Source organism: Leuciscus leuciscus (genome assembly GCF_965113295.1).
Source record: "Leuciscus leuciscus genome assembly, chromosome: 10".
NCBI lineage: Eukaryota > Metazoa > Chordata > Actinopteri > Cypriniformes > Leuciscidae > Leuciscus > Leuciscus leuciscus.
The window spans coordinates 10,212,199-10,325,449 of NC_138734.1; the positions used below are offsets into that span (position 1 = coordinate 10,212,199).

General features: G+C 38.8%; 7 protein-coding genes across 10 annotated transcripts; all 7 read right to left on the reverse strand.

The window, feature by feature from the left end:
* Window positions 1-7,078: 7,078 nt before the first annotated feature.
* On the reverse strand, window positions 7,079-9,816 carry LOC309507591 (uncharacterized protein). The gene is made up of 2 exons (XM_082181880.1): window positions 7,615-9,816; window positions 7,079-7,300 (listed from the first exon to the last, which is right to left on the reverse strand). Exon 1 carries the CDS (start codon window positions 9,433-9,435, stop codon window positions 8,191-8,193), a length of 1,245 nt encoding a protein of 414 aa, XP_082038006.1. The 5' UTR covers window positions 9,436-9,816; the 3' UTR covers window positions 7,079-7,300; window positions 7,615-8,190.
* Window positions 9,817-32,669: 22,853 nt separating this feature from the next.
* baz1b (bromodomain adjacent to zinc finger domain, 1B) lies at window positions 32,670-54,385 on the reverse strand. Its single transcript, XM_082182849.1, has 18 exons — window positions 53,645-54,385; window positions 51,582-51,698; window positions 50,043-50,187; window positions 48,331-48,523; window positions 47,815-48,134; window positions 47,548-47,736; window positions 43,567-45,055; window positions 41,234-41,542; window positions 40,775-40,895; window positions 40,451-40,549; window positions 40,152-40,329; window positions 39,816-40,001; window positions 38,561-38,708; window positions 36,548-36,695; window positions 36,323-36,429; window positions 35,755-36,110; window positions 35,241-35,347; window positions 32,670-35,112 (listed from the first exon to the last, which is right to left on the reverse strand). Exons 1-18 carry the CDS (start codon window positions 53,761-53,763, stop codon window positions 34,440-34,442), a joined length of 5,004 nt encoding a protein of 1,667 aa, XP_082038975.1. The 5' UTR covers window positions 53,764-54,385; the 3' UTR covers window positions 32,670-34,439.
* A 561-nt stretch (window positions 54,386-54,946) lies between these two features.
* Window positions 54,947-57,831, reverse strand: bcl7bb (BAF chromatin remodeling complex subunit BCL7B b). Its single transcript, XM_082183120.1, has 6 exons — window positions 57,700-57,831; window positions 56,983-57,058; window positions 56,794-56,896; window positions 56,353-56,535; window positions 55,878-55,957; window positions 54,947-55,775 (listed from the first exon to the last, which is right to left on the reverse strand). The coding sequence occupies exons 1-6, from the start codon at window positions 57,789-57,791 to the stop codon at window positions 55,704-55,706; spliced, it is 606 nt and encodes a 201-aa protein (XP_082039246.1). The 5' UTR covers window positions 57,792-57,831; the 3' UTR covers window positions 54,947-55,703.
* On the reverse strand, window positions 57,696-67,231 carry tsen34 (TSEN34 tRNA splicing endonuclease subunit). Its single transcript, XM_082183086.1, has 4 exons — window positions 66,369-67,231; window positions 63,323-63,464; window positions 59,830-60,102; window positions 57,696-59,088 (listed from the first exon to the last, which is right to left on the reverse strand). The coding sequence occupies exons 1-4, from the start codon at window positions 66,690-66,692 to the stop codon at window positions 58,871-58,873; spliced, it is 957 nt and encodes a 318-aa protein (XP_082039212.1). The 5' UTR covers window positions 66,693-67,231; the 3' UTR covers window positions 57,696-58,870.
* Window positions 67,232-67,619: 388 nt separating this feature from the next.
* Window positions 67,620-72,544, reverse strand: selenot1b (selenoprotein T, 1b). Its single transcript, XM_082183114.1, has 6 exons — window positions 72,348-72,544; window positions 71,347-71,457; window positions 71,118-71,244; window positions 70,456-70,543; window positions 70,195-70,352; window positions 67,620-68,204 (listed from the first exon to the last, which is right to left on the reverse strand). Exons 1-5 carry the CDS (start codon window positions 72,476-72,478, stop codon window positions 70,228-70,230), a joined length of 582 nt encoding a protein of 193 aa, XP_082039240.1. The 5' UTR covers window positions 72,479-72,544; the 3' UTR covers window positions 67,620-68,204; window positions 70,195-70,227.
* A 1,554-nt stretch (window positions 72,545-74,098) lies between these two features.
* ccnl1a (cyclin L1a) lies at window positions 74,099-86,274 on the reverse strand. Its single transcript, XM_082183007.1, has 11 exons — window positions 85,717-86,274; window positions 85,290-85,364; window positions 83,774-83,883; window positions 81,657-81,777; window positions 81,507-81,571; window positions 77,686-77,785; window positions 77,497-77,601; window positions 77,271-77,412; window positions 75,273-75,384; window positions 75,081-75,179; window positions 74,099-75,004 (listed from the first exon to the last, which is right to left on the reverse strand). The coding sequence occupies exons 1-11, from the start codon at window positions 85,957-85,959 to the stop codon at window positions 74,584-74,586; spliced, it is 1,593 nt and encodes a 530-aa protein (XP_082039133.1). The 5' UTR covers window positions 85,960-86,274; the 3' UTR covers window positions 74,099-74,583.
* Window positions 86,275-87,815: 1,541 nt separating this feature from the next.
* ankrd67 (ankyrin repeat domain 67) lies at window positions 87,816-100,137 on the reverse strand. Of its 4 annotated transcripts, none has more exons than XM_082183045.1 (6): window positions 99,932-100,135; window positions 99,476-99,619; window positions 96,414-96,666; window positions 94,187-94,739; window positions 91,810-92,106; window positions 87,816-89,413 (listed from the first exon to the last, which is right to left on the reverse strand). In XM_082183045.1, exons 3-6 carry the CDS (start codon window positions 96,650-96,652, stop codon window positions 89,243-89,245), a joined length of 1,260 nt encoding a protein of 419 aa, XP_082039171.1. In that variant the 5' UTR covers window positions 96,653-96,666; window positions 99,476-99,619; window positions 99,932-100,135; the 3' UTR covers window positions 87,816-89,242. The 4 variants fall into 4 exon arrangements, with proteins under 4 accessions (XP_082039171.1, XP_082039172.1, XP_082039173.1 ...); XM_082183048.1 differs by lacking the exon at window positions 87,816-89,413 and adding an exon at window positions 91,291-91,488 and having other exon boundaries at window positions 99,932-100,137; XM_082183046.1 differs by lacking the exon at window positions 99,476-99,619.
* Between the last annotated feature and the right edge of the window lie 13,114 nt (window positions 100,138-113,251).

Here is a 113,251-nt window from a genome sequence, read left to right on the forward strand (position 1 = left end):
TGGCAATGTGAGCTTGTGACTGCATCATGATGGTTTGATGCTCAACCTTCAGGGGCTCATTCTGAGAGAAAACCAGCCAGATCCTCACTCCTCTTTCTTTACCTCTCTCTCTCTCTCTCTCTCTCTCTCTCTCTCTCTCTCTCTTCCACTGTCTCTAGAGATAGCAAAAAAATAGTCTGTATATGTAGGCCTATGTGTGAGGAAAGCAAGGCAAAAAGCCATGGAGTGCAATGTGCTTGATGATGATACTTTAATCTTTTTTTCTCTTTCATGAAAATGTAGTTCAAAGCAGACTATTTTAAAACCATGAAGAGGAGATCAACAAAAAACTGTATTCAGAAGATGGAAAAACTGAATTCACTTCAAACAAAAACAATTGCACCCTTGTGCCTACTTATTATACTGATACAAGAATCTCAGTAATTTGGTCTTTCAATTTGATCATAAATATTTGTTCACACTGAGAATCGATCTCTGACTTTTGATTGCAGACTTTGGTATCTTGGCAAATCAGTTTGAGACATTATTGAGATCTCTTCAAAAACTCCAGTGTGGAGACCTATACTGTAAAAAAAATTATATATATATATATATTGCTGGTTTAACTTAAAGTAAGTAACCTGGTTGCCTTAACATTTTTAGTTTATTGAAACTAAAAATTTGAATTAATACAAAGAAGAAGATTGCTTTAATCAATAGAAACTCAAAACATTATGTTATCTGAACCACATTAATGATCTAAGTTGATTTGACAAAATAAAAAAGTAAAAAATAAATTTAAAAAAGTACAGTGCAGGAGAAACATCTGAGAACAAGAAGACTTTTCCATTTGCATCTCATGGTTGTCTCATACAATCACTAATTTACATACTATCACCATGATTTTCTCACGATTTTGTAACTTCGCTATAGTGGTGAGTTATCTGCATCAGGCAGAGCTTGACTCAAGAAGAGGCGACCTTTAGCCAAGACATCTCATCCTCATCATCAGAGAGAGCCGTGCTGATTGAACTCCAGTCCTCCTCGCATTTGATCTACACTTCTTCTCCCCTTCAAAGCATGCACTCTTTTAATCCACTTACTTTTATTTTCTAGAGTTACCTTCCTCTTCAAGGTCAGGCTTATCCATGTCTGAAGCGCTTATGAGCACAAAGCTTCAAAATATTTTAAAGAAATTTTGGTCATAGAATAATCTAAAAGATATTGTGCATGTTTTTGATTTTTATATTTCAATGAGATAAGAATTTCCATGAATAAGGTACAGATTAGGGCCTATAAGTGTCAGGACAGTGTGGCTTTCCAACACACATAATGCAGGAGATACAAGGATTGAAGTATTAAATACACACATGGATAATCAACGGAACCAGAGACAGGTGTGTAACTCAATCAGAAACTAGTCACAAAAACTCAGGAACATAACCCTGACAAGAAGATGCTACAAAATCATTTTTATTCTTTTCTTAGCAAACTAGGGTAATTGGAAAAACGTACCTGTACCAAAATTATATTCCGTTGCTTCCTGCAAGTTTGTGACACTTTCAGAGCAGGTCTAAAAGCGTGTTCAGTTTTATCCGAAACAGTTGAGTGTGAATCTGGCAACGTTTATTATATTGGCAGTTCGGAAATGAAATGTCAAAAGGGGTGTGAAGCTGAAGTTTAAAGTCGCAATGAAATGAAAATTCATTCAATCTATTTTCACGTTGCATGTTATAAATATTATTGTGCATAATTCATCTGTGCATATGTTTCATTTAAAAAATTTTTTGACCTCATAATTGTCACATGCTGACTTGACTTGGTAATCCAGATGTAAGAGACTTGACACAGATGGACGAGACACATGGAACACCAGCACAAAACTTTAACAGAAGAGAAAGAACAGATGAAGACTGAGGGTTTAAATACACAAGATGAAGAGTATCAGGTGAGACCCTAATCAATGAATAACTATGTCAACTAAAGAAACAGGAACCAAACACACAGGAACTCAACACAGGTAAAACAAGACAAAAGAATATAAGAGTCATTGAAATCGTGAAAGTAATATTTAATAAAAATGTCATAACTGGCTCTTCTGGTGAAAAGGACTTCTCTCTGGTGACGTATGCAGGACTTCACCAATCATTTAGTCCACTTAAACTCTGCCCATGTAAGCTTGCGTTCATCTGCCTCCGATTTTGAATGCCAAGCCCACATCTCAACATACAATCAATAATCAATGTATAGAACCAAACTCTACTTTTTTTAGATGAACCATTACACTCGGATGTACAACACAACAAGTGGTTTTTACAAATATTGAACCAATAAAAAGTATTTAAAAGAGGTTGTGACTAAACCATTGGCTTCTCAAACTGTCCGTCAAACCTCATAACTCCACCCCGCCTCCTTTTAGAATGTACCGCACCGTTTGGAGAGATCTCTGCTTGTTTGCAATGCAATGCAAAATAAAGAACTGATGTTTGCGTAAGTACAGCATATTATTTACTCAAGAAACACTGTCCATAAACACTGTCATCACCTGTACGTTGATGAAAACGTAATGCGATGCACATACTGATGCGGCTGTTGCAGTGACAGAGAGACTGTATCTGTCATTCGCTGGTCAAAAAACTCAATTTGAGCTTGATTTTCATAAAATTGTATTTTATAATGACACGTGCAAGTGTCTGACCATAGCTATATAAAGCCACAATACCAACTTCGACGACATTGTTTAATTAAATACGAGGTTTCCGCCGACACCGATATGTAAATTTGTTGTTTTATCATCACCAAAGCATCATACTTATTGTGTTCATACTTAAGCTTTCACATTAAATGTGGGTACTACTTTTAATATTGCCTAATATCTAGATTTATATGCCATTTGAAGCAATGCATGTTTGTGCAATTTTGTCATATTTTTATATAGGTGATGTGCCGTGGGATTTTTTACTTATCCAAATTGTGCCGTGGCAAAAAAAAAAAAAAAAAGGTTGGGAAACACTAGCAACCATGCCATTTTAGCTTGCTTCTACAAGTCTGATCTTTTTTATTATGACGTTTTACAGGACTCCTATCTGAGTGCTCTGAATAGCAAGTGCCAGATGAGCTAGTTTACTAATAAAAAAAATTAAAAAAAATTCACAAAATGCAGTCATTTATTTTATATGAGATTTAAAACTGTTTGCAACTGTTTGCCTTCTAAAATTTGTGACATGTTTCAGAGTAAAGCCTGATTTATGTTCATTTCTAGCAAGACAAGAAATCAAAATAACATTTGTAATTTTTATATAAATGCTAGGTTGGTTTAATGTGAGTTTTTTAGTTTGTAGCCACTGATTATTTTTCCACTTAATTAAAGAAAATATACATTTTTCTTAGAATTTCTTTGTGAACAGGGCTGAATACTTTGTGCCTCTACTTCTTTAAGAAAAGTAATTGGACACCAGAGTTTACCCCATTCGTGAAAAGTGCCATAAGTATCACTAAAGAATATCTTAAACGCCGCTCAAATCCACATATTGCTTGCTATGCCACAGCATGCCTTTGTGTTAACAGCACTGTGAGTTAGACTTTCATGTCCCTTACTCCCATTCATTCTCTCACCCCTTTCTTTCTATCTCTTGTTGTGGGGAGCCGTGTAGGGGTGTAGATAATGCTTTTAGAGAACTTTATAATGAAGTTAACCCTCTCTTTTCCTTATTCTAACCATCACCCTTTATTCCACCAAAGCCCCTGAAGAGAAGAGTAGGAGGTCAGAGGTCAGTATGCGTCTGTATGGTGAGAAAGGGTGTGAATGGAGCTGTGCAATTAAGCGAAGCCTCGACAGGAACATTGAAGCTAATATTCAGACTTCAGACCTTATATTTTGGTCTTTCATCAACAATTTAAAGAAAAAATATATGGAGGCAATGTTGGTTGATTGTTATTATGAATAATCAGGTTTCTTAAAATGTTATTAATGTTATTATAAGTGTCCTAATTTATCATTTTAATTAGCAAATATGTTTTTGATGTTGGACCAGTTGCATAAACAAAGCCATTATGTTCTCTTAAGAACTAGTAAAACCAACTAGCATTTAGCCAAGGGGCTATCAGTCTTACAGACCAATGTATATTTTTATGTAACACTCATCAGAAGTATAAAAAAAACTTGCCGACTGGCAGTTCATACAACTGGCCCGTTATGTGGCTGCAACCTAGTAGTATTGCTGCTATAGCCTCCATAGGCAGTTTGTTGTTAGTATAATTGCCAGGCCAAAAATATGTTGTTATAAGCAAAGAAAAAATGCATAACACACACAAGTATTGGGTAATAGTAAAAACAGTCAATTTTTAATTATATCAAACCATTTTTCTTGATACGTCTCAGACAACAACATGGTGTCGCCTCAGATCCGGGCCACATCTGGTACACGTGGATTCAACACGTACCATATGTGGGCCGGATCTGGGCCGACATGTTGCCGACACTATCATGTCTGGGGTTGGACTCTTGATCATAACATTGCTCTTGCTTTGTCCACCATCTTGGATTATTATTTTCAATGAGCTTTTGCAATGCATGCCTATGAACAGAATTGCAAATGGATGATTTAGTATTTTTGTAATTAGTTTTTATGAGGTTATAGGTTATATAAAGTAGCCTATATATTTGATGCTACCTATTTATGCTTAGAATTTGTCAAAATTAAGGTATTGGCTGCATAATTCTGCTGAACAGGACCTTATTTCATGTATAATTATGCTGGCCATCTCGTAGAACAGATTCACGATGGGAGCACATCTATTTTATTTTAAAATGCTCTGTAGAATTTGGAACAAAGTGCATATGTTACTCACTACCCAGCAATATGAGGCATGTATTCTTTGTTTAGCACCCCTGCTGAAGATTCTTTGCCGAATGGTGCTTCCCTGCAGTGCAATTCGGGATGCAAATAGGGTAGAGAAGGAGGTTCTCATTTGAAGCACAGTCCATACGGAGCTCTGTGCACAGTGACCCGTAAAACATGCTGTGTGCTCTTGAATATGGTTAGGATGCTGATGTCTTCACGCCCCTTGTTTTGAGAGAAAAGTCCTTTCTGAATGGTGATATATTGAAATATGGTCCTATTCATCTGGAATGTTCGAATTTTGTCCTTGCTTCTTTGTTTGCCTCATCATCATCCCTTTCTGTGAATTCCTTTGCATGGAGTCACTAACAAACGTTTGAGTAGAGTATGTTCATATAATCCCACCAATCAGAACAATAGATGGCTATAAACAGATGTTTATTTCAGTTCATCCCACCATTCCTTTTTTGACCAAACTCCATATTTTCTTCGCCATATGTCCAAGATGTCCAATTGTGTTGAGGTGTTTACCATTTTATATATATATATATACTGTATATATATATATATATATATATATATACATATATATATGTATGGAAAGATAGACAACATACAGAAAACAGGCTAAACAGATATTGGTGACAAAATCAATACTTCAAATAGTTGGATAGTTGGTCTTTTCAGTTAAAAATGTATTTGGTCAACCAAAAGAGTCTTATTCTTTGTTTCCCTGGAACTGTGGCTATTAATTACGCCTTAGTTTGGCCAGCATGGCTAAACTTTTTTTACATTTATTTATGAAAATATGAAAATATTTTAAGTAGTGGCCAAAAGTGATGTTTTATTGACCCTACAAGTTTGATTAAACCATCAAAATATGGGTTACATTTATTTTTCTCACAAAATAATTAATCAAAAAAAGGCAAACTACAGCTACAGGTTTTATTTTACTATGAAAAAATGCATAGAAAAACAAAAAGCTCACAGGAAACATACAGTACTTGACTACAACACACAGTAATTGGTTCTTTCTTGTTATTTGCATGTGCTCATAATTTATTTGTATGACAGCCTGGCCAAAAATTAAGTCTGCTTAATTTGCCGTGTTTCATTGCATTATCACAAACGAAACAATTGATTCCAAGCACAACAACGTAAAATGCTTACAAAATCTTTGGTTAAACTTTATAATAACTGCATGCAATGAATCATTAGTTAAGCATTAGTAAATAGCTAATTCATCATTTATAAAGCATTAATATATATTAATAAGCAGTTTATAAATACAGCTATATATGCTTTATTCTTATGTGTTTAATAGTTGTATTTTCATACTTTATTAATGATCAATTTATCATTTCTCAATTATGTATTACATTATTTTCAAACCAGTGGTTCATAAGATAATTTAGAAAGTGTAAGCAAATGATTAATAAACTATTTAAATGTACATTTATACATCTTATTATTTACACATATAGTAATAGTTACTTAATGTGTTAATAAATGCTTTATTAACATGTATTCCTAATGTAATTCATGATTAAGTTATAAAACATTTAGTAGTTGTCAGTTAACTATTTTTTTGAGCTCATCTTTATAAAATTAGGACTATATGTAACACTTCTGTAACAGTTACAGTATACTAGGCTCAGTGCTAGGTTCCACTACAGGAGCAGTGATTGATGTAAGATGCATTAATAACCACAGACCACAGAATCAGTTTAAATTGCCGGCTTAATACGTTTAGTTGACATCATAAAATGGACAGTTGACATACAGTTAACATTAATTTCAAAATCACTTCAAGGAAAAAAAATATATTTCCCCCTCTTTTTGTGTTCACGTGAGTTAGTTTATGAATCCTTTTTCTTTTATTTAAACCTACTATTTGGCTTAAAAGGATACTATTTTCAACCTAGGTTATTATTAGTCTCCAGTTGTATCACTAATTTATGTGAGTTAACTCAGCTTTATTCTGAATAAAGTTTAGTTCTTAAGTTTCAAGAGTTAGTTCAAGTTTGGTTAAATTCCCTGTTAGTTTCAACCGTTTTCTATTTTGTTGTTCGTACCCCAGAAAAAATATTACATGTCAGAAAACACCATTACAGCATTAACATGAAAGGTTAACAAATAAAACAATAGCAAAAAAAATTAAACAAAACAACTCAAATTGTATTCAGCAAAAGACTGAATAAACTTGTATTTCACAAGTAATTGTCTTTGTTCTCTTAAGTGTCAGTCCTTTAGTCCTAAACGGTTAATCCAGTGTCTCTGTGAATCCACAGCAGCTCTGCAGTGAAATATGGATCAATCCTACCAGTTTCTGATGAAACCCATGCAACATCCGGCAGAGGCGCTTTGATCCTGTGTGATGCACAGTTCATGGGGTCACTGGGTGGCTCGCCATCTTACATCTCGCACGTGGAATCCAACTCCGATATTCGCTCAGAATTTCCGGTCCAAACCTTAATGGCCTAGCATAATAATAAAATAATATGCACAAAAAAATCAAATACTACATCTGGTAGCTTCACATATTGATAAAAGCTTGTTTTTTAGCTTAATTTGCACTTCATGAAATGGCGCATTCGCCATCATGGCGTCAGAAAAAAACGTAACATCACAGGACATTGAACTACAGGCCTGTGCTTCAATCCACCATGTACATCCACCATTCCAACACAAAACATCATAAATTAACTACCTTAGCTTTCCATCTTCATGAAAGTACCGATACATCACAACAAAATGTTCCACACATAAAATAAAATACATTCTTTTAACTCACCAAGTCCCGTTCGGCAATGAACACAAGTATGAAATATCGCCAGGTCACGGCAGGTTGGAACACACAACAAAACAAACAAAAAAAACTCCTTCAAGGCACAAAATTAACTTTAAATGGACTCTTTACTTATTCTTCTTGTTTTCCTCTGTTTTCAGCAGCAGCTCTACAACGACTGTCTGCGTTTCTCCCTCGTTAACAAGCAGGAAAAAACAAAACAACCTGATTGGCTGTGGCTAGTCTCAGGAGTCACGCTGCAACGTGACTCTTCAAAATAAGAGTCTGAACACATTTTAAACCATGTTAAATGAAGAAAATAAATAAATAAATCAAATGAATTCACATATTTTTAACCCTTTTTCTATGTTCTTAAACCTAAATGAAACGTATGAAATAAAGCATTTGACTATTTTAATGCATTTTAAATTTCTTTTAACCTATTTGTTGCCTATCCATTGCTTGCAATGCATTTCTTTATGACTGTTTTTATTAACAACTTTAGTTTGAAATGGTGCTTTGTAACCAGGGTTACACCCTCCCTGCTTAAATATATGCAAGTCCCTTTGCACAAGGCATAGTTTAGACTACTTTGATCTCGTGGGCTTCAATAGTGTTTGTTACAGCGTCACTTAAGCTTTGGAACAGAGATTGAACTATGCTGACAAGAGGATTCCCCAATTCAGGGTAGGTTAAGAATTTGGGTTTTAGTCTTTCTCGAGAAGATCGCCTGAGAGCCTGTTCTGCCTCTGGGTCATGTTCTTTGTTGTCATTGTTCACAGATGGGTCCTCATTCATTTCAATATGAGTTTTACTTGTTTCCTCATTTGAATCTGGTGCACTGTCCATTTCACCTAGTTGTGTTTTTGGTTCTTCTTCCCTTGCAGGTTCAGGTACATTCTCTGTCTCAAGTGACTTTGCCATTTCCATCATGTTCATGCCCTCTGGGGCATTATCAGGCAATGTAGCGTTACCAGGCTCATCATGGCTGGCCGATACCTCACCACCAGCCTCTCTAGGAGCATCAACCAGTTCAGGGGGTCTGGCAGGTTCTGAGACTTGAGCATTGTCTGATTTTGGTCGCTCAACAGCAGGGTTTGAATGAGTGTTGAGGGGAAAAACTACTTTGTATTCCTCAAAGGACCTGGAGAGCTCTCTGAAAGGACTTGGAGGGTAATACAGAGGGTAGTTGTCCCCTTCCTCAGAATCATAGTCCTGTTCCGGTTCATCAGGATCAGTTATAGGGTGTTGACGCGTGCTTGCTCGGCGTGGTTTTTCTTGGACTGCAGGAGGATGTTCAGGGACAGTTGGCAAGAACCCGCACGGTAATAAAAGGTCTCTGTGAAGAGTTCTAGTGGGACCATTGTGGTGCTCTGGTTTGACCGTATATACCGGTAGGTTGTCTTTTTGACTCACAACCACATGGACAACGGACTCCCACCTATCGGCCAACTTGTGTTTACCCCTAATCCTAACATTCCTCACAAGCACACGATCGCCAACATCCAGGACAGATTCAGTTACATGCTTGTCATATCTGGTTTTATTCCGTTCCGCAGCTTTAGCAGCATTTTTGGTAGCCAGTTGGTAACTCTCTTGGAGGTGAGATTTGAGGGCATTAACGTACTGTGAGTGAGATTGTTGCTGACGATGGTTCAAATGGGTATTAAAAGCCAGGTCTATTGGTAATCTAGGCTGCCTACCAAACATTAACTCATAAGGCGTAAACCCAGTACTTTCATGTTTGGTGCAGTTATAGGCGTGTACGAGTGGCTTAACAAAGTCACGCCAATGTATCTTGTGTTCGTCGTTGAGTGTACCTAGCATGTTTAGTAGGGTCCTATTAAACCTTTCTACAGGGTTTCCCCTGGGGTGATAAGGTGAAGTTCTGACTTTTTGTATTCCAGCTAGGTCACACAGCTCTTTGATGGTTTTCGATTCAAAGTCTGCTCCTTGGTCACTGTGCAACTTCTCCGGAAAACCATAGTGGATGATGAAATTTTCCCACAGAGCTTTGGCTACGGTTCGAGCCTTTTGGTTTGGGGTAGGAGTTGCTACAGCGTACTTCGTGAAGAAGTCTGTAATGACAAGGACATCCTTTGTATTACTGCGGTCTGGTTCGATAGTTAAAAAGTCGATACATACTAACTCGAGAGGTCTGGTGACTTGTATGTTTACTAGGGGCGCTGCCTTCTCTGGCAGAGTTTTTCTGCAAACACACCTGCTACAACTTTTGACCTTTTGCTCAATGTCTGAAGCCATTTTTGGCCAGAAAAATCTGGTTCTAGTTAGGTCAAGAGTCCGGTCAAAGCCGAGGTGACCCATGTCATCGTGAAGGCTTTTTAACACCATAGATCTCAGGTTTTCAGGGAGAACGAGTTGATATTGGATTCCTTCACCTACTTGCCTCTTTCTGTACAAAATTCCATTCTGAAACTCTAGTTTGTTTAGTTCGCGCAGAAAGATGGAAAGTAATGGAATCTCTTGCCGTACAGTAGAGGAAGATGTTTCACCCGTTTCGAGCTGATGTATGATTTCGCCAATAGCAGGATCGTTTCTTTGACTTTGTCTCAACTCTTCTTCGGACATACTTAGAATGACAGGAGAAACGTTGCACTGCTCGAAACTCTCGGGAAGAGCATTGGTGGTCATGGACAGAGAGGTTACAAGTGGGGATGCAAAAGCATTTTGGTCTTTATCAAGAGACTGGAAGACTAGGTGTTTGTCACAGATTGCACTGACAGCGTGAGGAGGAATGTGAGTGAAAGGATCTGTGCCAGGTAAGTGGTGTTGTAAAAACTGGCGAATCCGCTCTTGTTCCTTCAGAGAGACCAAGTCATTTACTGGCTCGGGGTGTGGACGGCGGGATAAGCCATCTGCGTCAATGTTTTGTTTGCCTGCTCTGTACCGGAGTTGGAACTCAAAAGAGGACAGGGCGGACAACCAGCGGTAACTTGTCGCATCTAACTTAGCGGTGGTTAGAATGTACGTTAAGGGGTTACTATCAGTTATCACTGTGAAAGGACGGCCATACAAGTAATCACAAAACTTTTCCGTTACAGCCCACTTGAGGGCAAGAAACTCGAGCTTGTGGGCGGGGTAGCGACTTTCACTTTTTGATAGTCCCCTACTCGCGTATGCGATTACGCGCATCTCCCCCTCCTGTTCTTGATAAAGAGCTGCCCCTAACCCAGTTGTACTAGCATCGGTATGTAGTACGTACGGCAACTCGTGATTGGCAAAGCCTAACACGGGGGCAGTAGTCAGTTTTTCTATTATCGTTTCAAATGCTCGTTGGCAACTCTCTGTCCACCTCTCCCCGAAAGGAGATTTTGGCTGAAAGTACTGGACACCGTTTGGCTTAGGGCTATTATTCTTTCTCAGTGGGGGGTATCCGGCAGTCAGATTGCTAAGGGGTTTGACGATCTTAGAGAAGTCCTTGATAAACCTCCTATAATACCCCGCGAACCCTAAGAAGGAACGGAGCTCTTTCAGGTTTTTGGGACTTGGCCATGTTTTTAAGGCTGCGACTTTTTCAGGGTCCGTTTCAACCCCATGCTGAGAAACGACGTGCCCTAAGTACCTCACGGATGTCTGGAAGAACTTGCATTTTTCAATCGATAGCTTCAAACCGTATGCTTTTAGACGACTAAGCACATGAAGAAGGCGGGTTTCATGTTGTTCAAGGGTGTCGGAGAAAACTATAAGGTCGTCCAGGAAGACCAGGACTTCCTTAAGGTTGATGTCACACATACATTTCTCCATCAACCTTTGAAATGTGCTGGGAGCGTTTGTTATGCCCTGGGGCATCCTGTTAAACTCGAAGAACCCCATCGGACATACAAAGGCTGTCTTGTGCTTGTCAGTCTCATCGACCTCAATCTGATAGTACCCGCTTTTGAGGTCAAGGACAGAAAACCATTTCGACCCAGTGAGGGCTGAAAACGCCTCTTCCACATTAGGAAGCGCATAGGCATCTTTGATTGTATTCAGATTCAACTTTCGGTAATCAACGCAGAGTCTTATGTCTCCGTTCTTCTTCTTCACCACCACTATCGGTGAGGAAAATGGCGATTCAGACTCACGGATTACTCCTGCCTTGCTCAGTTCCTGCAAATGCTTCCGCACAGCATCCAGATCTTGGGGTCGAATAGGACGGGGTCTGTGCTTAAAGGGGGTTTGATCACTCAGTTTGATTTGGTGTTTTACTTGGTCGGTGCAACCGAAATCTGTATCATGTAGTGCAAACACTTCTGGCATAGCATTCAGCTTTTGTATGATTCGCTCTTTCCATTCAGCAGGGACTGGAGAATCGGCAAAGTTGAGGTCGAGCTTAACGGCGTTTGAGCTGGAAGTATGCTCGGACTGCTGTGGAATCTGACTGTTTGGCAATACCTCCAGCATGGCATGCATTTCAGCGATGACACTCTTTGCAGGGATAACTATGTCATGTTTACTTTCATTTCGCAGGACCACTGGAAGCTTTTGTGAGAGTTTCTCAGGGAGGGTAAGTAAACACTGGGTGACTAGAATACCACCTGGCAAGGAGGATAAGGAGGGAGACTCAACTACTACCCACTTGTCAGAGATTTCGGTGTTTACATTAATTGACCCCTCAAGGACTCGACTTTGGCCCGCAGGAATGATTTCAGACTCTTTCCCTGACAGTCTGACAAGACCAAAGCCGCCACTCTCTTTTTGCTTGTTTCTCTGTCGTAATACATTCAGCACCACTCTGTAACCGTATGGCAGGGCACTGAGATTCGTATCGTTTAGGGAGAGACTGTCAAAGAGAAAATCAAGAGTGTTGGTACCGATTAAGAGAGATGACTGAACATTAGATCGAGTGTCTGGAACCACTAACGCAAGAGAGGACACAGTAAGTTCAGTTCCGAAACAGTTTTTAGGAAAGGTAATGTCGACACCAATAAAGCCTGAATATGGGACATTTTGACCATTTGCCGCCTCGACTTCCAGCAGATCTTGTATTGGATAAATTTCCAGATGTGAGAGATTGCTTTCATAGAAAGACTGGGACACTGTGGTTACTTGTGACCCGGTATCGAGAAGGCAATTGCAAGCCTGTCCATTAATCTGTACTTGAGCAGTGTACTTAGCTCCGACTAAGCCTTTAGGTATTTTCACAGTGGCTGATTTGTTAGATAGGAATCGTTTATTGGATTTATGTGAATATTCAGTGGGACTGGCTTCATCAGTAGCACCCATTTGTCCCGCAATGAGGGCTTGCTTTAGTTTAAAGACTGTGTTTGATTGTTTTGCTTATCCCAAAGTAACTGTTTCTCTCTCAACTGTTTCCTTTTATCAGCAACCAAGGATGGATTTGGGTCATTGGAGCATGCAGAGACGATATGGCCGTCCTCGCCGCATTGGAAACAGTACCAGGGCTTCGGCCTACTCTTTGCAGCTTGGTTTGTCAAGGGAATTTGCTCAGGTCCTCTTGGTTTAGTATTAGCATTAGCTTTTGGTGGCTTTGGATTTTTCTTAGGGTTTGGTGGCTTTAGTCTAGCGAGATGGCTCTGGAGCTCAGTGATCTGTGCTTTTAATTCTGTGACCAGATCACTTGGAGAAACTACAGGTGGGTCTACCTTTTGGGGTTTCAGTCTCGTCAGCTGACCTTGCAGCTCAGTTATCTGTTTTCGCATCTGAGTGAGATCGTCTTGCATTATGGGTTCGGGAATGCCAGTGTTTGCAGCTATAGCGTGTGAGGCTACTTTTGGTCTGGTGGCAGCAAAGTGTTTTTTCATTCGACTTTCTTTTGCAGTGTGTTTGTCCTCTTCCACTCTCAACTGTAGCAGTAGCTCACTGAATGAAGGTGGGTCGTCTTTTTTTCTTTCGAGCTGGAGACCAGCTAAAAGGGCATTGTCCCAACACCCCCGACAGAACTGACGCAATAGGTGTCGGTCTGCTTCACCAGCTACAACACCGCCTCTTTTCAAAGCTTTGGAGAGAGCTGTCTGCAAGCGATGGAGATAATGTGAGGGCTTCTCACCTGCATCTTGGAGTGTGTTAAGGAATTTAGCGAAAAGCTCATCGCCATCCTCCACTGTGCCAAAAGCTGAATTAAGCAATTCAAGGTAAGCAGATGGCAAGGCTTTGGGGCCTAAAGGTTTCACCACGGTTGCAGCAGGTGGCAAAAGGCTGTCCAAGATCTTTCGTGAGCGTTGCAAGTCAGACAGATCGGGGTCTTGAAGTACGAGCTCAACACTGTGGCGCCAGGAATCAAAATCAACCTCATGACTAGGACAAGGTAGTTTTCCTGAGAACTGTCTTAGACGGAAAGAGGCACTGACTTGTGAGGTAGGAGCTTCACTTCGGATTATATGCTCTACAACAACTTTTTGCACCTCAGGATGAGATATAAAGCTTGTTGGTATGTTAGATGGTAGATCAGGTTGTGGTTGGTTGACTGATTCAGAAGCACTGGTGCTTACATTAGTTGCAGTCGATTCTACAGTTTCACTCTGGAAAAGTTGTCGATTTCCCTGTGTTGGTCTAGCAACTGGAGTTGTGGGTTCACTCTGTGTCTTTTGGGTAGAAACCACAATTTCAGGTGGTTCTGCGCTGCTTGTGACTGATTGAGCACACTCGGAAAGGTGCTCATGCAGAACAGCTTCAAAAGATTTGCCACTTAAATTGGCGATTTTCCGCAGTTCACTGAACAAACTGTGGGTGGCGCTGTTTGTAACAGCTGATACGTACTCAGTTGACAGGGCTCGGATTACATAAGTGACTTGCTTTTGGCTCTCAAGTGTGTAGGGCAATAAGGGTTCAAGTGCTGCCAAGGCAGCTCCACTCTCATACTCCACAATGGCATTTTTGTGGTAGAAAGACTGGGGATCATCTATTTTAAAGGTTCTTGCAGTTCGCCCATACTTGTTCAGGAAGTCAATTAAATCTTCCTCAACAGCTGTGTCAGTAATTCCACTAATGATAACTGAGTTTGGAACTTTAACATTTTCTCTGTCAACTATGTCCATTTTGCCGGCTTGGCCTGTTTGTCAGGTCTGGGTTAAAATTAAAGACTGGAAGGTTTAATTACTGCTTCTCCTGGCTGGCTGGCTCGCCACTTCTGTAACACTTCTGTAACAGTTACAGTATACTAGGCTCAGTGCTAGGTTCCACTACAGGAGCAGTGATTGATGTAAGATGCATTAATAACCACAGACCACAGAATCAGTTTAAATTGCCGGCTTAATACGTTTAGTTGACATCATAAAATGGACAGTTGACATACAGTTAACATTAATTTCAAAATCACTTCAAGGAAAAAAAATATATTTCCCCCTCTTTTTGTGTTCACGTGAGTTAGTTTATGAATCCTTTTTCTTTTATTTAAACCTACTATTTGGCTTAAAAGGATACTATTTTCAACCTAGGTTATTATTAGTCTCCAGTTGTATCACTAATTTATGTGAGTTAACTCAGCTTTATTCTGAATAAAGTTTAGTTCTTAAGTTTCAAGAGTTAGTTCAAGTTTGGTTAAATTCCCTGTTAGTTTCAACCGTTTTCTATTTTGTTGTTCGTACCCCAGAAAAAATATTACATGTCAGAAAACACCATTACAGCATTAACATGAAAGGTTAACAAATAAAACAATAGCAAAAAAAATTAAACAAAACAACTCAAATTGTATTCAGCAAAAGACTGAATAAACTTGTATTTCACAAGTAATTGTCTTTGTTCTCTTAAGTGTCAGTCCTTTAGTCCTAAACGGTTAATCCAGTGTCTCTGTGAATCCACAGCAGCTCTGCAGTGAAATATGGATCAATCCTACCAGTTTCTGATGAAACCCATGCAACATCCGGCAGAGGCGCTTTGATCCTGTGTGATGCACAGTTCATGGGGTCACTGGGTGGCTCGCCATCTTACATCTCGCACGTGGAATCCAACTCCGATATTCGCTCAGAATTTCCGGTCCAAACCTTAATGGCCTAGCATAATAATAAAATAATATGCACAAAAAAATCAAATACTACATCTGGTAGCTTCACATATTGATAAAAGCTTGTTTTTTAGCTTAATTTGCACTTCATGAAATGGCGCATTCGCCATCATGGCGTCAGAAAAAAACGTAACATCACAGGACATTGAACTACAGGCCTGTGCTTCAATCCACCATGTACATCCACCATTCCAACACAAAACATCATAAATTAACTACCTTAGCTTTCCATCTTCATGAAAGTACCGATACATCACAACAAAATGTTCCACACATAAAATAAAATACATTCTTTTAACTCACCAAGTCCCGTTCGGCAATGAACACAAGTATGAAATATCGCCAGGTCACGGCAGGTTGGAACACACAACAAAACAAACAAAAAAAACTCCTTCAAGGCACAAAATTAACTTTAAATGGACTCTTTACTTATTCTTCTTGTTTTCCTCTGTTTTCAGCAGCAGCTCTACAACGACTGTCTGCGTTTCTCCCTCGTTAACAAGCAGGAAAAAACAAAACAACCTGATTGGCTGTGGCTAGTCTCAGGAGTCACGCTGCAACGTGACTCTTCAAAATAAGAGTCTGAACACATTTTAAACCATGTTAAATGAAGAAAATAAATAAATAAATCAAATGAATTCACATATTTTTAACCCTTTTTCTATGTTCTTAAACCTAAATGAAACGTATGAAATAAAGCATTTGACTATTTTAATGCATTTTAAATTTCTTTTAACCTATTTGTTGCCTATCCATTGCTTGCAATGCATTTCTTTATGACTGTTTTTATTAACAACTTTAGTTTGAAATGGTGCTTTGTAACCAGGGTTACATATATGCCACGTAAAGCTTTTACAAAGGAGATTTAAAGGCTCCTTTGATGAAGATGAAGCTCGCGATTATGGTAAGGGTCGTTACATTTCCAACACACACTTGAGGTGTTTGGCCAATCACAATGCACTGGGTCAGCTCACCAATCTCTGGGCTTTTCTGAAAGAGGGGCTGTGTAGAAATCGGAACTCAATCAGAGTGTTTCAGACAGACTGGGAATATAGGTGCTGCAATAATGTACTGTATGTGGAAAATAATGTGTTTTATGAACATTAAAGTTACCTTAAACAAACTAAGTTTAGTACTAAATTACTAAATGTCGCTCTAAATTCAGTTTAAAAAGAACAAAGTAGCTTCACACAAATATATCTTGATAATATACCTCTACGTGCACATACCTACTAATACATAGGATCCTGTTTACAGTGCCACAGAGTACAGGCCTGTCAAAACTACTGCCCTGGCTCAAGCGTTTGTTTGTTTGTTTTTTACCACCAGATATTTTTGGCAGCGTTTACAAATCCTTCAAAGGCACACTGTTGAGAAGTGCATAAGCTGAATCATAAATGCCCAACAGTTTGTTATTAAAGTACAAACATCTGGAACTGCTGTTCCTGTACTTCTAGTGCATGCTGTACAACACAACATGCTATGCAAATAACAAAGAAGCTGTTTAGAAAGCCAGCGATAATTCTGTTTTGTCCTGGGATTTTATTAGGAGCCAAACGATGATGACCTTTGATCTTTTTCTGCGAAATCCACGGTTCCCAGAGTGAGACTGCGTGAGAGCGGTGTTCTCTCCTGTCGCGTTTTACTCCGTGCTGCCGGACATGACTCGCCATTCTGTACTAATTACCCCTTTCCTGCACTTCTTTATGAGCCGTGTTTGCTTTGTGCGGCGCATCTGGCTCTGTTTAGCATGCAGCACAGTCGCTTGTAAAGTCCGCCTGCTCTATAGGGGGCCGTGTCAGCATTAGTGCCTATTAGCGATTCCCAGACCCCAGAGTCTGCACTAACCACAACACATGGGACTGGGGCATGAGATATGGCGCTTTTCCACTGCATGGTACGGTACGGCTCGGTTCGGTACGGCACGCTTTGGCGCTTTTCCACTGCATGGTACGGTACGGCTCGGTTCGGTACGGCTCACTTATGGCGCATTTCCACTGCATGGTATGGTACGGTACGGCTCGCTTCGGCTCGCTTTAAATGGTACCACCTCTGTTGAGGTTCCAAGCGTACCGTACCGATTCTAAAATGTGACGTGAAAACACTGCAGATCACTGATTGGTCAGACAGAATCATCACTACCAGCGTCATTGTATTTACAACACGAGACACTAAACCAGCTACATTTAAATAGCCAGTAGACAACAGCCAACGCTGTAGCACCTGTTTTAAAAGTATTTGCTTAAAAAAAAAAGAGTATAAACTTAAAAAAAGAAATGGCTGAATCATGGTCAGTGGACAAGGTGCAGACGTTCCTCTCGTTGGTTGCCGAGGAGCGGATGGGGAAACACGAAATGAAAAATTCGCATTTAATATGATGATGTCATGGCAGTAGAGACGGCAACTATAACGATCAGTCCCACCCACTTTGAAGCGGTACTAACTGCAGTGGAAAAGCAACCGAGCTAAAGTGAACCGAACCGTGCCGTACCGAGCCGAGTCGTACCACGCAGTGGAGAAGCGAAGCGAGTCGAACCGAGTCGAACCGTACCGAGCCAAACCGAGCCGTACCATGCAGTGGAAAAGCGCCAATAGAGAAGTCCTTCAGTCCATACTCAAAACATGGGATTTTCATTGATGATAGTTCTGTTCCAAAAATGAGTGAGCTCTCTTGCTGTGTATTGCTATCTACAGCATCCTAACAGAAATGGTAATTGATTAATTTGGAACATTTTACAACAAATTGGAGACTCAACACACAATTGATTCAAGTGAAGTTGTTGTTAAGCTCACAAGGTGATGTTTTAATAAGGAAAAAAGGAAACCGCACAAACAAGTGTTTGATAAGAGTCAATATGTTTATATTTTTAACTTTGAATATAACTGAATTGACATTTTCCATCTTGGAAGAATTTTACACTGAGCTCATTGCAGTGCATTTTGGGATTGCCTTGTCTGCGTAGGATATGTACAATGCTGCTTTACACTAAGTGTGAAACGTTTTGTTGGTTATTTGGTTTCTATTTCTGTGCGGTTGTGGGTAGCCACGCCCACAGTGAATCCTATTGGTTGAAAATTCTGCTTCACATAGCTGAATGGCATGCTGCATTCATGTTTTGTCTGAATTACCATAAAGATGACAACTGTATCGTGAGCTGTACACAGTCTCAGACTTTCTCAAAAATGTTTTGATTATATGGCAAAACTCTTAAAATCACCATGAAATCAAAATGGACAATTATTTATTATTTATAAAATGGAAGTTCCCTGTACACGCTGCGGAAGCCACATCCTGCCCACAGGGAGGTAACATGTGGAGAATACACATATGAACTGGGCGAATTGACAGGCAGTACAACATATGGAATGTCGCTGGGGAGACTCCAGCCTATAATAGGGGGGAGCTACAAACCAGACAGTGACGGCAGAAAGCTCTGCCAAGGGAAGACACAGGCTCGCCGAAGGGAGCCGTATCGTGGAATAATACACGGCAACCTCATTTTGAGGGTGGAGGACACAGCCCTCACTCCAACCCATCTTGCAGGAAAGAGAGCACTGAAATGACCGAACGCCTTCAGGATCTCCTCACGGAGAGAAGACTCACTCAACGAACAGGTTCCACTTCTATTTGGCATAAGCAAACTTCCTCTTAGAGGGTGCTCTCGCAGAAGTGATGGTGACTACCACATAATCCTGCGGTAGCTACCTGAACCTCCGCGTCCATTTTGGAACCCTGGAATCCCTCCAGGGGTCTGAACGCGGGTGCCATCATGCCCCATCCCTGAGAATGTATTCAGGGGAAAGTCAGGAAGGGCTGTTGAGGGGAGCAAGTTCAAGAGAACTAGGTCTGGTTAGGCCAATAAGGGGCAACAATCAAGACCTGCTCCACTCCTGACCTAGCACAGTACGTGCAAGCGACATGCGCGCACAAGACAGGAGCACTGCTCAACACTAGGTGTGAAGAAAATCACTGAGCTTCAGGAGCATATCTGCTCAACACCTGAGTGTGATGACTATCACTGAACTTGAGCGGGCGCTGAGCGATAATGAATCGCATAGCCAAGTCTGATGGTCACAGTCTGGTCCGGACCGGTTGGGAAGCTTTTTCTGCTTCTACGAACCAGGCCCAGACCCAGAAGACCACAGACATACCCGAGTGGGGGCAGCGAAGTGGAGGACAGGGATGTGAGTGTGCAGTGCAACACTTACCTGTCTCCGGACCCAGATGACTGGGTCCTCGAACTGCACAAAGTTGCCGGCTGGTGACCAAGAGGGGGCTGAGGGGTGCAAGGCTATGCAGGGTCACACACCGCCAGACTGGCCCTCTTTGGACCTAGGAATAGGGAAGTTTGCTCTTTTTCTGAGAATGTGTGTACCGCTTTTATGGGAGCCAGTGGCGGAACAAACACACACATAACCAAAAAAGCTCCAACCGGCCCTCCACCGGTTGGAGGGAGTTGATCGGTGGCCACTCCAAGAGAAATTTCCCCATCCCTGGGTGGCCCGTCCAGGTTCAACGTTTCCGCTGTCGCTTACCACCTGCCTTGGCAGCGCCTGGAATGGGCTGGGCGGCCCTTCTGCGGCTGGCTCCACGTCGAGACCTGGGTGGAGGCTGCCGCGATGGTCCGGCGGGAGCAGAGGCGGCTGCAGGCGGAGGGTCTGCCCCCGGCGGACGGGTGAAGGCAGCAGCGGGCCGCCAGGGCAGGATGTAAGGTGCTCCTCATGCACTTCAGGAAAGAAAGGCACCGGGGCGGCGGGCTGAGAACCAGCCCGGCCCGCCCCAAGAAACCAATCATCCAACCAAGACGGTTCGGGACACGGTGGAGGGTTCCACGCGAGCCCTACCACCTCGCCAGCCTTTTTCAGCATAGCTGTCATCTCTGGATCTGGCTCGGGCAACACTGGTCTCCCAGAGGGAGGCAGCGCAGCCGAGACGTCATCTCCAGAGCCCAGCTCCCCTTCCGATGCTGCGATGGACAACCTGTCCTCTGGAGGGGCCCCGAATGAAACAGCTGGTCGGTCCACTACAGAGGGACCAGCACGCTCATCGGGGAGCTCCACCGGTTGCGGTGTGAAAGAGGAGTGAGGGATCCACAGGGGCTTTGCCAGGTGGATTACCCCTTACTGTAATCCTCAGATCACCCAGCCCAGATGGCACCCCAGTCATCTTCTGGGAAGGTAGCCCAGAAGAAAGACAAGGGCGGGGCTTGGAGGTGGGGACTGCACTCTAGCTTTTGGCGAAGGCGAGTCTCGATCTCAACACAGAGATGCTTGTCTACTTCCGTGTTTATACCCGCGCTGCGGGCCGGAGCGTGTAATCACGCACGCCAGTGTTGAATTGGCTTGATTAAATAGTAGTACGAAGACGACAGGCTCCCTAAGCGTGATCCCCATTCAGTCGACGTCGACTACGTCTGACGTTCTCAACTGAAAGGGAACTGCTTTTACAAGTCGTAACTTTTAATTAAGGTAATCTAACTGCTGGGAATGCAGAATTAAATATTTTCACTTTCAATTTATACAGACAAATTATTTCACTGGAAACCTGTCACATTAAGTGTAGTTACGACATGGAAACGCAAAAAGCAGCATATTGATGACTGCTACAACATGGGGTTTAGGTAGGTAGGTGGGTTTTGGAACAGTGCCGTTGTGTGGTATTTTTGATGGTATGAGACATTGAACATAATTGAGGCATCAACATGGGCAGCACAATGCTTTCACACATTCAGTGCTGTTGAACCAGGTCTATGTTTGGCTTGGCTCCGTTAGAGGGTCATAGCAGTAATAGTCTCCCATCTTCTTTCAGCAACTCTATCATGCCCTCTGAATTACAGTTGATAGAGTAAGCATGTGTGAGAGATGGGCTGAAGGACAGTGTGTGTGTGTGTGTGTGTGTGTGTGTGTGTGTGTGTGTGTGTGTGTGTGTGTGTGTGTGTGTGTGTGTGTGTGTGTGTGTGTGTGTGTGTGTGTGTGTGTGTGTGTGTGTGTGTTTAACCAACATTAATGAATGAATGGCTGGTTTCTGTTCCATGCGGCTCCGGGGGGTTAATAAAGGCCTTCTGAAGCGAAGCGATGCCTTTGTGTAAGAAAAATATCCGTATTTAAAACATTATAAAGTAAAATAACTAGCTTCCGGCCAAACTTACATACGGATTCCACTTAAATCTAAAGCACACTTTATGCGAGTAATGTGACATACTGCTGATATTTACGCTATGCCATGATGCACTACACTACTTCCGACGTCACAAGTAAGTGTGCTCTAGGCGTAAGAAGAATTTTGATAGAATTTTACTTTTCAACATGTTAAATATTAATATTTTTCTTACACAAACGCATCGCTTCGCTTCAGAAGGCCTTTATTAACCCCGCTGAGCTGTGTGGAGCACTTTTATGATGGATAGATGCACTTTGATGGACTTAAAAATATACCAATTCACTCCCATTATAGAGCTTGGAAAAGCCAGGACATTTTTTAATATAACTCCGATTGTATTCGTCTGAAAGAAGAATGTCATATACACCTATAGGATGACTTGACGGTGAGTAAATCATGGGCTAATTTTCATTGTGAGCAATCCCTTTAATAAACATATTAAATGATGCTTATTGTAAAATGTAAAAATGCAGAAAGTTTTCTGTGATGGGTATAGGTTTAGGGGTAGGTTTAGTGTAGGGGTATAAAATATACAGTTTGAACAGTATAAAAATCGTTATGGAGAGTCCCCACGAAAATAGCAAAACCTAACGTGTGTGTGTGTGTGTGTGTGTGTGTGTGTGTGTGTGTGCACGCAACCATGTGTGATCCTGTAAAAGTGCATGTTTGGACACAAAGGGTAAAGAGGGGTGGTATGCTGAGAGAGCACTCGGACTAAGTCCACCGCAAAGCACGAGATGAATTCTGCTGGAGTCTCAAGTGTCATAAAGGCGGCGTTGGGCCAAGAGTGTGTGAGTGTGTGTGGGTGTACGATAGGGTCATGGGATTAACAGCTGGTATAAGAGTCTCAGTTCCGCTAGACACACACAAAACAAACGCAAACACTCTCCTGTAACACAATCAAAGCTGTGGCAAGAGATCTGCTACTAAAATAAATGCAGAGGGAGGGGAACAGTGAGACAGGGAAAGACAGAGTGTGTGTATTTATGTTTGTTGAGTAGAAAGTCAAACCGCTTGCACGCACAGAAAGAGAATAAAGAGACAGAAACAGGGAGTTCAAGCTACATTTCTACAATGTCCGAAGAAAATGTGAGTGGTGCTTGCCCGCCCACAATGTTGGAGTTTATTTTTCAGTGAATACTCATGTCTCTATGATATTCTGGTGCCTATATATGATGAGGGCCCCACACATTGGCTCTGTACACTGGCCCTAATCAAAGCCCCGCTCAATGCTTCACATCGGGTGGTTCTCTGCCTCCATGTCGTGCATTAAAATCATGTAATGCACACCTAGCTGCAGGGCCGTAGCTAGAGGATTCGGGGCCCCCTGAAAAATATTGATGTCGGCCCCCACCACCCTCCACCAATATCATATACTGTACAATAGATGAGCATGGAGGCCCACATATAACAGAAGATGGTGATGTTGTTGTAAAACCTTTATTTTAAAAGTTAAATGTTTATATAAAAATTACAGCTAACAAAAACTAACACAAAGCAAGAAATTGTTAAATAATAATAAAACCAATTTTTTAAAAGTAACAGCAAAATAATGTTTTTTTCCCATCAGTCTGTTATAATTCATAAATCAAAAAGTAAACACTAAGGAATTGACAAGAATGCAGTCCAAATTAAAAAATAAAATAATTGATTGTCTTATTTTTTTTTATAAAAATAATATGGAACTGGTAATATTATTTAAATAAAGCTAATATTCATCCAAGTGCAGTGTGTTGTATCCGTGTTTTCTTGATGTAATAAATACATCATCACCCGGCAGGTCAGGTGCATAATGCAATGCGTCGATACAATAGTGTAAAAAGACAGGAATTTTGACCACATAATCATTCGGTCGATTGTGGTGTGCATCGATTATGAAAAGTGACAGTACCCGGCAGGATGTAGACAGTCGTTTTCTTATTCTAACAGTAGGCCTACAACCTGTCTTTAAGAACGTCTTGATCGACTCGGATACAACAACTCTCCTGGCCTCCCTCTCCTTCTTTTCATGGCGTTTCTGGTACCCTGATGTATGTGATTTATGATTTATTTTACAGTCAGTTAGATCTCCTGCTCTTCCACCAACTTCATCGTTAACTTCAGGCACTGCCGCCTCAACTCTGATTGGTTCTGTTCACGAGTTGGGGTGGGACTTACAATTTTATTGGGTCCATCTGATGTTTGTCACTGACTGAATAATTAATAAATGCGTTACCATTCTAAACCATTTTTAGGGAGGTAAGAGAAGCAGATATTTGGGAAAAATATTTAACCAAATTGCATGTTTTTGTGGTTTTCATTTAAATCTCAGGCATACAACTAATATAAATATTAGAATTATTCATACAACAGGGGCCTATATATAGCCTACTGAACAAAATACTTCCCCCCAATCCCGAAACGTAACTCTATAGTAATGTATAGTTGATCAATATTACTTAGTACTTATTTAAAGAAGTTCAATGTAACTACATCAGCTTAAAATGAAGTGTAACCCAAATTTTAAATTATATAACTGTTATTCCAATTCGTTGAACAGTGGCCATAAAAACATGCTTTTATGACAGATTGATTTAAACATACATTAAATATAATGAACATGTAATAGTGCGTTAATGCAAAATGCTCCTCTCTAATGTTTTTTTTACTTTTTTTTCTTGTGCTTTGGACAAAAAAGCTGTTTTATTGACGTCTTTCTGTTGGAAGACTGATTGAGGGATTACATGAGACATAATACATTTTAGTAAGTTGTACTGTTTATTTCAACATACCCTCTGATGTCCATGTTTACTTCATGCTATAACTTGTAGAAAGCGGGAGACGTGATTGAAGGATTTTTTGTGTATTTTAACACTGTTAAGAGGTGTGTGTTTTCCATGTGGGAGTGGTGTGTGAGCAGGGGTTAAGGGGGCATGCCTCCAATTTATTTGGGGTGTTAGTTTTTAATTAAAAGTGTAAGTGATGCCCCTCGGCGAGGGCAGAGCCTGTCTGTGTTTATCTTCAGGATGGGTGTCAGATGAGACTTCACGAAGGGCATCTGTCCATGTGTGTGGAACAGAAACGGAGTTAAAGGCTTCACAAGGCCACACTGGAGCAGCTGAGGGTGCGAAATCACATCTCTCCTCCTCTTTTCTCCTTCTCGCTTCTGTTTGTTTTCTCTTCCCCAGCCGAGCGGAACACCTTCACGGTTTTGCACAGAAACTCTTTTGTCTCAACCCCTCCTCCCTTTTCTCCATGTCTGTCCACAAATAAATTAACAGAGAAATACAGTACCTGTAGGACTGACCGATGATGTGGTATGAATCATATTTTGCATTAACATTCTATAGTAATGCGTTTCATTACGCACACATCATTAATATTGCATAACTCTGCTTATATGAAATAGTAGATGAACCGCAGTGACCGTTTAAGGTTGCTGAAGCTGTGTAAATGTTACAGATCCAATTTGGAAGGCCATCCATCATCACCTCACTGGCTATTTAGTGCTCTTGGGGATGGACCGGAGTCTTTCCCATGCTGCCTCATGTGAGTGGGCTTCTGTATGACTAAGTGGTGGCTACCGCCGGTGTGGTTGGAATGGCAAAGGTTGGTGTGCGCGTACGGAATGGGTCTGCAGAGGTTTTCAACTGGCTCTTTCAGGCAAAGAAACACAGTCAGTGTGTGCCTAGATAAACTCAGAGTCTGTTTCGTACAGCCACGGATATTTGGAGCTCATTGGTGATTCATAATTGTTGACTGTGTCAGGGATACAGCAACTGTTTTCTTTAGTTGAGAACATCCTTAAAGGGGCCTGCACTTATAAAATGTTGCCACCATTGTATGTGGTACAATGATGTTATCATCAGATGTAATAATGTGGCACTTTGATGTATACCCTAACTAACGTTCAAAAGTATGGAGTCAATAAGATTGTTTTTGAATGAAAATAATACTCATTATTCATATTGCATGCATCAAATATGACAGTTTTGAGACTTTTTATAATGTTATAAAAGATTTATATTTCAATTAAATTGTTATTTTGAACTTTCTATTCATCAAAGGATCCTGAAAAAATTAAGCACGGTTTCAGGAAAAATAATAAGCAGCACAACTATTTTCAACATTTATAATAATATTTCGAAATGTTTCTTGAGCACCAAATCAGCATAGAATGATTTCTATATCTATATATCGATATCTATATATATATATATATATATACATATTTAACCCAAACTTTTAAATGGTACTGTATACCATAGTACCGAATAATTACCATATTCACATACAATAATATACTGTATGTTGTATTTTAAAGTATAATGAATACCATGGTATATGATAAAAAAGAAACATGGTACGACTTTATGAGATTTGCTCATTGTTAGCGACTTTGTATTGAAAATAACATTCTGTATGAACATTCCACTTGTTTTTCTGATTTTGATTATGATTTATTTGGAAATACAAACATTTCATGTGCATCTCCCAGTCACAGACCGCTGTATGTGATGTGGGTCTTTCTAAATATGGTAAAAAAAAATGCTATTTGCTTTAAGATATTACTCCATTCGCCCATATATTCATTTGAACTAGAAACTCTTTCAAACAAGAAATGTAACAGGATCAACATTTTTTATTTCCATCTCTGTAGGTTCCATTTTACAGTTTTTTTGTTAAATTGCTTACACACTAAAAGTGGTACTTGAGGCCCACCCAGACAACATAGTTTCGGCCCAGATCCGGGCCACATCTGGTATGGGGGTAATCCACATGTACCAGATGTGGCCCGGATCTGGGCCGATACAGTGCTGTGTCTGGGTACTCAGTAAAACCATTCACTTACCTAATCTTGAGACCAAGTCAGCAAAACTTCAAGCACATTATCTGCTTTAACACAGTTTGCAATTGTAAAAACAAACGTTTTGCAAAATGCTAAACACAGTTTAGACACATTACTGTAGACACATCATTCAAAACTAACAGATTAATTTGGGAAACACTGGCATTCAAATGGCACACTCATTTACCAATTACCTACCATCCCATGACCATGTGTGAAAACACATAATTCATTCGCTTAGAAATCAAAACTCATTGTTTTGAGAAAAAAAAAATGTGTTTACCCCCTTAAATTTATGTTCATAGTGTAAATATACTTAATTCGATCACTTAGAAATCAAAACATCTATGTTTTGAGAAACAAATTTTTCACCCTTGCATTTCTGTTTATTTTCTAAAATATATAATGAATGTGCATACAAGTCATCTCTAGTTCTATATAGCACTTTTTACAATACAGATTGTTTGAAAGCGGCTTCACAATAGTAACAAATTTAAAATCGCCTGAGAAGCAGCTCTAACAATCCAATAGTTTAATTATATTCAGCTCAAGTCAGTTCAGTGTCGATTCAGTTCAGTTCAATAAAAGGTAACCTATTGTGCAGACATACTATACATACATGTAGATGTGAGTGCTATGACAAACTCCTATGTGCTCCACTGCATACTGAACAAGCAAAAGACACAATAGAGAAGGTTTAAATCTGTGTATAGTTTGACGTGTATGTGGCTAATCATTTGATGTTTTTTGTGTAGAGTTACTATGCAAAAACACAATTTTTACAGGAGATAAAATAGTTTTTAATGAAGTATTTGCTTTTGCAAGAGATGTGTGATGTTTTGCATGTTGTGTGCATGTTTTGCGTGTAGAGTTTGGAGAAATTGAGCTTTAGGGGCTGTTTACATGACACCGTTTTCAACTAAGGGTACATTTACAGGACAACCATATGCTTAAAACTGAGAAGTTTTTCCTTTGAGTTTTCCGCGTACAGACGACACCACTATCAAAATGATCCCCATTCACACGGATCTGCGAAAACGACTAAAAACGCTGTATTCTGCTGCCAGGCCATTAGATGGCAATGAAACACAATAGATTGAACACGTAATAAGCAGGTGCATGACGTCATCGTCTTCAGAGATTCGCGTTTTTGTTGTTTACATGGAGACCATTTCCTAAAACTTGCACTTTGAAACCCGTTTTCAAAAGTTTGCGTTTTCAGGTGCCCAAAACACCGTTGTCATGTAAACGAACGGCTAAAACGCATAAAAAGTGTTACGTTTTTAGTTGAAAACGGTGTTGTGTATACATCCCCTAAAAACATACAACTTTTTATGTGTTTTGGCTGTTCATTTACACGTCAACGGTGTTTTGGGTGCCTGAAAACACAAACTTTTGAAAACGTGTCGGCGCCGATAGCCTCGTGGTTAGAGCCGACATATAATGCAACTGTGCCTCCGGCGACCCGAGTTCGATTCCCAGCTTGGGTTCCTTTGCCGATCCCATTCCCCTCGCTTTCCTATCAAATTATCTACAGTCCTATCCAATAATGGCAAAAAAAAAACATAACTTAAAAAAAAAAAACTTTTGAAAACGTGTTTCAAAGTGCAAGTTTTAGAAAACGGTCTCTGTGTAAACAATAAAAACGCGAATCTCTGAAACCGATGACATCATGCACATGCGTATTACACAGTCTATGGCATTCCATATTCAGTCTATAGTGTTTCATCGCCATCTAATGGCCTGGCAGCAGAATACAGCGTTTTTAGTATTTTTCGCAGATCCGTCTGAATGGAGATTGTTTTGACAATGGTGTCGTCTGTATGCGGAGAACTCAAAGGTAAAACTTCTCCGTTTTAAGCATATCGTTGTCGTGTAAACGCATCCTTAGTTCCAGGAATTGTGTGTAAGCAATTTTTTTTTTTTACTATAAAGTTGACCTTGCTGAGCTCCTGCATTCGCACCCACGCCGTCCTGTCGCCGTGCCCAGACCGGGTCTCCTGTCGTTGGGCTGTGGCAGCCACCAGACCTGTCTGGCTGTGATTACCTTCACATCTGTAATGAATTATAGCTCTCTCTGCCATTCAAAGACTCCTTTATAGGCCGGCTGGTCCCTTGCTGCTCCATATTAACACACACACACACACACTCACCTCTTCACACTCATGTGAATGCCAAAGTCTCAAACACACTATTCACCGAAAAAATTATCCTATGTAAACAAATACCTTTACAAGAACACAAAAATCACATATCTACACCCCCCCCCCACCCCCACCCCCACCCCACACCCCACACACACACACACCCCACACCCCCACACACACACCCACTCCTGAAATAAAAGGTCTCAGTTACAGTCTTACCATTCAAATGAAATATCCTCCTTTTTCCTGCAGCTCCTACTATACAGCTGCTTCTGCCCGTTTCTTTAATGCCTCGTTTGAGCTGCTTTGTGTTTGTGTGGGTAGAGATTCCTCTCTATTGTCACACACTTTGATGTCTTCATCTTTAATTCCCTCTTAACTGTGCCGCATACACACAATGCTCAATTCAATCTTTATTAAAACGGTGTAAGAACAGCATACTGCACTGCATCAGAAACAAACCCAATTCAAACATTTCCATGTAAGACAGGCTTCCTTTTGCTTATATAAACTACCATTATATAAACGATATATAGCTATATATGGCTGTCTAGAAGGGAATATTAGCCAACAATACTGTGTAGTTTACGGTCTGCTTTAAATAAAAAAAAAACTATGTGAATACATTAAACAGTACTGCGCTACATAGTTGTCAACAGGCTTCATTATGTTACATTGTGCATGTCAGCAATATGATGATTTAACATTGTAATCCACTTTTGTAATTTTTATTAAATAATGAGTCAAAAAGGAATGAATTATTTTATTTTAATAAGGTGGGAATAATAAAGGGATTACTCTTATTTTTTTATGTAATTTAATTACAGTTACTTCTGATGTAATTGCATGAAATACTGTATAGACTATAGAACAAATATATATATAACATCAACATCAAAATTGAATTTAACATCTAATGAATGCAAAAATGTGTATTTTTAATGTAACCTTCACCATTTAAATACTTTGGTCAGTTCAAGAATAATTTACGCAATTTTATATTGTTTATTTGAAAGAATTAAAATATAAGAGCAGTTTCATGTCTAACTGTTCAGCAGGTTGAGGTTGATATGGGATTTAGAAAGTAATTAGTAATTATATTTTTTTGGAGCTTTACTTTTTAATGCAATAGTCTTTGGAATAGGAATGGATGCAGGGCCGCAAAGGTCTTAAAACCAACCGTTTATGCACGAAATGGCAAAAAGCAGCGAGACGCAGTGCAGCGAATGTCTATTAAGTGCATGGAATGCAAAAAAGCTTGATGAACACAATGATCCCAATTCAGTATGCAAAAAAAGTCATTTTTTACAGTGAAAAATATTTTTTTACAGGCTAACGACAAACATGCTATCACAGTAAGTGAATAGTAGATTTTCAAAAGGGGAAAAAGAGAATTTCAAATACAGTGCTGCCTTGCTCGCATGCTTTCAAAGCTATATGTATTCATTTCACTAGATTAATGTGCTGTATTATGCATGTATATGATTCTCACCAGGGGTCTCGTGTATAAACCTTTGTAGAAGCAGTTTAAATATTCATAAAACCCTACATACATCAGATCTGTGCAAAGTTCATTTGATAAACCCCAGTGATAGTAATAAATGGTATATATGTGGGAAGTGCGGTACGTGCTTTTCAATGCCCGTTTTGTGTGTAAACATTTAGACATTAAGGGCTCTCAGACTACATTTTGCTCAAGCTTATTTCTTTCAGCTTTAAAGATGAGCACCACAAAGCGCTTGATCTTCAAAGGAGGATGACCAGAGCAGGAAAGACAAGAGAGTGATAATCTCTCAATTTCAAAGAAGATGTGACATTCTCCAGCGACCTTATGGAGCAAACAACACATGAAACAGTCTCCTGAAAAAAACAGGTCCACCATGGTCATTACTGGTGGCATTTTAGCCTTGATCTGCCCAACAGAATATTACAAAAGACACGCTGAGATGTTGAAGGAGAAAAATGACATGAAAGCTGTTTCTACAAGCTTCTCTGGGACCGACATCATCACAACACATGATTCAATAAGGAACTTAAGAGGATGCTTCGACTTTATGGCCTCACCTACAGCCGTCATTCACACATGCACTTCACTCAGTTAACAGGCCTGCATCTGTCTCCATTCTCTCTTCTCCTCCACTGTCCTTTTTCCAAGCGCTTCAAATATTCAGTTCAGGTTTTTGCCCAGTCTCTGTCCTCAGCGGAAAGTCTGGAGCCAGGCTGGCTGAGCGGCGATGTGAGGAAGGGCAATTACCTTCTGCCACCCGAGACTTCCAACAAAAACACCAGTGTGTGTAATTAAAGAGTGAATGGCGGACCTCTCTCTTTACTCTCTCACCCTTTCATGATCAGGGCCCCATTACGCGTGTACAGGAGGAGCACTGGGGGCCAGTGCAGGAGCCGCTGAGACAAACGTCTTTCATGGGATAAAAGACTAAATCTCTCCAGCTTATGACTGCTGCGCTTTCACCACGATCCGTAGAGTAAATCTACAGCTATAGCTGAACTGAAACACCGGATCACACTCCTAATTTCAATAGTCTAATGACACAAAATTCTTGAAGATAAAAAAAAAAAAAATTCCAATATTGCATTTTTTTTTTATCAATATCTTGAGTATTTAACATCAGCAAGAAATTTTAATTGATCCTATTTTGAATAGGGTTGAGGATTATATGCAAGTTTATTCATCCCGTCCTGTTATTTTGGTAACACTACTTAAAGCATAGGATAACGTACATTATGAATACAGTATTTATAACGCATCGCACGTTTTGCCATCTCTAAATTGCAACCAGTTGAAATGCATTAATATTTGCAGATTCCTTATATCTGAAATCCGTTGTTTGTCATGTTGTAATGCATTATACTTTCTAAAAGTGTAACGATGAATAGATAAGCAGCATGTACTATAACTGGTAAGGTTACAAGTATTCATGAGACCATATAATCTATTATAATGTGCATTACAAGGCATAATTAATGCATTACAAATACTTTTCTAATTATATAAAGGCTTTAAGTAAACTGTTACCATTATTTTTCTCGTTTAAAACTAAATTATGATTCAAAATATATCTCAAACACAATCTCTGGTGATGTATGCCAAACTTCTCCAATCATTTAGTCCACTTAAACTCTGCCCCTACAAACTCAAGTTCATCAGCCTCCATTTTTGAGGTCAACGGGCACATCTCAATCTCATCAACATCAAATAAACAGGGACGCGTTTAACTCCCCTTCTAGACACACTTGCACTTGCCATGAGCCTTTCCCTCGGGGGAATCCCCGCCACCTTTTTGTTCAACTTTGTCAAGTGGATGAGGGAAATTTATTGAGTATGTGACAAAAAAAACAGTATGTGACAAAAGTGTGAAATTCACAGTACTCATAAAAGAGTAGGCAAAAAACTTCCCAGATGACCTACTACCGGTACTTCTCCTTCTGGGCAGATTTTGAAGTGCGCATCGGGTGGACACTTTACTATCCCATGAGGCCACGGGAGAGGATTTGTGAATGGCAGTGAAGCGACGTAACTGACGCTGATAGGTCACATGATGATGACAACATGGGGAATGTAGTACATTCAGATAACATTCATACTATACAGATCATACTTTTTTAGAGCTTGCAATGTACTTACTCTCATGAGTAGGTACTGATTTTGAATATGCAATTTCAGACACAGCCTATATCTCAAATCCTAAATTTTAGATGAATTTCGTTGAGTCAACTGCAATGAATTCTGGGATTGGTTGTCACAGAATAAGCAGGAAGCTCATTTAAAACACAGCAAAAACTTTGGTATTTTAAAAAGCAGAATAACAGGAATAGCCTTCTTGGTGTAAAGCACCAAAACGCCTCATAACAGGTTTGAAAACAGCCTAACTATGAGGTTCTATCAGTATTTTTAGGTCTCAGGTGATAAAAACCAGAGGGTATTATTAGAAACCATGACAAATCTTGGACATTGTACAATGTTTTATTAAAAAGTAAAGAAATTACACAAAAAAAAAAAAAAAAAAAAAAATCCCCAAACTACCAGGCCCTCCCTCCCTGCCCCTCGCTTATGTATAACACAAGATTTTACAACTGGCAGTGATGCTGAAGGGGTCTTTAAAAAAGAAAATACTTTCAGAAAACTGAATGAAGTCTTAGGAAATATGTGGGTGCAAAAAGGGGGTAAGGACATCCTTAAAGTTTAGTTTCCCTACCAGGTCCTGGAGCTATAAATGCATATGAAAACTGCTTTGACCACCACTAGTACCTCCTGAAAGCCACCTAGTAACTGAAAGAAAGCATTTACACCAGTGAGACGACTCGCTTCCCAAGCCCGAGAATCTTAGGGATACATACCACCAGTTTCAGTTCATTTTTTACTCGTGGATCTGAAAAACAACAGCATATCCATCGAATGGCCTGTTAAGTTACCAAGTGATGTCAAACCAAAACAAGTAGGTTATGATAGTGACTTTACTTCCGAAGATTAAATTGAGCCCAATCCAATTGGGGTGGAGGGAAATTAAATCAGAAAAAATACATTAAAAAAAAACAACAATCCAGAATAGAGCCCTGAGCAGCACGTCTGCTGTGGACAAACATACCTATTTTAAACTTCCGTGGCTATGATCAAGAAACGAAATAGTCAAAGCTCATTATTTACATAGTAATATAAAAAGGAATTATGGTACTTCTGATGAATAGATTATACACTCATATGTGGACACTGAACTGATCTGTGCCCATCAGATACTAGAATCTCACTTGAGTGTCTCCAAAAACAAAATTCACATTTGATTTTATCATCATCTTGATTTCAGGTTCAGTTAATCAAAGATTGTTAGGGGGAATATAACATTCAAATGTCAGTTTAACACCAAGGGGAACTTTTCTTTCGAAGACCACTGTAGTAGAGTGCCACCTACTGGTTTCCAGGGAATAAGATGATGCCAGGAATCACTAGATCCCAATAGGCCAATAAACAGGATAGGGAATCTCTTGCTTTTAAAAAACAGAAGTTGTTTAACCAAACTTAAGGATGACAGTTTTTATTGTAAAACAGCCAAAAATAATAAATGACTAACGAAAAGTAACAATTGGTGGCACACTCAAAAAATAAAGACTTTTAGATCAACGTCATACCACCATGGGGGTTTAGTGCCAATTAAACAGCTCTCATGAGACAGAAAACACAAAAGGTCAGTTTCATTGAAAGAGCCTAGATCTGGACGGTCACCAGATGATTAATTTGAAAGTCTGCATGAAGGTCTACGCTAAAGGATCTACGAGTTTCACCACTTTATAGCGCTTTCAGATCAACTTCTGCAGAGGAACCTCCTAAGTCATCAAAACGAGACATGGCTTGGTGGCATTCGCGAGTACAATTTTTTTGGGGACATAGGGGGTTTCTTTTTTTAACTTTCTTTTTTTTTTTAGGTCAAATATCAAATGAAAAAAGTCTTAAGAGCTCAAAGAGATGACATCTCATTTTCAATGCAAATCCTCAGGTTGAAAAAAACAAGTGTCACCATTATCAATCAACTTACAAATATAAATCAGTTTTCTCCAATATTAACAAAAACTTCCAAAAAGTAAAATAAACAGAAACATCTACATCGGGGTGAAAAAGGGTTCTGTCCGATATGCAGCGGGTACGGGATGGCCTGTTTCGCCTTATGATTAATAAGGAGGGGGTACGAAAACGAATACAAAAAACACAAAGCACCCTGGTCTTCATGAGCGTTTGAGCCTCTTGGAATGTCGCTGGACGCCCGAGTCCTCGTCGCTGCTGGCCTCGTCCTTGTCTTCCGTCACACCTCGTGGTGTCCGTCTCGATCCAGTTCTCCTGCTGTCCCTCTCATTGTCGCTTTCCTGCTCGCGATAATCTTTCCGACTCGTCCGCTTGCTCTTCCTTCTCACAGTCACCTCCTCCTCATCATCATCTTCATCATCCTCGCTCTCGCTGTCAGCTTGGTTCCGTTGTCTGCCGCTCTGTCTGGCCTTCATTCGTCCCGAGACTTCCTCATCATCTTCCTTATGTCTGGATGTGGCTCTTTGCTTCCCATTCTGTATCTTCCTCCTTCCCTCCACCTCTTCTTCGTCATCCTCCTCTTCGGAGGGAGTGGCGGGGCGTTTGCGCGTTCGCCGGCGCAGATAGCCGACCCCAGGGAGGCTCTTCTGCAGGAGCTCGACGAACGCCTGCTCTGTGCGTGTCATGCAGGTCAGGACGTTGCTGTCGGGCTGGTTGTATTCCTCTGCGTTTGAGAAGATGAGCTTCACGTCCTCGAGGAAATCGCTGGTGCTGTGGTACTGAGAGGATTTGAACTTGTCCTGCATGGAGGTGAAGTCCATCGGGGTGCTGATGATGTCCTGATAATCCTCTGCCTCTTCAGCAGATACAGGTTCCCTGGATGAGGAGAAGAGAAATAGCAAATTTTTACCTTTTTAAGTCTATTAAAAAGTTATTACATTAATTGTGATTAAATCAATTTGTGGTCACAAAATCATATGCCTTTGTAATGTCTGAGGGTTTACCTGAAGGGCCAGCTGTATCTGTATTTCATGAGCTTCTGAAGGATCTCCTCACATTTCTCCAGCTCAACAGCTTTTTTCTTTAATAGAGGCTTAGAGCTCTGTCGGATCTGCACACAATCAAAAACACTTCAGAAACACTCACATATGGTGCTTTCATACTCCTAAACAGTCATATAGGTCTATAAGTACAGTGACTAATACATATAGGTCTATAAGTACAGTGACTAATACATAATGTGCCTACACTTGCACTGTTCATAAAAAAAAAAAAAGAAAAAGTTGCCTCAACACAAGCAAGTATTATGCTTGTTAAATGAACAAATTGTTCTTTCATCAGTACTTTTTAATGATTCAGCTGAACCCATTTGAAAAGATTTAGTGAATCAATTGTCTCAGTTGTGCAATTGTTTTAGAAGGCAATCAAAAATGAACCTAACATTTGTAAAGATCTATCCTGCAAACAGGGAACAGTACTGAACATAGACCTCACTTCCACATGTCTTGTTTTACTCACCAGCTCGTCGATGTCAGCGGGGTGGCTCGGTGCGGGCCGTGATTTAGGTGACTGTTTCGAAGCAGGTTTGGGAGAGGGTTTAGGATCTTGCTTGGGAGCAGCTTTGGGAGCAGCTTTGGGAGCAGGTTTAGGATCTTGTTTGGGAGGTTTAGGATCTTGTTTGGGAGAAGGTTTAGGATCTGGTTTGGAAACAGATCTGAGGGCAGGTTTGGGATCTGATTTAGAAGCAGATCTGAGAGCAGGTTTGGGATCTGGCTTGGAAGCGGGTCTGGAACTAGGAGGCGAATGCTTCTTCTGTGGTTGTTTACTCTGCACTTTAGGCTTCAATGATGTCTTCACCTTTTTCCTAGGTCTTACTGTGACAACCAAAACAGACAACTAGAGTTTGTGCCAATACTTAAAACAAAGTTTCAAGCACTTCAGTATGACATGATGCTATAGTACATTTGATAGGGGTTTTTTTTGTGCATTTTTGGTATGAAAACATTTATACAAATTGATGAAGTAAAAATTGCACCCTTAATGAAAACAAAGTGTATTGGTTCTCAAAGCTCTTAGTGACACTCACAGCTGTGGCCTGTGTCCCTGTATTCTTCTTCCGATTCTTCCTCATCAGACTCTTCTTCATCTTCCTCCTCTGAATCCTCCTCTTCCTCAGTGTCCTCATTATAATTTCTGCACATGCAAAGATTTGTAAATGAATTGAACTTTGAGCATAGAAAAAAAAAAAAAAAGAAAGCTACACTAGCCTCATTTATATTCATTTAACACTTTACAATGCGTGAGCACTAACCTGCCCCTGGAGCTGCGTCGGGCAGTGGTTGGCTGACAGGCTGGGCAGAGCCATTCACCCGCCGGTATACGGTACAGAGCCGGCCGCAGACAGAACAGGTGGAAGGCTTTATTACACTCATCACACAGAATCAACTTATCATCCTCTCCTGCAGAGAAAGACATTCAGAAACCAGATCAATTACACATTAAATCTTCCTGTTTCCATGCAGTACTTCCTCTTGTGTGCAGCTCACATTACAGCAACAGGTGCCGTTTAAATCTTAGACATTCTCTCTTTGATGGTCATTCTCTCCCTTGTGCATTTCATTTCATACTCTAAAGGTGTGAAGTCAACTACTCCCTGTGGCTGTGTGAGTCTGAAGGTCATTTGTTCACATACAGTACGCAGTTTTCCAAATTATTATGCAAGTGACATCAGTAGGATTTCAAAATTATTATTTCGTGTTTTTATCACATTAAAAGAGATATGCTATTACGAAACACAATTTTGGCTGTTTATAGCATTAAGGATCAGATATTTAAGCAAATCACAAGTTTAATTTTTCAAAATGTATCACTGTCCAAGTAGATAATGCCTACGAATAATACTTTTCATTATATTAATGTCCAAATATTGCTTCCCAGATAATGTGATATTCAGGCTGTAAAACTGAAGTAATTTTAAGGGCTGAAAATATGAAGATATGGGATTTGAACAGAAATATTTTACAGGCCTTGGTTTTGTGACACATTCTTGATATAGACAAGGTTTGAACAAAACCAGAAGACTCTGACAGTGCACAGGCACCTGCCTGATAAATAGCCTATATTAATAAAAAAAATTCTCATTGCCAAGACATATACATTTATCTACTGGAATAGAGCAGTGTAAATATTGCACAAGGCCATCCTCAACCTTACAGTAGGCTACTTGTATGACACTATTTCTGTTCAGCAATCAACGATTGTTGTTATGCACTGGGCTAACGTTTGCAGGTTTTAATTTGCGGGTAGTTAACGTTACAGTTACTGTGCTGTAACTTTGACTATGTTCACTGCATACTCCACAAATGAACGTGCCATAATGGACATGCAATACTAACATTACATTATCACACCAAGTACTCAGTTACTAATAGCCCTATCAGACAGAATGCGGAATGCGCTGCGCTATGAAACCCATTTATTTCAATGGCTTGCGCCGCGCGAAGACGTTTTGTTGCTGCGTCGACCAAAGCGCCGCAACATTGGCGAGCTCGTGCTCCACGCCGCGGTCAAAGTAAAAAAAAGTTAAACTTTTGCAGCTGCGCTCTGTGACGATTACCCGCGTGGCCAATAAAAACCGGGTATCCAAACAAGCGCAGAAATCAAAATGAAAACTCCGCCTACTTTTGCTCTGGCCAGCGTAGCGCAAATCGCTCTGTATCTGAAGGGCTACATTTTATTTCTCCATTTGATAAACAAACTATTCAGTCAGATAGGTATTTGTTGTGAAAGAAATACAGTTACAATTTTCAAGCATTCAATCCCAGATGTAAGCACTTTTCAAACCTTGAAAACACATCAAAATTCAAACATTTTCAAGGATTTCAAGCACCCGTACGAACCCTGTATGAATTACATTAATGCAAATATTGTTGATAATTTTGCTAATTTTTTTTTAAATCAATCAATTATTTTAATTTCAATCATGCCTTTATTTTGACACTATTTATGACGCCATCGTGTCATTCTGTGAATGAGAAAGCGAAACTGGTGCATGTTGCATTCCCAAATGCATGTTAAAACTCACAGCACATGCAGAGAATGAAGTAAACAGGTGTAAACAGGCCCTAAGAGTCTATCAATGCGTTTTTACTGATCGGAGAGCCATCCGATTTATCAAAACGATTCCATTTACATCTGGTCACTTAAATGTGTTGTCGCAAAACAGATATAAATCCGAACTTCAGTTCCCGCGCTATATGCAGATTTAATGGAGTGCACGTTACCGAAAGCAACAGAGATGAGCTGCATTTTATTGATGTCTCACCTTTCCTGCGGCACACTTTACAGCGAGCGTTCTCTGCAGACATGTCCCACTTGATGCAGGCGTCCAGCATGCCGAGCAGCGCATGCATGCGAGAAAAAGTCTGAGCTTCACGGACGGCAGTTTTCCACTTCTCCACCGCCGTGGCCACCTAGAAATTCAATATGCACAAGTTTAGTGTAGTTTGATCATTATATACACTCACACTACTTTTAAAGGGGTAGTTCACCCAGAAATTATAAAATTGTCATCAATTACTCACTCTCATGTCATTCCAAACCAGTAAGACTTTCGTTCACCTTCGAAACATGAGTACTTTAAATGAAATTTGAGAGATTTCTGTCCCTCCATTGAGTTCACGCAACCACTGCGATGCTTCAAAAAGTTCAAAAGGAGATCGTAAATTAATCCATATGAATCGAGTGGTTTAGTTAAAAATTCTGATTTAATTTAGGCTTTTATTCACACGTCAACATTGATCAGTGAACAAACAGAAGCTCAATCGAACATGCTTGAAGTGCGAGAACAAACCTCTTGTGGAAGCTCAAACGTGCTTCGTAACACGAGAACTGAACCTCATTTCTTCTCGCACGTCAAGCGAACATGCTTGAGCTTCCGTTTACCACAACTGATGTGTGAGTTGATGAATGTTTATATGTGAATAAAAGCCTAAAGTAAATCTGTTCATGATGTAAAGCGATCATGTTTCTTCAGAATATTGTAACTAAACCACTCTATTCATATGGATTAGTTTTACGATCGGTTTATGAACTTCTTGAAATGTCAGTTGCGTGGACAGTCAATGGAGGGACAGAAATATCTCAGATTTAATTTGTGTTCTAGAGATGAACGATAGTCTTACAGGTTTAGAGTGACATGAGGGTGAGTAAATGATAGAATTTCCATTTTTGGGGTATAAAGATTTGGGGTTAGTTTAAAAAATATATTTTATTCATCTTTGTCATTATGGAAATAGAATTACATGTAAAATATATTAAAACACTATCTTTGTTCTGTTTTTATTAGTTCTAATGCATTGAATTTGTTTGTTTTTCCTTAATTTCTGTTTGCTTCAATCAATGCCTGCGATGTTAACTTGACTGAGAAGTACATATCATTGTTTTAATTTCTTCATATTTATATTCAACTTTTTAAACACATTTGTTTTGTATATTTTTTGGCTATGGTATTGAGAATAATGAAATCAATTACTGAAATGTTAGTGTCATGAAGCCCTATTGAGCACAAATGCACTCACCCTGGCCTCTTCAGCCAGTCTCTTCTGATCATCCACCTCTTCTGCAGTCGTACTCTCCTCTCCCCCAGTCTTCTTTTTCTTCTTCTGTTTGGGCGCCATGAAGCCCTGCAGAAACTTCTTGATCACGCTCTCTTGCAGGGTGATCACACACTCGCCAAAATCCTGCAGTTTCTCCAAGTTCTGCACCTGAAAACACAAGTGAGAGGTCAGGTAGGTTCAAAGTGGTGGAGAGATCCATGAAGCAGGGCTGGGCAGTATTATTGACCAAACTCTTATTTCACAGGATGGTAATGGTATAAGCGCCCACCCTCACCACAAGATCTTAATGTTTCTCACCCTCTCCTCAAACTCAGACGTGTCCTCCATGTATCCCAGGCCTCCTTTCTGCAGACGAGAGGCTACCTCGATAATGTCAGTGCGCAAGAATTTGAGCAGTTCCTGGTATCCGTCGCAGGTCTTAAGGCCTGGGTTACCTTTTTTTGTCAGATGGATGGAATGCAAGATTTCCTGGTAACTAAAACACAAAAGAAAACCGTCTGAATTCTTCATTTTTACTGGGACTGAAAGCAGGTAAGTTGTAAAAATGTATTTTCAGGAGGAAGGGGATGTGTGCGTGTGTATATTTATATACTCACTTGACCTGCAGCCTGAGTTTAAGTTCACTCTCTCTTACTCCCTGAGAGTGAAGACTCTCTATTAGTTCATCGAGGTCTTTTGGTGAATCACACACAAACCTGGTAAAACAGTTTAAGAACAAGCATTTGTGTTGCCACCCAATACTGATATATCTTGACAGATGTCATGATATGTCCGGATTAAAGTTAATTTTAACCCATTTATGACCTTTTCTTATTGGAGGCCTTTCTTCCCAAAATATGTGTAGTCTCATACAAAAATTACTTAAAGGCTGATTTCCCAGACACCAAATGATACAGCTGGGAATTTGCAAGAACACTTACCAGAGGTTTTGGCCTTGTTTGGGCACAGTGGTCTCAATACAGGTCTCTGGCACTGGCGCCCCCTGCTGGCCATTTTCATTAGACGTGCTGACTATGCTGCCCTCATCCTCTTTCTCTCCATCTGAGAAGGCAAGGAACAGACACGTTCAAACATACTGCCTTTCAAAGAAAGTAACATTATTCTATTATACATTTATAAGTTTGATCTGAATTTTTATTTATTTTTTTTCTACTCCAAACATAAACCATTTTTACACCACTTGACTACACCCGTTAAGGAGAAGTTTGTAAGAAAAACCAAGAAAATGGTTGCTTCTGTAAACAACAGATGTGGTACATCTACCTAAAAAACTAGTCTGGCAAACAGGTTTTATGCGGCTAACATTTAAATTCTGCCAAAAAGTCTGGTCGATAACACATTTAAAATAAAGTATTTAGAAAGTGCAAAGGTAGACTAACCTTCTGTCTCCTCCTCTTTCTTTATCTCCTCCTCTTTCTTTAACTCGTCATCTTCCTCTGTCGACACCGGCTCCTCTTCAGGAGGAAGAGTGAACGTGTAGTCTATACTCTCATGAACCCATCCTTTTTCAATATACAGCCCAGGAACCACATCTGAGAATAGCCAATACCGGTTGTGATTTCGGTCAGTGCCCAGCGGTGTTTTCCTCAACGCCAGCTTCGCTTTAGTGACAGCATCCTGGAAGGCTTTCTCTGCTGAAGCTTTCTGCCTCCTTATGCGCTCCTCCTCTGCTTCTTTCTCCATACGCTCTGCAGGAGATGCATACATACAGTTTATTTAAAACATTTATCATCTAATTTATTTTGAGGTCGCACAGATTAAATTTCGGGAGCATATGCAACCAAAATGGTCGCAATTTCAAGTCTTGTAAGAAAGTTCAAAAGAACAGCATTCATTTAAAATAGAAATGTTGTGTAACAATATAAATGGCCTTTACGGTGACTTTTGATCAATTTAATGCATCCTTTCATCGATCAAAAAAGAAAAAACGAAACTAGCGGCCTGCAGATATACAAACCGTAAACAAAGCAGCACTTGCTTACCATTTTGAATATCAATCACACTGATCACTTTCTTCATTTCCAGTCGGCTCATGTTATTATGAAAATATTTTGTGCATTCGAATGCTCAGGTAAGATGACTTGTTTGCTTGCTTTCATCACTTTCACTTTTATTCTCGTGCACCGACTCGTTTGCTAAGCTGAACAGCCAATCAGAGTTCTCTCTCTCACCGACGGCCCGACGCAGATTCAACATGCGGAATCGGCTCAAAATACCCCGAGACGTGCCCGACTAGAGCCCACGGTGCAGAACACACCAGAAAACCTGAGCTGACCGATGCTCAAAATCGACCCGACGGTTAACAGTCGGCTTGATGTGTCCAGGCCTTCGCGCGAGTATATCGAGGCCTTTAAGCAAACAAACAATTCTAAAACTCAACCATTTCACATTTAACTTGCTGCTCTCTTTAATTACCCTGTTCTGATACAGACTGTCTACATTGTGTCTCTCAGTGCCCTACTTTCAGGGTATGTTCACACTTGGCAGGTTTGGTTTGATTAAAGTGAACTCTGGAGCGACTGCCCTGTAAGTGTAGTTAATTTGAATAAGTGTGAACACTGCCATCCGAACCCTGATGCGCACCAAACAAGCGGACAGAGAACGCTGAAAAGATGGGTCTTGGCCCGCTTCCAAATGAACTCTGGAGCGTTTCGACTGAAGTATGAACAGAGCATGGACCATAGACATCTAAACAAACCAAAAACAGGACGTGATGTCACAAGATGCATCCCTAAAAAGGACAGAATGCTGAAGCATACCTTTTTTTTCTAGTCATTGGAGCTACGTTGTCAATTAGTTCGGTACAGGCGTCTGAAATGCAGTCTCCTTGCAGCAGATCTTCATTTAGGGGCTGTTTACACCTGGCCACTTCATGCGTTTTCTGTGATCGGATAGCTATCCGATCGTGAAAAGACCAAGTGTAAATGGCCTCCGAAAAGCATTTGAGACTGATTTTAATTCGATTGCTCAAACCACTCCAGGAGGAGGTCTGGGTCGCATTCCAGACGAAACTGGACAAGTGTAAATGCATCTGGTTTTTGAAACCACATATGTAAATTGTACTCCTCCCAACAATGCTAAAAATAAATAAACGTGTGAGAGCGTGTTATAGGCTATATGTCATGTTAAAGCTAGATATGACGGCGCTACTGCAACAGGCATCACCACAGATGAGCAGCCGAGCGTCTATTCATCAAGCCAACGCACAAACTATCGCAAAACAAAGTGAAATTCGTAGACCGCTCTCCCCTATTGCGGTCTTTGATTTTGAGATTAGCTGATTATCAATAAAATGCAGCTCATATCTGTTGCTTTCGCTGACGTGAACTCCATTAAATCTGCATATAGCGCAAGAATTGAAGATCGGATTTATATCCGTTTTGCGAAAACACATTAATGTGACCAGGTGTAAACAGCCCCTTATATGTGCAATGGAGGAATTCCTGCCACTGTTTTGACTTCTGAACAGATTTGAGCTCTCAGCTGATCAAAATAACATCATACGTATAACAAGCACATTTAACCCAGCACACAGTATTGTTTTGGATATTTGTTAAGTTCCGTCACAAAACACTAATTTTTAAGATTGAACCTAAAAAAACCAGTGTGAACGCCAAGCGAACCAGGACTATCGTTTTGTTTATTTTGGTCCGGACCAAAAGAACCAAGAGGCCCGAACTACAAGTTAACTTTTTTTTTACTCATATCTCACCTTTGTTTTGCCGTTCCTGTTCTTCCTTTTCTTTCTTGGCCTGAATGGACATCAAGCGTCTGCTTTTCACTGTGCTGATCATGTCCTCCGGCTCTGGTTCCACTTTGGCAGGGACCTTAGGTGTCTCTTTTTTCACGTTTGAATCTTTCCTCATTACAGCATCTCCACTACCATCGGTTTTTGCCTCCATCTGCTCTTTCCGTTTCTGCTTCTCCGCCCTCTTACGTTCATTGACTTCTTTGAGCGTGGCGAGCCGCTCCTTCCACAGCTCGGCTGATCGCTGCTGCATGGCCTCCACGTGATCCTCCACCGAATAGGTCATGAGGATACGATGAGACAGCGCCACCAGCAGGCTGACCTTCTCCTGAGGGGTCAGTTCAAACACCTCCGATGTCTCAAGCTTTTCCAAAAACTCGCTGCTCACCACGTCATCGTAGCCCCCACCAGGCTGCCAGCCATCTGAGCCACGGGCACTCTCTTCCTCATGTGCATCCGTTGGCCGCAAACACAGGCGCACCAGCTCGGATACGGAGTGCATGGTCAGAGGAATTTCGGATAACGACATGTCCAGTTCACTGTAACCTTCGGCCAGCTCATCTTGCAGAAGCGTTTGCAGCAGAACCACCAGCACACGGTTCAAGTAGAGGAAACCCGCCTTGTCTCCAGCTATAGCCTCCATCAGAGCGATGGAGGTGATGGGATACTGGTCATCAGGCATCAGGAGGCCAGAGTAGCACTGAAGGAACTCCACTACCATGGCTATGTCACCAAAGAGGGCGTTGGGAAGCCCCTCGGGCATGTCGAACAAACGGAATGTTGGCAAGCATTTGCCTTCGAGTTCCTGGTCTTCGTAACGGCGCGACATCTCCCGCCTCATCTGCATCTCCTTCTCTCTACGCTCTTTGGCTTTCTCACGCAGCTTCTGCTTGACTTCCTGACGCTTCTGATGTAGAACATCCTGTTTCTCCTCCTCGGTCATGAGGGCCCATCTGCGTTTTTGCTCAAGAAGTTCCCAGCGTTTCTGCACCAGCTCTTTCAGCTCCTCGGGAAGTCGTCCACGATCCTCTGCGGACAGCGTTTTTGCTGCCTTAGACACCAGTGTGGACAGAGCGGTCTTCTTGTCTTCTTTGCCTTTATTCTCCTTGTAAAACCGAAGGAGATGCAAGGCCATAGGCGGAAAAGGTTTGCCCAGCTTAGCGGAGCCAGTACTTAAACTTCGCCCTCGCTTTTTTGGACTAGCTGGAGCAGGTGGACTTTTAGCAAGATCCAAAAGGGTCATCTGCTTCATTTTGGGTTTCTTGATGATTTTCTCATCCTTTTTGGAGATCTTCTGGCCATTGGGAGTCTTGGTGACTCCACTCTTGCGGCTCTTTTTGGGGTCAGTGGATTTTTTGTTCGATTTTGGGGTGCTGAGGATGTTTTCCCCATCAGACTTCTTGGAAGTACCTGAGTTTTTCATTTTTAAAGGTGATCCATTAACTTTCTTCACCTGAATAAAAGAAAATGACTTTAATTAAATATACACAAACATTACATAAATACAATAAAATGCACAAATAACTCAATCGGGCAGTCTAATTAAAGAGCATAAGATGTATTTTAGTCATCTCATATACAAATTAATGGCATAAAAGCGGTTTCAAAACGATGTGCCGCCCATCTCGTAGGGAACTGAGGCATATTTGGAGTTTCTGCGCGAGGGAGCCCTCTAGCGTCCAGAATGAATGAAACAAATGCTCAGTAACGCTCACTCAATCCTATTTTAGGTAAGAAATAGGAAAACAATACTTTGTAAAGAAATTTATTCTAAAGAAATGTATGATAATCCATATGTTTTTCTCCAGTGTACAGGAGTTTTTTCCCCCACAGTGGATGCATCAGTGGCTCATATTTCATATTAAATACATGGTCTCCATTTCAGATTTTGCATACCTCCTAGCGATTTTAAAAAAATTATATATTTTATAATAAATCCTTAGACCTTTCTAATGATTTATAGTCATATGCTGCCTGCATGTTAAGGTTTTCGTAAAAATACTATTATTTTCTTATTTTATTGTTAACTTTATTCTTTAATACTGTACTTTTAAATCATATTTTGTTCCATATTTTTATTTAGCAATAGTAATTATTATTAAGCATATGAATATATAAGCAAAAGCACAAACCAGGTGTGTTTTTTTTGTTTGTTTTTTACAAATAAAGGCTTAATTCATATTTTCAACAAAATCCTTATTTCTGAAAAATACTTTAATAGGACAACAGAATCAAGTTGCTATCTTTAAAAAAAAGTGCTAATTTAATAATTTTTTTCATTTTCAAATTATTTCTATTATTTTCTATTCAAATTATTTCTAAACTTTCATTTCAGCAATTGATTGTTTTTTTATCGTATTATGCATGTATTTTTATTAGAGGTCGACCGATTCATCGGTTTTGCCCATATATCGGAACCGGTAGTTGATTGGTGGAACTAACGTTATCGGCAAAAATCCATACCGATAGTTTTTCCGGGTTGCATCAGTTGTTGGAGTGGCTGAGAAGAGTGGGCTGTCATTACACAGTACGAGAGCACTGAGAAGAGACTGCTGGCATTACACACAGCGAGAGCGGCCTCTAGAGGCCAAATAATAACCATCACTGACACTGCGTGTTGCTTATTGTAACACGTGAGGCTGCACGGAGAGCGCTGACACTTCAGATGCGCATTTAAAACACAGACAGCGAAATGGTACGAATACAGAACACTATAGTACATATTGCCATATCATTATAAAGTAATTCATTTGTTGACTAGATGCTGCATTAGCAGAGAAAGAACATAAGTATGTTTGCCGTCGAGGCTGAGAGGACTAACATTACCTCAAGTGGTTAAAACAATGTGACAAAAACACACGCAAACCTCACCCAAATGTTTAATGTCGCGATTGTTATCATCTATTTGCATTAGTTTATATCCAGCTGGTCACTTTTATGCATTCATTAGCCGGCGAAGTTGCTTATTTAAAACTAGTGACGTGATTGCTTTCTCAACATTGATATGTTCATGTTGCCGACAGAAACAAACAAATCAGCAACGCGTTCGATTCGATTCTTTTTTATCACTGCAATACATATTTTATTTAGATAATCATCAAGTGTTCTAATATAGAAGCAAATAAAGTGAGAGACTATACATTTATGCAATTTTAATGCTCTGGCCTTTGCAGATATTTGTTACCCTGGATCACAAAACCAGTCTTAAGTCGCACGGGTATGTTTGTGGCAATAGCCAACAAAACATTGTATGGGGCAAAATTATCGATTTTTCTTTTATGCCAAAAATCATCAGGATATTAAGTAAAGATCATGATCCATGAAGATATTTTGTATATTTCCCACCTTAAATATATTAAAAATATATTTTTGTGAGTGGATGCAGCACAATCGCCTATAGAAATGGACAACTTTAAAGGCGATTTTCTCAATATTTCGATTTTTCTGCACCCTCAGTTTCCAGATTTTCAAATAGTTGTATCTAGGCCAAATATTGTCATATCCTAACAAACCTAATATCAATGGAAAGATTATGTATTCAGCTTTCAGATGATGTATAAATCTAAATTTAAAAAAAATTACACATAAGACTGATTTTGTGGTCCAGGGTCACATTTAAAGGTTAAAGGTTAATAGATGTTGTAGTATTGTCCATTGTTAGTTTGTTAATGTCAACATTTACTAATACATTTTAAATTGAGTTTTAATTTTAATTTTATCTGTTAACATTTTAAAAGTATCGGTCAATTAATTGGTTATCGGCACGTACGGTCAAACCTAAATATCGGTATCGGTAAAATTCACTATCGGTCGACCTCTAATTTTTATCATCTTGAAATTAAATAGTGTTATATATATCTATATCAGCCAAACACTATTTTATAGCCAACGTCTTTGCCATCTGCTCACATGATTAGATTGTGCAAGTACTCTGCTCAAACACACCTGCATATGACTCCAGAGGGTTGGACTGAGAGGTATGTTCTGGGAGTCTTTTTTCTTTTTCTTCTTTTCCCCTTTTACATTTACTCCCTCACCGTCTGTTCCCGTCTCTCCAGTCTTCAGCTTCTTATTGGGTTTACCTTCGGGTGAGCTCATGCTTTTCCTCTTAGTTGATGGATTTTCTGCCAAAAACTAAACAAAGAAAACGTTAATATAACTTTTTTTTTATGAAAACACTTCTTTCTAAAGCACATCACGTACGTATCCCACCTTGTGAGGGTCCAGTAAAAAGTCACTGAATTTGCTTGGCAGGTTGAATTTTTTCACCAACTCATCCTCCACCACCCAGGGGGCGCTCTCTCCCGACCCCAACCTCAGAGCGTAGTGTCTGATGAAGTAACGCATGATTTCTTTGTTGGGAGGCCGCTCCGTCCTGAACAGGCTGTCTACGGGGACGTCACTGATTACTTTGTCCTCATTAAGAAGTTTGACGTCGTACTTGTGGGGCAGAAATTTGGGCATGACCCATTTCTTCTTTTCTTCTTTCATACTGGTTGGGAGTTTTCTGGGTGAGCGACGGGCCCTATCAGCTACAGACAAAAAATGCAAAAAAATATTTATTCTCCCTGGTTCAATCAGGGTTTAATGTATATAACAGTAATTAATATACAATTACTGGTCAGTTGAATAAGAACAGTAACTAACAACAACAACAACAATAATAATGAATTTTATTTTGTATTTTTGAATATAATGAAAGACATCATGAATGAACGCAAGTCTTACAGAGACTCTCTCTCCTGCTCTCCTCCTCTTTGGACTGTGGCTCCTTCTTCAGGTTCTCCTGACTGGCGTTCTCTTTATCACTGGATGGAGAATCACAAGCTCCTTCCATCTTTTTCTCCACATTTTCTTCCGGAGGATTCTCCAGCGGATGAAGCTTTACCACTTTCACACGCAAAGTCTTATCATTGCCAACCTTACAGAGAGAGCAAGACAGAATTACCATTTCACATCCATAAAGAGAGAACAGAAGAGAGGGAGAAAGACAGATCATTTGCCCAATTCAACATTATTATAATACTACATATATTCATGGTTCCCACACTTCAGCCAATACATTTCCATGACATTTTGATGTGATCATTTGATAGAGATCACATCCACATTACTAATTATTTAAGTAATATCTAAGCAACTATGTAAGAACTGGGCATAAGAAAAAAAACTGTTAGAGAAATGTACACGACTTTTCCAGACCTGGAAATCTGACTTTTGAAAGTTAAGGACCTTCATTACCCCATTTTTCATCATTTTGTTAATTCTGTGTTTGTTTTATTAATGCGTGATGTGTTTTTAAGCATTAATGTGATGTATCTGTCTCCAGTGTCAAAGACAAATTTCCACTCCGTGACAAACAGAATGGACAATAAAGTTCAACTCAACTTTGTTGAACAAATGCTTTACAACAAACTGGAAACCATTTGTTTGTTATGTTTTTGATTATTGAAAGTTGAATAAACAAGTCTAATCAATTAAATGTAATTTGATTATGGATTAGATTAACATCTTATTTTTATAATTAATAATTTATTAATTTAAGAATAATAGAGTCCTATGAAATGTATTTTCTTCTTAGTTATTTTTTCTTATGATTTAATACAAATACATTGTCAAAAATGGTGATAATCAAATAAATGCATAAAACTAACAATTTAATTAATGTTTTAATAATGTAATCAAATGAAAAATTAACAACTTTTAACTTTTTATTTTTGTGCTGCACAACAGAGATTTACTAAATTAAATAATGGACAAAACATTATATTCCGTAAAGGTTTAAATAAATTTTATTATTATTTTTGTTATTATTATTAGAACTTTGAGAAGTACATTCTGTTGTAAAACAGTATACATTTCTGTAAATATATTTGTCAAGTTCTTCAAGTTAAACTGAACTTATTTTGACGGGTTGTAGTGAAGACCATTAGGTTTCAGAGTGTATTTGACAATAGTTTCTCTCAAATAAAATGAGGAAATGCTCAAGCGGTCTCTCAGAGCAGCTCTGGAGATGTTCGTGTGTTCACGTCCTCGTATTGTGAAATGGCAGACGCTGAGAGTCACGCATACTGGAGTATGTAGCAGACGAAGCGGCGCAGCTCATACGCAAAAACATGCAGAACAAGCAAATTATATATTTATATAGCAGTTTTTTGCACTTTAATATTCACAGAACATGTTGCGATTTGATTTATAGTAGTTCTACTTTTGATTTATTCATCCATCGATTTTATGTGACATCTGCATTCTACTGTAAATTTTATTTTCACGACTGGATTGATTCCGGGATTCTCTCTGCATCACGGAAATCACACGGCCTTAAGTTATAACAGATTCCTTTATCTGCATGGAGGGATGGTGTTCTCGAATATAGGTGAACATACAGGTGTACCATTACCCTACATACAAGCATCAAAATATTAAATCCAAGTTCATACCAAGAAGTCGCACTCCTCGCCCACAGCGTACTTGGTGAGAATCTCCACCCAGACCAGATCCACCAGCTTATCGAGAGATACTGTGTTATGGTGCACAATCTCCAGAACAGGCTTCTCAAACCACACCGGATACTCCTCCTGAAGCCTGCCAAATATGAAACCATTCTATATTATCGGTAACATAAGTAAACAAATGATGCACTCACCGTAACTTGCAAAACTTTATGAAAATGCACTTTGATTTGCAACTTTGTATTGCTAACCAATGCAGGGCTTGATACTTTGTTGGCCAGAGTGAAAGACGCTCAGTACAGTTGATGGAATCGTCACTGGCCCAATTTCTTACCTGAATACTACTGTTAGACTTCCCTGAAAACATTTATTTGGGGAGGATTTGTGTTAACACCAGTAAAGCTCATTTGAAAACAATACAACTTCATACTCTTCATGGCCAGCAGAGGGAGATAAGAAACACGGGAGTGAAGAATGAACAGTAAAAATAGCATCCAAAACACATTGACCCTTAAAGCAGCATAACGCTCTATATGGCCTGTACTGCAAACTGTTGTGAGTGTGCGTGTGCGCGTGTCTGGTTACATAAGCAGCTTACGAGACTAAACTGCTTTCTCTCGCTCGCTCTCTCTCTCTCTCCCACACACCAGAAGTTGTAGAAATCTGTTTGAATGTCAGGTTGAGCAGGTCAGAAGCAGAGCATTTCTCTACACTTCTGCTGAAGACTCAATCTATAATACACTCTTATTAGAAGGGGGGAGTGATGGCACAAGGGCACCAATGAAATAGCAGAGGTGTGGTCATATGACACTCCCTCATCACAACAGCCTGACAATAGTTCTGTTTAAAAGCTCTCTGCTATATACAGCAGACATGCTGGAAAATAAAGGGTTGCAACACCCAATGAATTTCCATGCCTTTAAGGGGTTCCAGATTAATAATAATAATATAATAATAATAATTATATCTGAATAGCGTTAAGAAAGAGTTAAGAGTCAGTGAATCGTTTCAGACAGCCCGTTTAATTTCTAGGCCTGGAAATCACAATTTTAAAATTACAATATTTCCAGGTATTCCATGATCTAAAACAGCACTTTTTCAGTATCACTGAGACACTATTATAGTTTTTATTAATATTTTGAATTGGTTTATATTGCATTATTGTAATATTTTCTTTTTTAATTTTAGTTAAAGTTTTAGTAATTTTGTTGTGTGTTTGTTTGTTGTTTGTTTGTTAACATTTATTTTTTCTAGTAAAAGTTTTAGTAAACCACTAACCCTCCCATTAACTCAGATAATGTATGACAACAGCTACAGCTTAAACCTATCCAGCATTTCTGTATCTAGTTAAGCACAAATGCAAGGTGGAACTGGCAGCTCACTATATATTGAGACAGCCAAAAATGCCCTGTGGATCTCTAAATATAGAGATAGAGTATAAAAAAAAATAAAAAATAATGGAGGACCGATGACTGAATGATGCTCATATCATATCACTCATGTATGAGCTCATTTTTTGTTACTTACAGCTCAGTGACCTCCTGCTCCTCTTCCCAAGCCTCCTTATGTGTAAGCTGGCTGCTGCCAGTGCTTTTGCACGTCCATATCCGCTCTCCATACCTGCGCAGTCGAGCTTCATACTCTCTGAACAACAGGATTAAGGACAAACGCAGTCAAACACTTCTAGCTCTTCTGCACTACCACAGCAGAGCTGCCCTGCCGAGAGAGACTCATTCATAATTAATGAATGTGTGTAACACACAAGCTCAGTGATTAAAGGGCCAGCAGCAGCAGAACCTCCATGAACATTTTTCGATTTAAATTTGCAAGTAAGAACAGGTAGCAAAAATACAAGAGAAGAGCTTCAGTAAAATTTATATTACAGGCACTCTGAAAAGAGTAAAACCACCTTGCCAAAAGGCAAGAGAAATACTTTTTGCTCTGTTCATGTATTATGTAAATGTTTATCTAAGCATAATAAATAATTACTGGTCACCCAATGTGGGCGTTAAATATCCAATATCAGTATATCTAGAAACCTGGTTATGCAATCAAACAAGACAGACAAAAAATGCTCAAATTAAATGACATTTTTTTTAAACTTGTTTTAAATTATGACATGGTCATAACATGTAGATTTCACAACAGACAAGCAACACCAAAATGCAGATGCCAATCATTGCAAAAAAACAAACAAATATTGTCTGATTAATTAATATATCATCTCATGTATTATTCCATCATTAGATCTAAAAAAAACGTCATGACATTAAACGTCTTATGAAAGCTACTGACTCAAAACTTTACTTGCTTCAAACACTTTTTTGGCAGATGTAGAACACACACTTGATGGGAAAAACAGGAAAATCGTCTAGTTTTTGGTGCTGGAACAGAAACAAGCGTAAAGTTTAAGCACGTGATCAATTTGTATAACCTGCACCAGCGGGGCTCAATCGTTTTGCTAACTGAATTAAACTGACCTCCATCCTACAGCCTTCTCCCCAAAGCCCCGCCCTCCACAGACACGTTAGCCAATCCGATGTCACAAAACCCGAACGCAGAGAGTGATTGAGACGCAGGGAGAGTTTCTGATTGGCTAGTTTTCTGATTCCGTAACACATTCGGGCCAAGACAAGTTCACTTTCTTTTATAGGCTACCGTTTAGAGACAGGTGTGGTTCGTCAGGAACCCTGTTACAGTGACATCTGTCAAATAAGAGATTTTGTCTGAGATAAATAAAACTCCGTCTCTACACCATAAAAAATCTAATTTTTTTGGAGCAAATCTCTAGCTGCTAGTCAAATTTACAAAAACATCATAATAGTCAACAAATATGCGAATGCTGCATTTAACAACATAAATCAAAAGACTAAAATACGCGGTTGCTGATGCCCTGAAGGTCAGCTCTACTCATCCAGACGATTATGACCAAATTCACGTGGCGTGCGATGAACATTTCGCGCGCAAATGACCTCGCGCAGCAGCTGCACGTGAACTCGTACTTTCCCCTCCAGCGGCAGCCTGAGCTGAAACTATTTGTACAATCAGAACCACACTCCCAGTATACAGATAACGGTCAATCTCAATCTTGGAGCATCAATCTATAAACTCACATCATGCATATCCGTGAACTGTAAATGAAAGCGAGTGCGCGCGAGTTACACAAGATTGAGTCATCATAGCAGCTTGGATGAGAAACTGCTTAGCCGCCAGACGTCACACAAACACTCCTGGAGCTAGCTTGCTAACACTGGCTCGCTCTAAAATGCACACAGGACAACAACCACCTCTCAATAACATGAATTTTACCAGGTTTCAGCACTCAAAATCAGACAAATATAACATTAAGCCCTGCCTTAAGAGTGTAATCCCGGATGATCTAAACGTCATGTCACCTTTAGCCTGTTAGCGTTACAATGAGATGCAGCGCGCAAGATGAAAACAATAATAACTGCTTAAATGCGCACACTGTGCTCGCACGCGCTCAGAATCCACGATCCGCGTGGAAACAACATATCGAGACTCTCGCGGACGCATGTGTGTATGTTCAGTGTTCGCAGGTGGATAGTGGAGGCAGTGGGAAAGGATACTCTTTGTTCCTGAAGGCCTCTTTAGAGTGCTCGATGATGAACACCTCCTCTCCTGGGCCCGGCGGCTCAGACAGCGGCTTCACCAGCGGGTACGGCTTCCGGCCTAACAACGGTGCCATCGCGTGCGGGCTGCTGAGGTCCTGGATGTGTCGGCAATGTGAACTACTGAACTAACCCACCACTCAATCTCAGCTTAAACTGAATATGGAGTGAAATCCGCGCGTCTCAGCGGCGTAGCATGGGGGCTAGGCTAGCGCGCGCTGCTTTTACTTACTTTTTACAAAGCGCGTGAAAACAAAACAAAACAAAACTACGGCTTTACTGGTCAGTTACATCTCCTGTGTGAAATCCGTTGGTTTGGGGCAGCCGGTGGGCTCATGGTGAGATGATTGAAAAGAGCGTAAGAAGTGAACGGAAGCTCCTCCTGAGTGCCGGGGATGGAAGCGCGAAAGGCGGCCCGTCAGAGCTGGTATGGCGGGCTTTCTTATGCCGCTCAGGTCCGTGTTGCTGTCGATTCTCCAGGCCAAAGCGACGTACCAATCCCTTTCCCGCAGCGAATATAGACCGCGTAGATACTGTTTTGAAGGACGTGCTGATTACATAAACAAACAACAGGGTTTATAGCTTATTGAAAAATGGCGGGAGTTCCTGCTACACCGGCAACATTCCGTACAACCTCAAAACTCCGTTACCCCGGTAGCAAGCTGCAACGCAAGGATAAGTCCCGCCCATCGTCTCCAACTATTGGTTACTAAACAACTACGACAACGACTGAGGTATTTTATTGGACGCTTGAACTGTCAGTTATACCTACTCCACCTTTTGTCAAAGGAACACCCCTCCAATCATAAATACAAGGCGTGTTTGGAAGCGTGGCTAGAGGTCAGTTTGTGGTAAATTCATAGATAATTTCAAAATGGCAATATGACTCATGTACTTTTGCTTCAATTAAGGACATTTTATTTTTGTAAGAATATAAATTATGAGGCCTAGCGTTTAGCTGAAAGGGGCAGCTGTTATAGAATTTAAATAGAGCAATAGACAATAGAGCGTGCACACGACACTTATGATCCAATTAAAGAGACAGCCTTGATTAATATGTTAATCCAGTCTTGGCAATGGAGACAATGTCGTCTTATATATATATATATTTTCAAGGTAACATGAAATAATAAAGCATTGTCTCAAGCATTCATATAACACAAAATTTAAACCCTAATCAGTCTATTGACATTTTTTTATCATTATTTGGAACCAATATTGGGGAATCGCCTTAAAAATTATGATTTGATATGAAAATAATCAAATGAATCCAAAGTGGTTTTATTTCCATCTCTGGTGAAGAAGTCCAGGTACATTTTTACCAATTTATGGATCATACAAACATATTTCTTTTTTATTTGAAAAATACTTAAAAGACAATGGAAAGTGGAAGTCTTTATATTTAAAATACAAATCTGTAAGTTACCTTACCATTTATAAAATATAAGCATTCCTTTAAAAAATAAAAACAAAGTTCAGTAATTGGATGCAGTACAATGAACAATAACAAATTAAGAAATAGATAACACTGAGTTTAACACTTATTTAAAATTGCCATAAACTGCATGCATTTAAGTATTTTTACAATGAAGCAAAGTAAAACAAGCCAATCAAAGTTATTTGTATAATCTATAAGGACGCCGCAAACACAAATCAAATTAAAGTGTTTAAAATTCAACTGTTTTGTCATACTGTATATACCAATCATCACTCCATGCAGACTCACATGTATTATACGGATAAAGTTCTTTCTCAATTTAGATTAAGAAACATGCAATTAAACAATTTATTTTCAAGATGTAATATAAACCTTCATAAGAAAATACCTGAAAAGACCCAAGTAAAATCTTTTTATGTGCAAAAAAAAACAACAAAAAAACAATTTCAAGCTTGTTTCTTGATCACAAAAGTGAATTTCAGGCATTTGGCAGGCTGTAAAACATCTCTTAAATGTACAATTTAGTCTCTTTCGAAATGTATTCCATACTTTTGACCTGTGATGTTCAGCATAATAGTGCTAACTAAGAGTTGAGTTTTGCTCAGTGCAAACTCTTTTAAGCGGTGGGGCTCCAATCAACTCCTCTTCCTCCTATGAAAAACAGTAATGTCACACACGGCATGCATTCATAATATCTACAATATATCATATATTTTTTAATTGAGTATTTATATGAAGACTATTGGATGTTACCTGAGTAGAGAGAGACAACACATCTTCTTTAATTAGAGTTGGGGGCTCATCCGTGACCTCACTGCTGGTTGTTGATGTCTCTAAATATGGGGGTTGATCATGAAAAGCAAAGTAAAATACTAGTATGCAATGTGAAATGAAGGATGCATAATCATTAGATACTTTTGTGAATTTCACAAAACTTGTCAAGTCTTATTTCATCCCAAAATTAAAAGAAAGAATAATACATTTAATTATCTTTAATGATCTCACTTTTTGCATTACTGTATTGAGAATTTGCAATTGTTATGAAAATAATGCATTACCCCCAATGCATTATTTTCATAACAATTCATAACAATTGCAAATTCTCAATACAGTAATGCAAAAAAACAAAACAGATTGTTGTTATTGCTAAACATATGGGTATTTAAATAAAATATATCATTGCATTATATTATTGTATTGTAATACAGTAAACTACAGTATTTCTAACCTCTCTCGGCCTCCATTGTCTCCTGTCCCAGGGTGGGCGGCTGGGAATCCTCTGTACGGAAGTACGGTGGCTGGGAAGGGCTCACTGCCTCACTCACATGCTGTGGACTGGAGTTGCTGCTGCTGTCCACTTTTGTATTAGACTGATAGGCATCTGATAGGAAACTCTGGTTACTGTTGTCATCTGTTTAGGAGAATAAACCAAAAACATATTTGTGTGCAGTCTTCTGAAGAAATATGTAAATTATGTTTATATACTTCAGCATAAAAAGCATGTTAAAATAGGTATGCAAACAACATTGTCAAGGTACAAGGTCATTTAAGTAACTAGAGTATAGCAACACAGCCCAGTTTTGCGTTACATTAAATAGAGGATGTTCTGAATTGTTTACGCAGGAAATATTAGCCTCCTTGTGTCTGATATAAACATAACCTGTATTACCCTGAAAATCCAGTAACACGGAACGGGCATTTTCCAACACTACATCTGTAGGAAAGCCCTTCAGTTTCCTCACTGCAGTCCTTGCCACTTTAGGTTTGTATATCTACGAGAAAGAAAAAAGACATTTTGAACATGAAGACTATATTTATATATCTGGGAGCTGGACTCAAGATGATATGATACACACACCTGTTTGGTTTCTGTGACAGGGACCCATTTGAATATTCGTAATGATGTGTCTCCCACTGTAACCCACTTTTTTTCCCTAAAAGGACAAACATTTTACAGGTTAACCTCACATAAACAAGCCCAGGTCACATTTTCCCCATTACATCATATTTTACATAAAGAGGATAAAACCAATTTTAGGACCATTGTGTTTACAGCTTCTCAGTAAAGAAATGCCCCTAGATAGTTTTTTGTGTGTGTATTTTTATTATTCTCAGTGGTAGTTCTCATTAAATAATGTAATTCACAGTAATTATTACCATAATACAATAAAACAATTATTTAAACAAAGGCAGTACAATAAATAAATGCAAATATTTTACCATGACAGTAATGATTATTTTCTTTTTCATTACGGCAAGGGCTTAATTGAATTGTATTCTAATTCTTGGCAGGTTTCATGAGATTCACGCATATACGTTTCATTCACGTCCTGTAATGTATATGTAAAAATGCTAATTTTTACATTTCAGACATTCCGAACATCACCAGCATTGTACAATCCCCATTGCCACTTCAATGACTGACACGCCCACCCACAGTATACAGTGAAGCCCATTGGTTGCCTTGCTTGTCTGTCATGTTACTGAATGACGCCACTCTCCCCGCCACTCTGAAGTTTATTTTTGTAACGTAGAAGAAAAGAAACTTGTCTCCCTCTTCGAACAGATAACTTACCACCGACGGACCCTTTCAATTGCCGCCATCACTTTTTTGATATCATCTTTAGCACGGCTGCGTGTCTCCGCCCGCACGGACCGTCCCGACATTTTAATGGGTTTTATTAGTTTGTCAAGATCTTCCTCTTTTTCTTGCCTTCCTCCGTCTGCGACTTGATCTCACCCTGTCTTCGTCTCTGTCTCGCGAGACTTCATAACGCGCCACTGTTACTGCCTCTTTGCATTTTTCACATTCCCCATATTTAATTTATTTGTTAATTTATTTTAAATATAAATCATTATTTGAATTCTGTTATCTAATAACAGCCATATGGGTGAACAACATCAAAATAAGCTGTTACGTACATTTTAATGTCCTCATCATACCACCAGATGACAGTGTTTTGCACTTAAAAATATTCTCAATGGGACTTGACAGACTCCCATAATGCAGTAAATTTAACGTCTCCACCATATTGCATTTGATATATATCATCACGTTGGATAAAATGTTAAAATTACAAATTTAAAATAAATGTAAATAATATTAGTTGTCCTTAATTAAAATTAAATGATATTTTCACCATTTTGGTACTAGCAGAATACAGTAAAAATACCACTTGTTAATAACTACATTAATAAAGATGAATACTGTAACAAATGTATTGTTTAATGTTAGTGCATTAACTAATGGGATCTTATTATAAAGTGCTACCAAAATGTTTGTTCAATCAAAATATTTAAAACAATATTTGTTATATTAAGTTTCAATATTTACTTTATTAATTCATTTTTCAAAAGTTAGAGTTCAACAAGTATTCCTGCATAACAGGAATGAAGCTTTGTAGCATAACATACTATGAGCCTCATAGTATATTTGTCACCTCACTTTATCAGTAGATTTGTAATGCTTGTGAGGTTTAAACTGAGTAACAATGGAAACCAATATTATAAATAAATAGACTCAACCCCTTCATATCATTTTAAAGATATTTATTAGATGATATTGGAATATCTTCCCTCTGCATAGCTGGTCATGCACATTTAGTAGCCCAGCAGAATTCAGTCATTAGAATTTATCTCACACACACATACACATCAGAAGACACGCCGAGTTTCCAATAGCACCACATCATCTATGAACTATAAAAAATAGATGAAACAACAACAAAAAAGCATTATTTGTGTAGTTACACCATAGAACTCCACTGCAGCGATGAATACACCACATCACCCTCCACACTCTCATCCTTCCCAGTCTCACTACGGCTCTGCGGAGAGCAAAGCAACACTGTTTTCTTCACATTAGAGCCCAGACGAGCTATAGCTAGAATATCACAGAGAGGTAGCTCTTCATCCATGGAAATACATAATGCAATGAAATGAGCATGGAAACGCAGAGGATCTCCTGCAAAAAGACAATAATAAGATCTTAACTATTAAGCTGCACTGAAAATACTTATGTTCTGTATTCAATGAAAAAATGATGGAAGCTTGTTTCCATAATAAAAAAATAAATAATAATTTTAGCTCACAATTGTGACTTTTTCCCTCAGAATTGCGAGTTATATCTCACAATTCCGACTTTACATGTCGTAATTCTTTTTTTCCCCAAACAATTCTGAGTTTACATCTCGCAATTCTGGCTTTTTTCCTCACAATTCTGAGTTTACATCTCGCAATTCTGACTTTTTTCTCACAATTCTGAGTTTATACCTCGCAATTCTAACTTTTTTCTCACAATTCCAAATTTACATCACGCAATTCTGACTTTTTTTCTCACAATTCTGAGTTTACATATCGCAATTCTGGCATTTTCCTCACAATTCTGAGTTTACATATCGCAATTCTGGCATTTTCCTCACAATTCCGAGTATATGCCTCGCAATTCTGCCTTTTTTCCCCCTCACAATTCCGGGTTTACATTTCGCAATTCTGCGTTCACATCTCTCACAAAATAAAAAAAAGGTAATTGCGAGTTTATATTTCGCAACCACGAGTTAACATCTCTCAGTGAGTTTTTTTCTCACAATTCTGAATTTATATCACAATTGTGAGTTTATATCTCATAATTCAGTTTTTTTTTTTATTCTCAAGTGGAAAGAAGCTTCCATAAAAAAAAATACATTTGCCTTTGTCATAAACATACCTGGATATACCAGGAAATCTCCTCCAAACTTCCCTGCGGAGGTCAGGTAGAAGCCTTTATTTCTCAGATCCCTGTATACACAGAATCTAGTGTTCAAGCGTTCATCTCTAGGCACCGGCCAATCAGTGGAAAGGAAACTGCGTTCCTCTGGACAGTGGCTGAAGCCGGCACGGGCAGTACAGAGCTGGACCGCCATGGCCGGCCACGGAAAGCGGAAAGCCTGGTCCAATGCATTAAGACGGTCTCTAATTACATTGCCGGAGTCATCTGTGGCTGTGGGATCAGGAAGAGTCAAATATCATTGGCACATTGTAAACAGTATCAGGGCTCTTATCATGCTTGAACGAACAAAAACACAATATTATGTCAAAATTTTGGGGGGATTGGGGAATCACCCTGCTCTTGACTGAATAACTTATGTGGCTTTAATAAAGATTAATCTACATTTCATTTATACAGTGAAGATCATGCAGTGTTATTTTACATTTAATAACTTTACTCAATTACTGTCTTGTTTTTGTACTGTTGCATGTATTAGAGCTAATGCATGTAATTCATTTATTGAATTTTTTTGTTCTTATTTTTATTACTGTCTGTTTACTTGCCTTTAATGTTTGAATATTTATATTAGTTTGGCTAGTTGTTTTTGCTGTGGTATCAAAATTGCAATCAAGAATTGTACAATTTCACTGGTGTCTTACCCTTATTTGTTAGAATACAAGGTTACATGGGTCAAAAACAATATTTTTTATTTATTCATATAATTTTGAGGCAGGGGATTAGTGTTGAGCCCCGAGGGTGTTTTTGTTTTTAATATTTTAACACAGTTGTGGGAAAAACTGTCAAATGTCCAATACTTTTCTTCTGATGTTTCAAGTTTTGATGCCTTAAATTAAACTTAAAAAAAAAAAAAACGATTTTTTAAATTTGTGAGGCTTGGAGCAATTATAACAGTTAGGAAATACAAATAGGTCAAGAGCATTATTTGCAGTATCCTGGTAATGTACTACTATTCGCTTGTCAGCTGATCAATCAACTTTTACTAAAAAGGTTTTAATGAATCTCAAAATATTACATTACACAGAAATGATTACAATCTTATTTATCTTATTAAATCTTCACATCTAATTTGAAACCATATGTGTAGTGAAAAGTGCTAATTATTAAAAAGTGAATTGTAGTTAAAAAAACATTTTCACATTTATTTTAAGCCCCTTAAACTTCAACTGTAACTGCACTTTTTTAAAAACAAATTTTAACAAGTTATAATTCTTCTCTGTGCTAATCAACAGAACCACAAATTCTGCAGCAAATGTTAACTTACTGAACCCGGAACATTCATATGTAAGGAATAATTGACGACGGGCCTTTGAATGGGGTGTGCATTATTTTCTAATAATTGAATGGCCTGTTGTCAATTATTCCGCTTGTATGGTTACCAGTACCACACCAAAAGACATTGTTCAGATGTTGTATTTCAAGACATTTTTGTCCTTAAAACACAGGTGTGCAGTGACGCTATTTTTTTCAAAAAATAAACTTTGTTGCATTATTTTCCTGTTATCTCTGTAAAGCTGCTTTGAAACAATCTGTATTGTAAAAAGCGCTATATAAATAAAGGTGACTTGACTTGACTTGTGTGTAGGACTGATTTCTTACGCATCTCATCCCATGCCTCCATTGCTAGTCATTCCAAAACATAATTTTAAAGCTAGTAACAGAGGCTTGAGCCATTGATAACAGACTAATGCAGTTATTAATGCAATCATTAGAGAGAGAAAGAGATAAAGTGTGTGAATTACCCGAGTCTGTGCGTCTCTCAACAGTGTTCGGCAGCAGTGTCTCTACTAATAGCTAAACTGTAAGTTTATCTGCTTCAATAACAGAGCCCTTATTACCTCACTAATGACAAAATGTCATGTAGATTTTAAGTTGCTAAACTATTTTACTGATAAAATCATCGAAGCAGCACTGACAACACGTTTCTTTGCGAGTGTGTGCCCGTACTGTATGTGTGTGTGTGCGTTTGAGTGGGAGAGCGGGAGACTCTCATTTTTTTATGTACGGAAAGCACATACTCTCTGTTTTTGCTTTCCGTACATTAGGCATGTGCCGGTATCACATTTTCATGCTGCGATTAATTGAGTGATCTTTTATCACGGTATACGGTATTATCACGATATTTTAATTGCACATGAGAAACAGATGGATTTGGGGGGGATGTAAAAAATAAAATAAAACTTGCATCACAAGGTGTAATTGTGATTGTCAAAACATTTGGTAACTAAACTGAATTTTATTAAGTTTAGTGACAACATGTTACAATGATTACATGGTACAATGACTGGTAGGCTACTGTTTGTATTGCTTAACACAAATTTAACGATTTCAATTCAATACTTGGGATTTGATTTAAATCTTGATTCAATATTGACTTATTTTGGATAAATATTAGGAAGGCTACAGTAGATAGCCCACATGTTATTTTTTTCTCAATGAAAAAAAAAAAATCACATAATGCTATGTAACCATATAGAGCCCTATCAGCTGGTATTATTAAAGGTTACAAATAACTAATTAAATCAAATATAATGTGGTTTTCATTATAATAACAATTATGTAATGACACAAGTAAAAATATAATAAATATGTAAAAAAGTGCAGTGCACATATTCAGCAAAATACTCCTCTTTATCTATATGTTTTAGTCATCTAACATGCTGCTGGTCATTAAATAGTTTAATGTAACGTTCTGTGACACAATTGTTCTCCTGTTTCATATCAAAAGTAACCTGCTCTGTCTTGTTTGACGGTCTTCGTGTCTTCTTTGCTCCGCGATTTTTCTCTGCGTGAGAAAACGGATGTGTGGCGTGAGCGTGTGAGGAGTCTCGCGCTGAATGCGTCGAGATGGCAGCTCTGCTTTTAGAAGCGGGATGGATCCGGATAGATCGGCGGCGGCCATAGACTGTAGGCGGCGGCATTCCTCCTTCCGCCATGCTGCTTCTCCATGTGAGGACTGTTTACATTAGACTAGAAGTGCGCACCGGCCGCATGCTTATTATACACGTGGCGATTGTTTACATCAGAGTGCGCACGTGTTTCGCGCAGCATATGCAGTGTTTGTTTATGCGGTTGATGGAAAATAAGCTATAATGCGCGTTCTAAAAATCTAAATTCGGATCTATTATTTTTCACGGTATTTTGAAGTGCCCGCGATAACAATATCGTGCATATTCATTACCGCGATTTATCGCATTACCGAATACCGGCACATGTCTACCGTACATAATAAAACATAACTTTGTGGCAAAAAAAACATGGAAATAATTTGTCGTTTTTAACCTATTGTTCACTATATGTGCTTGGTCAGTGTCGAAGTGGGTTTTGGTTCCTTTGCTGTTGTAGGTTGTTAGGACTTTTTAAATAACTGAAATCATTTGTCGAACAGGCGAAGTGATATGGATATGTAATGAGGTATGCGCCTCTCACTCACCGTTCTCTTTCTCATTGATGATTTTCTTCAGCACTGTCTTCTTATCCTCCAGGGCTAGAGCACACTGCTCCTTATAACTGCTCTCCAGACCTGCCTCATACTGCCTCACAGCCTCTGAATGCATCTCTGCATCTCCACAATCCTGATGAAAATCATATCACATACATATCACACCGATTTTATCATCACTGCATTGGTTACCTATAAAGTTCCGTATTAATTACAAGGTATTGCTACTGACTTATAAAGCCCTAAACGGCTTAGCTCCAGTCTATTTAACGGATCTTCTATCACCCTATAATCCATCGCGCTCTTTAAGATCACTAAATTCAAGGCTTTTGGTCATACCTAGGATATCCAGAACCACCAAAGGAGGGAGAGCATTTTCACATTTGGCTCCAAAACTCTGGAATAGTCTTCCTGATACTGTTCGTTGCTCAGACTCGCTCTCCCAGTTTAAAACTAGATTAAAGTCGCATTTCTTCAGCCAGGCATTCATATAATCCTACAGTTCAAACTACAATCCGGCCTCTAGCTCATAAATGCCAGAGGAGAACTGGCCCCCGACTGAGCCTGGGTTCTCCCATGGTTTTTTTTTTCTCCATTAGGTCACCTGATGGAGTTTTAGGACACCATTAGGTCACTTGATGGAGTTTTTCGGTTCCTTGCCACTGTTGCCTTTGGCTTGCTCAGTTGGGGATATTTTGGGGATATTTACAGTTTTTCTCAGTCGCTTTGGTGCATTTCTCACATCACTATTTACATTTGCACAACAGTTAGTTCAACCTCCACAACATTTTGTCATTTGTGCACATCATAGTAGCAGTTTCTCATTCCTTCCAACAAATTGCAAATGCTTTTGGACATGCATCAATTGCTTTCATACAACTCTCTGCTGTTTTATAACATTATCATTTGCTTATGTCATGTCAGTCAAAATTAACTATACTTGTCAATGCTGAATAGTCATTCCATATAAAACTAATAGTCCTCATTTCATTGCTTGAGTCATTACATACAAAAATGTTGAACTTGTTGTCAAAATCTGTCAAGCAAAAAAAAAAAAAAAAATTTATCTTTTTTTTTCTTTTCTGAAAATGTCTCCTAAATTGAAAAATTTCTCTCAGGTGAATTTCAGCTTTCAGCATAGACAGAGAGGAACGTCTGGATGTGCATGAATGATTACAGTACTATGTATGTTGTATGTTCAGTTCCAGTATGTACTGCAGTATTGTTTACAGTGTTGCACAGCTCTACCCAAAGGGAGTTTATGTTTGTTGTAAATAAGGGTGTATTTGTTCTTTCGCACAATGCTGTGAACAAATTAGAATTGCAAAGAGCATATGCAGTAAAAATGTGAAACATACATATTCAGTGTCTTGTACTCAGTTACCTCACTAAATACAGTAATGTGTAACTTTACTGTATTTTCCAGATGGCTGTGCAAATAGTATATAGTGCTGTCTTGAGCATTTTCAGGTAGTGTCACCAAGATCTGACTTTTTTGCATTGGAAAACATTTACAGAGTAAACTGTCATAATGAAAACATGACAAAGCCATTTGACTATCTTGTTCATAAACAATGGTGTCAGGACTTTTCATCTTGATGACACTGACACTTTCATTGACATAAATACTTGCTTTTGAGGAATGAGCTATCCATTTTGAGCAAGTGACACGCTTTTGCAGGTTATCAACTATGTTTTGCAGTTTGTACTAATTGTTTTGAGAACTGCATTAACTGTTGTGCAAATGTAAATAGTGATGTGAGAAATGCACCAAAGCGACTGAGAAAAACTGTAATCTAATTTTATCAATCAATAAATTCCTCTTGAAACAAACTTTGTTGTATTATTTTAATTTAATACTGTGAAGCTGCTTTGATACAATCTGTATTGTGAAAAGCGCTATACAAATAAACTTGACTTGACATACACTCACATAAGTCACAGACAAATAGATACTATCAAAAAACAGACAGAGAGACAGACAGACAGACAGATAGACAGATAGATAGATAGATAGATAGATAGATAGATAGATAGATAGATAGATAGATAGATAGATAGATAGATAGATAGTGAAGGGGATGGATTTTAGAATCCAATGCTGCATAAATGTATATCTAATGAGTGATTATAATCAAGGTATTAATCAATATTTTTCCTTCTAAACATCACATGAGTTGAATGACTTCTCTAAGCTTATGAGATTTTACTTTGTTATTGAAGTTACCAGTGTGATTACTGAAATGTTCTTTTCATGTATTCTTTAATGTCTGTATTTGATACCTAAATGCAGTAACAGTGCTTGCTTATTTAGCCCGGCTTCCAGAAATCAAATATGGACTTGTTTTGTTTGAGAAAGGTCTTCAACATGTGTTAAAACATGTAAGGGTCACTGGAATCAATAGTTTGAGTGACCATTTCGTAGCTAAAGTCTTTACTTTACCGTGTTAGATTAAAGTGTAATTTCCTTGAGAAAGAATGTATTATCTTGATGTTTTGAGAAGACTCTCCTGTTTATAGTTAGAGCCTGGCCAAATCCAACCTCGAAGAAGCTGTGTGTCGGTGTGTGTGTTAGTCTTCTTGGTTACAGGTTAAGGAACCACTGGCATTATTGGAGATTGACTGAGTTGTTGTTCTGGACATGCTGGCGCCCAGCAACCCAAATCTGTGACCTGGAAGGTCACGACGTGCCTAACTTCAGGGTCCGAGTGTCAGCTGCATAATCGATGGAGATATGCTTCCGTCAATCTGTATATGTGGAAAATTACTATGTTCATCTATTTCTTAGCCAATGGGAATCATTCAACCTGAAGCAAGGAATAGCTTAGACCTTGGTGAAGGGTAATAACTGCTGTGATCTTCGTAACTGTAAACGGGGCGCCCAATGAACTCCTTGGGAGACTTGAAGTTTACGTCTGCCTGATGAAACTGCAAAATTATCTTCAGTAAAAGTTTTCTTAGATAGATAGATAGATAGATAGATAGATAGATAGATAGATAGATAGATAGATGTTTGTATTCTGTGGCTGTGTGACACCTGAGTGTGCAGTGAAGCGACACCAGTGCTCGTCTCCTCCAGCAGCAGCGCCTCCTCCTGCAGGAGCTCCAGAGGTCGTCCCAGCCGTACGTTCTGCCGAGGCTGACGGGCCAGAGAGCCCACCAGAGCCCCGGTCACACCCACAGACCTGCACCGTTTCATGTCCGACACCTTCCACAACAGAGGAGTGGATCCGCAAAAGCTGATGTCCACCAAAGCATCTCCTGCTGGCTGATTCTCACTTTCACTTCTGGTATCCATATCATCCTTTACTTCAATACTTGATGATTGTGGAATATTCATCTCTGCTGGATCCCCATCCATTACTCTTCCAAAACACACCTAGACTCAACACATGACTATCAACGTGTACGCTGTGCCTCCGCTCTAAAGAGCATTTACCAAGATATTTTGTATCGGCACTAAAAATTATAACAGTAAATACGATATCTCGGTAACGTTACACTGCATGAAGAAATTTAAAGTAACATGACTGCAGTGATGGCACAGATATTTCAAAATGAACTATTCCTCAGGGTCATGTTTACCTCGCGCAGCCTGAACACGAATGTTATTTCAGTACTTTAATCTGCTGAAAGACTTTTACATTATAAATTCATTACAAAAACTTCAACAAAAATGATTGTTAAATCGCGATTCACAACACGTGTATTCTCTACACAACTTCCTTCGCATGCATCGATCGCAAACCATGTGATGTGACCACACTCACTGTTTGAATAAACAGAACAGCAGGCGCCATAATGGTCCCCTAAAAGTTACAAGTCACAATTCGCTTTACTGGCATGGTTTAAAATAGATTTACATGGAAAGAAATTGGTGATATTATATAACTAATATATAATAATAATAATAATAATAAAAATAAGATACATGCAATCTTCCTCGAAAAAGCCGTTCATGTGATAGCCGCTTTTTCATGTGGTATCTGTTACTTTTCTCATCGCTCTTTAATATGAACCAATCACAGCCGTTTCTAACCTAACTAGATACTCGTTTTATTCAATCGCTGTAGTATTTCCATTTGTGTTTCGGATGGCAAACCTTATAATTAATAGGTTTAAAATATTTAACCGCTTAATGCACAAATGTCTCCAGTAAAGGGAATTAAAATACATCCTGAAAAAATAAATGCCGATCAAAGGTGGATTCGGCCTCCTGAACCACCGAGCGTCCTCTTGTGGAAGGCAACAGTTTCAAGAAAAAAAAGGTACCAATTGTTTACACATCCATCATTGATTGACTTTATTCAAAACACAGTATAAACAAATATTAAATATGATCAAATCAAAATGTATCAAAGTACATCCTTGATTATACATTTAGTTATTGGACACATTTACAGAACTGTCTTTTAATGAATACCGTTGTCTAGAACATACATTGCAATCAGCATTAACATCAGAGTGGAATGAATAAATTGGCATGATCATATAAAGAGAGATGAAAGGGTAAATAAAATGAGTGAGCAAAATCAAATACAGTTTGTAGTTCTGAACACATTACAAAGAGGTTGAATTTCCCAATGAATGCAAATACTTTGAACGGCAATACTTTGAAAACTGATTTCAGTAATTAATACGGCAGTCTACTGCATACACCTGAAAACAGGTAAAACACTGTATTTGACACCAGTTTGATCCACTTTAACAGCACATGTTCTTATAGGCCGAAGACTGCAGAGCGGTTGTGTGTTCAGGAGACTCGTGGAGCAGCGAGAGGGACTGGACATCCAGCCTGCACTAGCAGACACACTGCTTTCAGTGCAAACCTTCATTAATGCCGTCTCACACACCAGTGACTCACATCACACACCTGGAGAAAAAGTTATAAAGAGGGGAAAAAGATAAAAGTGTGTTGTATGAGGTTCAAACAAGCTGGAGCTCTGAATTAACAGAATGTTCTTAAAGTCAGCATGAAATGGAAGTTGCGATAGTCTTTTCGTCCCTGTTGTGATGTATATCTGAGTGAAAACTGTTCAAAAAAAAAAAAATATATATATATATATATATATATATATATATATATATATATATATATATATATATATATATATACTTGCCAGTAAACACATCATCAGAGATGTCGCTGCAAGTTATTTTGATCAGGGTTCGTACACATTTTTACCATTAAATTTCCATGACTTTTCCATGACTTAAAGGTAAATATTCATGACATAATGTTCCATAAAATGTCTGTGTATACATGTAAAATAAGAATAAAAATCCATGTTCAAATTTACCACCCCATATCTTGAATAAAATAAATGAACGAGCAATGTTTTAATACAAAATAAATATTTATTCAAATATGCTGGCACAGTAACACAAATAATGTCAAACCCTGACAACTCCTTAGACATTTATTAACGTAAATCCATAGGATAATGAACTCCTTGCGGGCGGGTATGGAAGCTTGTTTCCGCCACTGAATAATAAATAAATAATAATAATTGCGACTTTATTTCTCAGAATTGTTTTGCTCAAATCTGTAATGGAAAGGCGCATCCAGACGGTAGCTAGCCTATAGCTAATATGAAAACGCAAAGCAGCTTATTTTCATTTGAAGCACTGAGCTGAGGACAGCGACACAAGAGCCACACAGGTATGGCTACTTAGTCGCTGTCCTCAGTGCCGCAGAAAAGCGCTGAAACGGACATGAAGGGGAACCCATTTCTTTTGGCCCATCTAGTTTTCTGGAGGCCCACCTACAATCAAAATCCGCCGCAAGTGAGTCACGTGATTCGAGTGATCACTCTAACGAAAAAAGTATTGCAATTTGTTTCACCAATATTATTAATTAAACAAATTCAAGTACACGGATATTTTGAAAAACAAATTTCCATGACTTTTCCAAAACTTTCTGAGTTTATTCATTTTCCAAAACTTTTCCAGGCCTGGAAATTGCCATTTTAAAATTCCATGACTTTTCCAGGTTTTTCATGACCGTACGAACCCTGTTTGATTAAAGATTAGGAGGGCACATGAATTAAAAAAGAAAATCATGTCCACGGATAAATAACTTATAATAAATACTGCAATATTCCGTTAAAAAAAGAATTGTCAATTTTGATTTCATAGTGACTTTAAAATCACAATGTATTATTTTGGACACATTCAAAGATCTTTAATCTTAATAGAGTGGTGCAGGGATAATGGATTTTTGTAGATCAACCTGGCAGTCAGCGTCACCCTGGTTCCTTAGACAAAAACCCAATAGGATTTTTCCATAAGGTTTTGAATTATTGCAAAAAAAATAAGCTCTGTGATCAACAAATCAAGCATCAAGATAATTTTCACAAATGAGCAAAACTTTTATGAATTTTGGAGCCTAAATACAAGCTAAAGGTGGGCTAGACCTCAACGTCACCACCATTAAGCTTCTGACAGCTCTTTCAGTCTTTATAATAAATAAAAACATTTCCCCTGAAAATTTGAGTTATAATTGGCTCTTGAAAAATATTCTGAGTTTACTGCTCTGTACGATGACGTTTAATGTCCTCTGTAGTCCCACACTTGTGAGCTAACACTTTTTTCAAGACACGTAAAGGCTTTTAAAAAAACAAATCACGAGTGGGGTATTACTGGTGTGTTTTATGTCGAAGAATAAAACATGAAAATATCTTGAGCTTGTGTTCACCACAGACCTTATTTCAGGCTTTTAACATTCAAAAAACCCATTGACTTCGGGACGATGGAACCAGAAGTGCTAAAATGCTAACCCATGACCGGGTTTTGGCCTACAGAAACACGTCATCCCTGCACCACTATATTCATGGTGGCGTAAAAACCATCAGGCTACCCACAAGTCACAGCCAGTCTGTTCAGTTCCTGCAGCCTTACGCCCGTCTGTGAGGGAGAGAGTCCATGTGTACGCTCAGCTTCATCTCGTTCTCCAGAATCTGCAACAGCTGCTGCATGGAGGGCAGGTGGCCCGACTCCAGCTTTGACCATACAGGCACATCTGTGAGCGCATAAACACACACAGGCAAAGTAAAAATGACTAGTATTAAACATCATGTAGTGTGAAATCAGTATTTTGATCAATAATCAATCATCAGTCCTACCATTAAGTGTGATTTCAAAGGCGCCAGAGGACATACACTGGTTTTCAATCATGTTACAGAGGAAGAACACCATCATGCAGGCATATATCTATAAAAACACAACAAACTGAGGTCACAAACACATGTAGTAGGCATAATTTCACGTGGGAACTGTACTTTCTGAATCACTAGCATCACCAAACAGAACTGACTGAATAACAGATTTCCCAAACATTCAATTAATGAACTAAAGGTTTAATTCTATTACATTGTTTTCAACACTACGTACACATTTTTTAACCAACAAATCACTAACTTTTGTACTCAAATTGATTTAAAAATGCGAAGAACATTTTTTTTTTTTACTGAAACCGCACGTACACAAAAATTATACAAAATTTTAAATTAATCTGGGATATATAACCTACATGTTAAAAACTGAAAAGAACAGAATCCAGAATAATTTCAAACGGAATAAAAAAAAACGAAAAAAAAAAAAACGATTACATCAAAAATAAATAAATAAACGACCAGAAGGGTGGATATCAAAAGCAGAGGCAGGGAAATCCCACAACTACGCAATTATTAGTGTATGAGACTCACTATGAATTATATATTCCCAAATATAATGTGACACTTTTCAACAGAAATTGATATGTACTCCAAAAATGCCCCTCACTGACCTTATTCTCTTGTGCCCAAAGCCAGATTCCTGGAGTCTCCGTACGGAAAAATGTGAAAGGGTCCTTGCCCAGGATAATTAAACCAATCACTACAAATTTGAAGACCGAGAGGAAGGAAGCTATGTGTCTAAAAAATAAATGAAAAAGACAAGTTTATGAGTTAAAGTCACATACTACCATGAATTTGTATGGTCTGCAATGCAAAATTTCTTAGGCGTGAGAAACCCACCTGTATATCGGCTGTGGCAGGAAGTTTTCTCCCTCGATGCGGATGTCTGGGTACCTCTGGGAGAGAACCCGAGAGTACTCTTCAAACACCCGCCTGTACCCTCAGGACACGCTGCAAATTTAGAGGCACTGAATTAAGGAACTGACCCACCGAGGAAAAATAAACCAATAAACTGGTTCACATATGCTCGCATAATTATGAAAGCTTGTTTCTGCCACAGAATAATAAAAAAAAAGAGGTAAAACATTTGATCTCACAATTCTGACTCACAATTGTTTATATCTTAATTGTATAATTGTTTACTCTTTATATCTCACAATTCTGAGAAAAAAGTCAGAATTGTGAGATATAGACTCACAACTGAGTCTTTTTTTTTTATTCTATTGTAGAACAAGCTTCCATACCTAACAACAAACGTTGAGGGACAAAAGTACACTTATTATTGTAAAACATGTAGTTTTGTGTTTATTGTGGTTTTACTAATAAACCATAGTTAAAACATGGTTAATTTTGTAGCTACTATGGTTTTACTAAAAAAAAAAAAAAAAAAAAAAAAAAAAAAAAAATTCATACTTAATGCTTATTGTAGTAAAACCATGGTTAATATTCGTAAGGGTTGGTACAAAGGCGTTTTTGTTGTTTTGTTTTGTTCTGAAAGACCAAGGAGAGTTGTCTTAGAGTCATTAAATGTCATATAAAACACTATGTATAAAGTTACTATATATAACGTTACTAAATTGGTAATTATTCAGTTAACGTTACATTCTATTTAAAAAAGAAATAAAATAAAAATACATGATTTTTGCACAATGATGCTTAGGCTACGGGGCAATTACGCTCAGCTAGACAGAGCAAACTAATAGAAAACATACATTATCCAACTTTAATGCATTTACTGATTGTACATAATTTCAGTTTATATTAAATAGTTGCTTCATCAACACATGACACTGATCAGCACGCGCACGGACAGGAAACGGAAGCACATTCCGTTTGCTTACCAAATCTGAAACTTCAGCAGTGGCATTCCAGTATATTGCATTTTCATCTTTTTAACGCTGGCATTGTCGGCTGTAGCATGACACACTGACAGCACACAGACCAGTAGAAGACTTAAACACCGCGTTTCCATCCCGCACAATCTGCTCGCAAAACCTCTGAAGCCAACAGGAAACTCCCAGCAGTGAATACAGCCTGTCAAAGTAAGAGCTCGCATCATCAGCTCGCGTGCTTCAGGCAGGCTGTTATTCTGTGCATTAGAACCCTATGATTAGAACCACGGTTTTCAATCTTTAAAAGTTCAAATCTTTTAAAGGTAAAAAATCAGGATAAAAAAAATAAATAAAAAATCAGGATCTTTTAATCTTTTAAAGGTCAAACTTCAAATATGATCATTCTCATGCGAGGGAACCTCATCTTAATATTTAAAAGGCAGCTATATAGTTATATGACCAATTTATACAGTGAACATTAATATTACTATACTGTAAGTATATCTTTAAAATATTTTTTTGTTTTAATAAAATGAATTTATTTTTACAATGTTTTTCTCTCAACTTTTCCATGGATAAAACATAAAACTGACGACATGCAAATGTGTTGCATTGCAATTTGTGTTGGTCTAACAGACGCATTAGTAGCCGTTCATTCAAATTAAAATGTTTATCGCACTGAAAATTTGTCTTGGTGTGACGGTGTGACCAGGCTTGTAGTGGTGGATGCTTTTGTGTGCTTTTCAGTGACTCTTTACGCCAGAAGATGGAGACCACTGATCTATATAGTATAAAGGACACTTATATCAGTGGTGGCGATAAAGACCAAGTCATCTAATCATTCACTCAACCGTTAGAGATAAAACTATTGACCTGCCGTTTAAGCCCTAAAATGATTTAAATACTTTATTGAATTACTATTTTTCTATTTAAAAGTTATTACTTACAGTTCCACTCAGAAGAATGTAACACGTAATAAATTGGTAGAAGAATTTACATCACCATCTACTACTGTCTAAAATGGGAAATGTGACCAAAAGCAAGGGAATTAAAGGGTATCTCCGTGGATGAAAAATGAATGAACAGAAAGTTGGATATCAAAAGCAGAGCAATGTAAATCTTGCAACTACACAATTATTAGTGAATGGGACTCACTATGAATTAGATATTCTGATCATGATTGAGTCACTGAATATTTTTTTCAGCTGTTTATTTTATTAAATTTTTTTAAACCCTGCTTAATTCAAGAACAAAACACCAAAACCATATCCTGGTCTTCAGATGCTACCTGCGTGAAATACACTGAGCAATTGATCAACAAGCCTGATGTGGAAAGGTTTGACAAAAGTGGACAGACTGAGGAGGTTATTGTACAGTCTGAAGCTGAGCTGTCCTTGTCCAGGACAATGGCAGAATCAAAACCTCGTAAGAGGCACCAGTGAACAAGAGAAAAAGTGGCCAGTATGAAGGGATTCTGGTTTTATGTACCAGATTGACCCCCTCAGTTTTCATAGTATTTGTGAATTTGTGTTCCAGACCCTTCTCTCCTATAAGAGAAAAAACAAGTATGACAAGCTGAAGCTGATATACTAAAATCAGTAACACCACAGCTCCAGATATTACCTGCTTGTGCTGGTGTGATAAATATAATTTTGTGATAATAGGTTTTGCCTTAAAAGTCTCATGGGATTTGAATGATGTCAGAGCAAGACATTTTCAATTCATAAAACCAAGTTCCATAACAGAGTAAAAAACCACAATTGACAGTAGGAATAAGTCACTTTTTATTGAGTAAAAATCAGACATTGAAGACGTGCAGACTAAAAACCAGTGCAACAAAGTCACCATGATCCCCCAAAAAAAAGTCTGCATCCAGCTGTAAAAAAATATGATCTATTTTCAGAGTAACCAATTTTCTTCCATCAGCAGAGCATCTTTATTTATTATTCCTATGTCTGTGCAAAGTATCGTTGCCTTTCCTGAAAACATTTTCCATTTTTCTATGTAACTATTGATTTTCCCACCTTTGCTTTTATAAATCAAAGCATTTCCCATAATACATCAACATTGAACCCATCTTTACACTGTAAATATGTAGTTTCATATCCTTTCAACATTTAAAACTAAAACAGCAAAATAACACAAAAGAAATCAACAAAGTAAAACAGACAACTAGGTCAACGCTGACCACTTAAATCGAACACAAACGCACCCGCAGTCTCGCAGACGTGTAACAAGAGAACACTCAGCGTCTGTGTCGACTGTGGCTTGAATGGCTGCTGCTGTGGTGTTTGCTTTTATGAGAGCGTTCGTACGAGCGCGAGCGTTCCCGCCGGTCGCGGTGATGGCCGCCGCTGCTACGCTCGTGCTTGTGCTTCTTCGCCAGGTCAGAGGCACCTCGATCCCGGTCCCGCTCTCTCTCTCGCTCTCTGTCCCGCTCGCGGGGCTTGCTGGTGGAACGAGAGCGGCTGCGCGACCGTTTCCGTTTGTGGGCGTGTCTGCTGTGCTGGTGCAGATCGTCTGAGCGCTGCTTTGACTTCAAGTGTGGCAGGAGGGGAGACGGAGGGCCGTGGTTGGCGTGTCGCCGTGGTGATTGGCTGCGGCTGTGAGAGCGGCTTCGGGAGCGAGAGCTGTAGGTGCCTGAGTGACTGTGCCTGTTATTGTAACTGGAGGAAAGGCAGCGATTGAGTATAGACACAAACATCATAGAGCATACAGCAGCGCACTGCAAATGGTACTTACTGTCGTCTGGGAGAGCGAGATCTGGACCGGGATCTCGTTCTGGAACGAGAACGACTTGCACTCCTACTGTTCCGACCTAACTTGCTCTCCTTCCTGAGTCTGAGGAAAGAACAAGGAGGATGCTTAATCAGTGCTCTTTAATTAAACAAGTGTCTGATGACAGTCGCATAATTTGTCTGTCAAATAACTCACCCGTTGTGTGGGCTCTTAGAGCCCTGAGTCCGATCTTCTGGTTCTTTCTTCATGGCCTTGAGCGTTTGAGGGTTGGGAGACTTCTCATCTGCCTTCATTATGTTAGGAGAACCTAACAGGAAGCATTAGATTTTTTATAGGTTTACTGTTAACCTTAAACAGACGCCTGTAGACATCTTCAGGCTAGTGAGATGTGTTTTGAAGGGATTGTTCACTCAAGAATAAATGTTTAGTCATCATTTACTAAACTAAAAATAAAGGGAGAAGATTCAAGAATGACGGACCATTTAGGCAAAGTAGGGGTAAGTGATGCGATCAAAATCTTATTTTATCTTTGTTGTTAAAAATAACAAAGATGCAAATTAAAAATACAATATAAGCTAAAGTAAGTGTATTTACTGTAACTACAATTCAAGCAAGAAACTGAATAAACAAATGTAAGAAAGAAAAAAAAAACCTAGGCTTACATAGACTTCACTGTATTGAATAAAATATACTGAGTCTTAACCCCCAGAGTGAGTTTTTTCAAGGCGACCGTTATATTAGAACGTTCCCCCTTAATGTTTCCATGGCGACGCGTCACTCTTGTCACGTGATACACCGCAGCCACAATAACACTGTATGGTAGATGTATCGCTTTTATATAGTTTTTCCTTTTTTATTCAAAATATTCACAACTTGCTTACCATGTCAACAACTATCTGATATTACGATTCTCAAATACGTGTAAGGGATGTGTTTTGTCGTTTAAAAACCTTTATAAATAATCTTGATCTTGAAATACATGCAAGACAGTGGTCGGTGAACTGGGAGAAGAATAGAGTAAACTTTATAGTTACTTACACAATGTGTATCTGATATGAACAACACGCGTCGGCAAATTATATTTGTATAAAAATAGATTGTTATTGCTGCTTCCATAGACATCAGTGTGTATTTTACAAACTCCAAATGTATTGTTTTACTAATGCTTATGTGTATTTAAATCTCTGAAACCTAAATTAAACAATTATGTGTTTGAAAACACTGCAAATAGTTGTGATATATGACAGTGCTGAGCACGTCCGTCTCTGGCTCAGCGCCAACCAACGTGCGAAAGCACAGTTTGACGTCACTGTTCATTCTAAATCCCATATGTGGGACCGTACCGTTCAAAAGGTTAAAGCTACTAAAGTTATTCAGTCAAGGTTTTCCTGTAGCTCAGTGGTAAGAGCATTGCGTTAACAACGCAAGGTTGTGGGTTCGATCCCAGGGGATTGCACATACCCAAGTATAAAATGTATAGGATAATGCAATGTAAGTCGCTTTGGATAAAAGCGTCTGCCAAATGCATAAATGTAAATGTAAAATAAATGTCAAGGGCAGCAAGTGATTTTCTCTTAGTATTTTGTTGTTTGACTAACATTTATGACACAGACGGTTTATTAGGCGGCTGTCACTTTAAGATCGAATGCACGGATCCAATATATTGACACGTATCCGAACTGTCTACTACATTCACTTAATATATAAACAACTGTTTATGTAAACCTTGTGTGTATTTGACAGTTTTAGCACAATTTAGTTTACTCACTCGCTGTGTGATAGGCCTTGTGTTCTGGTGTATGTGCTCAGAAAAGCTTGTCAGAACAGCGTGAGAATAAAAAACCAGAACTGCACCTGATAGAATGTGGCTGTAACATGATTCTACGTTCTCTCTTTTTTTCCCTCATTTGCAATATAAAATCGTGATATCACACACCCCTACTTAATCCCCTCACACATCACTCGTCGACACAGGAGTCTAATGTTGTTAAGCTCTCCGGTAGTTCTTAGCTGTTCCATCTCCTTCATTTCAGTTTTGACCGTGAAACAACGGGTGTATGCATAAAGTCCAAAGTATACTTTAGGCTTTCCATTCCTTGTATGGAAAAAGAGCAGTTTTGAACAACGATGGTAAACTATGCTTTAAAGTAAAGCCGTGTGACTGCACAATAGGTAGAGGAAGTGACAACTTACATGGTTTGGATCCAGGAGAGAATCCGCCCAATATGGAGAGAGCAGGAGTGCCATCTGGATTCAGCCCTTTGGCTTTCAGTTTGGCTTCCTGTAGAGCCACCTTCCTCTTGTCCACTTCCTTCTCCACGAATTCATAATTTGGCTAAAAAACAAAGGAAACAAATCAGAAACAAAGACTCAATATAACACACGAGTGAAGACCTGCTCATTTTAAAACAGGTCTAACCTTTTTTCTGGTGTACAACTTCAGAGTGGTTGTACATATATCTTTGATCTCCTCCTCCGTAGCACCAAACAGCTGGTACCAGAGCGGCCGAGAGGGTAACGATATCTGAAGGAATGTCAGACATTAACACCACCACATCTCTGAGTAAACCCAAGAAGAGGTGATGAAGGACAGAGAACGGTTTTGTACCTGTAGCACTCGTGCAGCGAGGTAAATGCAGGCACAGGCGATGGTCTCAGCTTCAAATCTCACAAACACATTAGTGCGAAGGCTGTCGTTCATGTAGTTCCTGCAACAGAGAAGGTGAACCACAAAATTGCAACTTCCCTGCATGGGTTGATCATCCATAACATCATCTTTATGTACGAGATTTGTCACATGATGCAAAAAGACCAAAAATAAATGGAGGCTTGAGCTTAAGTTTGTCCTTTCCCTCTCTGCCTCACGTTCCTCTGTCGTTCTACAGAAGTTAAGGCAAGCATGCAGTGTGAATGGGCACACGCACACGTTCAGTGTAACCATGTGCACATAGACAAGCTCATGGGAGGACATTTGTCAAGAATATAACTGGCTTGCATGCGACATTTCTACAACTTAGAGCTGCACGATTAGTTGTTAAAAGATTGCGATCTCGATTCGAAAACCAAAACGCATCACCTGTGTCTATTAAACCTTTGACAAAAATCACACCAGAACATTCAAACCTGCGTCTGCACTGCCGCTGAGCCAGAGAGGGCAGTTGTCATGAACAAATAAGTTTTTCAACCACACAGTATCGATATTCTGTTATCACAGAAGAACTGGTATAAAAGTTAAGAAGTTAAGTCTACGGAAGCAATCAAAATAGAGTAAATCCCCTTTTGAAAGTAACATGACGCCTCATTTATTCAAGAGGTTTGATAAAAAAAAGCTGATTCATTCATTAATGTAATCATTAATGTCATTGAATCATTCATTTAAACCAACTTTAGTACCAACTGCAGTAAACAGACTGCAGCAATTAATATTTGTTAGAACCTCTAGTTCTGTTATTATTCCTGTTATTGTTTAGCTGTCTGTTCAGAATCGTGATCTCCGTTTGAAACAGAAGAATTGTGATTCTCAATTTATCCAGAATCGTGCAGCTCTACTACAACTCCATCTGTTTTTTCTCAATTCCATCTTACATACTCGCTTAACTTTTCATAAAATAAGCAGATGACAGTGTAAAATGAAGAGACACAGGAGCAGCAGGGATGTAGCACTGATGACTGCATGCAGCTCATAACAATATACAGCATGCAAAGCGGGCTGAGGAGTTGCCCTGGGAATGGACAAATACAAGTCTCCTGTAGTATTAGGAAACACGGCTAAATGGAGACTTGCAGACAGACAATCTTTAACTTCAACTCTGGATGACTGCCAGAAATGAGATGCAAAGCTCTCTGAAAAAAGCAAGCAAGCAGATGGATACTATGGACCCAAAACGCTGTCATTACGAAAAATAAGGGAAAGACTACATTTTTGTGAATTCCGCTGAAATAGAACCACTCTAGATTTTATACTGCAGGCCTTAGAACTAGGGTTGGGTATCATTTGAATTTTAGCTATTCTAATTCCAATTCTGATTTTGCTTATCGATTCCAATTCTTTTTGATTCCAAAAAAAGGTAAATATATATTTTTTTTTTTATGTCAAACATTTATGTCCAACATATTTATTCTTAGTCTTTTGGCAAAACATTTTGTTGCAGCTGATTTTCATAAACAAAAATCAGCTGCCAAAAAAAATTAAATAAAAAGCCTGAAGAACATATTCCTACAGTTTTAACTAAAATACCACAGCAAAAACAACCAATATAAATTTTCAAACATTAAGACAAGTTAGCTAATAAAATAAGAACAAATAAACAAATTAGCAATAGCACAAATAAATACAACTAAACAGAGTTCAGGTACAGAAATTGTAATCAACTGTAAAATAACACTACATGGGGTTTGGTTTTTATAAATAAAATATAGATTAACACTTACAAAAGTTATTCCGTCAAGATCAATAAGTGATTTTGTTCTTTGATTAGCGTTAATGAGACTGCAGCAGGTTTATACATTTACATTTAGTCATTTAGCAGACGCCTTTGTCCAAAGCGACTTACAAATTAGATTTTTAAATTAGGTTTATTAGGCTGCTGTCACTTTAAGACCTTATGCAGGATTCAATATGCGTTTTCTTTCTCAACTGTTTGTGTTCACTGAAGACAACATGACTGTTTATGAGGATTTTGACACAATTTTGTCTGCATTTGTGCGTTTAAGCCCAAGACGACGCACGAGAACTCAACTCAGTATCGCACACTATATGAGATGGCTCTCTGTGTGCGTGTTTTAGATGTGTGTGCAAAGAAAACTGTGCACAGCGCAAGTGCCGAACTGAGTTCTCTTTCGCGTCTTCATGCGCTTGAAAATGGATTGAAATCACATTAAAATTCACAAACAGGAATCGATAAGCGGAATTGAAGCTAATTTTATTACGAGTATCCAATTCCGGACCTTAAGTATCCAATTCCAGAACTGGAACCGATTTTCGATTCCCAACCCTACTTGGAATATTTGATTTAGATGAAAATTCTGAGCTTTGAACATATCGTTCAAGCGTAGACTGAGCAGGAGAGAGTTCCTGTAAGACATAACGCCTCACACCAAATTATTGTGATAATAATTGCTTGAAGGAATAGCTCACCCAAAATAAAAAACGTCATTTACTCACCATCATGTCATTCTAAACCCATGAAATTTTCCTCAGTGGAACACATACAAAAAAAGACAAACGTTCAATGTTCAAGACCTTCCCACCCCATACAAAGGAATCATATGGTGAACAGAGGCTGTCCATCTCCAAAATGAATATAAAAGCATGAAAAAGCATATTTGTGTGCCATATTACAACTCTTCTGAAGCCATATAATAGCTTTGCGTGTGGAGAAGTGGCTATTCAGCAAAACTCTCATCACCCAGTAGAGGTTTCAATACTATTTACACATGTGCATTTTGCATGTTTATAATTGATCAAAATCTGGTGGAAAGAATTACAAAAGGTTTTTTAAATTTATCTTCGATATAAATCTTACAAATTTAAATAAAACAAATGATGTTTATGTAGAAGCACATAAGATTAGAGAGGACAGAATTAAGCTTAAATTTCAGTTCAGAAGACTTTGAATAAAGAGAACAATGACCACTTTTTTGCCCTTTTTACATCTTGACAGCCTCTGGACACTATATGCTGTCAATGTATGGAAAAGAGCAACGTGAACATTCTTTAAAATGTATACTTGGCTATTCTATGAAAAAAACTAATCATACAGGTTTGAAAAGACATCAGGGTGAATGACAACAATTTTCCTTTTTGGGTGATTTACCCTTTAATTTGGAGTACATTTAGAAAGGAAAAAAAGTAGTCTACGTATACCACCTAAATCGAATAAGTGAAGTCTAATAATGAAATGCAAATATTCAGATTTTAAAACTACCTTATAAAGGTGAAAGCAAATAACTAAAAAGAAAGAGAAAACTTGAGACTTGAAGCAAAAACAAAAATACAAATCCTTTTGGACAACCGCAAGAAAACAAGATGCTGATGGCAGCTGGAAAAGGCCCCCTTCAGTGATTCTCGGGCAGAGAGCTCTCACTGGATTGGCTGTCTCGAGAAGGGCAGCCAATGGGGGGAGATTCCTGAGGTCATGTGGTTGGAGGAGCAGAGTTCAGAGGTTCTTTATGACACTTACCATCATGGACTACCCTTTAATCAAAGAGTAGAGAGAAAGGACAGAGTTAAACTAAGCTCTCCATTTTCCTTTAATTACAGCCATGAACAAGAGATTTAAACAGAAGACACACACCAACACACACATGAGCCACGAATACACCAATCCATCAGATGAGGGGACAGAAAAGTTATGTAAGAGGGTTAAATACTGGGCTGGTTACACCGCAGTGTCTAGACATCCAATCCAAGATTGCTTATTTACTCACCATGCTGTCTGGACCAGCGTTTGGTTCTTCTCACATTCAAGGACTTGCAGATACATGACGATTATCTAGAAAACCAACCAAACTGCAAGTTAAGTTACTCATTCTGTTTTCCAACAAAACTATTAAGTGCAACAAAAGAAAGTGACATACCTTGTGTGGGTGTTTGACGTGGACGCAGAAGCCCAGCTCCTTCAGCACACGCCGTTCAGCTTTTATCACCTGGTTTTTGGTGTTTATGTAGTTCTGATCAAGTATCAATGGACTTGGACTCCTGATTTATGAAGGAACGAAAGTAAAATGGTTTCCCCATACCCAAATACTATTCAAGACAATGAAAAAGTGCCTTTTGTTTGCTTCATTCAATTCAAATCATTCTGTTTCCCTTTCAACCAACTACAGGCAACAGGTCCAGTTTTTTTGACTCCTGTAATTTCAGTTTAAGACTTTTAGTACTGCCACAAGTTACTAGCAAGAAAATGCTCCACCTCTCACCACATCATAGCTTCAACAGAATATATAAAAAAAAAAAAACACGTTCTACTATAAACGCACTAAGCAATATCACAATAATACACTAACCAGGTCAATCTTGGGAAACAAAAACCTCAACACACAGTATACAAAGTCTCAGCATAACCATTAAAAAACATACAAGAGACGTGAGCTTTTTTATCAAAAACACTACTTGAAGAACAAGTTCATGACAACGTAATAACAAGGCTGAGTCACGGTTTGAGAATAGTACGGATGTACTTCAGGGTGTGTAAGGTTATCACGTAAATAACACTGGTCACCTTCACTACATGTTCAAAATCTGCAATACAACAGCAAAAAATACTGAGCAACTAAAAGGTGACCATCTAAATGAATTTTATTCTTGTTCTCTTTTAGCTATTAAAAACTAAAACTTTCCAGTTGTGATATCAAGAAAAACACTTAACATTTAATACTTTACCAAAACTATGTTGTACACCTAAACAATATTACAAATTCAATTATTCAGTACTGGAAAAGAGCCTACATTTGACCAAAATAACAGATTTAGAATTTTACATTTTCTCTCTCTCGCACTAAAATAGAGAGAAAACTGTTTCTATTTCAATAGTTATCTAAATGTTTTCATTTTCACTGACATGACATCCAGACATGCAGAAATATTTCATAAACATTAACACAACATATTTAGTTTCAAGTCACACAATTACATCTGAAATCATAATGATCAAAAAAATCTACACTAAACAACATGGTTAGTGATTTCTAAGGCAAAATGCACACAAAACAGCTCTGACAACCTGATGTCGAAGACTGCTCTTAGGATAACTCAACATTTAATTGTGCATTTTGGACAATAAAGTGTCTAAAACACCCAATCCAAACATAAGACTTATATTACGACGCAAAAAAAAAAAAAACACGTTCTCAGTGTGCAACCCTCACAGCTCCTGTCATGTGAACATGTGCAGAGTGAGATATTTCTGTGGAAGCTATGACATGTGCGGTGAGGTGTCTCTTGATAATGAAATGAAAATTTAGATCATCACCTGTGCTGGCAGAGACAATAAGCTTAAACTGAGATACAGGAGTCACCCAGACGCTTCGGACCAGCGGCCAACCTGTCGATCCCCGATATCCCAGTGACCGCTTTCAGACCACTGGCTTCTCCCGGGGGAGGGGGGGAAGCGACACCTCGCTCACTGTTGCCATGCCGACTGCTTCATCTCTACGTACCATTCCACATCACCCAGGCATTGGTAAATGTAGCTGGTCGCTGTTAGTTGGTTGCAAGGGAAAAGAGAATTCAAGTTAATACCGCGTCCTTGATTTCAGATGAACAATTTTTCCTTTTTATTCTCTTTTAATTGTTTTCAGAATTTAGACTAGCCAGTGACTTATGCAACATAGCCCAATTGCCATCACATTCCCTTGATCAAAATTAACCTTTTGAGCCGTTTGAACGTATTTTACTCGTTCAGGTAATATCCTGCTGTTACTACCAATTATGACTGATGACGGAACTGAAAAGCTTTAAAATGGTTTAGAATAAAGCAAACAAAATTAAGACATCATATCAACGACAAACAGAAGTGCACAGACTACTCACAGTTAACATGTTTAAGTATACCTGAATCATTTACAATTTGAGGTGATGACATTAAATGTTATTCAAAGAAAAATGAATCGGTTAAGGGTGGGAGGTTGGGCGCACAGGTAACGAACAGAGGAAACGGTGTGACAGAAGCCCTGCGAGACCGAGACATGCTTACCTTTTGCCTCGGAGCTGCCTTAAATGATGAAACACATTGATGACGTCTCGAATTCGTCGAGGGGCTTCTTCGATCTTTGAAGCCAAGTTCATACAGGCCATGGCAACAATCTAGATAGAGAACAGATGACAGAAAGAGCTGTCAGAAACACTGCTACACAAGAAACCAAGCAGCATACATTAGTTGATAGGCCAATATACCGATAAATATATCAATTTCAGAACTTGTACGTGGACAAGAAACATTTTATGCTTTTAAATAGTGAATTTGAGCAAATGTTGCATGAAATGTATTTCATTTTTTAAGTGTCAGCAAATGAAAGACAACTACACACAAATTATATAGTTCCGGTCAAACGTTTGGAAACATAACTATTTTTTTATGTTTTTGAAAGAAGTCCCTTATGCTCTTCAAGCATGCATTTATTTTACCCAAAATACAGAAAAAAAAAAACAGCAATATTGTGAAATCTTACTACAATTTAAAATAATGGTTTACTATTTTAATGTACGTCAAAATATAACTTATTTCGGTGATACAAAGCTGAATTTTCATCAGCCAATACTCCAGTCTTCATTGTGTCACATCATCCTTCAGAAATCATTCTTAAATGCTGATTTGATACTCAGTTATAAAAAGAAAAAAAGCATTTCTTTAATTCATTATCTTTTGTAACAATATACACTACCGTTCAAAAGTTTGGGGCCAGTCATTTGTTTCTTGTTTTTTGAAAGAAATTAATACTTTTATTCAGCAAGGATGTGTTCGATGGATAAAAAGTGATAGTAAAGACTTATACTGTTAGAAAAGCTTTTTGAATAAGCACTGTTCTTTTCAACTTTTTATTCATCAATGAATCCTGAAAATAGTATCACAGGCTCCAAAAAAATATTAAGCAGCACAACTGTTTCCAACATTGACAATAAATCAGCATATTAGAATGATTTCTGAAGGATCATGTGACACTGAAGACTGTAATAGCTAATGAAAATTCAGCTTTATATCACAGAAATAAATTATATTTTTAAGTATATTACAATAGAAAACCATTATTTTACATTGTAATAATATTTCACAATATTACTGTTTTTCTGTATTTTTGAATAAATGCAGGCTTGATAAGAGACTTCTTTCAAAAACTTTTAAAATAGTAATGTTTCCAAATTAATATATATATATATATATATATATATATATATATATATATATATATATATATATATAATAAAGCTAAATAAATATTCAAATTTACAACATAGTGAGCTGTCTAACTAGACAGTGTTCCTTTCAAACAGGCCCATGTATGATGCCCAAAAATTACGTCAAGTTAGACAGTTTGTTTGAAAACAAGTCCATTATAATTACGTTACCCTGTTATGACGCCAACATAAAAAAAAATGTATACACTAACTTATACAATTTGGTTATAATCTGATTGAATGTCATTTAAGTTACAGCAGTTCGAACAACATGGCTGCCATCCGCATTGCTTGTAAATACGGCTTTATTCTCTTACCTCAAAACTGTGTTTCACGAAAGACTTCGAGTAGAAGAAGCGATGAAAAAGCACTTGTCCGGTCGCCATTGCAACCTGAAATAGAAATGCAATTAAAGAAAATGTAATAAACCGCCCTGTTTTGTTTAAAAAGCAACGTCCGCCATTTTGTTTTTGTCTAGCCGACGGACACCGTTCGTGTTAGACGTACAGAATCCATGTTACTGAACACAGGATTAAACACTGTGTAAAAGCTCAACGTATATATGATTTCTTTTAAGTCCATGGGAAAGTTTAGCGTGTTTTGTCGAATTAGAGGTGTTTGTTTGATAATGTCACATCGAAATTATTTGACTAACGTTAATCGTTTATTTCAACTTCCACCATATAACAGTTTCACTTAACGTTAGATTAATCGTTTTTGTACTCCAACAAACATATGAATTACCTGCGGCAGGCGCAGCAGGATTCCGGCGGCCTGGATGAGCTCGCAGCCCAGGATCCGCAGGTCGGTCTCGACGTACAGGTCGAGGCCATCCTGCATAGACGGGGTTGGGGAAAGCTTTTCCTCTGGAATCAAAGAATTATCGATGGTGAGGAAGACTTCGGAATACACTTTATCCCCTATTAATATGCCATCGCTATTAGCGGGAGCGTTTGCGGCGGGACCGGTGGCCATCGACGCCTCCATGATCGCTGTCGTCGGTACCTGCCGAGGACGTTAGAATCCAGAAATATTCTCGTAACCCAGAGCGGATAACAGCACTGCATACGGCTGCTTCTGTGAAAGCTCGCTGATTGGTGCAGAGATGTGTGTCATGTGACCAAAACAAACTTCGCTGTCAGACAACTGTTGCATTATTTAACGCTGTAACCGACCACATTTCTTTGAAGTACGTTTCTGCGCCCATAGATAGATTAGTAGACACCATTACATACACTTTAAATACATTGCTGGTTATGCTGGGATTGTAAGCGTTATTAATAGGGTTTTTGTCGGTAGATTTTTAACCCACAGCGCCTCCCGCAGATCATATCGCCATCCTGCAGCAGTCTGTTCCTGTAAATGACACTTGCACCTCCAGGTGTTTGTATTTCTATAAGGATTGAACGTAGGTGTGACGTAAGTCTGGCTTGACAAACAGCAGATTTGTACACATCCGCGACCTATTGTAGAGCCGGATAAAATGAGAGATAAAATGTATTTTATTCACGTATAACATAAGTAAACACATAAAACACTCCACGTAATCACGAGGGAGCTAGCATAGCGATTTATCAGCATGGTATTTCTACTTTTGCCAACTTATGTGTAGGCTAGTCTGTAAAATTGAGGTAGCAGTAAAAAAAGTAGCTGTGCTTCGTTTATTTTATCATGGCAATCAGATACATTCCTTTTGAGAGAATTTAAGTTGTTCTATCTCCTTTAATCAAATTTTATTTAAACGTTTCACCAAAATATATATTTCATTATTTATCTGGCAGTGGCCATGCTGTTGGATTTATTCATATTATTTGTTCTGCTTTTCTTTCTTTTTTTCTTCTTTTTTTACAATAAAACATTTATTTATACTCTAACACTCTTTCATACTCTAAAATCTCTCAAAAATAATAACAAATTGATCTTTCTCACTGACTGTCTTTTCAATACTTGTTTGTATTTTTCCTTTCCTTTTCATGTTATGTATTTTGTATTTCAATGCTGTTTGTTCTTTGCAATAAAAAAATATCAGCATAATAGATAATTTCATAATCTTTTGAGTCTATTCGACATCAACACATTATGAAAAATAAACAGTAGGCTACACTTATCCTTCGGAGAAACTGTTACTGTAATAGGCTATTATGTAATATGTGTATTTTAAGATAGATTTCTGTGTAGTTTAATATTGCAGCCACAACCCAGTGACTGGATACGGGAAGTACCATGACGCTGATGACAGGAACTGAAATCTGTGTGCAGAACATATCAATCCGCGGGTACGTTCTACAGTCGTGTGGCTGACGTCATGAGAAAAGACACACGATAGCAACGATCCTCTAGTTTTAAAACAACAACAACAAAAGCGATCCCCTAGTATTTTTTTCTGGAGCCGTTTTTTGGCAGTATTTACTGGAAAAGAGCATGGTTATTGCTTGAAAAATACAGCATTTCTAACCAGATAAAATAAGTAGCCTACATTTTAAGAAACTGCATAATAACCAGCTCCCAAATTGTGCTGCTTTTATCAGTGCAATCAGATACATTCCCTTTGGAAGAATAACGTGTTATCTATCTCATGTTATAAAATGTGAATTAAACTTCTCTGAAAGATTTATTTTTCTGTCAGTAATGGTGTTGGTGAACTTTTTTTTATTTGTTTTGCATTGCCATTTTTTTTATTCACAACTCTTTGCCTAGATTTGTAGTCTTTCTTGCTGAGATTTTTATATTTCATTACAGTGTTGTTTCTTCTTTGCAATAAAAAAAAAAACATTTCACATGAACATTTTAAATTATAATGTGCTGAAATGATACATGCTTTACTAGAAATTGTCACGCCAGCGTCTGGATGTTGAAGATGATTTTATTTCCGTATAGACCCTTAAAAGATAAGTTACTTTGCATCAAAATACTATAGGCACTACAGTTACAAAGGTTATATACACAGAAAAAACGTAAGAATAAACCTAAAAATGTGTTCCATCCTCTATGATTTCTAGCAATGGTCACAGTCAGCATTTTGACAGAAACTATATTATCATGGTAATGTTTTGTTAGGGAAGATCAGGCACAAATACAAGTTCCACTTGTTAAGGTAAGGTCACATTAGTGAAAGTTCTGTAAATCTCACGGGCACAAAGGTCACAGCTCTGACAGAAGTTACTTTCAATTTCAAACCAAGCAGCTTTCTGTTGGTCAACATGGTGAATTTGCAGGACCAACTCGAACTTGAGCGAAATGTGCAAGGGGGAAATCTTTTGCCCTCAAGCAAAATTCCTGATTGCGCAGATTCCTATAAAAATATTTCAACCACAAATATTTGTCAAATAACAGTAAATGTGACCACGCTTTTACACAAAATATAAACTTTCTTGGAATGCACTCGTCCAATCAAACCAGTGGACTGCTGTTGTATAAGGCCCGTTCACACTACGAAGATAACTATAACAATAACTATATCAGCACCACCAATGCATGATAACCTTCTGTTTATCATTAGCATGTGCTGCAGTTATGTCGTCGGCCGATTTAAATGCTCGAGCTCAGGTGGATTCTGATTGGCTGTCAATAGAGTGCTGCAGGATGACATTTTTTGTAGGCCAACCATCACCAAGTCAGCATCACCCTGGTTCCCTTAACAAAATCCCAATAGGATGGATTATTGCATAATACAGTATATAACTCTGGATTACTAAAGAATATAAGATCTGTGACTGACAAACGTTTATTATTCTTACGAGTTTTCTTCATCATGATAATCATCACAAATGAACACAACTTTTATGAATTTTGAAGCCTAAATACAATCGTCAGAAGTAAAAAGCTAAAAGTAGGCTATAAAAACTAACTAAACTACAATCCCAAGACTTCAAAGCCACCATCATTTGTATCGTTCATCAGCTGGAAAAAAACTGTTTTCAAAGTGATTCCATCAATACTGTTCCTCAGTATTGTTATAGTTGTGGTGTAGAATTAGAAAGATTATTTATGGCCTGGTTTCACATACAGAGCTCAGATTAAGCCAAGATTAGGCATTTAAGTAGCTTTTATGAACGTGCCTAAAAATCAACATTACTGGTGTGCATCTTGAGACAAAACAATGGATCTGACATATTTTATGATATGTCAGTTCAAGTTGCTTTCAGTTAAAACAGCTCAAACATGTATTTTAGTCTGGGACTAGGTTTGGGGGGGGGGGGGGGGGGGGGGGGGTATATTATCATTATAGTTGTCTTCTGTGTGATCAGGCCCTAATTCACAGTTTTTTCTTCTATCTCTGCACACCGTCCTGAACTCGATCGCTCATCCTGGCAGTCTGGTGTTGCTGAAAGAGCTGGATGATGCCTATCTGCTTGTGTGTTCTTGCAACGTCCTCTGCTGTCTCTCTCCAGCTGCTCCTTACAGCAGGATCAGCACCTTTGTCCAGCAGAACCTTGAAGACCTGTGGATTGAATCACAAGCGTTCTGAGAAAGTAAAGACACAGGTAAACATTCATAAAGACATTTCTATAATACAAAGAGCAGAACATCCCATAGGAAAGCGAAATCACAGATGAGCAACTTTTCAGTTAATGCATTTTCACTGATCAGATAGCTATCTGATTGGTTAAAATTGTTTTATTTACACCTGGCCACATAAATGTGTCTCCGCAAAACAAATATAAATCCGATTCTCAATTCAACGGAGTTCATGCCACTAAAAGCAACAGATATGCCGCATATCATATGCGGTGAAATTTATTATCAGCTTATTTCAAGATGCGTCAGCACGGGCTTATAATTTTTAATGGAATTGACTCTGTGTTGAGTTGAGTTTTCAGATGTGACGCAGTACGCTGAATTTCATTTGTGGCAGTTTGCGCGTCTTCTTGTTAAAAAAAGATGCTCAGCTATTCATCTCTGGCAGGCCATATCTGTGGCAATGTATGTTGCAGTAGTGCTGTCATATTTGGTTTTTATTAGGTTTATTTCTTGTTTCTAGTTTTGTAGTCCTTTTGGTTTCCCTCGTTACTCCCTCATCATTTGCACCTGTGTCCTGTTATCTAGTTTTCCCTGTGTACATAAGCCATAGTGTTTGCTGTTTACTTTGTCAGTTGTTTCTCATATTTCAGAATTCTTGTGTGTACTTGTATTTTGGTTTCCTGTTTCCTTGTACTCCTGCCCTTTGTGTTCCTCGGTTATTTTGTTATTAAATACACCTGTACTTAGTTCCACACCTCTGCATGCCTTCCTCACTTCTTCTGTGTTACAACCAGGAGCCTCCTGAAGTGGTTTGAGTGATTGGTTTTAAATCCATCTCGAAAGCATTTTGGGGAGCATTTACAACTGTGCTGCATCCAAAATCACGTACTGTAACACTGAATACTGAAATTGAAACTTACTTTGTTAAAGTCCCCCTGTGGTGAAAATCCAGCTTTTAATGTTGTTTATATATGTGTTGTTTTTAAAATGCTTTAAGACAAACCATGTGCAAATTCATAAGTCAACACCATTGCTGAGTATTTTCTCCTTAAAACGGCAGTGAACCAACGACAGTCTCAAAAACGCAGTTTGAAATTGCTGGTGTTTCTGACGTCACAGATACCTTGTAACCAATCACATCAATGAGTTGATCTCTGAGCTGTGTGAGTGAGTGGAGGCGGGGCTAATTTGCATATTTATAGACACTGTGTATACTAAATGAGGCAAGTGTGTAGAGTGACATTCAAGCTATTTTAAGGCATGAAGATTTTTTTTTTCAAGGATTTAATTATTATTTTATTTTTTGGGGGGTGATCAAAGATGAGATTTAAGGGACACAATTATTGATTACATCTAGCCTGGGTTTCCCCATGCTGCCTTGCGAGCACGATTTTATTCACGCTGCTAGGCAGCCTGGACACCATGGACCAGATTTTCCCCTCAAAAAGGGAACCAATCACAGAAAGGGGAGGAAGCAGCAAGACGATGACAACGTCTATGCGACACACCGAAGCAGTTTGTTTATATCTATGGATCCAACATGGCATCAGAAGCGAAGTTACCTTTCGATGCAGCCTTAGATAGTGTTCTAAGTAGTTTAGAACGCAAGTTTATTTCGTCTTCTTCCTCGTCGAATTTCTGTCGCTCTACATACGTCATTCTGGTATAATTGAAACGATTGGCTATGAGCTACGTACAGGCGCATTTGATAGACATTCGTAGCGCCCAATAAATGGCTCTGGGCATTCGTAAACCACGCCTCAAATACGAGAAAATGAACATGTGGTTCCCAGACCACGTCTCAATGAGATGAGGTCTGACGTTAGCCAGGCTAGATTACATCAGGACTTGAATATGTTCTATACAGTATGAATGCGTGTAGTATGAATAAAATTGGGACGTACATCCACCAGGTATGTAACTCACGGCGTCAGTTGAGTCGCTTCACCTCCATTCACAAATCCTCTCCCGTGGCCTCATGGGATAGTAAAGTGTCCATCGAATGTGCACTTCAGAATCTCGCCGGAAGTAGTAAGTCATCCTGGTACTTTTCACCTGTTTTATGAATACTATGAATTCGGCCATACTACTCAGCTCACATACTGTTTTTCACCTACTATATAGTATGGAAATAGGCATATTTGGACGCAGCGCTGGTCTTTTCACAAACTGATAGCTATCAGAGAAAATGCATGAAGTAACCAAGTGTAAGTAGGCCCTAAATTGTTTCTTCTAGAGACCACTAATAATAAATGGAGAGCAAACAGAGACTTTTACTCTCCTGCTTATATATATATATATATATATATATATATATATAGAGAGAGAGAGAGAGAGAGAGAGAGAGAGAGAGAGAGAGAGAGAGAATCAACACACCTTGCAGTGACCCCTCTCTGAGGCCAGGTGCAAAGGTGTCTGTCCGAGCCTCTCCACAGCATTCACATCTGCCCCGTAATGCAGCAACAGTTTGGCAGCCTCAACATTATCCCTGAGTGCTGAGTAGTGCAGTGGTGTCATTTTGAGGTTGTCCCTGTCCTCAAGTCCTGCTCCGTTCAGAATCAACAAGTGCACTACAGCCCTGGAGCCACTGCGGGCAGCCAGATGCAGCGGAGACGCCACATCTCCATCCCTGACATCAACCTTGGCCCCTCCTGATAACAGCTGCTGGAGGATCTATGGGGAAGGAGAAGATACGGTTTAGAAGAGACAGAAGAGGGAGGATGGAAAGTAGAGAGTGAAAGAAAGATCAAATGGTGCTAAGCAGACAGGAACTGTACACTGCCCTTCACCCACACATATGCCATCTGTTTCACTGCACGCGGTTGGCGTGACTCTGAAAGCATTCAGCCAAAAGGGCAGCGAGACCTTGAATTCAGTCTTGGCAATGGCAGTTTTGCTGCGGTAATAGGGATGATTGGAAACAAATGCATTTAGGTGTTTATAGGACACTACATGTAGAAATGAGTTTTTTAGCGAGAACATTTATCACTCAATGATCACATGAGATAACACTGGATAGCATAACATTATTTCATCACTCCTGTTATAAAGTAACTGTTACACTGCTACTTTTATTGAAATAGCATTTTAAAAAAGTCCAACTTGCCAATTTTCCAGCCAGAAAACTTATTTTACAGTCTCTAGTTCAAGGTTACATTTACATATAGTCGGAATATAGTATAAATTATGCGCATTTGGTTCGAGGAGAGGGCTCCGAGCTCAGAATTTGGACCGAACACAGAACACCTCTACCACTCCCACCCCCCACCCCATCCCTGGCTGGGATAGGAATAAACAAGAGTGAGAAGTTGGGGTAGAGGAGGGATGGTGGAAAAACTTTCATGAAACAGAAGTAAGTCGAATCTATATTTAAGCCTCCTCTAATGCTGGTCGGGTAGATTATCTGGATGTGCTCCTCCTGAACTTTGTTAATAAAACATAATTTTTCAAAGAAAAATGTGAAAACAGTCGGTAGATTTGATGTTTTGCCCAAACATTTTTTGGGAAGGGAGGTATTTTCAGTTGTATATGTCTGTAAAGAAGTAGCAATATTTCATTGAATAAGCTTATTAACTCCACTGACCACTGACCATCTGATAGATACTGTACTCTGGAAAAGGTTTGTAAAAAACTAAAGCTCCAGTCGTATTGCTAGAACACTATAGAACTTCTTCAACCTTAAACCATGTTTAAAATGTACCAGGTTGATATTATGAGAGTTTCTGAGGAAAAGCTAGTTCCTTGTCAGGTTAATGAAATCAAATCTTTGATATATAGTAAAAGATACTAACTGTATATATATATATATAAAAAAAATATTTTTTTTTTTTTTCTTAGTTATGTCTGTTTTTTCCCCACAACAATCTATTATTGGAGTATAATCCATTTTATATTTTTTAAGCTCCTAAACCCCCTAAACCAAACTTTATGGCCTTGTTTTAACAGACAGGGCTTAGATTAAGCCAGGATTAGGCCGTAGTTCAATTTGGACATTTAAGTAGCTTTTATAAATGTGTCATAGAAAAAGAAAAAAGAAAAAAACATTACTGGTGTGCATGTTGAGACAAAACAATGGAACTGACATACAGTAGTCAACATTTGAAGTGGATCAAAAAAGTTCATCAAAGTTATCCTAAGACAAGAACAGGTATTGTTCAAAATTCATGAATAACTTTGATGAAAGGTTTTGATCAGAGAGAAGTCTGGCATTTTCACCGGAAGATCCAGTTATGAATTTTTAGACCTGTTTACACCTGGCATTAAAATGTGTTTTTGTCAAAATGATCACAAGTGGACAATGTTAAAGGAATAGTTCACTTAAAAAAGAAAATTCTGCACCAAAACAATTGATTCCAACTTCGCTATGTTGTGCCAAAACACATGGATTATGATTGAAATCATAGTTACCATTCATATCCTTTCCATTTTCTCCCTTCCCAGCTTGCTTGTAAGCAGCGTAATGGCTTCATTCATTCATTCAATAATATTTGTGCGGTGTACTCATGTGAAAGTGATGTAGAGTATGACGAAAGAAGAGAGGAAGGTCTAGACTAAATCAGAACACAAGTGGTCACAGGAGACACATTTAGGTGTAAAAGTGAGTTTTGGGTCACTGAAATACCAGGTGTAAATAGGGCCTTTGACACATTATGAGGTCAAAACATTTAAAAAAAAAAAATCTAACAGATAGGGTATTAGAAAATAGATAGGGTGGATTTCATTTAATGGCGACTTCAAACCCATAGTCAATCACCTTCTTGTCTCCAGAGTAGGCACAAAGGTGCATGGCTGTGCGCCCATTAGGACCCCTCATATTGGCATCTGCGCCTCGGTGCAACAGCAGTCTCACCCCTGCCTCATTCCCGGTCAACACTGCCAGCTGCAGAGGGCTCATGCCCACACCTTTTCCTCCCTCCACATCTGCCCCATTATCTAGCAGGAGCTCCGCCACGTCCCCCCAGCCTCCAAAAATTGCCCAATGCAAGGGTGTCCACTTATGAAAGTCCTGGGCGTTCGGTGAGGCCAAGTGCTGGAGCAAAACCCGTGCCGTGCACAGGTATCCGCTGGCTGCAGCCAGGTGAAGGGGCGTCTGGCCAGAGCAGGACCTTTCTGAATGTGATGCCCCCTTCTGGAGGAGAAAGGCTGTGGTCTCGGGGTTTCCTCCGCTGCACGAGCGATGCAGGGGAGTGCAGTTGAAGAAGTCTTGGCTATTTACCTCCACCTGGCCAGTTTGCAACAGGAACTTGATCAGCATGAGATGACCCTTGAAAGAGGCGTGGTGGACAGCTGTCCAACCATGCGGGTCCCTGGAAGTACAAATGGCCCAGTCAGTGAAAATATGTCTGTATATTTATTTTGGGATTAACACAACACTCTTTTGCATGGCATTAGACGGTACTATTTTTAACCTGTGTTACCTTCTGTTATTAACATCTGACACTGTAATAATACTAATTTAAAAGGGATATATGGAAAGTGAAAATTTAAAAAAACATTATATCACAAATACTGTGATTGTTGTGTCATGGCTTGTTAGGACAAACACATGGAATAGATAGCTTTTATTGTTTCTTGAAATGATGTAAGCTACAAAATAAGATTAATTAAACAACGGAGTGTCTAGTTACACCAAGCACAAATAGCTTGCTTTGCTGGCAGAGGCTATTTACACTAACTCCACCCACCATTGTCTGATTTAACCAGACAAAATTGCAAAAGTGTAGGCGAGGGCTTTAGGGACAGGGACAAGTAATGTCCCAATAAGGCAGCATCCATCTATCATTTTAATAAATATAATCATATAGACTGAATATGCTGTTATATTGCATGCTGTTTTATTAAATTCTTACAAACGCTACTTACGAAAATCCCCCCGTCTCTCTGAGGTCTCTCTCACTTGAATATTAGCAATTGGACTACAAATCCCAGAACTCACCTGGACTGACTGCACACACACCTGTTAAGCACTGAGCACGCTAGGCTCAGTGAGAAGTCTTGGCTGAATCTGAAATCGCCCCCTAATCCCTCAATCACTATTCCCTAGGTTAGTCCACTAATACAGATCCCTTGAAGAGGTGAATGAAAACGAGTGAGCGAATTCGGACAGCCATTGAGCGTACATCGTCTGTACACTCGTTATTGTGGTGCAATGTGGGATAGAAAGAGTGCACTCGATAATGTTCACTATGGTTTCGGACACCACTACACATGGTTTCCCCTCAAATAATACCCTATTTGAGGGTATAGGGGGCGATTTCGGATTCGCCCCAGCTAAAATTTATGAGCGTTTAGCTCCCACGATTTTTTTTTATAATCATGACTCTTGCTGCCTGCCTTTTGACCCCGTCTTGCTCATCTGGATATTGTCTTTGTCTGTCTGCTGCCTGTCCTGACCCTCTGCCTGTTATGACCCAGATTGTTATTCGCTGTGATTCGACCCGCGCCTGTAAGTACACTGACTCTGCTGTTGTTCAATAAACTGCACATGGATCTTAATCCCAGTTCATCAGAGTGAACACTGAGGTGCAAATAGTAGCATATTTATGAATAGAAACTAACAACTATTTACACTTAGTGTAATAAACGTAGGCCAGTGAGAGTTGTAAACCTCACTCTCAAGAAGTGCCCTAGCGACTGACGCTAGAGACTGCAGTCTTTAGCCTCCTTGAGTGCCCTCCTCCCATGCGGACAGGCCCGGGTTAACGGAAGCGTTCCACTTAGAGCGGGCGGTGCGAACTGGAGAGGCTACATTAGTGCAAAGAAAGTACTGCTATTTTCAATTTGTGTAAATAGCATATACATTGCTATTTACACCTAGTGTATACCATTAAATGCCATTAAAAAAATCTACAATATTTCTACAATTTACCAGGTTAAAGGTGTAGCCAAAAATAACATTTGGAATGATATTTGGGAGAGAAGATAATGGCAGAATAAAAAATTTGGGATGAATTGTTCACTTAAGTTTATAGCTCACTAACTGGCAGTTAGCAGGCACCCCATGTCCCACCATGGCCCTGACTTGCTCCAGACAACCCTGCCAAGCAGCATAGTGCAGCCTCCGCTCATCCAAGAGAGAGTGCCTGGGTTTGGGTCGACGATGGATCCTCCACTGTCTTGTTCCCGCAGCTGTCCGGAACTTCCTCTCCACAGACACCATGGACACAGAGTCATGGAGCTCCAACCATCTCCAGTACACCTCTGGGCCTGTGTTGACCATGGCTGGAAGGTAGCCTGTGGAGAAAGGTCATGGTGCAAAGTTACAGGCTTTATCACATATTCCTTTTATTTTCATTGGTTGTTAGTAAGACTTTACTGATTTTAATTATTATACTGAAATAAAAGAATATGGACAGTTGTACAGATTAGTTTCTGGCTACTATACACTAATTCCACCAGGGGGTGGTAAAAGTTTACAGCAGTTAGAAGATTCTCAGCCCGTTTTGTTACATCACTAAATTGGACCGTTTCTGACCTACATCTAAAGTGTGATAGATTTCAAGTTTGAGTAAATCACTGGAGTGGTTGCGTAACCGATAAAGTCATTGTCTCTATTGCTCCAAAAATTCTACATTGATCTTCCAGTGAATGTTTTCAAAGACTCTTCTGATCTGTATTTCTGCTGTAATTCCATCTAGAGACACAGTTGTCATGGTAACAGTGGCTGCAATTACTATTTTAGAGGTTTCCATTAACTTTCCTGGCAGCCTGTCTTGTAGAGGAGAAGCAAAACAGAGAAAGACATTTTTTTTTTTATATAAACATTATGTAAAGCTCCAGATCATGTACAGTGCTGGTCAGAATTATTTTCCCCCTTGGTAAATATGATCAAAGATGGCTGTAAAAAATAAATCTGCATTGTTTATCCTTTTGATATATTTTTTTTAAACTGCAAAAATCGAACCTTTTATTGAAGTAAAAGAATTGAAAGTTGGGGGAAAATGAAATAAATGTTTTTCTCCAAAATACGTTGGGAACAATTATTTGCCCCCTTTTATGAAATACTTTTTGGAATCTCCTTTTTCCAAGATAACAGCTCTGAGTCTTCTCCTATAATGCCTGATGAGTTTGGAGAACACCTGACAAGACATCAGAGACCATTCCTCCATATCACTGGAGACATTCCCAGTGATTCCCAGATCCATGTTGGCGCTTCTTCTCTTCAGTTCAGCCTATTCATTTTCTATAGGGTTCAGGTCTGGGGACTGTGATGACCATTGCAGATGCTTGGTTTTGTGCTCAGTGACTCATTTTTGTTTGTTTTTGGATCACTGTCCTGTTGGAAGATCCTACAGATCCATCATTTACACATGGGGTTCTTTTTTATCCCTGTAAGAACCAAACCCATATTAAGTGTTTGCTGCCATTAAGCTCTTAAGAATGTTTGAAAAGTAACTGACACTACTGGAACTTCAAACAGGACGGGTTCTATGGACAGATGAAAAAAAAAAATATATATATCTTTTTTGCCAGCAAACTCTTAAGATGGGTTTGGTTCATACAGGGATAAAAAAGTACCCCATGTGTAAAACCGTTTTTAGAATCCAGTCTCATGCGCCAGACGCTGCAAAAGATGCGAGACGCGAGCGCAGCAGTCAAACATGTCCGTGTAGCGCTTGTTTACATTGAAAAACAATGGAAAAGTAGTGCAGTGGAATGGAAAAACACGTTCTGTGTATATGGCCCTTTGGTGTGTCTTCAGGAACAGGGTTTGGGAAACGCTGTGTCAGAGTTAATAATTCTATGCGTTAGGGTTACTAAATTAGTAGGGTATGTTTACACGATAACGATGTACTCAAAACAGAAATGCATGTGCATTTTTCACGTACAGACGTCAACGTTGTCAAAACAATCCACGTTCACACGGATCTACGAAAACGATTAAAAACGCTGTGTTATGAATTCCAGGCTAGTGGTTGGTGATGTCACTTTGTAAAGAAACACTACGCACCTATAGACTGAACACGTGATACTCATGATGTCGCCGTTTGAACAAATTCACGTTTTAGTTACACGGAGACGATAACGGTATCGTCAGAGATTGTCGTATTATTGGGAGATGAGAGGATCTGTGGCTCTTACCATTGGAGAAAGCGCAGCGGCTAACTTGGATCACATGTGCCTTGATAACCAATCACATTACAGCCTCGATGTCATTAAATTTCATTCAGAGTTGTGCGACAGTCAATCACTGATTGCGGATACCATAGAAATGAATGAGAAGTGCCAGACTGAATCATACCTGTCGCGCAATTTCACCTGTCCGCGACTTCTCTTATAAAACAGCATTTTTTCCGGTGTAAATTCTAAAAATCAATCAATCCAAAACTAATGTTTAAGAGCAAACATGTTGAAGATTAGCCTTTGGGCTGTCGACTTATTAAGCTATTTCCTCACAAAAACGGTTTTATTTAGCGTGGTGAAGCCTCTCATCCACTGACATCCATTAAAAAAAACGGCCTCTTGTCTCCTTCCCTGTACCGCAGCGTTAGTGTTACGCTTTTTTATTGGCTGAGGTTGCAGGCTTGTCTTCAAGTGGCTTTAGTATCGTTTTCAAAAACTTGCACGTTGAAACACGTTTTCAAAAGTGTCCGTTTTCAAGCCCCTTAAAATGCCATTGTCGTTTAAAAAGTTTTGGTAACACTTTACTTTAGGGTCTAATTCTCACTGTTAACAAGTTGCTTTTTAGCATGCATATTACTAGGATGTTGGCTGTTTATAAGTACTTATAAAGCACATATTAATGCCTTATTCTGCATGACCATATTCTACATCCCTTAATCTACCAGATACTTAAACTTAAACTACCTTACAATTAGGAGTTTATTGAGGCAAAAGTCATTTTTAATAGTTAGTTAATAGTGAGAATTGGACCCTAAACTAAAGTGTGACCAAAGTTTTCTGTTTTTAGTTGTTTTGTTTTTTTGGTCCATCTACTCTAGAATATTCTTTGGAACGACATCAGGGTAGTAAAGCTTGACAGAATTTCTGAAGAACTATGCCATTGTGCTGTATGTGTGATAAGAGATTTAAAAGACGACACGTTTTAGTGTTATCCTCAGTGTGAATGCGTGTTCCAAGCCAAGCTGTGAGCCACTGGAGATCTGGAGGCGTACGGCCTGTCATGTCGTGGGAGTTCGGGATTATGTGGGCGGACAACTGGCTCCTGCCCTTGCCTCCTGCCTTGCTATTTATCAAAGCAAAATATCATTACAAAACACGTAACTGCACATTTACACTGCTGTTGAGGAAGATTTACAATTAAATCAAGTGAGATAATGCTATTTTGTTGAATTTACAGTGAAATTATTTGAACAGTTCATATTTCTTAGTAATGACTATTAAACTTGTATTTGGCACCCCCAACAATTATCACTCCATAAGTTCACATCATTTCTTGGGGATTCAAATCAGCAGACACACAAATGCACATTACCAGAGATGAGCGTATGAATTTGTAGATCCATCGAACTCACTGGAAACAAGACAGAGAAGTTACCTGTGAGTGCCAGTTACTCCATGACGTCTTGCTTCTCTCCACTGTGCTGTTGAACAGATCTCTCAGGGTGTCATACATGTAAATCCGGTCTTTCCACCCCCTCTGATATTGTTCATCAAGTGTTTTATGTTCATCTGAGGTTGCTATGGTGAGAATGGGCTTTTAGAGCACTGTTATTGTATGATGGCACAGAACAGAGAGATAAAGAGAGAGAGAGAGAGAGAGAGAGAGAGAGAGAGGTTTGAGACTGCGCATGCCTGATGGTTATTTTGGAACAATTACATTTAAAATGTGTGCAATTGTCTCTTCTTTTTACTTAATCCTATGTAAAACACAAATACATTTACCATTGTATTTGAAATGTGCTAAATCAACTCGTTTTCTTGTGATCATTATCATCAAAATTCAGTGCTTTTCTGTTTAAATAAAAAAAAACCACCATTGGGTTTCCATTAGGGTTGTGCACCATGCAGAAATGAAAGGCGGTAGCAAATAGAATGCAGAGTTGAATTGAATTGAATTGAAATTTGATTTGAAGGAAGCAGAATTTATATAGAATGAAATTAAAAAAACTACAATAAGTGTAACATTTTGATGGCAAAATTAAATGGCTGTTAGTTGTTCGGATAGTATTGTACTTCATAAGACATTCTACATATCAGGGATTAAATTTGTGTATTTTTGCATAATTAATGATTTAATGAATTATCCATGTCTTTTCACACGATGAACTAATGAAATTCCTGTGACAGTGACAGTGTAGCATTTCAGGAAATTATAATTCAATTAATTCCTGTTGTTTGTGGCAAGTTCAATTTAAAATCGCACTCATGAACTGAAAGAGAGCCAATTTGCAAATGATGATAAAATGTCATAAATATTTGAAAAAAAACAATGTCTCTAGACATTGTAATGAATTTGTTTTCACGTTTCCATGTCAGAGAAGCCTTATTTAAGACTTCCTCTTGCTCAGTGGAATTCATGTGTAAATCAGCAACCATACAAATGTGCAACAAACAATTTCTTGACATGAATATGACATCATCTTTCCAGTTTATTTGTGCTTTGAGCTCTGAATCTGAATGTTGTGCTAATGTCGGGTGGGTTTTGGGCGGTGAAGGAAGGGCTGTTTTTTATGGGCCTCATAGGGGGAGTCACTTCAAGAGCACTTCATGTTTGTTTTGTTTCTTCCATTGACCTTCATCAAAGTAAATGCACTTACCCACAAGGGGGCAATGTCTGCCCAGCAAAGATTTATTATTACGCTGAACCACAAGAGGTGCTGTTTTAAACATGAATTTATTTGTTTGTCCAGCAGTCAGTCACATATTAGGAGAGGACATCAGTGATCCGAGACCTCAGTTGGTTCAGTGTGACGTAATGTTGTCTATGCGCACAGTTCCATCCAACCACACCTGTTTTGTACTGTGTCTGATGATTTCACATTAAACTTTTGAGATTTGACATGTTTGTGTGTGTTTAACTAAATCTTGCCGGACAAATAGTTTGAAACACTAAAAAAGATAATTAAACTCTGTCATCATTTACTCGCATGATTCAAAATCCGCATGACTTTCTTTTTGCTGTGGAGCACAAAAGAAGATATTATGAAGAATGTTCACGTTGCTATTTTAGCAACAAAAGATAACTCCAAAAACTTTATTTTTTTTAACTTTATTTCAATGGTCCCTTTAAAGGGATGGTTCGGCCAAAAATGATATTAAACCCATGATTTACTCACCCTCAAGCCATTCGAGATGCATATGTCAATACTTTTTCAGACGAACACATTTTCAGTTATTTTAGAAAATGTCTTAGATCTTTCAGTGGTTATAATGTCAAGTTATGGGGTCCACCTCCTTCAAGTCCCAAAAATGTGCATGCATCCTTCACAAAAGTAATCCATCCGGCTCCAGGGGGATAAACGAAGGCCTTCTGAGGGTAATCCGTGCGGTTTTGTCGTAAAAATATACATATTTAAAACTTTATAAATGAAAATAACTGGCTTCCGGCAACGGTCGACGCGCGTTCACAGGAGATGGATGCCGGCGTATGACGTAGCGTAGGAACCGTTCTACATCACGACATTGATCTAAGACATTTTCTAAAATAACTGAAAATGTGTTAGTCTGAAAAATTATTGACATATGCATCTCGAACGGCTTGAGGGTGAGTAAATCATGGGTTTAATATCATTTTTGGCCAAACTATCCCTTTAACACATTCTGTTGACTATAAGTAGCATTGCAACTACGTCAACTAACTCTCATTAGATTATTAATAGAGTATTAGGAGACTGGTAGGGTTAGAATAAATTGATATGTAGTTGCAAAGTTACTTCTAGTCAGCAGAATGTTCAAAAGGGACCATCAAAATAGTGTTACAAAAACAGATATACAACTTCTGAATAAATAAAAAACAGCATGCTTTAAAAAGAGAAAACTCCATGAAATAGATACAGTATGAGAACACATTTTAACTCCCATGGTTATAAGCGACTTCAATATTCGTTCATATATCAGTTATTCATTACTTCATTGCAAGCGTATAAAAGGTTAGTCTATATGGCTGTACACAACTCCCAGATTCCCCACTCAGTGATTATGACATCCATTAGAAGCAGATACAACCCATCCAAGTCATTGAGCAAGGCTTTCTCAAAATCTTTGTGGTTTAATATTGGATACCATAAGCCATGTTAGAATGGCTCATAAACCAAACTCTGAAACTGGCCAGCCTGTTGGTATGCACGGGTTTTGCTCATATAATCTGCCAGAGCTCTCACAGAGCTATCACGTTATCCGGTCTGCTGACACAGCACTTCCCATTAAGAGCCCCAACAGATGGAGGGAGTCAATGGCTGGATAATAATTCAAACATCATATTACAAAAGTACAGAGCATTCAGGTTACTGAACGGACATGTGTAAAGAAAATGTAAACGCATTGTTTAGAGAAGAATGTGTGACTTTCATAAATCAAAAGACAAATGTGCAGCGATGATGTTGTTTATGATGCTAATGGGAAGTATGGGAATTACTCAATAGCTTTTAAGGATGTTGACATTAGAAACAGAACATTTAGGGCTAGGGTTATAGGGTTAGGGATTTTACTTCCCCATATAAGTCCTTAAAACTTTTTAAACAAAATGATGTGTTATTCACCATAAAGTGATAAATCTCATGTCAATTTTGAACTATTTTACATTTTGGCAAAAAGGTGGCGCATTTGTATGAATTCGTATGATCTAATTCGTATGGTTTTTCTTACGACCTGTTAGTCTAATGATGGTTGTTTAAAGGGTTGGGGTTAGGACTGGACATTTTAATGCTCTTTTTTTTAAAATATCATACGTTTTCATATAATTCACATTGTATGAATTTATACAAAATCACAACCTCGTAAAAAAAAAAAAGGTTGCATTATGGTTTTTTGGGGGTTTGTGTGCTAATCAATGGCTCATTTAATAAAAAAATGTATGCTCACACCGGCAGACAACATCTTTAATATTATACAGTATCTGTGTTTGAAGAAACTTTGTTGCGATGCTCTAGTTCTGTTGTTGTAGAAAGTCACAGAAAATGCTCTTTGGTTTGTCTTTCAATCGGTCAGAGAAAAACAATAGTCAAAGGCAAAAGTTCAAAGAAAAACAGTGGGTAAAAATATAAATAAATGATAAGCTAAAATTGTCTAGATATTGTCTGGGCCACTACACATAGCTAAGTATATGTAACAAGTATATAAAAAATAAAGCATTTCTATTGTAGAAAAATCAATGTGTGCAGTACAGTGATGTAGTTTGCAGAGTTAAACCAGTATGTTTCGGCTTTTTGTCATTTATTTGAAACGCTTGATGGTGCAAACGTCGTCGTCACAAATCAGCCTCTCTGGAGCCAGAAGTCAAATCAGGTAGAGGCAAAGTTCTACAGAAAGGCTTATTAAAGCAACATTTGAGGTAATTAAGACACATGCGGGACCCCACAGGGCCTCTAAGCAAATCACAGCCAGAGGACCCAATTGAAAACACATGCTGCCTCTCTTAGAGTACGTCGACTTCACTTTTGTCCCACTCAAGGATTTTTACATTTGATTTGTTTCTAATGCAACTTCCAAAGCGTTTCCATTTTATTATTAAGTGTTTTGTTTCTTTATTCTTCCCCTTCAGTCTTCAGGGAACCTCTGAACAACAGTCGATTCTGGGATTTAATGAGGTGCATAACTGACTTAAACAAACAAAGATGTATCATCCTTGGAGAGAAGATTTTCTGCAAACGATTGATTTCAATTCACACGTCCAGGATGTGTCTTGGCACCACAGATGTCCAAAAACAACCCCTCGCAGAGTGGGGCATGTGTCTCTAAGGGAGAGAAAATATCTGGAATTCAATAGCAAATTTGTATTAATACACTGTGTTACAGCTTTGAAGTGTACAACACTGTGCAAGTGATGAAACATCTCAAAAGAAGAGGATCACATTTAACATATTGTTTTATAGGCTCTATAGCAGCTTGTATGTGAAACAGGCATTTTTACACGGCTGAGATAAGGCCCCCAGGTATCAAAGTATATAGAAATCACTTTGCATTTATAAAAAAGAAATGCATTTATACTACCCGTGAGTCAGTCATGTATAGAGTGGCACAGGTATGATTAGCTCCAAACTATCTCTCTGATCTTTTGAAATTAAATGACTGTGCTAGATCATTGAGGTCATCTCAACAAAGACTGTTGATTGTTCCAAGATCAAGACTGAAGACGAGAGGTGACCGTGCATTTTCTGTTGTTGGTCCAAAACTGTGGAATAGTCTTCCTGTATCTTTAAGACTAATATCCACAGAGTCTGTTTTTAAATCTAAGTTAAAAACCTACCTGTTTTCACAGGCTTACAATTGTCCTTGATTTTAATGTTGAATTGCCGGTGGTTCCGATGTAAACTCCCTTAATCATTTGTTTTGCGTTCGGTCTTGTTTTTAAGATATTTATCCTGTTGTACAGCACAATGGCCAACTACTGTTTCTTTTATTGTGCTATATAAATAAAAGTTGATTGAAGTTGATTGATGATGTCAGAACCCAGAAGTCTAATTTGCCACTGGTTCCTTCGAGATTTTCCATATGGGGTCTCATAATGGGGTTCTTCGATTTATGAGTAAAATAAATCCTGTGGTAAACATAACTTGATACCTTGACGTTTTGTTCTACAACGTACACTTATCTAGTTACTTATTAAAAATGTATGTTTTCAAAAATGAAGATAACTGCTTCAAAATTCGTGTTTTTGCTATGGGTGTGTGTAATTTATGTTGTAGAAAAAAATGTCGAAGTTACCACTGACTTTATTTTAAATCAAAAACACATAGGAAAATCTCAAAGGAACCAGCCGCGAATTAGACATCCCGGCTCTGATGATATACCTACACCACTCCATATGACTAAACAGTCAGTCAGCAAAACACCTAATTTGCCACTTCAGAAGTGCTTCTGTGCCACCTTTGCAGTGTACATTTGTCATGTTAGATTAGAAGAGCACCCATGCAAAACAGCATGTACAAATATATATCTTAAGCCAGAAACATCTGTATGCAAGTACATATAAGCATTGTCCCGTTGTACATACATACAAAGTCAACAGGAAACGACTTCCACAACCTATTTTACTTCCCTAATCTGATGGAATTTTTGAGTGAAAAAGGATATTCTACGGAAAAAAAGGTCAGATGTGATTTTGCTGTAGTTTAAACAGCATGGCCCTGGCAAAGACAAGGTCATGGGTTTCATTCCCAGGGAATAATACATGAACTGATTATGTAAACCTTGAATCTTCCATATGCATTAATGTAATGATTTCATCCAACAGGTATTGTTTGAATTGTGAAAAAGCAGGTTTCCATACCAGAATGGAGCTGGTGGTTAAAAAGAAGAGACAGAAAAATAGAAGGACAGAAAAGGAAAGGGGTTTCAGATGTGCTCATAAAACAAGACATATATTCCGGTCAGGTCTACAGTTTAACTTTAAAGGTGCATTAAGCAAGATTCTGAGTTTTTGCAGAACTATGCCACCTCTGGCGGCAAGTGAAACTGCAGCCAGAGATGTGCACGCTTATGGACCACACGCACACGCACGCTTGCACGAGCACGAGCTGTTCATAACCAAAGGAGCATCAGCCGCAAATCTTTTGTTTACAATCATAATGTCTTCAGAGGTAATAAAGTTATAAATCTGCAAGTCATTTTAAATATGTGAAAGGAAAGGCAATTGAGTAAATTACACACTTATGTGTGAGGGAAAAACGGGGGTAGTAGAAAACTTCGTTTTTTATTTCCATCTATCTCCATGTTGAACTGTGTTATGTGTTTACTGTATCCACTTATGATTGTATTATTATGGAAACACGTTCATGAACAATATAAGTTGCTACTTTGTAAAAGCTCAAAGCACAGTCGGTCAAAAAAGTACACTCAATTGTCTCAAGGTAATAAACAATTAAATGGCACTATGACGTTACCATAAAAGCCAAACAGGCTAATCCGCCGAAGATTTGCGGGGGTTTAGCCTGTTTTATTGATCTGCTAAGTAGCATATTCCAATAACAATACATCCTAATTAAGCAGTAATTTGCTCAAAATTTGTGTCTAATTATCTAACTTATATATCAGCATTTTATATCACACTCAAGATATTTGAACTGTTTTAATCGAATAGCAAATCATTAAACTACATGTAGTGCAGATTTATTTAGTAGATATTTTGCCAGGGACAATACACACTGATGAACATTTATGTGAAATGTGTCAATACTTTTCAACTGCTGTCCCTGGGCAAGGTCACAGTAGTTCATACATTTATAAAACAAAAAAAGGGTAACTATACACAACATCTATACACTTCCCTATGTTTACTCTCGTCTTATTCTGACAAGTCCAATTTTGCCCTTTTGGTTGCACTAGAGACAAGTTTTCTTTTTTTTATCTTGCGTGGAGTTTGCGTTGGTGTTTGAAATGAACTACAAGCAGGTCTCTTACAATCCATCTTCTACGGAGAATGCCGGCGAATACACAAACCTGCCAGACATAGCTATGTGAGCGTGCCGTGAACGCGCATGACGTCACGCCCAGTCTAAAATTCCGGCCCGAATCCCTCTTATTTATTTTACTTTACAGGATTATAGAGACAATCGCAGTGATCAGAGAAGGGCTCATTCAGCCCATCAGGCAATTGTTTAAGCATGTATGGGTTAGAAAACGGGTATTTTTAACATGAAAAGTTGCTTAATGCACCTTTAACTCGATTAAACTGTTCGTTTAAGTTAGTTGATCTGTAAGAGAAAAATGACAGTAAAGTAGAATAAAGTTTACACTATTGCCCACTATAGCGTAATATTTATTACAACGTGTTTGCATTATGAATTGTTTTGTGACAAACTTTGGCACGTTTCGCTTTATGCATCAATTTAATAAATAATTACCGACTGAAAGTCAACTGAATTTGTTACTGAAACATAAAGGATTAAGAATTCATCCAGCTTGGATGAAAGTTAGTAATGCTATGCTGCTTGAGGTTTAAAGGGTTAGTTCTACCAGAAAGACTCGGGAGAATTAATACTGTGACAATGAACATTTATTTAAGAGCTCAGCAAACAATCAAATTCTTTGGCGTAGGCCCCGTCCGTAACTCGCATTCCGAGGGTACGGAATCTGCATATCCTGCCTGAAGACGAAGGCAGGGACGCAGCCGACCCCCTGCAAAGTAAGGAAGGGGGCCATCTGGTGGTGGTGGGGTGGAAGGAGGAAGAGGACATCCTGGCGTCTTCAGGATGGAGGGGAGAGCCCGTCTGGAGGTGTTGGGGAGGATGGAGGGGAGGACCCAACATGGTGGTGTTGGGGGGGATGGAGGAAAGGTCCCGTCTTAGTGGTGGTTGGGGAGGATGGAGGTGGTTGAAGCGACAGCATCTGCGAACTCAGACATGAGTGAGTACCACCCTTTTATACTGGGCTATTAAGATATGATTGGATAGATGAGATGGTAATAAGTGACGAGAACGATTGAGTCTTCCTGGCAGAACTTGCGCTAGGCTTCATTTCACCCAAATTAATTCATTAATTACTCACCCTCATGTCGTTCCAAACCCGTAAGACCTTCGTTCATCTTCAGAACACAAATAAAGATCTTTTTGATGAAATCTGAGAGCTTTCTGTCCCTCCATTGACAGCAACGTCATTGCAACTTTCAAGGCCCAGAAAGGTAGTAAAAACATTGTTAAAATAGTCCTTGTAACTACAGTGGTTCAACCTTAAAATTATGAAGTGACGACAATACTTTTTGTGCGAAACCCCCCCCCCCCCCCCCAAAAAAATAACAACATTATTCAACAATCTCTTCTCTTCCACGTCATTCTCCTACGCTGTTAACGTAGTGTAAACAGTGCAGCGCTTCTGGGTTCTACGTCAGAACTTAGGCTCACTATTAGCCGACGCTGGTCATGTGTGTGATGCGTGTGATGCTGACCAGCGTCGGCCAATAATGAGCCGACATTCTGACGTAGAACCCAGAAGCACTGCACTGTTTACACTACGTCAACAGCAATTAATGACAGAATTTTCATTTTTGGGTGAACTAACCCTTTAACTGAGCTGTCACAAACCAAAAACTCTTCCTCAACTACCATAGATGCAGTTCTACCAGAAAGACTCGGGAGGCAAAATGACGGCCCACAAGCAAGTATTGTGATATAAAGTTCTTTGGCGCAGGCCCCGTCCGTAACTCACAATTCGAGGGTAACGGATTCTGCATTTCCTGTCTGAAGACGAAGGCAGGGGTGCAGCCGACCCCCGGGAGGTATGGGAAGGGACCAGCCTGGTGGTGGTGGGGAGGATGGAGGTGAATGTTGGCATCAGCATCTGCGAACTCAGATATGTGTAAGTACCGATCTTTTATACTACGAGTATTAGAACACGATTGGTTAGATGAGAAAGTAATAAGTGATGTAACAATTGAGTCTTCCTGGCAGAACTTACGCTAAAGCTTCCATTTCTTCCAACCTCTCACTGTCATTTCCTTTGGAAGTGTATTCATTTACATTACAAGATGACCTTTGCTTGTGCTTTCTTTTGTCCTCAAGGTGATATTTTCAAAGGCGATTGTAACCGTAACTCTTTGACATCTAGTCAGCACCTCATCTGTTTTTCACTTTAAAATAATGGTCCAGATCCCTAGTAGTTCCTGCAGAGTGATAATACTTGAGTAATTAGTGATGCATTTTATGACTATATTCAGTTTGGGGAAAGTCGTGGCCTAATGGCTGGAGAGTCAGACTTTTAACCCGAAGGTCGCGGGATCGATTCTCAATACCAGCAGGAAATGACTGAGGTGCCCTTGAGCAAGGCACCTAACCCCCAATCGCTCCCCGGGGTCACAGCGAATGCCTGCCCACTGCTCCGGTTGTGTGTATCCACGGTTTGCAGTGTGTGTGTGTGTGTTCACTACTCACTGCTCCTAATGTGTGTGCACTCATTTGGATGGGTTAAATGCAGAGGAAAAACTCTGAGTATGGGTTACCATACTTGGCCTTCACGTCACTTCACTTCAGAGTAAAAAAGATGATTGATTACGTCTCAGACACACAATAAAGTTGTGATAAGTACTTAATTGGTAATTCTTTATAATTTGTCAAAAGCCACATTTCCCCAGGAACTAGGAACTTTGGGGTGGTACTCGGCATGTTTCGACCGCAGGAACAAGGGTCTAAATGAAGTTCTGGGTAAAAAATGTCCCCCTCAGAAAGTCCCTGCTTGCGATGTGGTACTTTTTCCAAGTTCAGGAACTTTCGGGGGGTGGGACTTAAGCGCTGGTGGAAATGCAGAAAGCAACAGGTTTGGGGGAAAAAAAGTTCCTGGGACAAATTGTTCTGTTCCAAACCGTCAGAATGTAGACGTTTTCAACTCTATAACCATACAACAAGTGACAGGACATACTGTCAATCCCTGGGTGTCATGCTTTCCCTGTCCACTGTGAAGTCACACTCGTCCAAAACACTGCTCAGTGAGTAATGAAAAGGGATGATGATCTGCATATTTGTATATTTAATTGCTACGTGATGGCATCTGGAGACGCCGTCTCTTCGCCTAGTGCTGAAATATGAGGACCTTTTCATAACTCATTGTGCAATACAGGTCTATGCACCAATGGGAAGAAAAATAAATGTTTTCCCTCCAAAGATCTGCTCCTGATCAGTGTACATTAAATATCAAATGTATTCTAATTGGCTGTGATTGTGTCACGTTGCACAGCTGTTTTGCGTTCGGTGTGGACAGATAAATTGGTTGTCACTGGAAACTTACCGCATCACGTTTGTTCAGGTCACGGTGTCAGTAGGATCTCTATATGCCGAGTGGGGGAGGCCTAACAGAAAACTATTTGCCAAGTTAACTCAAAGAGAAGATTTCAGACAGAACACTATTCTCCCAAGGGTCTTATTCATGTTTTCCCAACTCAAGTTGGCTTTAGGAACGGTGTAATTTGCTTCCACACATGCACATGTTGGAGCAGGTCCACGATCTTTCCAGTGTCTCTCTGGTCTGTTGGGTGGGATTAAACATGGATGCATTTTGAAAAGTTGCTGTGTCTACTTAAGGGTGCTGAAGTGCCGTCATATCATGTTTAAACACTGTCATATTGTGTATTCCTCTGTGTTCAGTAGTGACTGCTGTTCAGGCACACAGCGGAAAATTAATGTTCAACCCATATGTACAATCTGTGTGAAGAACATGAAAAACTACTAAAGTAAGTAGGAAAAGGTCAACTTCACAAAGCTAACATAGTTTAAACTTGAGGGTTTTCAAAATCCCCAAACCAAGACGATTTGTTTTTAAAGTGCCCCTATTAAGCTTATTCGGATATTACCTTTCATGTAGTGTGTAATATAGCTGTTTGTGAGTGAACAGCTCTAAAAAAAGTTTCAAAGACTAAAGTGCTTGATAAATGAGGTTATTGTCTTGTAAAAGAAAGAACTGATTCTGAACTGCCTGAAACGAGTCGTCAGTAATTCCAGTCTTATTTCCAGCATGAACCTACTTAGGTTTGTGTAACAAATTTGCATAACGCCAGCTGGTAACACTTTATTTCGATGGTTCACTTTAGACATTCTACTGACTATAAGTAACTTTGCAACCACATGTCAACTTGCGGTCATTAGAGTATTAGTAGACTGTCTGCTTAATATCTGCTAACACTTTATTTTGATGCTCCCCAACAGACATTCTACTTATTAGTAACTTTGCAAATACACTTATTCTACATACCCAAACACCTAACCCTAACCTAACAGTCATACAGTCTACTAATAATCTAATGAGAGTTAATAGACATGCAGGGGCGTGTCTAGAGCATTTTCAGTGGGGGGGCCATGCCGGGGCACTGCCTCCAAACGGGGTGGCCGCCAGTGACCAAAAAAAAAAAAAAGAAGCTAAATTCTACAGTAGCCTATATTACGTAAATCCTACTGATTTTATTTTTTTAACTTGAATAAAGTTACTTGTAAACAAATGTAGTAATAAAGCACATTTTTTATTAATTTAGTTTTTTGTCATCCCTGCATCCATTAAGTTAAATTTGAGAGCCAGTGTTTATTATTTTTTGTGTTTTCATAAAACTAACAAGTTTATAAAATAAAAGCAATTTTAATAATGAGCCATTTTAAAAACCCAGAAGCAGAAACGATGTCAACTATTTTCTTTTAATTAGTTTGGCCATTACAATATAGAGTAGTTTTATTCACAATCTCTTTCAAATAATAATAATAAAAAAATAAAATAAAAACAAATTCCCCCCACTGTAATAATTCAAATGGTTTGGCCAAAACATCAGTGTTTCATTCAGCATTTCTTTCAGACTCATTTACAAAAAAGCTGAGTAACTCAGAGTTAAAGGGATGGTTCACTTTGAAATTAAATTTTGGTATGTTTTAGCTTACGTATGTTTAAGGGCATTCAAGATGTAGGTGTCTTTTTTTTCCGCAGTAGTTTCAATTTTGATATTTTTAGGTCAAACCGTTCTTGTCTGTCAGTCATAATGCAGGTCTATGATCACTATCTCAAAGAGCATGCACAATGAAGTCCAAATTAAACAATTCCCTGTCGTAAGTACACATTGATGGCCTAAGACACGAAACGAGCGGTTTGTGTGAGAAAAAGAGCAGTATTTATATCGTTTTTATCTCTACACAACCACGTCCAAGTGATCTGAGGGCGCGCGCGCTTCCTGGTGTGTGACGTGTGACGTGTGCGCGCGTTCTGGCTTAGTCTGCGCAAGCTCCGGAAAGAGCCGGACGTGATCTCGGATGTGTACAAGAGGTAAAAAACGATATAAATACTGTTCGTTTTCTCACACAAACCGCTCGTTTCGTGTCTTAGGCCATCATTGTGTACTTAAGATGGGTTACTTACTCACAACTTGCGACCGTTGTTTCTCTGGCGCTGCACTTCTTTGAATCGCGAACTTCAGTAGAGTCTATAAACTGATTGGCCGTAAAATGAACCAATCACAAGACATCTTATAGGGGGGGCACCTGGGGTGGCCAATCGAATTTCAGGGGGGGCCGGTGCCCCCCCTGGCCACCACGTAGACCCGCCCCTGTAGACATGTAGTTGACTAGTAACTTATGGTTAGTAGAAAGTCTAAAGTGGACCATCAAAATAAAGTGTAACCTGCCAGCCGATCTTCACTGGCTGCCTCGAACACTGTAGTTGTAGCTGAGGCCTGGAAGAGTTTGGTTTGTGTTGTCAACATGTCTAGAAGACGCTGTTTTCTGTGCTGCGAAAGCAAATCCACTTTGCAAGCACTTCAAAAACATGAGGAACAGGTTTCCAACTAATACTGTAAAACTGACACCATCGTTACTGTTAATATCACTGTGTATCTAGTGATGAGGAAGATCTAGAGCTGAAATTCAGATATGGTAATGGGCATTTCGTTTCCATCACACACGTTAAGTGGATCAGAACACACTGGATCATTTGACCAATCAGAGCCTAGTAGTCTCTCAGAAAGGAGGGGTTTTATCGAACCGTTTCAGACACTGTAAGAAAATAAGTGATGCTGCAATGTGTATAATGAGAAAATGAAAGTGTTTTTTGAGGTTGGATGCATGTAAACCTATTGTAGGAGACATCCAAAATAAAATTAGGAACCTTCAAAATAGCTAAATAGTGGCACTTTAAAATGTAAGTGTTTTCATGAAAGTAAATGTTGCCATAATAATAACGCTAATGCTTTATTTATGGAAACAAATAAATCAGTTTTTATGCCATCATATAACATGCACAA

Bases quoted from the DNA above. Each gene is read 5' to 3' on its own strand.
- LOC309507591 (XM_082181880.1), bottom strand. From the start codon at position 9,435: ATGCTAGGTACACTCAACGACGAACACAAGATACATTGGCGTGACTTT.
- baz1b (XM_082182849.1), bottom strand. From the start codon at position 53,763: ATGGCACCGTTGTTAGGCCGGAAGCCGTACCCGCTGGTGAAGCCGCTG. The intron at 38,709-39,815 runs GTGAGTGCATTT...TTGAATTTCTAG, and splicing joins GACTGGCTGAAGAGGCCAGG to GTGGCCACGGCGGTGGAGAA. The intron at 35,348-35,754 runs GTGAGTAAAACA...GATTGTGTGCAG, and splicing joins CCGCTGACATCGACGAGCTG to ATCCGACAGAGCTCTAAGCC.
- bcl7bb (XM_082183120.1), bottom strand. From the start codon at position 57,791: ATGTCGGGACGGTCCGTGCGGGCGGAGACACGCAGCCGTGCTAAAGAT. The intron at 56,536-56,793 runs GTAATACAGGTT...TCTCCTAAACAG, and splicing joins CGTGTTACTGGATTTTCAGG to ATGACAACAGTAACCAGAGT. The intron at 55,776-55,877 runs GTAACATCCAAT...TGTTTTTCATAG, and splicing joins TGTTGTCTCTCTCTACTCAG to GAGGAAGAGGAGTTGATTGG.
- tsen34 (XM_082183086.1), bottom strand. From the start codon at position 66,692: ATGGATGGGGATCCAGCAGAGATGAATATTCCACAATCATCAAGTATT. The intron at 63,465-66,368 runs GTGTCACACAGC...GATTTTCATCAG, and splicing joins TCGCTTCACTGCACACTCAG to GATTGTGGAGATGCAGAGAT. The intron at 60,103-63,322 runs GTGAGTGAGAGG...CTGATCCCACAG, and splicing joins CATCAATGAGAAAGAGAACG to CCACAGATGACTCCGGCAAT.
- ccnl1a (XM_082183007.1), bottom strand. From the start codon at position 85,959: ATGGAGGCGTCGATGGCCACCGGTCCCGCCGCAAACGCTCCCGCTAAT. The intron at 77,413-77,496 runs GTTAGACCTGTT...TTTGTTTTTTAG, and splicing joins AGTTGTACACCAGAAAAAAG to CCAAATTATGAATTCGTGGA. The intron at 75,385-77,270 runs GTAAGTTGTCAC...GCTTCCTGTTAG, and splicing joins CTCTCCTGGATCCAAACCAT to GTTCTCCTAACATAATGAAG.
- ankrd67 (XM_082183046.1), bottom strand. From the start codon at position 96,652: ATGGTCAACACAGGCCCAGAGGTGTACTGGAGATGGTTGGAGCTCCAT. The intron at 94,740-96,413 runs GTTAGTGAGCTA...TTGTACTTCCAG, and splicing joins GGGGTGCCTGCTAACTGCCA to GGACCCGCATGGTTGGACAG. The intron at 92,107-94,186 runs GTGATTGACTAT...CCTTCCCCATAG, and splicing joins CCTACTCTGGAGACAAGAAG to ATCCTCCAGCAGCTGTTATC.